The sequence below is a fragment of the Elephas maximus genome, chromosome 4 (assembly GCF_024166365.1).
Source record: "Elephas maximus indicus isolate mEleMax1 chromosome 4, mEleMax1 primary haplotype, whole genome shotgun sequence".
Taxonomy (NCBI): Eukaryota; Metazoa; Chordata; class Mammalia; order Proboscidea; family Elephantidae; genus Elephas; species Elephas maximus.
This window is the reverse complement of record NC_064822.1, coordinates 102,451,691-102,579,266: the sequence shown is the minus strand read 5'-3', so window position 1 is coordinate 102,579,266 and position 127,576 is coordinate 102,451,691. Positions and strand designations below refer to the sequence as shown.

Here is a 127,576-nt window from a genome sequence, read left to right as displayed (position 1 = left end):
TCCATGAACAGATGAATAGATAAACAAAATGCAGTACATTTTCACCAAAAAAGGAAGACTCTCAATGAGATGGATTGACACAGTGGCTACAACAATGGGCTCAAGTGTAATAACAATTGTGAGGATGGCACAGGATGGGGCAACGTTTCATCCTGTTGTACATAGGGTCACTATGCTTTGGAAGTGACTCGATGGCACCTAACAACAATAAGGTACACACAGGCTTACAGTAGGCAAGGTACGCATGGGCTTACTTGTGTTTACTTACTAATTTGTAGTGCACAATTTCACATGAGTTTCACTGCATGTTTGATATGCTGAAAAACAGGTGAAATTGTGCACCACAGGTTAGTAACCAAGCACAAGTAAACCCTTACATACCTTGCTTATTGGGTAGTCCATCCCTGGAAAAAACAGAAAACAATAGATGTTGGTCAGGTGGTGGAGAAATTGGAATCCTCACCCATTGCAGGTAGAACTGTAAATTGGTGCAGCACTGTAGAAAACAGTTTGGTGGTTCCTCAAAAAATTAAACACAGCATTACCATATGATCTAATAATTCCACTCCTAGGTATCCCAAATTATTCAGAGTTGGAATGCAAACAGATACTTTCATGCCAATGTTCATTGCAACACTATTCACAATAGTCAAAAGGTGGGAACAGCACAAATGTCCATCAACAGATGAATAGATAAAATGCAGTACATACATACAAGGGAATACTACTTGGCAATAAAGAGAAATGAAGCTTTGATACATGCTACATGGATGAGCGTTGAAAACACTTGTGCTGAATGAAATCAGTCAGTCACAAAGGGACAAATATTGTATGATCCCACTTATACAAAATACCTAGAGTAGGCACATGTCTAGAGACCAAAGTTTTAATGGTTACCAGTGGCAGGGGAGGGGGAGGGGGAATAGAGGACTCATTGCTTAGGGGACACTGAGCTCCTGTTACGGGTGATGGAAAAACTTAGAAATGGATAATAGTAATGTTGAACAACATGATTAATATAATTAATATCACTGAATTGTACAGGTAAAAAATGTTAAAATCGTAAATGTTTCAATACAATGTATAAAGACCACAATAAAAAGATCAAAAAAAATAAGGCATACAGCACAATTTGTACAAGGAAAGGTCATGGAAGCTCCATAGACACATCCAAACTCCCAGAGGGACTGAATTACTGGGCTGAGGACTGAGGACCATGGTCTCAGGGAACATCTAGCTCAATTGGCATAACATAGTTTATAAAGAAAATGTTCTACATTCTACTTTGGTGAGTAGCATCTGGGGTCTCGAAAGCTTCTGATCAGCCATCTAAGATAAACCAGTGGTCTCACCCCTTTGCAAGCAAGGGAGAATGAAGAAAACTAAAAACACAAGGGAAAGAGTAGTCCAAAGGACTAATGGACAACTACCATGGCCTCCACCAGACTGAGGCCAGTACAACTAGATGGTGCCCAGCTACCACCACTGACTGCTCTGACAGCGATCACAATAGAGGATCCCGGACAGAGCTGGAGAAAAATGTGGAACAAAATTCTAACTCACAATAAAAGACCAGACTCACTGGCCTGACAGAGACTGGAGAAACCCCAAGATTACGGCCTCCAGACACACTTTTAGCTCAGTAATGAAGTCACTCCTGAGGTTCACCCTTCATCCAAAGATTAGACAGGCCCATAAAACAGAACTAGACTTAAGGGGCACACCAGCCCAGGGGCAAGGACTAGAAGGCAGGAGGAGGGGAGACAGGAAACCTGGTAATGCGGAACCCAAGGTCAAGAAGGGAGAGTGTTGACATGTCATGGGGTTGTTAAGCAATTCATAAAACAATATGTGTACTGTTTAATGAGAAGCTAGTTTGTTCTGTAAACCTTCATCTAAAGTACAATAAAAAAATTAAGGCATAAAATTTAAGAAACATAAAAGTACATAAACCCATTGCCGTCAAGTCAATTCTGACTCATAGCGGCCCCAAAGGACAGAGTAGAACTGCCCCATAGGGTTTCCAAGGAGCGCTGGTGGATTTGAACTGCCAACCTTTTGGTTAGCAGCTGTAGCTCTTAACCACTACGCCACCAGGGTTTCCATAAAAGTACACAGTGAAAATAATTCTTTCCACCCATGCCGCCATCAACCAGGTTCTCTCCCCAGAGTTTCTTTATGCACATCTTAGAAAATTCTTCCACACCACAAAGTTTGAGGACCTCTGCAAAACCATCACTTTCTGTCCTCAAATACCTTACTGTCACTGACAACCCCCTTTCCTTTCATCTTCGCAAACCTCATCCCCCCAATTCTCTTTGCAAGCATCACTCTTAAGTGATTGCAGAGAATTCTGAAGTAGAGACATAAATTTATAGCAGGAGTGTGTGGGACTGTGGGCTGGGAGCTGGGAGGGAAAATCAAACCAAACACAAAGGCTGTGCCCTCAAGCATTTTACAGTCTAGGTGGGAAACCCATCACATACCTGCACAGAGTAAGTAACTGACACCGCTAGTATTCATTTCCTACTGCTGCTGTAACAATTTACCAGAAACTTCGTGGCTTAAAACCACACAAATTTATTATCTGCAGTTTTGTAGGCCAGAAGTCTAAACCTGAGTCTCAGTGGGCTAAAATTAAGGTGACAGCAGTTCCTTCTGGAGGCTCTAGGGGAGAATCTGGTTTTGTGTTTTGTTTTTGCTTTTTCCAGCTTCTAGAGGCCACCAGCATTCATTGGCTTGTGGCACTCTTCCTCCATCTTCGAAGCTAGCAATCACATCTCACCAAGCTCTGTATACTGTCACATCTCCTTCTCTCTCTCTCAACCTCTTGCCTCCCTCCTTTCTCCTATAAGGACCTTTGTGGTTAAATTCCTGGATAATCCAGGATAATGTCCCCATCTCAAAATTCTTCATCACATCAGCAAAATCCCTTTTGCAACCTAAGGTAATATATTTCAGGTTCTGGGGACTGGGATGCAGACATATTTGGGGGTCATTATTCTGCCTAAGTAGCCTTGGTGGCGCAGTGTTCAAGTACTTGGCTGCTAACCAAAAGCTCGTCAGTTCGAGCCCACTAGCCCTGCTCCACGAGAGAAAAATGTGGCAGTCTACTCCCATAAAGATTAAAAACCAAGCCAAATCCATTGCTGTCGAGTCGATTCCAACTCATAGCAGCCCTATAGGACAGAGTAGAACTGCCCCATAGGATTTCCAAGGAGCTGCTGGTGGATTCGAACTGCCAACCTTTTGGTTAGCAGCCAAGCTCTTAACCACTGCACCACCAGAGCTCCTTCATAAAGATTATAGCCTTGGAAACTGTATAGGGCAACTCTACTCTGTCCTATAGGGTCGCTACTAGTTGGAACTGACTCGATAGCAACAGATTTATTCTGCCTACCACACTCTTCACAATCACGAGCAGGCACTGTGCCAGTTTTGTTCACACCAACGCCTAGAAGAATGTGTGAAACATAATAGTCCCTTAATAACCATTTGTTGAATCCATGAATGTGCATGAATGAAGGTAATAATTAAATACATCTACTCCTCACTTATCAACTATCTTGTTGTCCAATATTTCACACTTACAACAGAAAAAACTATTTTGTAAATTAATGACATACATCTGGCAGTAATGAATGCCAAGGTGCAAGGCAAGAGCTATCGCGAAGGCTGTGATGGTTAAAGATATGTGTCAGCTTGGCTGGGCCATGATTCTCAGTGATTTGTCAGTTATGTAATGATGTAGTCATCCTCCATTTTATGATCCGATGTGGTTATCACCCATTTTCTCATAAGGCCAATTTTTGCATAATGACCTGATCTTTGGAACCTAACCATGCCAATAAGTGAGGAGTGGGTGTGGGAATAAAGGGGTTCATACACAAGAAATCTAGGCAGGGCATGATTAATTGCCAAATGAGTGACATAAACCAATATAAACAACATTTGCTTGCTTCACTTCAGAATAGTATGGGGAGCTTCTTAAAAAAAAAAAAAAAAGACCGCATACTCTACCTCTGGCCTATGAAATTTGAATTTGGAGAGTATATTTTTAATGAGAAGTAGTTTTAATGTGGTGAGGTCAGCACCCAGCACTCCTTTGGGAGCTGCCAGTGGAGAGAGTAGAGTCCCTGAGTAGTACAGATGGTTAATGTGCTTGGTTGCTAACAGAGAGGTTGGATGTTCAAGTTCATCCAAAGGCACTTCAAAAGAAAGGCCTGGTGGTCTGCTTCCAAAAAATCAGCCATTGAAAACTGTATGGAGCACAGTTCTAGTCTGACACACGATGTCGCCATGAGTCAGACTCAGCTCGATGTCAACTGCTTACTGGTTTGGTGCAGAGATTAGTGCTGGATGTTCGGAGGAAGGCGTAAGCTCCGTGGACTGGAGCACGCTGCCATGGACGGCTTCAGAGCTGACTGAATGGATGACATTCCAGACAGTGGGAACAACATGTGGGGTTGCCCGGAAGGAAGAAACAAGATGGCAGGTTGGAGAAACTGTAAGTACTTGTGGCTGGACTGTGGGTGAAGTGGTGGGTTTGGAGGTTAGAAAGGTTTCAAACATGAAGGGCCCTGCATGCTCTGCTAAGAAGGCTGTCCCCTCCCTTTGGGCCCAAGGGAGGGAAGGAGCAATTCTGTTCCAGAAATATAGCCTAGGTGATAGTGTGAGAGGAGTCCCTGGGTGGTGAAAATGGTTAACATGCTCAGCTGCTAACAGAAAGATTGGAGGTTTGAGTCCACCCAGAGGCACCTTGCAAGAAAGGCCTGGCAATCTACTTTCGAGAAATCAGTCATGGAAAACCCTAGGGACCACACTTATACTCTGAGACACATGGGGTCACCATGAGTTGGAACTGACTCGGTGGCAACTGGTTAATAGTGTGAGAGGAAACCATCCATGAAAAGGCTAGAACCAGAGAGAGACCAGTTGGGCAAGTACTCCACCTCCCTGTGCTTTGGTTACCTCATCCGTAAAATGCAGACAGTAGTATCACCTACTTCAAAGTGTTGTTATGAGAAGTCAGTGGTTAGAAGAGTGCCTAGCACATAGTAAGTGCTCAATAAATGCCAGCAATTATAATTAATAACAGTAGAATGGCTGTCAAAGCAAGATAGGATGACGGCCTGAGAGGTGGCTCAGGCTGAGGCATGAGAATGGGAGAAGGGAACTCATTCAAGAAGTATTTAGGCTCTTTGAACCTTAAAGGTCAGGAGTTAATTAGCTGGGCAGACAAAAGCAGAAGAGCGAAAAATAATACGAGTGGACATGTTAGGATTATTGGAGTAATGAGCAAACCTGTTATGTAGGAGGGTAAGATTGTGTAAGAAAATAATGGGAAATAATTATGTAACTGTAGCTTAGGCATAGGTTACGCAAGGATTAAAGGTCTGTCGAAATTTTTTCCTAATTGTGGAGCAATAAGGAGCTGTTGCAGGGCTTTAGACTCAGATGGGTCAGAGGCCCAGCTTCGCCATTCACCGTGTGACCCTGGACAGGTTCCCCTAACTCAGCACTGTCCAATAGAGTTTTCTGCCACAAAGGAAATGCTCTGTATCTGAGCTCTCCAAAATGGTAGTCACTAGTGACATGCAGAGTAATGGTTAAGAGTTCGGCTGCTAATCAGAAGGTCAGCAGTTCGAATCTATCAGCCGCTCCTCGGAAACCCTATGGAGCAGTTCTACTCTGTCCTATACAGTCACCATGAGTTGAAATTGACTTGATGGTAAAGAGTTTGGTTTTGGTTTTTAGTCACATGTGGCTATGAATATTGGCTATGTGGCTAGTGTGACTGAGGAACTGAATTTTTAGCTGTGTTTCATTTTAATTAATTTAAATTTAAATAACCACACTTGGCTAGTGGCTACCATACTAGAGAGCCTGAACCTCTCAGGAACTGTTTATCCGTTTGTATAATGGGAATGATGATGGTACCTTGCTGGCTTGTTCTAAAGATTAATTGAAATATACTACGATACTGCAAGTAAAGCATTTAACACAGTAATCAAACTATTATTGATATGGTTGAAATTGTTATATTAATATTGGACAAGGATAAACATGACATAAGCTATGTCTTAGGAAGATTAGTTAGACTGCGAATATCCAGGTTAGAATTGCTGGGAGAAAGAAAACTGTAGGACAGAAAGTGTTCATAAGGCTATTTCAATGTTTGGAAACCCCGGTGGCACAGTGTTAAGAGCTAAGGCTGCTAACCAAAAGGTCGGCAGTTCAAATCTGCCAGGTGCTCCTTGGAAACTCTATGGGATAGTTCTACTCTGTCCTATAGGGTCGCTATGAGTCGGAATCGACTTGATGGCAGTGGGTTTGGTTTTTTAGTTTTTATTTCAATGTCAAAGTGTGAGACGACTAAGACCTTATCTGGAGAAAGGCCAGGAGAATGGGAAAGAAGGCTTGCCGACGTGCAAAGCACATGGATGTGCACCACAATACACATCTGCCCACATCAGCTTTCTTTCTTTCCTTCTTTCTCTCTCTCTTTCTTTCTATCCATATTCTCAGGACACTCCCTTCCCAACCCAGGTCTGATACCAGTCCTCCCCCTATGAGACAGATACCCTGTGGCAGACACCACTAACGCTCCCTGACACCTGCATTTCTCTTTTCCTGAGCACATGACCCACACAGCTGAACTATCCTTCCCAGCTCCCTTGAAGTTGAATTGATGCCATGAGATTGGGTTCTCGGCTATGGAATGAGAGCAGAAGAGATGTGTACCATCTCCAAGCTGGAACCATAAAGACCTCCCATGTCTCCCCCATTCCCTCTTCTCATTCTCTGATGATTTTAGAGGACGGGGAGGGGGGTGTTCAAGAACGACAGGATGAAAGAGCCTGAATCCAGACCAAGCCCACTGCTGTCAAGTCAAATTCCAACTCAGTGCAACCCTGTAGGACGGGGCAGAACTGCCCCCCTAGGGTTTCCAAGGCTGTAAATCTTTACAGAAACAGGCTGCTGCACCTTTCTCCCATGGAGTGGCTGGTGGGTTCGAACTGCCAACCTTTTAGCTAGCAGGCGAGCACTTAATCACTGTGCCACCAGGGCTCCTTGGAAAGAGCCTGGGATCCTTAAATGACTGAGTGGAGCAGAGTCACCTCCTCTGTCTCCCAGACTCTTATTGAGCTGTAACATGAATGAGAAATACACCTTTGTTTTGTTAAGCCAGAAACCCTGGTAGCGTAGTGGTTAAGTGCTAAGGCTGCTAACCGAAAGGTCGGCAGTTCAAATCCACCAGGCGCTCCTTGGAAACTCTGTGGGGCAGTTCTACTCTGTCCTGCAGAGTTGCTATGAGTCTAACTATGAGTCAGAATCAACTCGACAGCAACAGGTTATTAACAGGTGTGTTAAGCCATTGAGTTTTGGGGGTGGTTTGTTACAGCTAATCTTATTATCCTAATACACCATTCCTCATTTGTATACATTTCAGGTTGTTCAAGGGTAGAATTCTCACCTTCCATAAGGGAGACCCAGGTTTGATTCCTGGCCAACGCACCTCATGTACAGTGGCCACCTGTCTGTCAGTGGAGGCTTGAGTGTTGCTATGATGCTGAACAGGTTTCAGTGGAGCTTCCAGACTAAGATGAACTAGGAAGAAAGGCCTGGCAATCTACTTCCAAAAATCAGCCAATGAAAGCCCTATAGACCAAAATGATCTGAAACCTATCATGTGGATGGCGCAGAACTAGGGAACATTTTATTCCATTTTGCATGGGGTCACCATGTGTTGGGGGCCAACTCGACAGCAGCTGCCAGCAACAACAGTAACATATCCTATGTAGATAATCTGTCTGAATCATCAGTCCCTCTGAGGTCGCTTTTGAACTGGGCCCCACCAATCCTAAGACAGACTTCTAACCCCCACTTGTATGCATCCTGTTGTTGTTGTTATGTGCCATTGGGTCGATTTCCAATTCATAGTGACCCCAAAGGACAGAATAGAACTGTCCCATAGGGTTTTCTAGGCCGTAATCTACACAGAAGCAAATTGCTAGGTCTTTCTCCAGAGGAGTTGCTGGGTAGGTTCGAACAGTCAACTTTTCGGTTAGCAGCTGAGAGTTTAACCATTGTGCCACCAGGGCTCCTTTGTAGACATTCTACTCCTAGGAAATTCCTCCCTCAGTCCCCCAAGAAAGGCACATTCCAGACATGCATCTTCTCCCACAACACTACGTCAAGGATACACCCACGGAGCTAGATTCCAATTGATTGAGTTTATTCAAGTTGTCAGGGCTTCCTCATCTGTACTCCCTATGCAGAGGGACCTCTGATGTGCCCTGGGGCATGTCCTTGTTTACAGTGGCTCCAGCCCCAAAGCCAGGCATCATCCCTGATGCCTTGCTTTCCTTCACCCCCTCCCTACGTCTAGTTCACTGGCAAATGAGTTGGGTCTGCCCCAGTCCTTCCTCTCCATCCCCACTCTGTCACGCTCATCCAGCTACCATCACCACCACCTGCCCACCTGAAACAGCCTCCTAGCTGGTCCTCCTGTGTTCATTCTTTCCCTTCCAATTTATTCTCCACCCCACAGCTGGAATGACCTTGTTGAAATAATAACCAGATCATGGTACTGCCTGCTGAAAATGGTCTGGTAGCTTCCCACAGCATTTAGAGTAAATTGATCAAGGTCTAGTCAACTCCATCTCCAACCAGTCTCACCTTGCTCATTCCATTTTAGGCTCACTGAACTTCTTGTCAGTCTTGTTTCTGCCTTGAGGTCTTTGTACTTTGTACCTGGAAATGTCTTCTCGGAGTGCTTAAAAGATCGATTCTCCATCATTCAAGTCTCAGTTCAAATGTTACCTCCTCAGAGAGACCACTCCTGCCCTCCTCATCTAATAGGGTCCCTCACTCTGTTTTATTTCCTTCACAGCACTTATCATTATGTGACATTGTCTTGTGTATTTTTTTAGCCACCCTGATCCCCATCAAAATGTAACCCCCACAAGGACAAGGACTTTATCTGTTAGGGTGACTAATTGGTTCCACTTTGCCTCGGACTCTATAGGTTTTAGCACTAGAAATCCTACATCCCAGGAAATCCCTCAGTCTCCGGCAAACCATGATGGCTATTCACTCTATTGTCTGTCTTGATCTTGCCTGTATTCCTAGTACCTAGCAAAATGCCCCCCAAGTGTCCATCAGTTTGTCGTACTGCAAGGACTTGCATATTGCTGTGATGCTGGAAGCTATGCCATGGCAGACAGGCTTCAGCCAAGCTTCCAGACTAAGACAGACTAGGAAGAAAGACCTAGTGGTCTAATTTGAAAAGAATCAGCCAGTGAAAACCTTATGAATAGCAATGGAACACTACCTGATACAGTGCCAGAAGATGAGCCCCTCAGCTTGGAAGACACTCAGAAGACACTGGGGAAGAGTTGCCGCCTCAAAGTAGAGTCGAACTTAATGATATGGATGGAGTCAAGCTTTTGGGACCTTCATTTGCTGATGTGGCAAGACTTAAAATGAGAAGAAACAGCTGCAAACATTCATTAAATAATCAGAACATGGAATGTATAATGTATGAATCTAGGAAAATTGGAAATTGTCAAAAATGAAATGGAACACATAAAGATCGATATCCTAGGCATTAGTGAGCTGAAATGGACTGGTATTGGTCATTTTGAATTGGACATTCATACAGTCTACCATGCTGGGAATGACAACTTGAAGAGGAATGGCGTTGCACTCATCGTCAAAAAGGACACCTCATGATCTATCCTGAAGTACAATGCTGTCAGTGATAGGATATTATCCATACACCTATAAGGAAGACTAGTTAATATGACTATTATTCAAATTTATGCACCAACCACTAAGGCCAAAGATGAAGAAATTGAAGATTTTTACCAATTTTTGTAGTCTGAAATTTATCAAACATGCCATCAGGATGCATTGATAATTACTGGTGATTGGAATGCAAAAGTTGGAAACAAAGAAGAAGGATTGGTAGTTGTGAAACATGGCCTTGGTGAGAGAAATGATGCCGGAGATTTCATGAAGGAATTTCACAAGACCAACGACTTCTTCATTGCAAATACCTTTTTTCACCAACGTAAACGGTGACTATACCCATGGACCTTGCCAGATGGAATACACAGGAATAAAACTGACTATATCTGTGGAAAGCTCAATATCATCAGTCAGAAAAAGGCCAGGGCCAACTGTGGAACAAACCATCAATTGCTCATGTGCGTGTTCAAGTTGAAGCTGAAGAAAATCACAACAAGTCTATGAGAGCCAAAATACGACCTTGAGTATATCCCACCTGAATTTAGAGACCATTTCAAGAATAGGTGTGACACATTGAACACTAATGACCAAAGAGCAGATGAGTTGTGGAATGACATCAAGGACATCATACGTGAAGAAAGCAAGAGGTTATTTAAAAAAAAAGGAAAGAAAGAAAATACCAAAATAGATGTCATAAGAGACTCTGAAACTTGCTGTTGAATGTCGAGTAACTAGAACGAAAGGAAGAAATGATGAAGTAAAAGAGCTGAACAGAAGATTTCAAAGAGCAGCTCAGGAAGACAAAGTAAAGTATTATAATGACACATGCAAAGACCTGGAGATATAAAACCAATGGGGCAGAACACGTTTGGCATTTCTCAAGCTGAAAGAACTGAAGAAAAATTCAAGGCTTGAGTTGTAATACTGAAGGATTTTAGGGGAAAATATTAAACAATGCAGGAAGCATTAAAAGAAGATGGAAAGAATACACACAGTCACAATATCGACAAGAATTGGTCGATGTTCAGCCATTTCAGGAGGTAGCATATGATCAGGAACCGATGGTACTGAGGGAAGAGATTCAAACTGTACCGAAGGCATTGGTGAAAAATAAGTCTCCAGGAACTGACGAAATACCAATTGAGATGTTTCAGCAAATGGGTATAGTGTTGGAAGTGCTCACTCATCTATGCCAAGAAATTTGGAAGACAGCTACCTGGCCAACCGACTGGAAGAGATCCATATTTATGCCCATTCTGAAGAAAGATGATCCAACCAAATGTGAATATTATTGAACACCATCATTAATATCACACACAAGCAAAATTTTGCTGAAGATCATGCAAAAGCAGCTGCAGCAGTATTTCAACGGGGAACTGCCAGAAATACAAGTTGGATTCAGAAGAGAATGTGGAACCAGGGATACCATTGCTAATGTTAGATGGGTCCCTGCTGAAAGCAGAGAATAACAGAAAGATGTTTACCTGTGTTTTATGGACTATGCAAAGGCATGATCATAACAAATTAGGGATAACATTGCAAAGAATGGGAATTCCAGAACAGCTAATTGTGCTCATGAGGAACCTTTACATAGATTAAGAGGCAGTCGTTTGAACAGAACAAGGGGATACTGTGTGGTTTAAAGTCAGTAAAGGTGTGTGTTAGGGTTGTGTCCTTTCACCATACCTATTCAATCTGTATGCTGAGCAAATAATCTGAGAAGCTGGACTATATGAAGAATGGGGCATCAGGATTGGAGGAAGACTCGTTAACAACCTGAGCTATGTAGATGACAAAACCTTACTTGCTGAAAGTGAAGAGGACTTGAAAAGCTTGCTGATGGAGATCAAAGACTACAGCCTTCAGTATGGATTACATCTCAAACACAAAGAAAACGAAAATCCTCACAACTGGACCAAGAAGCCACATCATGATGTGGAGAAAATGGAGAAAAGATTGAAGTTGTCAAGGATTTCATTTTACTTGGATCAATAATCAACATCCATGGAAGCAGCAGTCAAGAAATCAAACAACACATTGCATTGGACAAATTTGCTTTTTGTTGAAAAGCAAAAATGTCACTTCAAGGACTAAGGCGGGCCTGACCCAAGCCATGGTGTTTTCAATTGCCTCATATGCATGTGAAAGCTGGACAATGAATAAGGAAGACCAGAGAAGAAATGACGCCTTTGAATTGCGGTGTTGGCAAAGAATGTTGAATATACCATAGACTGCCAAAAGAACCAACAAATCTGTCTTGGAAGAAATACAGACAAAATACTCCTTAGAAGCAAAGATGGCGAGATTACGTCTCACATATTTTGGACATGTTATTGGGAGAGATCAGTCCCTGGAGGACCTCATGCTTGGTAGAGGGTCAGTGAAAAACAGGAAGACCCTCAACAAGACAGATCGACACAGTGGCTGCAACAATGGCCTCAAGCATAACAAAAATTCTGAGGATGGCACAGGACAGGGTAGTTTCGTTCTGTTGTACATAGGGTTGCTATGAGTCGGAACCGACTCAACAGCATCTAACAACAACAACAAGCATAATGCCTGGTGTGTAGTATGGAGCAGTGGTTAAGAGCTCAGGCTGCTAACCAAAAGGATGGCAGTTCGAATCCACCAGCTACTACTTGGGAACACTATGGGGCAGTTCTACTCTGTCCTAAAGGGTCACTATGAGTCGAAATCAACTCAATAGCAATGGGTTTGGTTTTTGGGTTTTAATGCAGGAACTCAATAAATATTTGTGCAATATCTAAATAAAGAATGGCTGGCTGTCCATAACGAATTATTTGTTCCTGGCTCTAGGGGGCAGCCTTCCCCAACCTTGCACTTTGAGCCCCAGCTTTGTACTTGGGCTAAAATCTCCTTTGAATGTGGGTGGTGAGTTCCGCAAGATTCTTCCCTAGACCTTAGGTGATCCCCTCACCCACAACCAATGCTTGTGGAGTCCAAGGCTGAGGAGCCTTGTTATGGCGGGCCCAGGCTATGACTGGCACAGATGTGGATTCCTCTTATCCCCCCCTCCCCACCCCCACCCCTGTAACTTCATCTTCCTCCTAAGGTCAGGTTTATAGACCACAGAACAGAAAAGACTGTTCTAGAGAGAAAGGCAGGTGGCTTACTGAGGGAGGAGCTGGCCCCATCACAAGCATCTCAGCTTCCCAGGCTGTAGGAAGGAATCTAGAGTTGAAGGCTCTGATCCAGGGGTGCTGTTCCCAGGGCTGTGACAGCACCTCTTCACTTCTTAGGCCTAGAGTGAATGAGCTCAGAGTCTGGCTTCTCACCGAGACCCCACTTCCTCTGCCTGCCCACTGACAGCCTTGAGGTCCATGCAGTGGGCAGGATGCAGAGTGAGAAGATGCTGAGCGGAAGCAACAGTCTTTGAGCTGAAGAGCTAACTGAGCATCAGAAGCAGGGCCAGAGGTGTTGACAGCGAGGTACTGCCTTGGCCGCAGCTGCAGTGAGAGCAGCAGGCAGGAGCCTGGGCCCAGGACTGCATACCTCTCCTGGTGTTCTCCAGCTACCTCCATCTCCTGACCTGAACCGCCAACCACAGATATCTATTCTGGCTCTCTTTTGCTTTCACTCAGAGGCCGTTGTTGGTTGGGGAAGGAGAGAGAGAGACTACAGTTAACCCTCAATATGGTCTTGAGCCTGAGGGCAAATGGGGCTGACTCGCTTGGGTGGATCGTTGAAAGCTATTAAGAGGATGGAGAAAGCCAGATTCTGATCCTGTGGAAAGTGAAAGAATAAGCCTTAGGGTCAGGACAGGAGGGCATTAACTCTACCCAAAGGACAAAGCTCTCACCTGGATTAATAAATATTTGTCCTTTTGATTTGAATGTGGGGGTTGGATTTTTTTGAATGAGGCATCTGCTGAGAAGGTCACCATTCCAAAACCAAGCCCATTGCGGTTGAGTCAATTTTGACTCATAGCGACCCCATAGGACAGAGTAGAACTGCCTTATAGGGTTTCCAAGATAGCAAATAGTTATGGAAGCAGATTACCACATCTTTCTCCCATGGAGCGGCTGGTGGGCTCGAACCTCCAACCTTTTGGTTAGCAGCTGAGTACTGAACCACTTCACCACCAGGGTTCTTGAGAAAGTCATCAGGGGGGCTTAATCAATACATGTGGATCCCACTCTAGTACAGCTGCAAAGCTACTCGGTGGTGTAAAGGGACTAGAAATAAGGCTATCCCCTGTGCTTAGTGCAAAGCATGGACCCAAGGATAGCACTCTGGAGAGGTTTGAGTGGCCCCATTTGATGGTACTTCCTGGAGGAGGAAGGAGGGGGACTAGTGATGAACAGGAGCAGTGTTGGGAAAGCAGATTGGTCAGGAACTAGGTGGAAAGACAGATCTGGGGGAGCTGTGAGGGAGGCAAGAAGGACCTGTGGCAAAAAAAAAAAAAAAAAAATTACCTATGTAGGTCAAGAAATCTCTCCTGAGTGCTTCGATGTACAAGGCCTGGCTGCAAAGCACGCGTAGGCAGTTCCTGCCCTCTCGGACCGTACATTCTCCTGGGGCAGCGACCCACTAGATAGTCATGTAATTATTTAATTTCAGTCGTGGTGAGTTCCATGTTTGTATCAGGGATAAGAGGCCCTGCAGGGGGAACCCACACATAGCTGAGCCCTGTGTGGGGAGAACGACAGGTTAGGGGATGGCATCAGGTGAGAAGTTGCCACGATGTCTGGCTCCTGTCCAGCCCCAAGGCTCCAGCGGGCACCCTCAGCTAAGGCCCTGAGGAGCCTGGGGCCTGGGGAGAAGTGAAGCAGTCAGGGAAGATTAAATCAGGATTCAGGTTACCTCAAGGCCTTCGAGGTCTCTGGGTGGTACAGTTAAGTGCTCAGCTCCTAAGTGAAAGGTTAGTAGTTCAAACCCACCCAGAGGCTCCTCAAAAGAAAGGCCTGGCGACCTGTTTTGAAAGGTCACCGCCATGCCATGAGTTGGAATCGACTAGATTGCAACTGGTTTGGTTTTTTGGTTTTCAAGGCCTTTAGGGAACAAGAAGGGAAGTACTAGGTGGCGCTCTATGACAGCAGCTGCAGTGTGTTTAGTTGGTGAACTCTGACCCGATGGCACTCTATTTCTTCTGGAAGTAAGGCACCTCAAGCAGGGGGCCAAGGCTGAAGAGCAGGAAGTATTTCCTGCAGGCCCTGGGTGGGGAAGTCTGAGCAGCTGGTGGCTGCCTCTCTGTCTGGGGGCAAAGAATGATACGAGGGGAGGGAGCTGCCTGTGTGTCTCTGTCTGAATTTCAGACTTCCCTCTCTTTCTCTTTTCCCTCTCTGGATCCCCAGCTTTGCAGCCTCCCTGGTCTTTTACTACATCCTCTCTGGAGGGAGGAAATGGGCAGTGAGTCTGGGCCAGGAAGTCCTTGGACTGTTTGACTTCCTCTCTGGCCTCAGCACTTCCTGAGTGGGGTTGGGAGGCAGGGTTGGGGTATGCTCTGGTTCTGGAAAGGGGCCACTCTCCCAGGCCTGCTTGTCTGATTACCTATGCCCTTGCCCCTCATCAGCCAGTTCTCTGGGTCCAACCTGAGTGACCAGGCCTGTGAGACAGAACTGGGCAGCTCACTGAACAAGTGCCAGGGCCCTACTCAGACCTGTCCCTCCGGCTCCTGCCGTGCCCCTGCCAAGTCTCTGAGACCAGAGTGCCAAGTGGGGACAGAGTTTGAGACCTCAAAAGAGGCCTTGGGCCTGGATGGGAGGGAAGATGGTAGTGCTTAAGACATGGGTTTGGGGAAGGCTGAGAATGTCAGAAAGAGGAGAGTGGGGAAGAGGTAGTGTGGGTGGTCAGCCCCAGGGAGAGCCTGGGGAGGAGTGTAGGTCAGGGTGAAGGCAAGTACAGATTGCAAGTCCAGAGGTACAGGAGTGAGGGGAAAAGAGGAGATGCTCTGAGCCTGAGGAAGCATGGCCACAGCTAGAATGCACACTCAACATCAGATGCAATGGCTCTGGGTATTTAGAACACACTCACACACATACACCTCAGGAAGCAGAAGCTAGGGAAGAGAAAGCAGCTACTAATTGATGAACCTTCGTATAATGCCAAATTTGCCTGGTTGGCAGGCCTCTTCCCTCCCTTTAGCACAGCTCCAAACCTGCCCTGTCTTCTCTCCTGCTCTCCTGGCCTCCCCTCACCCTGTGGCCACCACCATCAGCACCATAGTAATTGTTTCCTTGTCCCTGTCACACATGGGTAGCTTGAGCACCAGCCAGAAGAATGTCTCCAGGAAAGTTCAGGGTCTCTGGTCTTGCCTCAGCGAGCTCCCTGCTGGTCCCCAGCCAATCCTCTCCAACTCTCATGAACCTCTCCCGCCACCCTGGCTGTCCCACTGCTCTCCCACCACCCTGGCTGTCCCACTGCCCCCACCTAGAGAAGGCAGGAGCCCACCTCTCCTCTGCCTCCCCACTCCACCACTGTTGTAAGCAGCTCATGGGTGACTGGCTGTGACCTGCTAGTCCTAGGAGTATCTGGCTCAGTGCCCATCAGTGATCTAGCTCCCTGCATCTGCCCCCCGCCTCAGGAATGAGTAGGGGAGGAGATGGGAGAACTGAACCGGAACCACACTTGGGAAAAGGACCCTGGCCAGAAGTCAGAGAACCCTAAACCATACAGAACCAGGAGACAGAAACCAGATGAGGATACCTGGGTTCTCCTTTTAATTTCTCCCAATAGTTGATCAACCATGGCCAACAATGGCCAAGTTAGAGTTGCAGGGATGCTGGCAGAGGGCTGGCAGCAGGCACAGCCTTTACATCCTGTTATGGATTGAATCGTGTCCCCCAAGGAATGTGTTTTAAATCCTAACCCTTATATCTGTAGTTAGGATCCCACTTGGGAATGGGCTTTCTTTGTTATGTTAATGACACTAGGATACTGTAGGGTGTGTCTTAAGTCAATCTCTTCTAAGCTATAAAAGAGATAAAACAATCCAGTGAGAGAAGCAGAGATGGAGGAAGAGAGATGCTAAGCCACATGAAGATCACCCAGGAGCAGAAGCTCAAAGAAACAAAGGCTTTTCCCCAGAGCCAACAGAGAGAGAAAGCTTTTCCTTAGAGCCACACTCTCAATTCGGACTTCTAGCCTTCTAAACTGTGAGAAAATAAATTTCTGTTTGTTAAAGCCACCCATTTGTGGCATTTCTGTTATAGCAGCACTAGGTAACTAAGACATATCCCCTACTGCTTCATTTTAGAGTTGGCCTCCAAACTGGCTTTTTTCTGCGGTCCCACTAGAAGCCTGGCGGTTGAAATTTCCCCCAATCTCCCACTCTTCATCCCACCAACCAATCTCAAATGACAGCAAGGAGATGGAATGAAGTGTCCTATAAATGAACTGGAAAACCAGCATCCTTCTATCCCACCCTGAGTATAGGCTCACTCACAGCAAGGACAGCTGATTTCCCAGTTTCCGCTCATTTCATTTCCACCCATAATCATTAAGCACCCAAGAGACTGTGCTGGGTAGGGAAACCCTATCAGATTAGTGTGTTAGAGAGATAAAAAGATAACTGCATTCAGCAATGTGGTCCTTAGCTTTGCGACAGTATCTGCTCAGTTTTTGATCTTCAGTTTTGCTGTAGATTGAATCATGTCCCCCAAAATATGTGTTGTAAATCCTGACCTCTATGCCTGTGGTTATAATCTCATTTAGGATTGTCTTTTTTTTGTTATGTTAATGAGACAGGATTAGTGTAGGGCCTGTCCTGAGTCAATCTTTTGAGATATAAAAGAGATTAAACAAACAAGTGAGATGGGGGAAGAGACATGCCAAGCCACATGAAAACTGCCCAGGAGCAGAAGCTAAAAGAGACAAGGGCCTTCCCCCAGAGAAAACAGACAGAGAAAGCCTTCCTCTAGAGCTGCACCCTGAATTCGGACTTCTACTCTCCCAAACTGTGAGAAAATAAATTTCTGTTTGTTAAAGCCACCCATTTATGGTATTTCTGTTATAGCAGCCTTAGATTACTGAGACAAGTTTATACCAGCGTTCCTGGTACCTACAATAAACATTGTTGAATGAAATAAAGATTCTTTTGGCATTGCATAGATAGAACCAAGGGAGGAAAGGCTGAGAGTAGTGCTGAGGGAGGCAGTACAAAATAGTGGTTAATAGTGTGGGCTCTGGAGTCAGATGGCTGGATTCTGGCTCTACCTCTTACTAGCTGTATGACCTTGGGCAGGTTACTTAACCTCTCTGTGCCTCGGTTTCCTCACTGGCAAACAGGAATTGCAAATGTGAGGATTAACAGATGATGTCTATAAAGCGACAAGCACAGTACCCTGCACATAGTAAGTGCTGGAAGAGACCATCAATGGGCTGGAGCAGTTGCAGTGGGGATGGGGAATAACGGATGGGTACAAGAGATACCTCATGGATCAAATCAACCCGACTTGGTGCCTGATTGGATGTGGGAGGAGGAGCCAAGGCAGTGGCAGGTATCTGGGAGCAGCGAGCTGAGAGAGGTAAGGCAGGTGGAGAAGCAGGCTGGAGTTGTTGCTGTTGTTAGGTGCTGGAGAGTCCATTCCATTTCATAATGACCCTATGTACATCAGAAGGAAACACTACCCGGTGTTTCATTGCTGCAGCCACTGTGCCAATTCATTTCATTGAAGGTCTTCCTCTCTTTCGCTGACCCTCTACTTTACCAAGCAGATGTTCTTCTCTAGGGACTGTTCCCTCCTGATAACATGTCCAAATTATATGAGACGAAGTCTAGCCATCCTCACTTCTAAGGAGCATTCTGGCTGTATTTCTTCCAAGAAAGACTTGTTCATTTTTCTGGTAGTCCATGTAGCTGGAGTAGGAAGAAAGTTTTCGACATATTGAGTATGACGCATCTATGGAGGTTCAGGAAACTGTGGCTCAGCAATTGTTGGTGTTAGGTGCCATGAAGTCAGCCCCAACTCATGGCAACCCCATGCACGATGGAACAAAATGCTGCCCGGTCCTATGCCATACCCATGATCAGTTGTAGATTAAACCCTCGTGATCCATAGAGTTTTAACTGGCTGATTTTCGGAAGTAGATCGCCAGGCCTTTTTTCCTAGTCCACTTTAATCTGGAAGCTCCACTGAAACCTGCTCAGCATCATAGCAACATAGAAGCTTCCACTGACAGACAGGTGGTGGCTGCACATGAGGGGCACTGGCTGGGAATCGAACCCAGGTCTCCTGCATGGAAGGTGAGAATTCTATCACTGAACCATAAGTGCCTTTAACAAGTACAACCCATAAAAAAAAAAAAAAAAAAAAACCCGTTACCATTGAGTTGACTCATAGCAACCTTATAGAACAGCGTAGAACTGACCCATAGGGTTTCCAAGGAGCAGCTGGTGGATTTGAGCTGCCGATCTTTTGGTTAACAGCCAAGCTCTTAACCACTACATTACCAGGGCTTCTTAACATGTATAGAACTCAGAAAAGAGGATGGAGTGGGAGAAATATAGCCAGGAGTCAAAGCCAGGCTCCAAGAGGCCCTCCTCACCCATTCCACTCTCTCTGAGCGTTCCATGAGCGCCTCTGCAGCCCCCTTTGTCCCCTGTGTGAGGGGAACACCCCGACAAAGAGCTCACTGAATGGGTAGACTGTGTGTAGGGGGCTCTGCTGTTCAGCTTCCATCATCTGCCTGCTCTCTCCCTGCCCTCGAGGCCTGAGCTCCCAGTAGTGGGAGAAATGACTCCAGATGTGGGCTTTACCCTCTTCGTAGGAGCTACTAATATATTTGAGAGGCAGGATTCAGTGTACTAAAACACACAGACTAGAGCAAACAGCTTAGATTAAATCACTCACTGTTCTACCACCTTGTAGTTGAGGGATCTTGGGCAAGTCGCTTAACCTCTTCATGTCTTAGCTTCCTTTTCTGAAAAATAATACCTGTCTCATAAGGTTGTGATGTTAAATCAGTTAATGTATATAAAGTATCAACAACACAGCCTGGCCCAAGTTAACTATTATTACTATTATTATTAATCACTCCTAAACCCAGGCCAATCACTCCTAATACACCAGCCAAATATCTAATGAGATTCAGGGGAGGGTGGAGGCTGCACTAGGACATGACTGTCCCCAAGACAATTCACCACGTGGCTTGGGATGTTTTTCTCATATACACTCACCGGCCCCTGCCCTCTCCAGGCCTCCGCTTCACACCAAAAAATATCTACTGAGTAGTAATTCCACTGGCCAGTCCCAACCTAGGAATCCTGAGGAGGAAAATATCTGCCCCATCATCTGCCTTGGCAGGAGACTGGTGGCCTTGCCTGCCAGCAAGAGAAACTAGACAAGTGGAAGGTCCAATCCTATGGGATTCCCTGGCTATCCAAGAACAGGTAATCACCCCAGCCCATCTTCTCAGGCTGCTAGGAGAGGGGGAAAGAGAAAAGGACATGAAAAAAGAAAGGTGAGGGAAGAGTGGTGTTCAGGGGGAGCACTATGGGGAAGAGTGGGTTTGGAACACATTATTTTTACCAATTTGAATCACTTTCTCTGGATTCTTGCACATACCCACCCTGCACACATACATATACACCCAGTTGCCTTTCTTTAGTTTCCTCTCTTAGGCAGTGCAGATTAGAAGAATAGATACAATGGATATACAAGGAAGTACGTTGTTGTTAGGTGCTGCCAAGTCAGTTCTGACTCATAGCAACCCTGCGCACAACAGGACGAAACACTACCCAGTCCTGTGTCAGCCTCACTATCATTGTTATGCTTGAGCCCATTGTTGCAGGCACTGCATCGATCTGTCTCATTGAGAGTCTTCCTCTTTTTCATTGACCCTCTACTTTATCAAGCATGATGTCCTCCTCCAGGGACTAATCCCTCCTGATAACCTGTCCAAAGCAGGTGAAAAGTAATCTTGCCATTCTTGCTTCTAAGGAGCATTCTGGCTGTGCTTCTTCCAAGACAGATCTGCTCGTTATTTTAGCAGTACATGGTATATTCAACATTCTTCACCAACGCCATAATTCAAAGGCATCAATTCTTCTTCAGTCTTCCTTATTCTCTATCCAGCTTTTGCATGCATATGAGGTGGCTGAAAACACCATGGCTTAGGTCAGGCACACCTTAGTCCTTGAAGTGAGATCTTTGCTTTTCAACACGTTAAAGAGGTCTTTTGCAGCAGATTTGCCCAACGCAATGCATCTTTTGATTTCTTGACTACTGCTTCCCTGGGTGTTGATTGTGGATTCAAGTAAAACGAAATCCTTGACAACTTCAATCTTTTCTCCGTTTATCACGATGTTGCTTATTGGTCTAGCTGCGAGGATTTTTGTTTTCTTTATGTCGAGGTGTAATCCTTACTTAAGGATATAGTCTCTGATCTTCGTTAGTAAGAGCTTCAAGTCCTCTTCACTTTCAACAAGCAAGGTTGTGCAATCTGCATAACATAGGTTGTTAATGAGTCTTCCCCCAATCCTGATTCCGTGATCTTTTTCTTTTGGTCTAGCTTCTCTGAATATTTGCTCAGCACACAGATTGAATAAGTATGGTGAAAGGATACAACCCTGACACCTTTCCTGACTTTAAACCGTGCGGTATCCCCTTGTTCTGTTCAAACGACTGCCTCTTGATGTATGTACAGGTTCCTCATGAGCACAATGAAGTGCTCTGGAACTCTCATTCTTCACAATGTTATCCATAATTGATTATGATACATACAGTCGAACGCCTGTGCACAGTCAATAAAACACAGGTAAGCATTTTTCTGGTATTCTCTGCTTTCAGCCAGGATCTACCTGACATCAGCTATGATATCCCTCCTTCCATGTCCTCTTCTGAATTCAACTTGAATTTCTGGCAGTTCCCCAGTGATGTACTGCTGCAGCTGCTTTTGAATGATCTTCAGCAAAATTTTACTAAAGTATGATATTGTTCGATAATTTCCTCATTCATTTGGATCACTTTTCTTTGGAATAGGCATAAATACAGATTTCTTCCAGTCAGTTGACCAGAAGTTGTCTTCCAGGTTTCTTGGCATAGTCAAGTGAGCACTCCCAGTGCTGCATCCTATTGGTATTCCGTCAATTCCAGGAGCCTTGTTTTTCACCAATGTCTTCAGTGCAGCTTGGACCTCTTCCTTCAGTCAGTACCATTGGTTCTTGATCATATACTACCTCCTGAAATGGTTGACATCAACCAATTATTTTGGTACAGTGACTCTGTGTATTCCTTCCATCTTCTTTTGATGCTTCCTGCATTGTTTAGTATTTTGCTCATAGAATCCTTCACTATTGTAACTAGAGGTTTGAATTTTTTCTTCAGTTCTTTCAGCTTGAGAAATGCCAAGTGTGCTCTTCCCTTGTGGTTTTCTAACTCCAGGTCTATGCATATGTCATTATAATACTTTGTCTTTTTGAGTTGTCCTTTGAAATCTTCTGCTCAGCTCTTTTACTTCATCATTTTTTCCATTCGCTTTAGCTACTTCACATTCAAGAGCAAGTTTCAGAATCTCTTCTGACATCTATTTTGGTCTTTCCTTTTTTTTTTTTTTTAATAACCTCTTGCTTTCTTCACGTATGATGTCCTTGATGTCATTCCATAACTCATCTGGTCTTTGGTCATTAGTGTTCAATGCATCAAATCTACTCTTGAGGAGATCTTTAAATTCAGGTGAGATGTACTCGAGGTTGTAATTTGGCTGTTGTGAACTTGTTCTAATTTTCTTCAGCTTCAGCTTGAACTTGCATATGAGCAAATGATGGTCTGTTCTGCAGTTGGCCCTGGCCTTGTTCTGACTGATAATATTGAGCTTTCCATTGTCTCTTTCCACAGATATAGTCAATTTGATTCCTGTGTATTACATCCAGAGAGATCCACATGTACAGTCACCATTTGTGTTGTTGAAAAAAGATATTTTCAATGTTGGTCTTGCAAAATTCTATCATGCAATCTTTGGCATCATTTCTATCACAAAGGCCATAGTTTCCAACTACTGATCCTCCTTCTTTGTTTCTTTCTAATCACCAATAATTATCAATGCATCCTGATTGTATGTTCGATCAGTTTCAGACTATGAAAGTTGGTAAAAATCTTCAGTTGCTTCATCTTTGGCCTTAGTAGTTGGTACTTAAATTTCAATTGTAGTCACGTTAACTGGTGTTCCTTGCAAGCGTATGGATATTATCCTATCACTAACAGCATTGTACTTTAGGATAGATCTTGAAATGTTCTTTTTGACGATGAATGCAACGCCATTCCTCTTCAAGTTGTCATTCCTGACATAGTAGCCCATATGATTGTCCTATTCAAAATGGCCAGTATCAGCCATTTCAGCTCACTAATGCCTAGGATACTGATCTTTATGCATTCCAGTTCATTTCTGATGATTTCCAATTTTCCTGGATTCACACTTAGTACATTCCATGCTGTGATTATTAATTGATGTTCGCAGCTTTTTCTTCTCATTTTGAGTCCTGCCACATCAGGAAATGAAGGTTCTGAAAGCTTGACTCCCTTGACATCATTAAGGTCAACTCTACTTTGAGGATGCAGCTCTTCCCCAGTCATATTATGAGTGCTTTCCAACCTGAGGAGCTCATCTTCTGGCACTATATCAGACAATGTTCCACTGCTATTTGTAAGTTTTCTGCTGGCTAATTTTTTTTCAGAGGTAACTGCCTGGTGGTTAAAAGGAGCGAGATAATCTGAGTTCAAGTCCCAGCTCCACTGCTCTACCACTGACTATGCTCTGTGAGGTTGGTAAGTCACTTAATACCCTGCTCTTTGGTTTCCCCATCTGTAAAGTAGGGGTGACAATAGTACCTACACCATGTTGTTATTGTTAGCTGTCATTGAGTTGGCCCTGATTCTTGGCAACCCCATAGGGTTATGAGCCATAGGGTTTTGATTTTTCATAGGGCGGATTTTTTGGAAGTAAATCACCAGACCCCTTTCTTCTTAATCTGGCTTAGTCTGGAAGCTCAGCTAAGACCTGTTCTTCATCATAGCAACATACAAGCCTCCCCTGACAGAAGGGTAGAGGGTGCGCTTGAGCTTGAGGTACACCGGCCAGGAATTGGGGATCAAACCTGAGTCTCATGCATGGGTGGCAGGAATTCTACAATTGAACCACCACTGCCCTACCTACTCCATTGTTGTATGCTGTCAAGTTTATGCCAACTCAGAGTGACCTATATGACAGAGTAGAACTGTCCCCATGGGTTTCCTAGGCTATAGGAGCATATCTCCAGGTCCTTCTCCAGCCAAGTAGCTAATGGGTTTGAACTGCCAACCTTTCAGTTAGGAGCTGAGCGCTTAACCATTGTACCACCAGGGCTCCTACCTGCACCACTGTTGTTGTTAGGTGCCATTTCGTCAGTTTTGACTTGTAGCAACCCTATGTACAACAGAACAAAATACTGCCTGGGCCTGCACCATCCTCACAATCATTGGTATGTTTGAGCTCATTGATGCAGCCACTGTGTCAATTCAGCTCATTGAAGGCCTTCTTTTCCCTTGGTAGGGATTAATACATGTACGGCACTTGGAGGAGTGCTTGGCACATGGGTAACTACTGTGGCTCTCCTGAGAAGTCTACAGGTAAGCAGATGTCCTGATTCACACCTTGAATCCTTTTCCACCTGCCGGAAGTAAGGGTAGAATGAATAGGAAATGGGGGACCCCTTTTCGACCCCATAGCCAGTCTCTGAAAACTTCCCTGGAAGAATTTCTAGGTCAGGTCACTGGCCTCGCGGCAACCCACAACTTCAACACATTCCTCCACCGCTTAATCCCCACTGCCCCTCAACTTTCCTCCCCGTGTGTTCCATGACCCCCAGCTTGTCAACCTTTCCCACTAGCATCAGCCGTTCTTACTTCTTCCAAATTCTCAGAACTTGGGAGGGTAGGTTTGGGCCCCGGGCTAGACTCATTCTCAGGCTCCTCCCTTTCCCTGAGGGGCCATTTAAAAATCCACCAGTGGTTCTCAAAGTGTGGACAGAGGGAATGACTGGGGAGTGTTTGCCCCCAAACTGATTTTCCACTTTATTCCAATCACCTGAATCTGAATTTGGGGTGGTCGTGGCAGAACTTGCATTTTAATAAGGTCCTGTTTTTGTACAAGTCAAAATTGGGATTTTAATCACAATTAAATCCTTCTCCCCAGTCCAAGAAAATAATCATCGGTGGAGGATGGGGGCCAGGTGTCCAATAGCAGAGGGACAGGCTTGTTAGAAACGTATCTTCCCAGTTCTGGCAGGCTCAAGGGCCTAAGGGAAAGGAAAAAAGAAGGGGCAAAAAGGGAGTGAGTTCTAGAAAGCCAGGTCGGGGCATGCACCTTCTTCCAAACCTGCATTATCCTCCTGAGCAATTACAGGACGCCACGGCAGTGGCAACACAGGGCCACTGTCTCTCTGCCCGCTTGGGAGCAAAAGTGTAGCCAACAGGGCTGCGCTGGGCCACCTGCCCAGGGGTGGAAAGTGAGGCCCAGGGAGGTGAGGGTCCTTTGTACAGAGCCTGCTTAGGACACTGGAATCCCAGGGCTCTGTCTCAACCCGCCCAGCCACCAGGGAGCTCGTGGTTGGGGGACATGATCCTCTAACTGTCCTTCCTTCTCTTCTCGAAGCCCAGTCACAACTCCAGCCTCCTCCCAGGGCTCAGCTTCGGCCCCCACCCTCCCTGGTGCAGGCCCTTCCTCTCCAGCCTCAGTTTCCCCGCTCGCGCCGGGTGTGGGGATCAGGCTGTGTGTCTGGGAGCTCCATGGTGGGAGGATCGGGAGTGGGATTCCCCACGGGAAAGTCGCCCAGTCCCCACCTCCCTCCCGGAGAAGTTCGAGACCCTGAACCGAAACAGGAGGCAGGACGCCCCCGGCCGGGAAGCGGCCCCAGCCCGGATTTCCCTCCCGGGTGGGGCCCCAATGACTCACTCCCCTCCCCCCTTTCCCCGGTTTCCTTGTTTGCATTTCTCCTCCCGGCCACGTGGCGGCCAGTGAGGACACTCATGGTCTCGACCCCACGTCCCGCGTCGCTGGGGCCTCTGCCCACACCCCAGGGCTGCTCCTGCGCCCTGGGGTCTCTCCCGGCTCCGGCTAGTGCCCGCCCCTCGGGCCCCGGGGTCTGGACTCCACCCTCTGCCCGTGCCCACCCTCTTCCCCTGCGCCCTCTCCTGCCGTGAGGCGGGCGCCTCCTCCCCGCCCCCTCATCCAGTCCCGGGAGGGGAAGGGGGTGGGCGGCGCAGGGGGTGTGACAGCTCCCGCCCGGCCCAGTGCCAGCTACAGCCTCGCTTGAGCGCCCGGTGCCAGCTGGCTCTTTCGTCTGGGACGGAGGCGGAGGCTCGGGGCTGCTGATCGCTGGGGGGGCTAGCCCCCCGTCACTCCCAGCCCCCTCCCCACCCATGAGGAATCTCCTCACTCAGTCCTGCGTTTTGCTGCCCTGGCAGTCCGCCCAGCTAGGAATTGTTCCTGTGCACTGTGCGCTGAACTTAATGCCCGCGCTCCTCCAGGATCCCCCTATTAATAAGAGCTGACAGGGGATCGCTGGAGGTCCCCCACCTTTTTGCTAGAGCCGGCAGGGCTGTGTGAGCTTGAGAAGGAACATGAAGGTGGGTAAGGTGGGGTCAGGGTCGAGGAGGTGCTGAGGGCGGGAAAGGAAGCTGACACGGTGGGGAGTTTAGGTGGGAGAGAGAGCATTGGTCAGGGGTGAGGGCGGAGAAGAAAGGTTTGAGCCGAAGTTGCTTTTTTGGGGATCCAGTGAGTCAGTAGCCTCATACTGGGAGATAGTGGAGCTTCCTGCAGGCGCATGGGCAGTGGGGAAGGGCAGAATTCCAGTGAAGACTGGGAAGAAGGGCCGGCTCTTCTCTGGTGAGCCAGCTGGAGACCCCTAAGTGCACCAGACGGGCAGGCCCATCGGAGGTCTTTCTGTCCCTCCCCCTGACTCCTGTCAGGGCTGCACCACCTCCGCCTGACCAGCTCAGAGGACTCAAAAGAAGTGGTTTGGCCTGGGGCAGTTGTGTCCTGGCCCAACTGCCCCAGCCCCTGCCCCATGGCTATAGGCTTTCCTTCTGGCGTCACAGGTGGGCTGGCCAGGAGAAAGCCGTTGGCACTTGGGCCTGGCTGTTGAGGCGAGCCCTGCTCTGGGAGCATCGCCTGTGGGGGGCCTCCCTGACGTGGTGCCTGAGGGGACGCTGCTCAACATGGTGCTGAGGCGGATGCACCGGCCCAGAAGCTGCTCCTACCAGCTGCTGTTGGAACACCGGAGTCCCAGCTGCATCCAGGGGCTGCGCTGGGTAAGTATCCATGGCCTTCCGGGGCCCTGCTATGAGAGGGCACCTGGCTTGAGAATGCAGGCATGCTGCTGGTGGTTTGGCTTCTCTGAGGGCTTAGAGGGGTGGACAGTGGGTAGAGCAGGTTGGCTGCGGTGTGTGTGGGTGGCTCACACAGGCTGCATGGTGTGTCTTGTGTGGGAGGGGGTGCCAAGTACCTCTATTACTGCATGGGGGGTAGGAGAGAAGGAAAGGGATTTGCCATTTATCTATCACTTCTGTGTACCAGGCATCAAGTTAGGTGCTTTGGCGTTCCTTCCAGGTGGGAGTGGGAGGGGCAAGTGAAATGTTGAGGGGCCAGGTCAAGTAGGGGGTGAGGTAAGCTTTATTAGTGTTCTTGCTACGTCACCATGGCAACATTCTCCTTTAGTGAGCCACTGAACTTGGCAAATTCTGCTTTGTGATCGTGGAGTGATGTGATCTTGTGGACACTGCTTAACATCTCAGGCTTTGGGGGTTCAGGAAAGGATTCCAGAGAAGTTTGGAGAACCTGAGATGACCAGGGCTCCCTTTGCCAGGGAGAAGAATCTCTGGAGTTAGGGTGGGAAGACTGAAGGAAAGAGTAGGGAACAGAAAGAGAGGCAAGGTGGGAGAGAATGGTAGGGTTGGGGGCAGGGCAGGACGGTTACTGTAGGGTCCAAATCAGCAGAGAAGCTGGGATGAGGCTTCTGCTCTCCCTAAGCCCCCAGACTTAGTAGAGTAACCTCGCCTAAGATTCAGCTGTGTCTATTGTGCGTGCCCACCATGGGGGGTAGGGGCTAGGGAGGTCGGGGTGAGATGCAGGGTGATAGGAGGGTACTTGGGTAAAGGGATGGCGGGAAAGTAGGAGTGGTGACAAACTTGGGAGAGCGTTTCTCTTGTCAACGAGTCCCTTTGAGTTGAGTGACCATCACCTTCTCCATCCTTCCTCCTACCCTGCCTAAACCAAAAACCAAACCCAGTGCCGTTGAGTCGATTCCGACTCATAGCGACCCTATGGGACAGAGTAGAACTGCCCCATAGTGTTTCCAAGACCTACCCTGCCTAACCACCATTTGTACTTAACAAAACTTGAGGCTGAGTTGAGAAAACTGAGGCCCTCAAGATGAAGGGGGTCTGCCCAGTCATTGGGGTTGAGAGAAGAATCCAGGTGTCAGTTCCCAGCTCCTCTGCCAGCCCCTCCCTGCCTGGGTCTCCCTGATAAGGTGCCTCTTGGGCTTGGGTCCTGCTCAAGATGGGGCTCTGGAGGGACCAGGGGAGCTGATCCCTTCTGGGCTTAGCTGCCCCTGCCCCTCCCACTCTGCCTCTCCGGGTCACTGGCAGTAGCTACTGCATGGAGCCAGTGGGCTGGAACTCTCCCTCCCTGCTTCTCTCTCAGGCTATAATTACTTGTGCATTTCCTGTCCCCTTCCCAGCTTCTAGAGGCTAGGTAGGGAGTGGGGGGAAGGTTGGGTACCAGGACAATGAGGTCACTGGAGGATCCCCCGGGATCCAAAGTCTGAGAGGGAGTGGAGGGGCCGCCAGGCTGTCTCCAGACCTATCTACCCCTGCACCCTGCGTCCAGAATTGAAGGGCTGGGGAGGCCAGAAGGGTGGGGGAAAGGGTTGCTGGAGTGGACAAAGTTGGTTGGTGAATAGATTTCTAGGGCTAGAGGCAGGCGGCTGCACCCTCTCCTGAAGAGCATTTCTGGGGGAATGGGGACAGGGCTGTGTGCCTGTGCTTAAGAGGCTCTACGTACTTGTGGAGTTGCACTTTTTACCTCCTGATGATGCTATGGCCCAAGAAGGGCTCACATGAGGGAACAAGTGCTCGGCAGGGAATGTGGGCAAGCTCACTTGTACACACACAGGGTACAGGGAGGGTATTATAAGATGGTGGAGCCCAGAGCCCAAGGAGGACAGCACTGGGGGTTATTCAGGCCATACCTTCTTCGTAGAAAGCCAGGAAGAAACCCATCAGCCTCCTGAGGTCTGAAAAGAGCTCTGTCTATTCCTACCTAGACCAAGATGAGAGAAAATGAGAGCAGGTTACAGCAGTAGGGTTTGCTCGAGGTTAGATACAGAAAGGACTTACCAACTATGGCAAAGGCGGTACTGGTATGGGATGGAAGAACATCGTATTCTTTGGAAAATATGAGGGGAGATGAGACCTTGTTTGATGTCTGTGGGCTAACAGAAGGGTCAATCTGTCTGGAGTCAGGAGCAAGATCAGGGTGACCTCTTGTGTGTCCCACTAGCTCAGGGAAGCCTGGGATGTTGATCTCTGAGTGACAGAGTTGGGAAAGGTGGCCCTGTTCTCTAACTCAGAAAATATGCTTTCATCCCATCTGTCCAAATAATAGACATAACTAATAGTTGTATAGCCCTTTTTTCTCAGGTACCATTATGAGAGCTTTACCATATTACATAATCCTCACAACAGCCTTGTGTGATAGGTACCAATGACATCACTTCCATTTTATAGATGAGAAACAGAGGCACAGAGGTTAAGTGACAGGTCCAGGGTTTCACAGCTGCTAGGTGGCAAAGCTGGGCTTTGGTCCTAGGCAATCTGGCTGCAGAGTCCATGTTCATAACCACCATGGTGTACTTCTCTATTGCTGCAGATAGCAACACTGACATCTCAAGGTATCACCCCTTCGTCCCACCACACACAGCCGTGGCCTGAGACCCAAGGGAACTGGTCTGACGGGTCCCCACGCGGCTGTCTGGCTCAGTGCCCACCCTCTGGCCGGGCTCTGACACTCAGCGACAGGGTAGGGTGGGTGGGGCAGGCCATAGCGCTGGTGCCAGAGGAGCGAGCACCTCCTCTTCCACTCTTGAGTCCTTCCTGTCCAGGAATGAGGAGAGGAGGTGGGTGAGGATTTTACTGTGACCCCTCAGCTGCTTCTTCCCAACTGAGAATCCCTAAGCTGACACTCGCGGTCATCAGGTCAGGGACAGGGCAGCGCGGATGGTACAACATTTCTTGCACTGAATCCAGGTAATAGGTGTCCGTCATGAAATAAGAAGTTTGATCGAGTTACTTACATTTACTAAGCAGTCACTATGAGCTAGCCACTCTGCCAAGGGCTTTACATTGTTAACGCATTTGCTCTCCATAATAACCCTATGGGATAGGTACTATTATCATCAATGTCTTTTTACAGATGAGAAAACTGAAGCCCAAGGTCACACACAAACAGCTGGTAATGAGAGAACCAGGATTTGAACTCAGGCGTCTGACCTCAGAGCCTACATATTTGACCACTGCTAATGAATAACAACCACCGCCCCCTGCCCCGCGCCGCCCCCCCCGCCCCGCGCCGCCCCCCCCACCTTCCTTGGAAAGTCCCTTGCACATGAATATCTTGGAGGGGGGACTTAAGGAGTCTCTAGGGAGCCCCTAGGTGGTGTAAACAGTTACGCTTTCATTTCCCGACTGAAAGGTTGAAGGAACTTATTCAACTTTGTTTGACCCAATGTTTTCCAAATTTATTTGCCCATGAAACACTGCCCAAGGGCGGAATGCCTCTAAGGTCCCTGCTTCCACAGCACGCAGTGAGGGAAACACAGGGTGGACATGAGGCCCTGTAGGAGGTGGTAGGGAGATGGCAGGGTGGGGTGGCTAACAGCATGGGCTCTGGACTCACACAGCACAGGTGTGAATCCTAGTGCCCCTGTTTACCAGCTATTGTGGCAGGTTATATAACCTCTGAGCCTCCTTTTCTCTAGCTGTGAAATAGGATAAAAATACCTACTTCCAGGCTCAGCCTTGATAGCAGTTATGCAGTGGAACCTTACATTTCTAAGTAGCTGTGTGACCCTGGGTGAGTTGCTTCACCTCTCTAGGCTTCTTTATGCTTTCCTTGGTAGAATGAAAGGGATGCTTTCAGGGCCCACTCCTCAGCTCCGAGGGGCCGAGGCCCCCATTTTCTGGCCCTCATGCTCATTCCTGGGTAGGACAGGAAATGGCTTAAACCAGGCCTGTGGATCTGGGTCATGACTAGCTGGGTCACATGGCCTGGCACCTCCCCTCCTGATGTGCCCTCTGGGGTCAGAACAACACAGGAAGGGAGCCAGTGCTGCAGCCTGGGTTGTCTGAGTTGTGGGCACCGAACGGAGTTGGAGCGGGGGCTGGGGCCACCTGGACACTTGGACATGAACAACAAGTCATTAGCCTGAGGCACTGTTTGTCCTGACACAAGGGCCTGGCTGGGTAGCATTTCTGCCCTTCCTCCCTTCCTTATTTCCCTGGCTCCTCCTCCTCCTTATTTCCTGTCATCAAGTCTCCAGGGCTCTGCGTCTGGCATGGGGCTGGGCCCCATGACCCAGGCAGGGAGACCCTTGGGACACCTAGTAACTTCCGCACAGCCCTGGGCCAGGCGCCTAGGCACGCCAGGCCTCAGGCCTCTGCCTGGGTGCACAGCCGGAAGATTCGCATGCCCAGGGCCTGCCAGGACCAGTAGCAGGGGCTCTGGCCTTGGGCCTGGTTGTACCCTAGCTCCCCAGCCAAGCCCTTTTCAGGGACCTGAGGGGAGATGGGAAAGCAGGAGAGAGCTTGCTGGTGAGAGGAAGAGGGCAGGAAGGGGAAGTGGGCAGGTGTGGTGGGGGTAGTAAGACCAAGAACGTGAGCTCGCCTGGGCAGGAACTTGAGCTTATCCATAGCTGTCTGGCTGTCCCAAGGATGCGTGACTGAATTAAGCAGGACACTTCATCTCGAGACTTTTGTTTCCTTGTAAATTAGAAGACAGACAATACCTGCCCTGCCGATTTCACACCTGATCCTATTTATGTAGGCGGAAACCAGGGAGGTAGACATGCTTTGTAAACTATAAAGTGCTCTACCCTTGGGAGGGCTCATCGAGGGCAGGGCATCCTGTCCAGAGAGCTGAAAATCCCAGGTTTTAGGCAGCAGGTAAAGAAGGGCCTGAGGAGCTTTCATGGGTGATATCCCAGGACACAGGAACCAGGACCCCTAGATGATACCAAGGGCAGGGAAACCACATTAACCAAGGTTTCCACCATAAACCCCATTTCCTGAGCTGCCCTGTGCGCTGCCAAGGCCTTATTCACTCTTACAAGGTTATGGGCAAGCACCATTTCAGAGCTGAAAGGAGCCTTCCAGCAAGTGCCCCACCCTATGCTTCCCAGATGAATAATAACAGCTAACATGTGTATAGAACTATGTGCCAGGTGATATTTTCAGCATTTGATCTAAATTAACTCATATAATCCTTCCAGAAGCTTATGAATAGGTATTACTAGTTTTTCATCAGCCCCATTTTATAGATAAGGAAACTGAGGCAGGAGAAGTTAAGTCATTTGTTTAAGGTTGCCCCACTAGCAGAGATTTGAATCCAGGAGTCTGGCTCTGGGGGGTTGTATTTTTAACTACCAGGCCAAACTGGAGCCCATAGGGGGCAGGGGATTTGCCATAGTTCCATGGTTGGGGACAGAACCTGTGTCAGGCTGTGTGACCCAAAGCCAGGGCAGGTGCCCCTTGGCCTCCGAGTTGCTCTCCTCCTTGGCTCTCACGGGCCTTATCGTGTCCTCATTCTCTTCAAGCTCCAACTCTCCTTTCCCCTCCACAGGCACAGCTTACCTGGGAGCCAGGGCGCAAATGGGACTCAAGTAGCAGAACGGGTCTCAGGGTGCTCATCTGAGGGGACACAATGCTTGCATCTGGGCTGGAGATTAGGTTGGCAGGGTGGGGCAGAGGTGACACTCAGTGAGTATTTGTTAAATGAGTGGCTGAATGAATGCATTTGGAGTTGGGCGCTGGGCTGACGGTGAGAGTGGTGGGTGGGAGGGGTGGGTCGAAGTGCAGACTCTCCCCATTGCCCTCAGACGCCGCTCACCGATAGCGAGGAGTCCCTGGACTTCAGCGTGAGCCTGGAGCAGGTACAGGCCGGGGAGAGGCAAGCTGGGAGGGTGCAGGGCGGGGGTCCAGGGCCTGATCCAGCTGTGCCCCTCCTCTCTTGAAGGCCTCTACGGAGCGGGTGCTCAGGGCTGGGAAGCAGCTGCACCGACACCTCCTGGCCACCTGCCCGAACCTCATCCGAGACCGCAAGTACCACCTTAGGCTCTACCGGTGAGCGGAGCCCCTGCCTGCCTCCTCGCCACCTCCTTCCCGTCTACTCCATGTGTCTGGGATCTAGCCCTGCTTCTAGCAGAACTGGGGCTGATTCTAGGAAGGTGCCTTTCTGAAGGAGAGTCCTTCCACCTCCCCTCCTCACCACCCTCCTTCCATTTGATTATTCCTCCCCTCTGTCGTCTTCCACTTCTTGTAGGCAATGCTGCTCTGGTCGGGAGCTGGTGGATGGGATCTTGGCCCTGGGGCTTGGGGTGCATTCCCGGAGCCAAGCCGTAGGAGTCTGCCAGGTGCTGCTGGATGAAGGTGCCCTTTCCCATGGTGAGCCTGAGTCCAGTGTGGGTCACCAGCACTGGGCAGGGCTGAGGACAGGATGGGCAGTCCTGGGGAGTAGGCACCAATGAGGGGTGACAAGGGGATTGACATTGTAGTGAGCCCCATACCCACACAGCCTCAATTTCTCTCCTCCCTGGGCCTGGGCCTCTGCCCCACAGTGAAACACGACTGGACCTTCCAGGACCGAGATGCTCAATTCTACCGTTTTCCTGGGCTGGAGCCAGAGCCTGTAGGAGCTCATGAGATGGAGGAGGAGCTGGTGGAGGCTGTGTCTCTGCTCTCCCAACGGGGACCTGATGCCCTGCTCACAGTGGCCCTTCGAAAGCCGTGAGTCAGAGGCCCTGCATCCCCCAGCCCCAGGTCCCACATAGCATTCAGGTTTCACTCTGGGGGGATCCCTTTCTTCTTTCTGAAGGAAAGTAACCTGGCAGGACCAGGAGACTTGAGCTCTGGTCTTCATTCTAACATCTCGGCTTGCTGCGTGAGGTTGAGCCATTCCCCCCTCGCCAAGCTTGTCTCCGCCTCTGTAAATGAGGGTGTTGATCTCTGAGGAGTGTTCCCACCGAGGAGGGCGGGATTTGGAATCTGTAGACAGGTCTGGGTTCAAATTCCAGGTCCGCCAGCTTCCTCTTTTGTATGAAGAGGATAGCAGTCCCCACGTCACAGGGCTATTGTGAGGACGGAATGAAATAATGTGTGTAAAGTGCTTCGCACTGCGCGCACATGGTGCAAGCTCATTAAAGGTTAGCCTGCCGTTTACTGATAAGTTGCTGTGGAGACGCCACCTGGCCCTGAGCCCGCGGGGGAGTGAAATGGCTCCCCTGCCTGGCCCTGGGCCTGCAATTCAGGATTGGCTTCCCACCCCTCTTCTAAGTGCTCCTCCCTGCACCTGCAGCCCAGGTCAGCGCACAGATGAGGAGCTGGACCTCATCTTCGAGGAGCTGTTGCACATCAAGGCCGTGGCCCATCTCTCCAACTCGGTCAGCCTCTGCCTTGCCCACCATGTCCCAGTCAGCCCCTGCCTTGCCCACTGCGGCCCGGTCAGCCACTGCCTTGCCCATTTCGGCCCAGTCAGCCCCCTGCCTTGCCCACTGTGGCCGGGTCAGCCCCTGCCTTGCCCACTGTGGCCCGGTCAAACCCTGCCTTGCCCATTGTGGCCCAGTCAAACCCTGCCTTGCCCACTGTGGCCTTGTCAGTCAGGCCTTGCCCACTGTGGCCTTGTCAGTCCCCCGCCTTGCCCACTGTGGCCTTGTCAGTCCCCCGCCTTGCCCACTGTGGCCCGGTTGGCCCCCCGCCTTGCCCACTGTGGCCCGGTCGGCCCCTCGCCTTGCCCACTGTGGCCCAGTCAGCCACTGCCTTGCCCATTTCGGCCCAGTCAGCCCCCTGCCTTGCCCACTGTGGCCCAGTCAAACCCTGCCTTGCCTACTGTGGCCTTGTCAGCCCTGCCTTGCCCACTGTGGCCTTGTCAGCCCCCTGCCTTGCCCACTGTGGCCTTGTCAGTTTTCCGCCTTGCCCACTGTGGCCCGGTCGGCCTCCCACCTTGCCCACTGTGGCCCGGTCGGCCCCCCGCCTTTCCCACTGTGGCCCGGTCGGCCCCCCGCCTTGCCCATTGTGGCCTGGTTGGCCCCTTGCCTTGCCCACTGCCTGGCCCAGGGGACTCCTCTCTTTGTAACCCCTTGAGAGCCCAACTTTTGGGCTAGAAGGGAGTACTTCCCCTCTGGCTTGATATTTTCAATCTCATTTCTTGCCCCCAGGACCCCTGTCTGAAATCCCTTCTGCCTCTCTTAGCCCATCTCCCTCACTCTTTGTCTCCTATTGAACCCCAGTGACACATGCCTGACCTGCCATCTCTCTAACCCCTGAGTACTCATGTCTTTGGACATAACCTCGTGATCCCTAACCTAGCCCTCTTTACCTGAACGTGCCACCACTGACCCGCCATCCCCCTCCACCCAGGTGAAGCGGGAGTTAGCGGCAGTTCTGCTCTTTGAACCACACTGCAAAGCAGGGACCGTATGTAAGTCGGCCAAGGGACAGGGAGCTGAGCATGAGGGGCCTGGACGTGGGCAGAGGCCACAGAGAGATGTGGAGGTGACAGAGGGGACCACGCCTGATCTGTGCTTCTCTCAGTGTTCAGCCAGGGGGACAAGGGCACCTCATGGTACATTATCTGGAAGGGGTCTGTCAACGTGGTGACCCATGGCAAGGTACGTTCTCCTTCCCTCTCCTAGCCCCAAGGTCCGTGTCCTAGTGGGTGGTGCCTTTGCTGGTTGCCCACATCTCCTCCTGTCCTGGTTGACCTCTCTGGCCTGGATCTGTCCCCACGAGGGCTGGAGAGCAGGGCTTGGCTGTGACAGAAGGCCCGGCTGCAGGGGCTGGTGACCACTCTGCATGAGGGAGATGACTTTGGACAGCTGGCTCTGGTAAATGACGCACCCCGGGCGGCCACCATCATCCTGCGAGAAGACAACTGCCATTTCCTTCGTGTGGACAAGCAGGACTTCAACCGCATCATCAAGGTGCCACTGCTAGGGGTTGGAGGGCAGGGGACACAGGACATGGGGCAAGGGGTAGGGACCAGAGAGCCTGTGAGGAGGAGAGGAGGTAGGAGTGGGATCACAGACTAGGTATACATGAGGAGGCGAAGCACACTGAAGAGGCAGAAGGAGACCAGTGACTCAGGACAGGTTTGGAGTGGAGAACAAGGGAGTAGTGGACTTATGGAGCTGGTGGGGCCTGGGGTGCCAGAGGAAGCAGTGTGATGGCAGTTGGGACCCATGGAGGGAGGGTGGGCAGGGAAAGAGGTAGAGGAGGGGCTCGGCTGGAGGATGGGCAGCTGAGAGTTGTGATGGGGGAAGCTGAGGGGCAGATCCAAAGTCGTGGGTGTTGAATGGGGTGGGAGAGGGCCTGGAGAGCTTTGTGGGACCTTTGTGAGGCTCAGGGTCTGGAATGGTGGAGGTGGGAGGAGAGGCCCTAACATGGGGGAAGAAGTCCTTGTGGTGGGCCAGAGTGTGTTGACCACTGGGTGTGGCTTGTTCTCCAGGATGTGGAAGCCAAGACCATGAGGCTGGAAGAACATGGCAAAGTGGTGCTGGTACTGGAGAGAACCTCTCAGGGTGCAGGCCCTTCTTGCCCCCCAACCCCAGGCAGGAACCGGTAACACACCCGCCATGCTCCCTCTCCACACCTGCCCTCTTGCCTACATTCTCCCCTCTCATTTCTCAGTCTCTACTCCCTTCCCTCATGTCATAACCCTACCCTCTGACCACCTGAGGGTGGAGAGGCATCAAGGGGCTAGATGTACCCCCTGAGTCAGCCCCCCTGCCTGTCCCCAGATGGCATAGGGCAGGCAAGTGGGGAGCATGATATCATGAATTATTGATGGTTGCCCCAAGAGTACGAGTGGACAGTAGTGACATAGTGTTATCAATTGGCCATTTCTGCTAGGTATACAGTAATGTCTGGCACCCCAGAGAAGATTCTAGAACTGCTGTTGGAGGCCATGCGGCCTGATTCCAGTGCTCATGACCCAACAGGTAGGGACAGAAGACATCCTGCCTGCTCTAATGCCACATTCTACCCACACTGACTCATCAGGTGGTCAGCGCACCTGGGAGAGGGCCAGGCACCCTGCATCTGTCCTCATCGGGCACTGGGTTGGCCATCCAGCCAGTTGCGGGGAGTCATCTTACTGTGTTCTTGGCTTGGGTAGGGAGTGTTGTCCCTGGGGCTGGGATTGCCCCTAGTGGACTTGGGGAAGGAGCGCTGCAGCTGTGCTATGCCTGTGCTCAGTTGCCTTAGCCTCTGAAGGCTCCTGCTGTCCCCACCCTGCCCTACAGAGACGTTCCTCAGCGACTTCCTCCTGACCCACAGTGTCTTCATGCCCAGCACCCAGCTTTGTGCGGCCCTCCTGCATCAATATCCTCCCCAGCCCCAGGCCAGGGTAGTGTGTGGGGATGGGATGACATGTAGAGCAGGGAGGAGGAATCCCCATCCTTACGACTGTGCCAAACCCTCTGATGCCCCAGCCTTAGGCCAGGTCCAGCTTGTCGGTGGACCTGGGCACCCTGCCCCTCCTCTGCCCCAGTTGAATGTTGTGGTTTCCTTGACTGGTGTCCACCTTCCATGCGGAGCCTGCGGGAGGCAGTGAACAGGAGCGCAGCACCTACGTCTGCAATAAGAGGCAGCAGATCCTGCGGCTGGTCAGCCAGTGGGTGGCCCTGTATGGCCCTGTGCTCCGTACCGACCCTGTGGCCACCAGCTTTCTCCAGGTACCTGGGAGTGAGGCAGGACTGGACCAGGTGCCCAGGGGTAGATGTGGCTACAGCCAGCTCAGTGACTCTTGGTTCTTCACAGAAACTCTCAGACCTGGTGAGCCAGGATGCCCGGCTTAGCAACCTGCTGAAGGAGCAGTGGCCAGAGAGGCGGCGACACCACAGGTGATGACTTGGAAATCAATTTGTCTCTCAGTGACTAGCAGTATAACTGGGATCGAGAGCACCCATCTGGAGTCAAACACCTGGCTTTAAATCCAGGCCATACCTTTTACAGCTGTGGAACTCCAGTCTTATTACGCCCACTCTCAGGGCTCTGTGCCCCCATCTGTAAATCAGAGAGCAGCTTCCTCATTATGGGGATTAAATGAGCTACTGCACTTGAAGTGCTTAGCACAGGGCCTTGCACACAGTAAGTGCCATTGAGTGTTGGCTGGGATCGCTCATGTTTCATTTATCTATCCCCACTTATTTCAATGAGCTGTTCTTATCGAGCCCCTTACGTCATGTTTTGGCCATTCTCGTACATCATGCAATCATTCATTTGTTCACTCTCGCTCTGAGTGCACCTGCCATTCTCACTTCCTCCATTCAACCCATATTTATTACTGCGTGTCTTCAGTGCTGGGTCCTGCCAGCCCCACCCAGTCAGCTTCCTAGAGTTTATCTTCACCTCCCCAGACTATCCCAGAAAGGGCCCACCTGAAATGCCCGATCTCAAACCCTGAGTCCATTTCTCCCTTTAGTTCTTGCCCCTTCCCTGGTGGTCTGGAAAAATCACAGAATCCAGGGTCCAGCCCCTGGTTTCCAGCCCAACTTTCCTCTTCCTGTGTGTATATGGTGCTGGCCTCTGAGCCTCTGGTCAGGGCAGAATGGAACCCAGAGCTTGGATGCCTCCCTGTTCCCAACCCTACACATACATTTCTGCTCCCAGGGATACTTGGCCTTGTCTCACCTCCCTCTTACCTGTCCCACAGGTTGGAAAATGGCTATGGGAATGCGTCTCCTCAGATGAAGGTATCCACCTGAGCCGGTTCCTTGCACCTCTGCCCAGGCTTGTTCCCTCTGCTCCTCCTGGACCACATGGCCCCGCTTCAGCTCTCACTCTGCAGGGCTGGGGTGGAAAGGTTCCACAAACACAGACACACACCTTAGTTCTGAAGAGAGGAATTCGGGGCCAGGCCCTGAGGGGTAGATACTAAGATCAAAGGCATCACCCTCCACCCCTACCCCAAGCAATTTTTATGCGGTTTGAGAGGTAATTTGTTCCCACTGGAAGCCAGGGATGGTGCCTCAAGGTGGTCTCTGAGACCTGAAGGGTTCCAGGTAGCCAGGGCTATGGAGCCCACAGGGAGGTGAGGCCCTTCCCTGGTATCGGAGGTGGTAGGTGCCATTTTTGACAGGGAGCCTGCCGGGGGTGTACAAAGGTGGGATGAGAAGATGTGACTGGAGCTCAGATTTGGTTGAAGAATGGTGGGAGAAAAGACTGGAAAGGTAGATTGGGGCTGATTTTGGGAAGTGTGTTGGGACTAAATCTGAATGCCTTACCCTGGCCTACGGGTCTCTCTGAGCAAGCTGTCTCTTACCCTCCTCCCACCCAACCCTCCACCTTGCTGAGACTCTCTCTGGCTCCTTCTCTTCTGTAGGTGAAGCTTGTTCCAACCTCAGGACCTTTGCACCTGTCCCCTGGCCTGGAACTTTCATTTTCTGGCTTTTTGATTAGATCCTTCTCCCCATTTCGACCTTGCCAAAATCTTGGGTTCTTAGAGAGGCCCCTGGGACCTCCCTACCCAGACCACCCTCCCCTCATTCCCTCACCTCTCCCCACTAAGGTGTCCTCTATGATTTTCTTCAAAGCATTATCACCTTGTGGAATTACCTTCTTCGTTTGCCTACTTGCTTATTGTCTGTTATTACCTGTCACATTCACTGGAATGCCAGCTTCCTGAGCAAAGGGCCTAGTGTTGAACCACCCTCGTGTACCAGGCACTGTGCTTGGTGCTGATGATGCTCTAGTGGGCTAAGGGAATTACCCGTGCCCTCACGGGGCTTACAGTGAAGTGAGGGACAGAGCCACCCAACAGTCTCATGATGCATAATGACAAAGGCAGGGGTCTCTGAAAACAGAGAAGGGGGAGAGCTGACACAGGGAAAGTGCCCAGTTCAGAGAAAATGTCCCTGGGGAGGTGACTCCTGGAACTGAGATCTTTGGGGTAAAGGTCAATTAAGGCCAGCAGCATGTACCAGGCCAGAGAGGGAAAGAGCCAGCCCACTTGGAGCCCAGGAGGAAGGAGAGTGAACAGGGTACTGGAGGAGGTGGGAGAGGCAGGCAGGGGCCAGAGAGTGCAGGGCTCCTGGGAAGAACTATGGTAAGGGGTTTGGTCGTTGTCCTAAGGGCAGTGATAGCCATTGAAGGGGTGTGAACCGAGGATCAACACAGTCTGATTTGGATTTTGAATAGGGCAGCTAAAGAGTCTGAACTTTATTCAGCATACAATGATAGCCACTGAAGCCGTGATAGGAAGCTTAATCTGGTCTGGTCGGATTGGAGGAAGAGGGACAGAGGCACCTGAACAGTGGAACTATTGTAGTAGATAAGGATTGAGTTGTTACAGATGGGCGGAACTGGGTTTTGGGTAGGGGAAGGGGGTGCTGGGAGACCCATTTCAAAGAAGAATCTGCAGACCAAGGTGACAGGCTGTGGGGAGGCAGCAGGAGCCTGGAGCCCAGGAGAATGGCTGGGAGGAGGAGTGTCTGGGAAGCAGGATGAGGGGATCCATGTTGTGCTTAGGATGATGGCTCATGGATGTGGAAGGATCCGGTAGGCATTGGAGCCCAGGACTTGGAAGGACATTCAGCATTGGTGGTGTAGTTTTGACAGTCATCTCCATGAACGTGGCCATGAGGCTATGAGGAGCTCTGAGGGAAATCTATGGGAGAGCAAGGGACCCAGCTCTGAGCCTGGAGGACCTGCCACACTTAAGCCGGGAGGAGGAAGATTGTCAGCTCTAGAGCTGGAAAGAGCAGCCAGAGTGGGATAAAGAACCTGTGTCATGGAGGCCTTTGCCCAGCTGGAGCTGCTCCACCAGGAGAGGTTCTGCTGTAGTTGAGGCCCACTGAGTAAGGGCTGTGGGGTTTGATGGGTAGCTGATACAGTGAAGTGTTGGCAGATGAGAGCACAGGTGCAGATGCAGGTTAGGATCCCAGATCTGCAACTTAGCAGCCGTGTGGCCTTGGTCATGATACTTAACCATTCTGAGCCCCATTAATCTTATCCAATAGTAGTATTTATGTCAAAGGGCCATTGGGAATATTTACTTAGAACATTTAGAACATCGGCTGGCACATAGCAAATGGTAGTTGGAAGGAGGGAAAGCAGGTCAGCAGCTGAGCTGTGTTTGTATTAGAACAGCTCCGTGTCTCCTGGGGATACACACACCTGTAAAGGGGGGCAGCCTTGCACATCAAGTCCCACCCTCAGACCTGGTCCACCTCTTCTCCTGGAGCCTTGACCCCAGCTGCCTTACCCGGGCTCTGGTTACTGTGGCATGCAGAGCCTTTGGTGGTGTGCCTGCTGGGTATATCCCAGACTCTTGGTCACGAAGGCTCTGTATGCACTCCCTTTGTATTCTCCAGGCTCATTTTCTCTCCCTCTAGGCCCGGAATATGGCTGTTTGGCTCGCCGGCCAGGATGAGCCCCTCCCCAACAGCAACTGTGCCATCCGAGCTGGGGACAAAGGTTGGTGGCCCAAGCGAGGGTGACAGAGCCTGCCATCTGCTCCCTGGCATCTCTGTGCACTGCTCCCCATTCTGCAGTCACCCTTGACCTCGGTGCTCCTGACCCTGAGGGTGGTATACTGCTCTCCCAGGGTCTGTGTCCCAGGCTGCCAGGTAGTCTGCCTCCTGAGCCCCCTCTCCTAGGCTCAGGGCCTACCCACCCCTCTCTGTGCAGCTTACCCACCTAGGCTTCTCCTTCGTGCCTTCCCTTCCTCCTTGGGGTCCTTCCTCCCTGGGGTGGGGAAGACCGAGCAGCCCCCTCCCACAGCTCAGCCCTGTCCTCCTCTCCAGTCCCCTACGACATCTGCCGGCCCGACCACTCAGTACTGACCCTGCAGCTGCCTGTGACGGCCTCGGTGAGGGAGGTGATGGCAGCATTAGCGCAGGAGGACAGCTGGACCAAGGAGCAGGTGCTGGTGAAGGTCAATTCTGCAGGCGGTGAGTTGTGTCTCTGGGCAGGGTGGCTCCCAGGGATCCCTGCCAGATCCTCTGAGTGAACATCGTCATTGTCTTTATCTTCATCAGTGTGAATGGTGGTTGACATGTATGGGAGGCTATTATGTCTATTCAGAGTGCTTTACAAAAAAAAAGTGCCTTACAAGCAGTGGATAAAAGCATGAGCTCTACATTGTGTTCTTTTAAAGAACTGTCTACATGGAACCAAACTGACAACAGCAACTCGAAAGGTTAGATAGGAAGCCTGGGGGCAGTGAGTTTACAGTAATGGTGGAGGAATAATTCGGAAAAGGAGGGTGAGAATGGTTGCACGACTTGAATGTAATTGATATCACTGAATTGTACATGCAGAAATTGTTGAATTGGTATATGTTTTGCTGTATATATTTCCTGCAACAACAAAAAATTGTTTAAAAAATAAATAAATCCAATCACCTATACAAATAAACAAAAATAAAAAAGCATGCGTTCTAGAGCCCGTTGGCCTGCGTTTGATACCAGCCCATTGTGCACTAGCTGTGTGTCCTTGGGCGGCAAGGGACTTAATCTCTTTGTGCTAGGTTTCATCATCTGTGAAGTGGGAATAATAAAAGTACCTCTCTCAGAGGAATTGTGAGGATGAACTGAATTAATACAGTGAAGTGTTTAGAACGGTCTCTAGCACATAGTCAGCACTTCTTAAGTATTAGCTGTGACTATTATTATTATTATTATATATTCACTTAACGATCTTCAGAGATAGGTAATTTTATCCTACCTTCAGACAAAGAAACTGAAGCTGGAGGGGATGAAGCAGTTTGCCCAAGCTCCCACAGTGAGCGAGAGTATAACTGGCCTTTGCATTTAGGTAGTCTTCATTCATTTGGTTAATCAACACACATTTTTCCGGGTCACCTATGGGCCAGATACTGTCTTGGGAGCTAGAGGTACCATGACAGGTAAGGTAGATCAGTTTGATGGTTAAGAACATAGCCCTGGAATCCCAGACCTGTGTTGGAATCCCAACGGTATTGCTTATTAGTTGTGTAATCCTGGGCAAGTGGCTTAACCACTCTGAACCTCAGTTTCTCTGTCTGTGAAAGAAGCACTGTAATTATGTGCATTTCACAGGACTGTGATGGGTATTAAATGAGATAATGTGTGTAAAGCACTTAGCACGGGCCTGGCACAAAGTAAGCGCTCACAACATGGCGGCCATGATTTTTAAGACCTGCTTTCAGGGATCTTGGGATATTAAAAACCTGTTCTCTGTGGAGGGCCCAGCCCAGGCCTGGCAGCTGGAACCCAGAGTACACAGGAATTAGGGCATTCAGAGAATAATGGCAAGGGGTGGGGTTGAGAAAAGGCCTCCTCCCATCAGGAAGTGGAGTGAGACAGTGAGGTCACCAGTGCCTTGTGTGCGCTCAGTGGAAAGCATTGCCCTCTGGTGGCAACACAGTGAGTTGCAGTTGTCCAAAGTCAGTATTTATTGAGATCCTACTATTATGTGCCTGGAGCCTTGGTGGTGCAGTAGTTAAAAAGCTTGGCTGCTAACCAAAACGTCGGCAGTTCAAATCTGCCAGCAGCTCCTTGAAAACCCAATGGGGCAGTTCTATTCTGTCCTGTAGGGTCACTATGAGTTGGAATCAACTCGATGGCAATGGGTAACTATGTGCCCAGGGACCATTTAGAACACTGGTTTCCAGACTGCTTTGGTAGACACCCGTGTCAGTACCAGTATTTTATTACAAACCTTGGCTGTGTGTACTGCTTGTACACCTCCTCGTTTACTGACTGTCTTGTTATCTGACAGTTCACATTTACAACAATCGTAGAAAGTCTACTGTCTATTGTGAACATTAACAATATATGTCTGGCAGTAGTGAGAGTTAACACTGGCTGTGGTGGTTAAGGTTATGTGTCAGCTTGGCTGGGCCAGGCTTCTCAGTGGTTTGGCAGTTATGTAACGATGTAATTTGATGGTTAGGTAATGATATAATTTGGCAGTTATATAATAATGTAATTTGGCAGTTATGTAACAATGTAGCCATCCTTCATTTTGTGATCTGATGTGGTCATCCTCCATTTTTGCATAACACTGATTTTGCATGATGACCTGGTCTTTGGAAACTAACCATGTCAATAAGTGAGGAAAAAAATAAGTGAGGAGAAGGTGTTAAATCATATACATATACTACTACACTAATATTATCCAATTATAAAGCTACACACAAAAAAGAAATGCAAAAGAAATGGAGAGAAATAAATATAGGTAGAAGGGTTAATATGTTTTCCTAGATACAGGGGTAGTTTTGTGTACCTTACTTTGGAAGTCACTATTCTAGAAACTGGGGACTCAAACATGACTAAAATGCAGTCACAGTCCAAAAGGAGTGATTATAACCAACACCAAGACTTATGTAAGGCATTTTCCATTTTTCAAAGGGCTGTTCAGTACAACAGATACTTATAGCCATTATTTATATAAATTATTTCATTTTAATTGGGAAGTAGTCATGGCAAGTCTTATTGTCTCCATTTTACAGAGGACGAAACAGGCTAAGAGAGGGTAGCCCCTTCTGGAGGTCAGCCTATCTCACTAAGAATTATTTTACATCCTTCTCGGGTGTGATCCCTGGGCAGTGTGGATGTGTGGGCATGTGCACCTGCACAGTTAGAGCAGCTGCCCAGGACTCCAGCTCTGCTACTGGGAGGAGGGGCCTCTCGACCTCCACCCCGGCCACAGGCTGGTCCCGGCCTCCTCCCTGCCCCACCCAGCACAGCCTCCGCTCTCTTGCAGATGCCATTGGCCTGCAGCCAGATGCCCGCGGCGTGGCCACATCTCTGGGGCTCAATGAGCGGCTCTTTGTTGTCAACCCACAGGAAGTACACAAGCTGGTAGGGACCAGACAGGGTGCCAGGGCATGGGGAGGAACTCTGTTCTAGGGATGTTAGGAGTGGGTGTTCAGGAAGAGTCACAGGCAGAAACGGAGAGGTCTTGCCCTGGTTGCCGCTGGCTTTTAAGGGAGAAGAGGAAGAAGGGGGCCTCGACTGATGGGGGGATTCTAGACATTGGTGGGGGAGAGCAGCCTTGGTTGGGAGCTTCAAGGAGAAAGAGCAGGCCCTGCCCTAGTTAAGGGCTCCCCAGGGACCAGGAGTCCTGCAGGGAAGGGTCCCAGCATTGGGGAGTTGTCAGGAGATGCCTCCTTGGAAAGACTCATTCTCAGTGGCTCCAGCCCCTTGACTTCCTGCAGTACCCCTGCTGCCCCCAACACTCCTCCTACCACAGAACCCTCTCTCCCCATCCCATGCCTTTCCCTGGATTCCTCAGGCACCCCCCTGAGTGCTCTCCCACCTGCAGACCCCACACCCTGAGCAGTTGGGGCCCACTGTGGGCTCTGCTGAGGGGCTGGACCTGGTGAGTGCCAAGGACCTGGCGGGCCAGCTAACAGACCACGACTGGAGCCTCTTCAACAGCATCCACCAGGTACGGGAGGCCCCTGCGCGGGGCGGGCAGAGCTCAGAGGAGGAGCACAGAGGCAGGGGCCCTGCCTGACAGCACTGACTGCTCCTGCTGCCCCCCAGGTGGAGCTGATCCACTATGTGCTGGGCCCCCAGCATCTGCGGACCGTCACCACCGCCAACCTGGAGCGCTTCATGCGGCGCTTCAATGAGCTACAGTACTGGGTGGCCACAGAGCTGTGTCTCTGTCCTGTGCCTGGCCTGCGGGCCCAGCTGCTCAGGAAGTTCATCAAGCTGGCTGCCCAGTGAGTGCCTGATGGAGGGCGGGGGTGTGGCTAGAGTCCAGAGGCACCATTTTCTTAAACCCCCATCCGTGCTCAGTATGTTGCCAAATCTGCCACCCAGTTTCTTCTCTGGTCCCCTCAAGCATCTGCCTCCCCTCCTCTGTGGGCTTTGATCCCTGCTGAGGAAGCACTGCCTGGCCCTGTTCTGAGCCCCAGGCCTGGTTGTAGGGTGCTGTGGGTGTGGCTGCTTCCTCTGAGGGTCCTAGGTCTTCTCACAGCCTCAAGGAGCAAAAGAATCTCAATTCCTTCTTTGCTGTCATGTTTGGCCTCAGCAACTCAGCCGTCAGCCGCCTGGCCCACACCTGGGAGGTAGGTGTGCTCTGGAAGTCACTCTGGGATCAGCCCTCACCCTACTCCTAGGAGCCCTGGCTGGAGGTGGGCTGCCATCCCACAGCAGTAGCCCCTCTAACTGCCTCTCCTTCCACAGCGGCTGCCCCACAAGGTCCGGAAGCTGTACTCTGCCCTGGAGAGGCTGCTGGTGGGTGCTAGGCCTTAGCAGGGCCTTTAGAAACCCTGACCCTTGAGTTCCCGGCAGTTCCTCCATCTGTCCTTGGTTACACAGGGTTCCCAACCCTGGCTCAGGCCTAATTCCCTCTGGCCTGTCAGTTTGGGGAGTTGGCCAAGTTTCGGGGGTATTTAGTGTTACAGTGGGAGTTGCCCAGTGTATTATATCTTTCAATGTGTGTGAAGAAGCATTCACTGTGGATATATGAATACCAGGACAGGATGTATGGGGCGTATGACCTTGGAGTCTGAGGTGCCAAGGGAGTGTCAGGGGGACACTGGACTCCTGCTTAACTGCCTGAGGCCTCAGGAAGCAGGTCCTGGCACCAAGCACCCATTGTGCGCCAGGCCTGTCAGCGACCCCTCAGGAGCCCTGAGGGGCTAGTGGGCCAGACTAGAACCAAGGATAAGGACAGAGTTGGGGGGCTGAGCCCTCTATTCCTAGGAACTATTGAGGGATTTGAAGGCTTTTACAGTGTTCAGGAGTGAACCAGAATGGAGGTGCTTTTATCAGCACCTGGGAGTACTTGAGAAAAATGTTCACCTCGTGGACATGTAAATGGCTGGGTTTCCCCTCTGAATGATGGGGAGACCTATGGGATTCGAGAGGTTTAAAAGAAGTTGCCCTCCAGAGAGACACACAGAGAGGGAGGAATGAGAGAAGTCGGGGGGGCTGATTGATTTTCAGGAAGCCTAAGGGTCTCTGTGACTAATTGCCATGAAGTGTCCTTGGGGGCTAATCGGAGGTCAGAAAGTCACTTGCAGACTCTGGGGAGTTGCGGCCTTTGATTCAGGCCTCCCCCTCCCCCTGCCTACCACAGATGCTGTCTTGGTGAAATCTGAGGATAAGGAGAAACTAGGCTCTGAGTCTCACCCTCATGGCATGGAGATAGGCCACCCTTTGTTGTAACTCTTTGGTGGGGTGTGCATTTGGTTGTGTGGTCTGTGGTGGGTTATAGTGTATAGGGTTCTGCCTCTCTGACTGTAGCTTCTCCCCTCTCAGGACCCCTCATGGAACCACCGAGTATATCGACTGGCCCTCACCAAGCTGTCCCCTCCTGTCATCCCTTTCATGCCCCTCCTTCTCAAAGGTAATAGGATCAGCCCTTACCTTCCTGCCTCCCTCTCCATCTATTCCATCCAATACCATCAGAGTGATTATGATGTGTCCGTGCCTTGGGGAGCACAAAGATGAATTAGGAGGTCACAGGCTAGAAGAGGAGTTAAGACCTGCAGACAAATAATGATGACATTAGATGGTCTATGCCACGAAGCCTAAGAGACATAAGGAAATTGCACCAGAGGTTGGAGGGGGAGCAAGAAGAAGAGGGCAGTGTGGGGGTGGCCCTTCACCATTCCTGGGCTACAAGAAGGGGAAGAAGTTTGGGGACTTATGAGCAAAACCCATTTCTTTGCAGACATGACCTTCATCCATGAGGGGAACCACACACTAGTGGAGAACCTCATCAACTTTGAGAAGATGGTGAGCTCAAGAAGAGTGGGAATTTACCACTGGAGTGGGTTGGAAGACATGACTATGGGGGGGTGAGAGATGACCTAAATTTGTTAGTAATGATATAGATATGAAAACTTATTTTTAAATAGTCCCTGCCTTACTCTACTGGAGACTGGAGGGTCTGGTCTCTGTTAGGGGTTGCTGGGGTAACAGCTTCAAGTATCTCACTCTTCAACAAGAGCCCCTTCCAGGCCCTCTTCCTCTCTAAGCCCTTCCTGACCTCTTCTTCTTTCCACTGCCTGGTTCCCACTAGACCTCTGGGCTTGTTAGGGTGAGTAGACATGGCCCATCTCTTATAGCCCCCTAGTCCCGTGGAGCCCTGGTGGTGCAAAGGTTAAGCACTGGGCCGCTAAGTGAAAGGTTGGGGTTGGTCCATGGGAGGAAAACCTGGCGATCTGCTTCCATAACAATTACAGCCTAGAAAACCCTATGGAGCAGTTGTACTCTGTCACAGGGACTCACTATGAGTTAGAATCGACTTGTTGGCACCTAACAACAGCAGTCCCTAGGAGTGCCCATTCAAAGGGAGCTTCGATCCCCAGGTGCCCCACAAGGGCAGGACAGGGTTCTGCACCTCAGGGCAGATCTCATGCCCTTGTGTTGCCCACAGCGAATGATGGCGAGAGCCGTGCGGATGCTGCACCATTGCCGGGGCCACAGCAATGGTGAGGCTGGGCGAGTGGGAGGCCTGGTCAGTCGGGTGTGAGGTGCCACCCTCCAGCCCCCTAGGAGCCAGGAGTGGGGCCCAGGAGAGCCCCTTCTCCACCCTCACCCAGCTTCCTCTGCAAGGCTTGGCCCTGACTCCTATCTCTCCTCCCACCCAGTGCCTCTCTCACCACTCAGAAGCCGAGTGTCCCACCTCCACGAGGACAGCCAAGCCTCAAGGATCTCCACGTGTAAGTATAGGTAGCGGTGGGTGCTAACCATACTAATCCACAGCACTCACCGTGGGCCAGGCACTTTGCATGCACGATGTGAATAGCACTTCACAGCACCTCTAGGAGTTAGGTAATAATGTTAGTCCCGACCAAAGATGAGGACACAGGCTTGAGTCTTTAAGTAACTTGCTGAAGGCCACACAATTAGTTGGTGATGGAGCTGGAACCCAAACTCTTCCTCTAGAACTGCATATTTTTAAAAAAATAATAGTTATTATTTTTTTGTTGTTGAAAATATATGCAGCAGAACATACACCAATTCAACAATTTCTACATGTACAATTCAGTGGCACTGATTACATTCTTCAAGTTGGGCAACTATTCTCACCCTCCTATTCCAAATTGTTCCTCCCCCATTATCATAAGTTTTCCAACTACTCTTCCGAGTTTCTGTTGTCAATTTGATTCCACACAGATCTTAAAAGAGCACAGTGCTCAAGGCAGACATTCTTTACTAATTAGGCTAAACTATTGTTTGGTTTAAAGAAGATTTCAGGGAATAAGGTTTAAGTAGACCAGGAGTTCCTAAGCAGGGTTTCAGGGATCTGTGGTTGGGCTTCAGTGATGCAAAACCAAAAAAACCAAACCTGTTGTTGTCGAGTCCATTCTGACTCATAGTGACCTTACAGGACAGAGTAAAACTGCCCCAATGGGTTTCCAAGGATCGGCTGGTGGTTTTGAACTGCCGACCTTTTGGTTAGCAGCCAAACTCTTAACCACTTTGCCACCGGGGCTCCTCAAGGATCCAGGAGCTCTCCCCTTCCTGGATCAAGGGTCCAGGAACCCCCTAAAACTCTGCAAACTCTGTGTGTAGTTGGGTTTGTGCATTTTTCTGAGAAGAAAGTCCTTAATTTTCATCACCTAAGACTTGGGCCACCAGGCAATTCCTATACCCTCCTGACTTTAGCCCTTCTATTACAGTGACTCTTTTATTACTGAGTTTTTGATGAAAGTTTACACAGCAAGTTAGGTTCCCATTTGACATTTTCCATACAAGTCGTTCATTGACATTAGTTATATTTATCACAATTTGTCACCATTCTCTGTGTCTATACCCATCCATATATGCAGAGCCACATATTTTTTTATAGGATCTCAGTTGCATGTCCACTAACCGTAATCCACCCTTTCATCCCACACTGTCATCATTGACCGTTTATTTTATATGTATGTGTGTGTGTGTGTGTATGTATATAATATTCAGATGATATAATGACCATCTATGGATCCACCAAGGATCCCTCATGGTACAATAGCTAAGTGCTTGGTGCAAACCAAAAAGATGGCAGTTTAAACCCACTCAGAGGCTCTGCAGGAGAAAGACCTGGCAACCTGCTCCTATAAAGATTAACCCATTGCCCTTGAGTCGATTCCAACTCACAGCTACCCTATAGGACAGAGTAGGACTGCCACATAGAGTTTCCAAGGCTGTAATCTTTACGGAAGCAGACTGCCACACTCTTCTCCTACAGAGCAGCTGGTGGGTTCGAACCTCTGACCTTTCGGTTAGCAGCCGAGTACTGTAATCCTATAAGGATTACAGCCTAGAAAACTCTATGGGGCAGCTCTATATAGGGTCACTGTGAGTCAGAATGGACGGCACCTAACAACAATGACAAGGACCCACCACCAAACCCAAGTCTGAGAACATTGACAATAACTCATATCTCCCTCCATTGTGCTCCTCTCTCCTGTCCCCTTGCCTCTCCCCACCCAAGGTAACCACTATCCTCAAGTTTGATTCAATTATTTCTTTTTTCAAAATAGCTTTATCAAATATATATTATGCTCCAACAAAAATATCCTTTCACTTTAGGTTTCTATTTTTTTATGTATCTGTAAAGGTCTTATATTCAGAATACAGAAAGAACTCTTATAACTCAGTAAAAAGATAAACAACCCTATAAAATATGGACAAACATTTTCACAGTACTTAACAATATAATATATGCAAATAAAAATTGGAAAAAATAGTGGCCAAATATATTACTTCGATGAAAATATATTAACCTCCAGATCCAGTGAATGTTCAACAAACTTCGAAAAGGTTAAACACACCCAACACGTCTTAAGCAGTGTAAACATAAACTCATAGTAAATTTGCTGAAAAACTAAGAGAAAATCTTAAAACCACGTTCTAGTTATTCTTGAGCTTTGTAAAAGGAGTATTATGCCCTATGTAATCTTGGAAACCTGCTTTTTTTCAGAGTCCACACTGTTAACCACCATGCTATTCTGCCCCCGAATCTGTGGGAGGTGGGTGGGGCAGCAGAGTTTGAGGGGACTGGTGATGAGAAGGTAGGGTGGGGGAGGAGGGCAGCAGAGTCTCAGGGGACTGGAAATGAGAAGGTAGGGTGGGGGAGGAGGGCAGCAGAGTCTGAGGGGACTGGAGATGAGAAGGTAGGGTGGGGGAAAGAGGGCAGCAGAGTCTGAGGTCTGGAGATGAGAAGGTAGGGTGGGGGGAGGAGGGCAGCAGAGTCTGAGGTCTGGAGATGAGAGGTAAGGTGGTGGGGAGGGCAGCAGGGTCTGAGGGGACTGAAGACAGAGAAGGTAGGGTTAGGGACAGAGGGCAGCAGAGTCTGAGGGGACTGGAGATGAGAAGGTAGGGTGGGGGGAGGAGGGCAGCAGAGTCTGAGGTCTGGAGATGAGAAGGTAGGGTGGGGGTGGAGGGCAGCAGAGCTGGTGATGCTCTTTGGTGGGGGGAGGGATGGGCTTTACAAAGTGGTGTGGCCATCTCTCTGACTGCTTTCCCCCCTGCTAGGCTCAGAGCAGTCCCTAAGCACCCGGAGTCCAGCCAGCACCTGGGCTTATGTCCAGCAGCTGAAGGTCATCGACAACCAGCGGGAACTCTCCCGCCTCTCCCGGGAGATGGAACCATGAGGGAGCTGGGGCTGGAGCAGGCACTTCCTCCAGGAAAGCCAGGGCAGGCCCTGGCCAAGGGGCCCACAGGCTGGCCACAGCTGGATAGGGCTGCCCGTGGAGTGGACTTGAGGCCCTGGAGAGGACAGTGTGGAGGCAGCCGTCCCCTGTGATGACTGGCGGCCAAGGAGGACCTCAGATTGGAACTGAACTGGGGCCCAAGGCCGAGGAATAGGGGGCAGCGAGGCCCTGGGAGTGGGTAGGAGAGTGGAGCGGGTGCTGGGACTCTGTGTTCAATAGAGATCTCTCCATCCCAGGTTTTTTCCAGATTCTGTGCCTTGTGGCTTTGTTGTCCAGCCTCTCCCAGGCCCTGTGGTTAGTTTCCCAGTGGATGGAGAGACAGCCTGCATGTGTGTGGCATGTGTGTGAAAGGGGTGGGGGCTGCTGCGATTGCTCTTTCCCCTGGGAGGAGGGCTGAGAGCCCTGATTTTCTTTCCACCGCCTATGAGATAAACAGTTGGGTGTGATCAGGGCTGTTTATGAGGGAGTGGTGGTCCCTGAGGAGCTTTATTGTTATTGCAAATGAACAAAAATCTGTGTGTTCTGGGGCCAGCACTGTGGAGGGTGTAGAAGTTGAGGCAGAGACCTTGCCCTCTGGGAGAGGAGCTGAGGAGGAGGTGTGACACTTGTGGAGTAGACCCAGTCACACCGGCCACAGAGGTGAACGGAGAGAGGTTGACGGAGAAGTCCCTCCACCATGCGTGGTCTCTGGGATCAGGCAGAGCTCCAGGATGGCTGACGGCTCCCAGATGGGCCTCCCAGGCCCTTGGCCACAGCACCTGCTGGAGCCCGGAGCCTCTGTCAGTGGCCAACCAGCGTCACCATCAGCTTTCCACAGTGATCTGATAGGATGCAACTAGCCCCTTCTACCTTCCTCCTCCTGACTCCAGTTCCTGTTTCCCTCTGGCCTGGAGCACATCTTGGCCTGTCGGGTGTGGTTCATGTTGAACAGAGGCCTCTGAGAGGTTGCCGGCAACAGCAAGGACACCGAAGCAGAGGTTTCTGGGGAGAGACAACCCCTTGCAGAGGCCTAACACCCTCAGCAACTATACCTACATGCCAATAGAACTTCAAAGAACCATGTGGATTTCCCTTGCGCCTTGGACTACCCTTCAACCTCCCAGGAAATCATCATTTGTCATCAGTGATGAGAATCATCCCAGCAAGCTCTGTTAGCATAAAGGGTCCTCTTTTTCCTGCCTCTTCAGCTCATCCCCAAGGAACCAGCTACTGTGAGGACTCTTCCCTCCCTACTGCAAGAGGCAGAGCTCATACGAACAGTGGCATCACTAGGATTGGTGTCATCCAGTGCGGTAACTCATGGTATCACCCTCCCCCATGTTAGTTGCCATAATATTGTGGCTAAAACACCAGAAAATTTGACAAAGTCAGCGACTATAAAAAGACCTGCAGCAACAAAAACAGCAGTGCATACTTGTAGCATGTGCAGACAAAACCACGTGATTCGAAGTGTCATTGTAATTGGGTAATAATGGTAGCTCTGACGGAAATGCATAAGAAGGGTCAAAAAGTAAATTAGCATAGAGTTTTAGTCTTGTAGGTATATTGATACAAGTAAGCTGAGCTTACGAAAAATGTTTTTGTTGTAACTAACTACAGGGATATTTTTATAAAAAATAATAAATTTCTGCTGAAACACTGCACAAAGATTTTACAGTCATTTTGGTGTCACTGCCTCTGACAGTATCAACTCAGTGAGGTCTGCATCCCCAGCCCCCTACTCTTCTAGTGACGGTACTGCACACAAGGACATGCAGGCAGGGTCTTTGTCCTCCTGCGTGCTCCATGGCCCTGGAACCTGGCAGGGATAGGCACGCTGTCTGGTGCCGGGACAGACCTGATAGCCTTGGGATGACCCCTGAGTAGGTATTGAGGCAGCAGGGCCTGATGACATCTGGAGGAAGTGGGTCCATACCTGGAGGGAGTGGAAGTGGCTGGATGTGGCCGAGCCTCTGCACCTGCTCAGCAGGTCCATCTGCCAGTGCTAAGACCAGACAAACCTTCCCCTTTCCTCACCTCTGCATTGCTGGACCTCTCTCAACCCCATGGACATACACACAAACCTTCCAGAATGGTCTGACGGGTGGTGGTGGAGTCCTTAGCAGGGAGGCAGAAAAACTGGAATATACCTTAGGTTTCTAAGGGAATAGGACCAAGCCAATTAACAGTTCTCTGTCTTAATTTCTCCACCTGTAAAATGGGTGTGATGATCTCCATCAGCTCTTAGTGACAAACAAGTTAAACAGCAGCTCCTATCACCAATAGCAGAAGTGGCAGCCACCTGCAGTCCTGTGTCCTTGGCACAAGGGAGGGTATCATTGCCTCCTGTGAAGTCATCAGAGGCCAACCCTCTGGGACAGACTGAAGTGGAGCCAAATGGCAGGGCTGACCAAACCAGTTCCTTGCCTGTGGGCAGAGATGGAGAATCACAGGACATGGACGCTTCCAGAGCTGAGCAAGGATGACATGTAGGCCCAGCCTTAGTTAGTCGGGACTCCCAGAGTTTTCTTCTCTTCTAGGCCTATTGTCTGTTGGCATTTCAGCAATGCTCAGACCAGGCAGCTAGCCACTGCCCTTTGCATCCTTTCAAGGGCAAGACCTGCCCAGTGATGTGGCAGGAGCCACGTGGGGTGGCAGCTGGTGTCCTCCATCAAAGTTTCTTCCTTTTGTCTTTGTAACCACACCTACATCCCAATACAACTCAGAAGCATGTGAATCTCCCTTCCGCCTTGGACTACCCTGCAACCTCCCAGCTGCCTCAGTCTCTTGGGGGGACAGGCTTTGAGTCTGTAGGAAGTGGGCTTTCTGGAAGCAGTGCCCAGGGTGGCAGGGCCTTGGCTGTCAGTGCAGGAACAGACAGACTCTGGGAGCTGCAGGAGCTGAAACCCAGGGTACCTGGTAACTGGCTGGGTTGTGCGCAGATGTAAGGGAAGAGGCTGAGGGGGAGGGAAGGGCTCCATGTTAGGGTGGCCTCTTGCTCTGAGGGCTGTGTTGCCTTCCTGTCCCCCTTACTGCCCAGGCATGGGGGTGGGGTGGGGAGGCCATCCAGGCTGTGTGTAGGGGGCTCCTATGTTGTGTTCCATTTTCCGGGCAGCCATGATGGAAGGAGGAATTGATGGAACTACTGAGAGAGGCATGAGGGAAGGGAGTGTGACCTGAGGTGAGGCCTTTAAAAAATTCTTTACCTAAAAGGAATAAAATAGAGATGGGGTATGTGTGTGTGTGTCCTAGAAGAGTCCCCAAGGTGGGGGGACTGGGGGGGTAGTTCTTCTACAAGTAGATACACATGCACCCACACCTATCCCTACCACTCCTTTACTTCTTTTTACTAGCTTCCCTGTGAAAGCCTGGGGCTACTCTTGGTCAGGCTTGGGCTCTAATTGTGAGGTATACACCAAGGAGGGCCTTGCCAGCAGGCAGAGCAAGATCTAGTAAGGGGGTAGGGCAGTCCCGGAAGCCCCAACCCTTGACAGCTCCAGCTTCTCTCCCAGGAAGCTGACCCTGCCCTCTACCCCAGCCCCAACCAAGCAGGAGGGCAGATACAGAGTTTGTGGCCCCATACCCTCCGCCTTCACTCCATTCAGCATAATGTTAGAGCTCAGGAAGGGGTGGGGGAACTTCTGCTTTCACATTACTGGTAGCTTCTGTGTCTCCAATAGCCCTTAGCCTCTGGTTGCTCTGCTAACCAAGCAGCAAAGATTAATCTTCTCAATGTGGCTGTTATTCACAGCATTTGTCGCAGTAATAATAGATTTACACTTGAACAGTGTTTTCATCCTTCCCAGCAAACTTTCATATGTACCGTCTTATTTTTATCCTGATGATCCAAAAGGTGGGGCAAGCATTGTTTACCCTTGTTTCATAGCCAAAGAAACAGGCACGGAAAGATGTGCCTAAGGTCACACGACTGGTTAGTAACAGGGTGGACTGGTACAGTAACTGGGTATGTATCAGCCGGGCCCCACCATGGGCCGTCCCATCCATGCCCTTCCTCATGTCCTGATGCTCCCCCACATCCCACTATTGTAGGGATAATAAGCCAGTTGTTGAGTCAATTCTGAATCATGGCGATGTCAGGTGTGTCACAGTAGATCTGTGCTCCATAGGGTTTCCAACGGCTGATTTTTCAGAAGTAGATCATCAGGCCTTTCTTCCAAGGTGCCTTTCGGTAGACTCGAACCTTCACCTTTCGGCTAGCAGTCAACTGCCATAACTGTTTGCACCACCTAGGGATCCCTCTTGTAGGAATAGACCTGGGCTTATAAATTTCTTCCTTCTTCCCTCTTACTCTCCTTCCCTTATGCTCTCTTTTTCTCCTTTCCATTTGGAATACTTACTGTGGGCCTAGTAGGCAGTTCTGGCCACCATGGAGCACAGAACAAGATGAACACTGAACAAGTCCATCAGAGGTGAAGATGCTGCAGAAGGCAAGTTCAGAAAGTGATAGAAGTTTAGGGCTTACAATCACTGACAAGCTGCTCCCTGTTGGAAGGCAGGTTCGCAGCCCAGCGCCTACCCCCAACCCCCAACCCCTCCACACCAGCCTGCACAGCTCTGCATAGAGAGCTGGAGATGCTCTCAGCTCACCACTGGTACAAGTCACTGGGGTATCAGACAGATAGAGTGGCTGGTGGCTAGGGCCCAGCCAAATCTCCAACTTGGTGGAAAAACAAACAAACCCAAACCCATTGCCATCAAGTCGATTCTGACTCATAGTGATCCTATAGGACAGAGTAGAACTGCCCCATACGGTTTCTAAGGAGCACCTGGTGGATTTGAACTGCTGACCTCTTGGTTAGTAGCTGTGGCTCTTAACCACTACGCCACCAGAGTTTCCTCCAAACTGGTAGTTGTTCTTAATCCCTGCCTCCCTTCTACAGATCGATAGTCCAGCAAGTGAATGCATTTCCAAAATGTATCATTTTACCCCGGGCTTCTTCCACATTGGCCAGAGCCACGGGCCTGAACTAGTGTCCACCCAGGCCTGCCCAGCTGTCCTAACCTATTCAGGCATCCTTCTCTGAGACTCTGGACTCTTCATGCCCCGTGCTTGCAGGCTTCCTGCAGCCCAGCCTGACCAGTCGCCCAAGGGTGAAGCCACTTGCACTCCAGGCTACAGACAGCTGCTGTCCCTGCCAGTGGTGAAAAAACTGGATTGTCCTGAGAAGCCATGTCTGACTCGCTATGCTTTGAGAGAGGCTTCTCTCCCACACCTGGGAGCCTTCCTGGAGGAAGGGAGCCGTGATGGGGGCAAAAGGGGCTGTTGGTTGTGATAGGTGGAATACTGAGGAAGGAGCATGGGCCTAGTGGCACCCCAGAAGAAGGCAGAAGGCGAGGCCAGGGTTCAGAACCACTTCTTGTGCTGTGAGATGTGGGAGTCTGGTTGCTTTTGTGTGGAGACTGGGACCAATATGGACCCTGCACCAGGGACAGATGCTGAAGGCCTTATCCTGATGGCCTGCCATGTTCTTGGCTCTTGGGGAGCACTCAGGGTCTCAGGTTTCCTACTGGGATATGAGCTTGGGACCCTTAGAGCTGTCTAGGGCCACCACCCATCTGTCAGTTTATCATACTAAAGTGGCTTGTGTTTTGCTATGATGCTGGAAGCTATGCCACTGGTATTTCAAATACCAGAAGGGTCACCCATGGTAGACAGGCTTCAGTGGAGCTTCCAGACTAAGACAGAGTAGGATGAAAGGCCTGAAAATCTACTTCTGGGGAAAAAAAAAAAAGAAGTTTGCCACAGAGTGGATTTTGACTCATAGTGACCCTATAGGGCAGAATAGAACTGCCCCATAGGGCTTCCAAGAAGCGGCTGATGGAATCAAATTGCTGACCTTTTTGTTATCAGATGAGCTCTTAACCACTACAGCCACCAGGGCTTCTTCTGAAAATTAGCCAGTGAAAACCCTATGGATCACAACAGAATACTGTCTGATCCAGTGCTGGACGATGAGCCCCCTAAGGTTGGAGGGCACTCAAAATACACAGTGGTTGCAACACCAGACTCAAGCACATCAGCAATCCTGAAGCTGGTGCAGAACTGGGCGGCTTTTTGCTCTGTTGGACACGGGGTCACCATGAGTCAGAGCTGACTAGGCAACTAAGAGCTGTTTTCTGGGTTGCTGAATGGAGGACAGGGCCTTCTGGTGCTTAGCAGATTCTAGTTTGCAGAGTGGTGGAGAGAGGGTGGCTTTTTGCTGGGGCCATGACAGCAGGCATTTTAAGCTTACTTAGCTACCCAGAAAAGTGTCCTATAAACCAGAGCTTGAGGCACCCCAGTGGGTGTCAGGATGCTTCTCCCTCCAGCAGGCAGTGCGTCCTGAGGTAGAGCAGCCTCAGTCTCAGCAGCCATGTGGCCTTAGGCAAGTCCCTTCTTCTCCCTGGGCCTTGGTTTCCTCATGTAGAAACAGAAAGATTTGGGCTAGAAGGGTTTTGAGGTGTTTTCCCCCTCTGTCTATGATTTAAGCAGCTTAGGGAGTCAAAAGAGGAGAGAGCGTGCAAAACCCTCTTAATGGTGAGGCTATAGACACCTCCCTGCATTTACCTCTAAATATCGCCCCCTGCAGCCTGCCTGTGTGCATGATGGTCTTGCCTTCTCCCAGAGCTCTAGGGTGTGTAGAAGGCCCAGGTTACATAGATATACAACTTGTGACTGTTCTAATGATCTCATGGAAAAAGATTCTAATAATACTTCTAATGGTCACTTTAAGGGCAAAAATAGAAAAAGAAGAGCCTGAGGCAATGGCACGTAGGGGAGTTTTAATGGCATTGCTGAGGTCAAGGCTTAGAGTATTGCTTAGAGAATAAGAGCGCTGCGGGGCTCCTGGGAGCACAGAGCACCCCAGGGTACAAATCAGAGGGAGAGGAAGGTGGGGCGAGGACCTGCAGAGCTGTCTTTGTGCAGGAGCGACAGCCTGTACATCCAGGCCGGACTCTCGGCTGGCCCACAGGTAGCTCAGCCCTCCCCGACCCTCCTTGGCTCTTGAGTTCTGCTCCAGGCAGCTGCTGGGAATCTCCTCAGATGGAGCACAAGCCTCAGGAGGCCACAGTCACGATTACTCCCCAGGGAGGCTTCTAGCTTTCCACAGGGCAAAACCAGTGCCCAGGCTGCAAGCTGTGCCCCAGAGACGAAGTGGTCACCTTTGTCAACCAAACAAGGTGAGCTAGAAAGGGACTCACTGAAACGGGTGTCTTCAAGATTCAAAAATACTCAAACTACACATTTTAAAAAATATAAATTCACTTTTGCATTGTGGATTGTTTGGATTAGAAAACTGGGCACTTTCTTATGCTTCATCACCGTTTTTAAAATGCTGTGTTTTCACAATGGCCTTCCCTCACCGTCCTACCTAAATCAGGTTCTTTGTGGCACTAAAAAAAAAAAAAAAAAGAAGCACATATCAGATTTTGTTATATGCCAGGCACTGTTCTAAGGGATTTGCAAGTATTAACTCATTCAGTCCCCATGACAACCCTATGAAGTGTCCTTTCCGGCTCCATTTTACAGTTATAGGGGAAACTGAGGCACAGGGAGGTCAGCGCTATAGATTGAATTGTGTCCTCCAAAAATACGTGTTGGAATCCTAACCCCTATACCTAAGGATGTAATCCAATTTGCAGCACGGTTTTCTTTGTTATGTTAATGAGGTCACATCCGTGTAGGATGTGGCTTAAACCTAATCACTTCTAAGATATTAAAAAGGCTAATTGGAAACAGAGACAGCAAGCACAAAAGGGGAAAGGCAGATGCATGTGGAGATCACCAAAGAGCCAGGAAACACTAAGAAGGACGCTAGAGAAGCAGAGACAAGGCTTTTCCTCCAGAGTGGACGGAGAGAGAGCCTTCCCTGAGAGCTGGTGTCCTGAATTCCAACATCTAGCCTCCTAACCTGTGAGAAAATAAATTTCTGTTAAAGCCATCCAGTTGTGGTATTTCTGTTACAGCAGCACTAGCTAATTAAGACAGTCAGGTAACCTTCCCAGGGTTGTATAGCTGGTGAAGAGCAGAGCTGGGATTCTAACCCAGACAGCCTGGCTTTAGAGTCAATGGTCTCCGTCACTGCACTCTGCTCCCACAGTCATAGCTTTAAGTACTTTGTTCAATGCCTCCCTCTCCCTTCAGACTCTAAGCTCCTCACCTGTATACCCACATTGCTTAGCACAGTGTCTGGCACACACATACAAGCGGCACTCAATTATGATTTGTCGAGTGAATGAACAAATGAACGAGGAAGGGGAAAATTGCCCATACATAATGCCATTACCGTAGCATGATAATTATTATAATCTGGGCAGATTGTAGATATTCAGAGGATGAATTAGGAACTGCTCCAGCCAGCCTGGTCACAGTCTTTGTGGGGAGGCCAGCCCCGGCTGTGCCAACACACCTGGGGCTAGAGGCTGGCCAGGTACTTAATGTCAGGGCTGGTTCCTGGTCAGCCCCCAGCACATCTCTTAGTCTTGAGCTCACCCTTGCTCACCCCCTCACTGTCTCTATGAATCTCCTTACCTCTGTCTACCTATCTTATCAGCTTCTCCTTTTTCTGTTTGCTCCTCTAGGCCCTCTTCAATGGCAGTGGGGTTCAAGGACATGAAATAGTAATTTTATTTTATAATTACTATTAAACCCATTGTGGTGGAGTTAATTCCAACTCATAGTGACCCTATAGGACAGAGTAGAACTGCCCCATAGAGTTTCCAAGGCACTTGATGGATTCGAACTGCCAACCTTTTAGGTTTAGCCACCATAGCTCTTAACCACTAAGCCACCAGGGTTTCCAATAATTATAAAACAAACATTATCACACGCACACACACACAAAACGAAACCTGTTGCCATCGAATCAATTCCGAATCATAGCTACCCTATAGGACAGAGGAGAACTGTCCCCATTACCACAGCCGGCAAGAAGTGGATACTAATCAAGCATTTGTGGTTCAGGTAACATTCTTGCAGGAGACCCAGGTTCGATTTCCAGACAGTGCACCTCATTGTCAGCAGAGGATTGCATGTTGCTATGATGGTAAACCGCAGAGCTTCCAGACTAAGACAAAGAAGGAAGGCCTGGCAATCTAGTTCTGATTAGCCAATGGGGAAAAAGAAAGTGGATTCCCTGTTATAGGCAGGTGGTTACTTTGGGAACCTAAAACTTAGGCCTGTTACAGTATGGGTTCAGAAGCTGCTGGAATGCTGGGTTCTGTCTGACCCCTGTGGTGGCTACCACTCACAATGGTGGTGCCAAGGGGGTAACTTGGGGGTTTATTGTTGTTGTTAGGTGCCATCAAGTCGATTCTGACTCATAGTGACTCCATATACAACAGAACGAAACACTGCCTGGTCCTGTACCATCCTCACAATCGTTATGCTTGAGCCCATTGTTGCAGCAGCCATGGTGTCAATCCATCTCATTGAGGGTCGTCCTCTTTTTCGATGACCTGCTACTTTACCAAGCGTGACGTTCTTCTCCAGGGATTAGTCACTCCTAATAACGTGTCCAAAGTATATAAAATGAAGTCTTGCCATCCTTGCTTCTAAGGAGCATTCTGGATGTACTTCTTCCAAGACAGATTTGTTTGTTCTTCTGGCACTCCACGGAGTATTCAATATTCTTGGCCAACACCATAATTCAAAGGCATCAATTCTTCTTCAGTCTTCTGTACTCATTGCCCAGCTTTCACATGCATATGAGATAATTGAAAATACCATGGCTTTAGTCAGGCACACCTTAGTCCTCAAAGTGACGTCTTTGCTTTTTAACACTTCAAAGAGTTCTTTTGCAGCAGATTTGCCCAATGCAATGCATCCTTTGATTTCTTGACTACTGCTTCCATGGTCACCGATTGTGGATCCAAGTAAAATGAAATCCTTGACAACTTCAATATTTTCTCTATTTATCATGATGTTGTTTATTGGTCCAGTTGTGAGGATTTTTGTTTTCTTTATGTTGCGGTGTAATCCATACTGAAGGCTGTAGTCTTTAATCATCAGTAGGTGCTTCAAGTCCTCTTCACTTTTAGCAGACAAGGTTGTGTCATCTGCATATCAGAGGTTTGTCAATAAGTCTTCCTCTAACGCCTCATTTTTCTTCATACAGTCCAGTTTCTTGGATTATTTACTTAACATACAGATTGAATAAATATGGTGAAAAGATGCAACCCTGATGCACACCTTTCCTTATTTTAAATGATGCAGTATCCCCTTGTTCCGTTTGAATGACTGCCTCTTGGTCTATTTATGGGTTCCTCATGAGCACAATTAAGTGTTCTGGAATTCCCATTCTTCTCAATGTTATCCATAATCTGTTAGTATCCACAAGGTGAAATGCCTTTGGATAGTCAATAAAATACAGATTAGCATCTTTCTGGTATTCTCTGTTTTCAGCCAGGATCCATCTGATATCAGCAATGATATCCCTGGTTCCATATCCTCTTCTGAATCCAGCTTGAATTTCTGGCAGTTTCCTGTTGATATACACTTTTGAATGATCTTCAGCAAAATTCTACTTGGATGTGATATTAATGATATTGCTCGATAATTTCTGCATTCTGTTGGATCACCTTTCTTTGGAATGGGCACAAATATGGATCTCTTCCAGTCAGTTGGCCAGGTAGATATCTTCCAGATTTCTTGGAGTGGATGAGTGAGTGCTTCCGGCATTGCACCCATTTGTTGAAACATTTGATTTGCTATTCCATCTATTCCTGGATCCTTTTTTTTCGTCAATGACTTCTGTACAGCTTGAACTTCTTCCTTCAGTACCATCTGTTCTTGATCATATGTTACCTCCTGAAATGGTTGAACATGGACCAAATCTTTTTGGTACAGTGACTCTGAGTATTCCTTCCATCTTCTTTTGATGCTTCCTGCATTATTCAATATTTTGCTCATAAAAAAAAACAAAAACTCAAACCCATTGTTGTTGAGTTGATTCCAACTCATAGTGACCCTCTAGGACAGACTAGAACTGCCCCATAGGGTTTCCAAGGAGCAGCTGGTGGATTTGAACTGCTCACTATTTGGTTAGCAGCCAAGCTTGTAACCACTGTGCCACCAGAGCTCCTTTAGAATCCTTCAATATTGCAACTCTAGGCTTGAATTTTTTCTTCAGTTCTTTCAGCTTGAGAAATGCTGAGCGTGTTCTTCCCTTTTGGTTTTCTAACTCCAGGTCTTTTCATATTTCATTATAACACTTTACTGTGTCTTCTCGAGCTGCCTTTTGAAACCTTTGCAGCACTCAGAGGATGTGAGCTCCTGTCACCAGGGGCATCCAAGTGGAGGCAGGTCAACCCCTTAGTAGCATTGTTTGTGGGTTGGAATATTATTTGAGAAGTAGAGCTAGTTGACTACTAATGCCCCTTTAGTTCCAACGAATCTGTGATTCCAGGCCTCTTTGCATAGTGGCAGACATAATGAAGTGGTTGTTAATGCATTTTTAAAGGTGCAATGTTTGTGGGGCGATGTGGCATTAGTGTTTATGAGGATGTACTCTGGTCAGATAGGCCTGGGTTTGAAGTCCTACTGTAAAAGTTAATAATTGTATGCTCCCGGGCACAACTCCTAATCTTTCTGTGCCTCAGCTTCCTCATCTGTAAAATGTGGATAACAATAGTACCTATCAAGAGTTGTAGTAAAAATCAATAAGATAACACGAAGCTCTTGGTGTGTGATATTGCTCAATGTTGATGATGGTGGTCATTAAGTTGTCATTGTTCTTATTAGAGAACTTGGTTTGAAACACTCGGGTCCTCAGATGATCCCTCTGGCTCTTTGATGTCAGTCTCAGCTGTCTCCCCACCTCCCAGCCTTGGTCCTGACCTAAAATTCCCCTGATGGAGGAAGAGCTCACGCCCTTGCAGATCGATTCCAGAGTCAGTTTAGCTGGACATCAGTGGACCCTGGGCAGACCCCACTCCTACTCTGACAGATTCTGCCTTAGTCAGGATCTGCCCAGCTGAGCACTAGGAAAGGACAGGCCATCCAGTCCTAAATTCTGAGGCCTTCCTTGCTTCCTACTGGGCTAGTGACACTCTCTTTTCTTCCCTAAACTAACTGGAGTCAGAGATATGTGGGCAGGGTGCCAATCCAGGGAGATGAGGACTGACTGGCAGTGGCTCGGCTGCCTGTTTTCAGGCTGTGCAAATGAAACAGCCATTTCAGCTGTGACTCCTTCCAGGAGAGAAGGGCCAGCTCACTCCACAGTTGTGCTTCTCCTCTGAGTCCCTTGTAAGGGTGGCTGGCCCTAAACTTGTCCTTCTTTTCACCCCGAGACTCCACATTTGGTCTCATCTTCACTGCAGCCTAGAAAACCTTATAGGGCAGTTCTACTCTGTCCCATAGAGTCGCTATGAGCCAAAACAAGCTCAATGGCACCCGATAACAACCATCGACACCCAGCAAGGTGGTGGGGATTCTCCTTAAACCACCAGCAACAGCTCAACCCGGGGCTGGGCAGGAAACTGCAAACTCAGAGTCGGAGGGCTTTGGAAGGGATTTTCAGGTCCAGCTCCATCATTTCATAGATGAGAAAACTGAGGACACACAGAGAGGAAGAAACATCTACCGTTAAAGTACAGTGGATGAGGAAGACATACTCCCTTCCCACTCCACCCCAGGAAAAAAAAAAAAAGTATTTATACAGAGTTTTATATTTTTATATTCATCCATGTTGCCTTTTTATGTGATATTTTCCTTTTTTTTAGAGAACTGAGAATCCCTGTGAAGGGCTCTTTCTAGAAAGGGCATTTTACTTATCAGATTTTGCCTCTATTGCTGTCAGTCACAAACAGCTGCCCTTCTGTTCTTGAACATGGAAACAAAGGAGCCCCAAGAAGCCTCACCTCTTGCTTGGGAGGGAGGGTTGTAGGTAAAGAATGAAGGGCGAAGGGCCCTGGTCTCCCATAGGAGGAAGTTTGGGTCCTTTGACTGCTTGTGCTCTTTTCCTACCTCATAAACCTGGAACCTATGCAAAACTGAAGCATGTAAAACCTGAGATGCTGACTCAGTACCAGTTAGAGGCAGAGGCTCATTTACTTAATATGTCTAGGGTAATTTAGATGTGGTTGCTTGACGGTAACAAGAGCAGCCCTTGTTTCTGACCCATACCTCCTATGTCTTTCCTTCCAATGGCCCCAGCCTTTGCTTGTGCACTGTCAAACTTGTAATGATGATATTACTTTGTGCTGGGTATCTATACTAAGCATGAGTAATTCAAAGATGAAGCCAACCTGTAGCTCCTGGGAAGTCAGGCCTGTGGCTTGCAGGCAGGTGAGTGTTTGGAGGGGATCACTCAAAGTTAAACCTATTGGTGCCCCTAATTCGGATAGAGAGCCCCACAGCCTAGGCCCATCTTACTGTGCCTGCTTGGATGACCAATTTTCTACCTACAAACAGCTAGAATTACCTGTTCTAAACATCTGGCATTACCTGCCTCCTTAGTCATCTCCCCTCTGGCTTCAAACAGCTGTAGGGCCCCACCTCCTCCCACCTCCTATCCATCTGGGGTCCCTCCCTCCCCTTTTTCCTTCCTGAAAGGATGTGGAGGTACCAGATCTACAAGCTCTGATGTCTTTAAAAGGATTAGCCTAGGAAATAAGGCTCATTTGAGAGCTGCGGCTTTCACCTTGACTCCAGTGAAAGTCCAAGGCCAACACCTCTTTGGCCTCCAGTTGAGCACCATGAGGGCCTGTGTCCCCCTGATAGTGGCCATGCTCTGTGGCTTGGCCTGGGCTGGTAAGTCACTGTCTGGTGGGGATGGGAGAAGGGATGGCAGGGGCTCTTGCATAAAGAATGGGAGAGTTGGAGAACTTGGTGGAGGGTGAGGGCAATAGGGTAAGGGGTCAGTTCTGTCCTACAGCTGTGGAATATCTTAGGCCTGTCCTTGTCTGAGGCTGCAGGAGTTGTCTCTGTAGTGGATTGTACTGTGTGAAGGCAGTTCCAGGGCTGATGGACCAATGTCATGGAAGCCCCTTCTCGACCCCTTGGAGGACCACCCCAAACATCCCTTCATCCAACCTGACTTTTGATCTAACCAAGGTTTTGTTTTCCTGGACCATTTATACTGTGAAGCTGGGACTGTGGTCTGTTGGGTTTGAGTGGCGTGGTTGTCCTTGGTCACTCCCTGTACTGCCTGGTGATGGGTGAGGTTGTCTGAGGTGGTGATCTTTCTCTGGATAATGCCTTAGAAGATGGGCAGTCTTAGGAGGAAACCAGAAGTTTCCCTGGCCTGGAGGTGGGCAACATCCTATCTGGGGCTATACAAGTGGTCAGAAGAATTGGTCTTAGTCCCAATGTCAGGTTAACTAAAGAACAAAGAAGGGACCTGGCTCACAGTCAGTGGTAGTACTGGGAATGGGAGCAGCAGAAAATTCATTTTCCTGTTTAGTTATTGTGCAAAATACTGATGCTGATGTGTTCATTGGTGGCTAGCAGGTGGGTAGGGATGAGTACCAAGGGGGAGGGCTTAACTGAGGGATGTGGGAAGAATCTTCTTCTACCCCAGGGGAGAAAGACTCAGAGCCTGATGCTCATTCCACCCACCCAGGTTGTTCCTCCATAGGACTGTCAGCATGAGAAGCACCCTGCAGGGAGTGAGAACTCAATGAATTGGACCTTTGATTAGCATTGTGATTAGAAATATTCCTGGGAGAAACTTGGGGTCATTTCCAATTAGCTTGTGGATAAGGAGACCCATGGTGCAAATGGTTTGATCTCAGCTACTAACTGAAAGGTTGGTAGTTCAAACTCATCCAGGGCACCATGAAAGAAAGAACTGGTGATCTGTTTCCATAAAGATTACAGCCAAGAAAACCCTATGAGCTCATTTCTACTGTATAGCACACAGGGTTGCTATGAGATGAAATCAGCTCAACAGCAGTGGGTTTGGTTTTCTTCTTTTTGGTTAAGGGGATTCCTTAAGGGGAAACTGTTGGAGTTAGGAAGCTATCCTGAGGCCTCCCAATACTGGATGGGATGGTGTACCTCCACCCCGGCACCCAGCACCAGTAGCCAGCTCTGCCTAGGCCCTGGGTGGTGAGAGGCAATGGCAGAGAGTGAGGGAGGGTGTGGGACACTCTGGTCTCAGGCCTGCTGGTGTGGAGGAAAGGGAGAGCACTTCAGGGCCTTGTATGGAGGAGAGACCGGAGTGTCAGCACATCCCAGTCTCAGGAGAGGAATGCAACTCAGGACACCTGACCCCTAGAGCGGCCATCCCTGAAGGCAGAGGCAGCAGTAGTATCACAAATACAGCTGGAGTCCTTGCAGCTGGATAGGAAGAGCAGCTGTCTGATTGGCTGTGAGACTAGTGGGGAAGCAAGGGTCAAGTGGGTGATGTTGCCTTCTTTCCTCAGGTGGGAGAGAGGAGACTCTTCCCTTGTCTATACTATTCCCAATATTTCAGAACTTTATTTTTTTTTTAATTTTTATTATGTTTTAAGTGAAAGTTTACAAATCCAGTCAGACTCCCATACAAAAATTTATATACACCTTGCTATATACTCCTAGTTGCTGTCCCACTAATAAGACAGCACACTCCTTCTCTCCACCCTGTATTCCCATGTCCATTCAGCCAGCTTCTGTCCCCCTCTGCCTTTTTATTTCCCCTCCAGACAGGAGCTGCACACATAGTCTCATGTGTCTGCTTAAGCCAAGAAGCTCACTCCTCACCAGTATCATCTTCTATCTTATCCAACATTTTAGAGGCTTTGATGCAAGCATCTGAATCATAATGGGGAGTCACTGCCAGCCTCAGGTACTCATTTATGAGCTTGGCACTAAAAGCCTTCCTGTTTTAAGTGGACTGAGGCAGAAAGCCGGTCCTGGAAATGAATCTTTTTGGTTGACTAGGTCTCCAGGGAAACAGCATCTTGGGTCCCTGGATGGCACAGATGTAGGATACCCAAACCATCAGAGGGGCTGATGGGTTGGCGTATAGGGAAACTATAACCACCCAGACTTGGGGCCAATCTTTCTTGGTGGGCAAGATAAGGAGTAGACATTCTGGAATATTGATGTCTTTGAGGGCGCAGAGAAATTTTGCACTTCATGGGAGGCTCTAAGCTTTTCATGGGGGGAATGGAGGGAGACTATGAGACCAAGACAGGAAAAGGCAAAATAAAGAAAGGTAGAAGGAGAGAGTCAGAGAGAGGAGGCAGAGGAGGAGGAGCAGAGGGGAGCTAGAGCTGTGATTCAGGCCCCTGGCTTGGTGAGGGAGGTATGAATAGAGCGTTTGTGTGATGGGAGGGACAGGGTGGGGGCACTGGAGTGAGTAGTCAGGCTGACTTGTCCTCTGAGTGTCCCCAGAGCAGCACAGGGAGGTGCCAACGAGGAAAAGTTCCTCCCCCTCCTGCCCTCTACGATCAACTCCCAAGGTTGTCTTGAAGCACACCAAGTTCACAGAGAAATGTGAAGAACCGTGGGCAGGAGGCTCCTACTGGGACAGAGTACTTGAAGAGAGATGAAAAAGTCTACTCAGCTTGGGCCAGTGGGGGGTATTCCCCATCCTACAGAGCTGACTATTCACTTGCAGCCCTTCTCAACTGGTGCCAGTTGCTGGAATGGAGTGAATTCGTTCCTTGGACTCGTTGATCTGGCCCATTAAAAACACTGACCTGATTTGCCTGAATCCCCTCTCTTTGGATTCTGAGTGCAGGCTGACTGAGCGAGCAGGCTGTAGACGCAGCCTTCCTCCTGGGCTGGAAATTTTTCCTTAAGATCTTTGTATTTGGGTTCCAAGGGAGCATCACTTTAAGATTCAAGAGGGTTTCTGGTGGACTTGAAGGGAAAATGGACTTGGGCTTGGTCTTTTCTTAGGGACAATCCACTGGATCAGAAAGTCCCTGAGTGGCACAAACGGTTTGCACTCAACTACTAACTGAAAGGTTGGTGGTTGGCGGTTCAAGCCCACTCAGTGGTGTCAGGAAAGAAAGGCCTGGTGACCTGCTTCCATTAAGATTACAGCCAAGAAAACCTTACAGGGCAGTTCTACTCTGTAACGCCTGGGGTTGCCAGGAGTTGGAATTGACTCTATGGCATTTTTTTTTCCCCACTGGATCAAAGGCTTGCCTGCATGGAGGCCTGTACACACGTGAAGTTGCCTCAGGACCTGGTTAACCTTGACCTGACGTGCCTTGATGTAAAGAACACATGCCCATAGTGATGCTGTCAGTCAGGAAAGCGTCGGCAACCACACGTGCGCTGTTACCCCAGCCTAAGGGCGTCAGCTAGATTGAGTATGTCAGCAGGGCGACTGCACAGGGAGGACTGCTCCACCCGGTCTGGGCACTTGTCACCTTGCAGGCAGGCACGGACTACTGCCACCATTTATTTATTTAACAAACACTTGTATGGCACCACTGTGTGCCACACACAGGCTTAAGTGATTTACAAAATTGACTCATTAAATTTTCATAAATATTCTACGAGGTGAGTTCCATTATTACCTCATTTTATAGATGAGGAAACTGAGGCACAGAAGTTCAAGGAACTTGCCCAAGATCACATAGTTCAAAAGCAGCAGAACCAGAATTCCAGCCCCAAGCGGGTTGGTGCCAGAGTCCAGGCTCTTCATCTTCTGCTAAACCACTCATTATAAACCCTAATCCCAGAATCTAAACCCGTAGCTAAACGCAAATCCCTAATATTCACCTCCAGTCCAATCCAAGTTTAAACTGAGATTCTATACCTGTATCTAATAGCAACCAGAATCAAATTCCAAATCCAATTTGAAGCAAAACTGGGATTATTTCTCTTCTTGTAATCCTGACACATTTGTCAACCCTGAATGTCACCTTAAACTTAACCCTATCCCTTACCCAAACATCAATACAAAATTCTTACATGCCAAAGAATGTAACTCAAACCCAAATCTTAACTATAGCTCTTAATCTAAACTTAACTAACCCCAACCCTGGTACAAATTAGGTTTCTGTTTCCTCATTGATACAAATTCTGATGCTAATGGTAACTCTGTCTGTGATCTTGATGTTCTCTGTAACCCACAGCCTGACCCCTAAACCCAGCATTAGCCAAATCCAAACCTCAGGAACCTCAAATGGAAACAAAGACTCTGTTATCGCGCTTAAAGCCCACGGTGGAAGGAAATGGCCCCCAGGCTAGCTGTCACCCTGGCATGCACTCTCTGCTGCCCTTGGCTGTCTTCACTGTGGTGGGAATGAGGGCTGACCTGGCCTCGACAGGGAGGGTTGGGACCTTGTTTTTTCAGGAATGGTAGTGGGTTCATACTCTTTCTTTCAAAAATTTCATGTCTTATGCCCCTTGTAACCAAAAGCTTACTTCTGCAAACCATTTGGCTCGAGTCAGGGATGTGGTCTGTGGTTACACAAAAGAATCCCAAAGCCCATTTCTCACCCACAGCCGCCTCCTTCCCCACCCTGAGCACAAACTAATCCGAATGCATTCCAAAGACTGGAAGGAACAGAAGGCTGTGACACAGGGGAAAAGGGGTGCAGAGGAGACAGGATGAAGGGGAGGGAACAAAAATGCTGAAAACATAAAAGGGACAGGGTGGAAAGAGAAGGGTGGTCAGCGGGGAGAGGCCAGGACAGCACCGCAGTGTGACTGACCTTCCTACACCACAGGTGTCCTGTCCAACCCACATACCTCTCTCTCTCTCGCTTTGAGTTTTTAAATATTGGGAAATTTTACATAAAAATGGAAGTTTCTCTTAGAAAATTGGAGGCTTTGGTGACACTGAGCCTGGTGCCAGCACGGCAACAATGAATTGGAGCGGAGTGGTGGCTGCCAATTGTAGACAGGGCATTTGCTCTCAAATTTGCCAGAGTCCCACTTCTTCCTAGTGTCTTCCTACTGTCCTGCCCCTTGACTCGTCTGTTACCTGCCTGGCCCCGATTAGCACTGGAGTTGTGATCCTGTTTTATATTAACCCGTCGCCATAGAATCAGTTCTGATTCATGGAGACCATGTGTGTCAAGGTAGAACTGCGCTCCATAAGGTTTTCAGTGGCTAATTTTTCCAGAATTAGATCGCCAGGTTTTTCTTCTGAGGCACTTCTGGTGGACTTGAACTGCCAAACTTTTGGTTAGCTGCTGAGATCAAACTCCTGTTCTATATTAACCCGTTGGCCATCAAGTTGATTCCAACTCCTAGCTGCCCTGTAAGGCAGGGTAGAACTGCCCCCACAGGGTTTCCAAGGCTGTAAATCTTTGTGGAAGCAGACTGCCACATCTTTCTCTCATGGAACGACTGATGGGTTAGAATCACAGGCCTTTCGGTTAGCAGCTGAGCGCTTAACCACTGTGCCGCAAGGGCTCCCTGTTCTATATTAAAAAAAAAAAAATTTTTTTTTTTTTTATTAGGAGCCCGGAAATATTTGGTTGATGGCGGGTCGTGGGGAGGAGGCTTATGTGGTATATGGGTGGCTGTGGATGTTCCTGACAGGTGGGGCCTTTGCCCTGTCAGTGAAGGCTCCTATAGAAGGAGACTTTATGAGAAAAATCGGATCTTCATAGGGCTGAATCTGTGACCTTTACTGTCCATAGGAACAACAGAGTCATGTGCATCTCGCTGTAATCAGAAATTTGACCGGGATGCTGCCTGCCAGTGTGACCGCCGGTGCCCTCGGCATGGGGACTGCTGTGAAGACTATGAACAGCTGTGTACTGGTGAGGATCTTGGTGGGATGAAGGGTCACTGGCTTGGGTGTGCAGCTGGCCAGAGGAGGGTCCGGGACTGATGGGAAGGGCTTCAAGGGCACAGAAGGGCACACCGAGGGGCAGAAACCGGGATTAGGGATTTGATGACCACTTGTCCCAGATCTTCTAGGCTGTCACCAATTTAAAACCCCCAACTTTAAATACAATAGAAGGAATATCTGTCTGAACTCTTGGGATTAAAAATATCTTGAAAGTTTAAGTAATTCCCCAGCAACAAAATGCTAAAAATGTATTTTAGCATCTATTAGGTTACCAATTATTATTCAACACTTTAAATCACAAAAACATAACAATGGCAAGGGATTTTCACAACTTACGTGGCACCAGGAACACTGCCACGGTGCACAGTGACTGTCACAGCTCACACTGTCTTCCTATATTGAGTGGACGGAATGGCCCAACATCTCCTACTAGTCATTCCCTGCCCAGCAATTAAAACAAAACATGCACCGCCCTTTAAAACAGACCATTGGAAAAAAAATAATTTTTGAATAGTCTTCTTGTTTGGATGCCTCCAATGTTTTAGACTCCCAGAAAAATCATCTTCTTCTGCAGCATGACACAAAGCCTTGCTAAGTTTACTGACAAACCATGTGCCCCAGCTCCCAGGTTGGAAAACATGGTCGCTGAAGCCCTAATTGACCAGCAAGATGACTGCATATGGTTGTGCAGGTTGGGCACCGCACAGAGGTACCTGGCTGAGAGGGCAAGTGATGTCCAGCCCTTCTCGCCAAGCCATGGGCCCTGGTGCAGAGCTGTGCCTGCTGAGAGAAAGCAGTGCCTTCCCCTCATTCACCCAAAGAAGCTGACTCGGCTCTGTGCCCACAAAGCTGCTTCCATCCAAAGGAAACTTTTCCTAATTTACGCAAAAGCCCCGCATATACTGGCAGAGGCCTGGGTGATCAGGCCCAGGCAGGGAGGCCTAGGCCCAGAGCTCCATGCCCAGAATCACAGCCCACTCCTCTTCCACTGCTCCTGTGCCTCTGCTTTTTCTTACCATTCAGCAGACACAGGAAGGCCCGTTCACCTTGGGCCACCAGGCTAGCATTTAATGATAGAGACGATGCCCTGCTTAAGAGCCATTTCATCTTTAAGTCTCTACACACTTGTACCTGAGGCGTGGGGTGCTGAGAACTAGAGAAAAAGGGGAGGAGAAACTTTGGGGCTGGCTGGTGACTTTATTTTTCTGACCAACAGCTGAGGAGAACCCCAAAGAGCCGAAGGCATTCCTGGAGCTGGAGGAGGAGACAGAGGAGGCTCCTGCTAGCAGTGAGTCTACCTTACCGACGGGGGCCTTCAGGATAAAGAAGGAGGGATGTGAGGGGGTGACAAGGAGGGAATGGCCATAGCAGCAGCAACAGGCCCAGGCCTAAGCCAGACAGACCCCAAAGCCAGAGCTGGGAGGTGGAGAGAGAGGCTCCTGCAGACCTAGGGCCTGGCCCAGAAGGGAAGAAGCCTCAGGGGCTCCCCAGCCTAGAGGTATCCAGAGAAGAACATCTGAGGCCTGGACAGAGGCCAGGAGCGGGAAGTGGAAGAGGTTTTATTTTTAGTTGGGGAGATTATAAAAACAACAGGCCAGAAAGTAAAGTTGGGCATCAGAAAGGACTTCCTGCCTGTGAAGGGTGTGCACGAACTAAGCTTGTTTATTTTCCTCCCCTGGGGACCTTTAGTATGAAGAGTGACAAGAGGAAGGCTAAGGGTGGGACTGAGGGAGGGAGCCTGTGGGACATTGAGAGCGACCCCTAGAGGTCTCCTTGAGACACACCAGCCCCTTGTTCCCTCAGACCTGTACTCGGCACCCAGCTCCTGCCAGGGCCGCTGCTATGAAGCTGTTGACAAGCACCACCCATGCCACTGTGATGCCCGCTGCCAAGAGTTTGGAAACTGCTGTGATGATTTTGAGATCCTGTGTGGCCACGGTCAGTCCCTACTCCCTGTAGCATAGACCCTGAGAGACAGATGGGCTCACTAGAGCAGTGGTTCTCAAAATGTAGTCTCTGGCTAGCAGCACCAGGTCATCTGAGAATTTATTAGGAATGCAAAATCTAGGCCTTTACCCTAGACCTGCAGAATCAGAAACACTAGGATGCGGCTCAGCAATCCGTTTTTAACAAGCCCTAAACGAGATGGAGATGCATGCCAAGGTTCGAGAACCTTCCTAGAGGGAAGAGGCAGTGTGGACAATTTGTGGACATTCTGCAGCAATGCCTTGTAATGTTTTTAAGGGTCCTTTAGACCCTACTGCTCTGCCCTCCAACCCCAGGGTGTCTGACTGTGACCCCTCTCCCGTATGACCCTACCCTCGCTGCTAGCTTCTAGAAGGTGCCCAGGAGCGGATGCACACAGGGAGCTGCCCTATCCTGGTCTTTCCTCCAGCTCTGAGACCATCCTTCCCCCAATTCTTTCCAGAGGGCTTCTCCCACAGCAGTGATGCCATAACCAAGGAGGAGCTTCGGAGCATCTCTGAGAAGATCTACAAAGCAGACACCAACAAGGCCCAGAAGGCAGACATTGTCCTCAATAGCCAAAAGCGCATCCCCCGTTCCGAGACCAGAGACCAAGTGGATTGCTGCCCAGAGCCGTGAGTTTCCCTCATTCCTCTTCCTGCCCCCACCCCCCAACCGAAGTCTCTCCCTCATCCTTGACGCTTTTTCTGCCTTATTTCTTTTCTCTTTTGGAGCCCTGGTGGTACAGTGGTTAAGAGCTTGGCTGCCAACCAAAAGGTTGGCTGTTCAAATCCACCAGTCACTCCTTGGAAACCCTATGCAGCAGTTCTATTCTGTCCTACGGGATCGCTATGAGTCAGAACCGACTCGACAGCAACAAGTTTGGTTTAAGTTTTTTCTTTTCTCTTCGAATCAGGCAGAATCAAAGGAAGAGGAAAAAATAGGCCCCCAGAGATAAATAAAGTCATCTTGAGGGATTGAGGGTATACAGTTGGGAGGGTTTCTGTGATTGGCCAGGCTGATGATAGAAGTGACCTTCCAAGGGACGAAATAGAAGAAAAGAATGACCTCATGAGTAGCCATCAAGAGTATCTAAAGCCCTCAGCTTTGCTCCTGAAGCTACCCTGGCCCACCCAGAAGTTCTTGGAGTAGTTTCTGTTCCATATTCAGGTGTGTCAGTGAGTCTCCCTCCACCTCCCCCAGGCTTTTCACCTATGTCAATGAGAAGCTGTTTTCTAAACCAACTTATGCTGCCTTCATCAACCTCCTCAACAACTACCAGCGGGCGACAGGCCACGGGGAGCACTTCAGTGCCCAGCAGCTGGCTGAGCAGGATGCCTTCCTCAGGGAGATCATGAAGACGGCCGTCATGAAGGAACTCTACGGCTTTCTCCACCACCAGAGTGAGTGAGCCATCCCAGGTGCCATGAGGCAGCATGGAGGGCTCAGGTCTATCTGCAGGAGAGCCAGGCACCCCTGGCATCTCCATGGTGGGGGGGAGGTTAAGACAGCTGGTGGGGAAACAGTAGGGACTACCTGGAGGTCAGTGTACCTCTGGGAAGGATCAGGGAGGAGGTCAGAGAGGAGCCCAGAGGAGGTTATGGACCCAATTAGGAGTTGAAAGATTGTCTGCCTGGCTTGGAAATCACTCCATCTTTTGCCTTGATCTTAGCTGTCCCATTTAACCCTGCCCCCTCCCTTTTTTTTTTTTTTTTTTTTTCCTCCCTACTAGTAGACTCCAGCTTCTGTCTCAGGATCCTCCCCATGGTCCTGAACCACGCCCACTCCCATCCCAGGGCACTTCTCCACCCCCTCGCTGATCCCAGTGTCAGCACCACTTTAGGCAGGTAGAGTCTCTGATTTTACTCCCTCTTCCTGCACTAAGTTCAGGAAGGTGGTTGGTTGACTCCACATTTTTACTAGGGAAGCAGCAACAGAAAATCAACAAAGGTTCAGAGGGGGAAGTTCTACCGGTAAGGGTTCTGGCTGGAGCAACTCCAGATACATTCAAATCAGACCAAAAAAGGTTTTGGCCATGGGACTTCTTGGCACCGGGTTGTGTTTGTTAGTGTCCTCCGGATTCCTTTCCCGAACTCCAGGCAGCTGGGCTGTGTTTCAGGGCTGCGCTCTGCAGGTCTTCAGTCACTGGCAGTGGGATCGCCTCTGCTCAGAGCTGCTGCAGGCCTTCCTTAGAGTTGCTAACAAGGCTCTGTTTGTACGTGAAGCAAGGGGCACACAGCCGGCCCTATGAAAAGGATGCAATCCTGTACTGCCCCCTGGTGTTCTCTTTGGAGTAAAACCAGGAGAGAATCTTGGAGGTCTAGAGTGAGCCCTTCAATTTTTCTTTTTCCTTTTGTGTGTGCCACTTATTTTTTTAAATATAGTTTTATAAATTGTTGTAAAAAATACATAACACAACACTTACCAAGTCAACATTTTCCAGGTGTACAATTTAGTGATAGCAATTATATTAATGATGTTGTGGCACCCATCACCCACAATCATTGCCAAATATCCTATCGCCATAAGTGAACACTCACTGTTTACTAAACAGTGGCTCCCCCTCTTCTCCTCCCTCTCACCCCTGGTAACCACTAACATACTTTGGTCTCTATACATTTCGGACCCCTGGCTGTGTAGTCTAGTTGTTAAGAGCTTGGCTGCTAACCAAAAGGTCGGCAGTTCAAATCCACCAGCTACTCCTTGGAAACCCTATGGGGCAGTTCTACAACTGGCTTGACAGCAACAGGTTTGATGTTTTATACATTTCCCTTCACTTTTCAAATCACAAAAATGGAGACAGGCTAAGGTGACTTGTGTGAGGCCACAAAGGAGGTTGGAAGCAGAGCCGGGGCTGGAACCCAGGGTTCCCACACTATTGTTGCACCCTCTTCTCGACTCTCTCATTGCTCAAATACCATTTAGTCCACATCCCACCACATTTATGAAAGCTGTCCCCTTACCCCAGCTCACAGCTAGCTTTCAGCAGGCTGAGGGTTTGGGATGTGGCCTTGGGCCAAAGAGACTTGGTTTGACTCCTGGCTCTGCCACCTACCATTAGTGTGACCCTGGACAAGCTATTTTACCTTTCTGAGTCTTATCTGTGAAATGTGGTTTTTTTAGGATTAATCCATGTAAAGCACCCAGAAGAAAGCCTGGCACACAGTTAAGTGTCTAGTAAGTGGTAACTATTCAGTTTGTGAAATCACTCTCCATTCTGTTGCATATATTTAGTCTTGTTTTCCAGTTGTATTTTAAGTTTTTGAAAGGAGGGAGTATATGTGGTATTTCTTTTGTGCCTTCCACACATTATTCTGGGCCTCCTTTCCTACTACTCTCCCCTCCTGTTCACTATGCTCCAGCTACACTGACCTTCTTTCAGTTATTTGAACACCAAGCTCATTCCTGCCTCAAAGCCTTTGTGCTTGCCGTTCTGTCTACGTGAAAGAATCTTCCCCAAGATCTTTGCGTGGCTGACTTCTTATCATTCAGGTCTCAGAAAGAGAAGACTTTCTGATCTTCTTCTCTAGAAGAACCCTGTCATTATGGGCTAAAAAACCAAACCCACTGCCATTGAGTCGATTCTGACTCATAGCAACCCTATACAGACCCTATAGGACAGAGTAGAACTGCCCCATAGAATTTCCAAGGAGCACCTGGCAGATTTGAACTGCCGACCTCTTGGTTAGCAGCCATAGCACTTAAACACTATACCACCAGGGCTTCCCATTATGGACTAAAAAAATACCACCAGGGCTTCCCATTATGGACTAGTCCAATTTATTTTCTTCATAGCAATTATCTGATACCATATTATTTATGCATTGCTTGTTTATTATCTGTCTCCTCCACTGGAATGTAAACTATAAAGACAGGAACTTTGTCCTTGTTATCCCCTGCTCAATTCCCGGCCTTTAGATCTGGGCCTGGCACAAAATAGATGCCCCGTAGGTCATTGTTGAATGAATAATTGAATACATTTGTTGATTGAACCCATATGTCTCTTGATGTACCGGAGCAGATAGCTCTTCCTTGCTTCCCAGGACCTGGGGTAGGTGTCCCCTCTCCTAAGTCCTCTGTGTTCCCCTCCCCAGATCGCTACAGCTCGGAGCAAGAGTTTGTCAATGACTTGAAGAACATGTGGTTTGGACTTTATTCAAGAGGCAATGAAGAAGGAGACTCAAGTGGCTTTGAACACGTCTTCTCAGGTGGGATCACTCTGCTTGGAAGTAGAGAGTTGGAGGTAGAGGGATGAAGAGAAACCACTTCAGTCAGGAGCAGGGCAGCATTGGGCACTGATGTATCAGCAGCCAAACCCGCTGGCAGGGAGGGACACTTCCGTTCCCAGACCAAGAGGGAGGTGTTTGAGCAGCCATTCCGAGGAACAGTGTCTTCTGGAGTATGTAAAGAGAAAGAATACCAGATACTGGGGCTCCCAACGGATCTGTCTAGGACAGGAGAAGTTTTAGGGGCGAGGTTGTCTGCCTCTGAATAGTCCTCTCCCTCCAGTGCTTGGTAAGCTGCTTCCCAGAAGGGCCAAGGTCTTTCTTCCCACCATCCCACCCCATAAAGCTCCCACCAACTCTGGCTGGCTCCTAGAGAAATGGTTGAGAGGAGTATCCCAGTGTGGTCAACATGGTTAGCAGAGAGTAAACTATAAACTACGCAAACTATAAAGACAGGAATTCTCCCAAGAGCTTGAGATGAGAAGTGTGAGAGACAGGAATGGGAGGGACTCTGGGGAGTCAGAGGCGGGATTCCAACCTATGAAGGTTAGGTGGTCATTCTAGGAGTCAGAGGCTTGGAGAATGGAGACAGCCTTGGTGTAGGGTGGGAGGGATTAGAGGGTAAGCGTAGAGAAGGAAGCACCGATCACCCACCTTGGACTTCTTCGTTGTTATAGGTGAAGTCAAAAAAGGCAAGGTGACTGGCTTCCACAACTGGATCCGCTTCTACCTGCAGGAGAAGGAAGGCCTGGTTGACTACTACAGTCACATCTATGATGGGCCCGTGAGTGCTGAACCCTGACCTCTTGGCCTGGGAAAACCTTCTTAGTGCCCAGACTTTCTGCCCTCCTCCCGTGTTCCAAACAGTCGTGGAACTGACAAGTAAGGCTTGTCTCTCACCCAACTCTCATCGGTAGCCTAATGGGGATTGTGAATCCGACTTCCCCATCTCTGGAGAGTAGGCTTAACCAGCCAAGACACTGGGATTCCCTTCCAAATAGTGAAGGCTGGAGAACTGCAGGGGGCAGGGGCAGAGGGCAGCATTTCTGGGTGGGAGGGCAGGGGCAGGGTAGGACTCTCAGAGGGGAGAATCAAAGTCTGTTACCTGTCTGAGTTTCCTTAGTATGGTCAGTCATCCGGAAGCTTCAGCCTGGCTACTCTGAGTTAAACACCATACAGTTTATAAAAAAGAAACCTTTGCTGCCTTGTGCTAAGAAATGAGTTGGGGGCAAGAAATTGTCCTTGCCTTCCAATGTGAGGCGCTCCCTGGGATGGGTTGTGTGGATGCTGACTCTGGCCTCTCTGGTGGATGTGCACCAGCAGCTCCAGTCACAGGGTCCACCGAGCGGGGCTCAGACACTTTAGCCGGGCAGACCATTTCCTCTATTGAAAGAATCCAGTCACCTCAGAGAGCCCACGCAAACCCCCTGTGGGCCCTCAACAAAGAGTGGCTGACTGTTATATTTGGCACCTGCCTGCCTGACTCCACCTTGTGGGAGTCACCAGACCCCCTCGCCGCCCTTCTCTCCGCAGTGGGACTCCTACCCTGATGTGTTGGCAATGCAGTTTGACTGGGACGGCTACTATAAGGAAGTGGGCTCCGCTTTCATCGGCAGCAGCCCCGAGTTTGAGTTTGCGCTCTACTCGCTGTGTTTTATCGCCAGGCCAGGCAAAGTGTGAGTACTGGGCCAGCCAGGCTTAGAGAGTGGGGCTGGGGCCATGGGCTGTCCTCGGCCAGGGGAGATTCCAGAGACCTGGATTCTGCCGCTAAATGGCTGTGTGGGCGTGGACAAATCATCTTCTGGGCCCCAGTTTTATCACTTAGAAAATGAAGTTGTTGGATTTAGACAGTGGCCGCCAAACTTCATCTTAGCAGCAGAACCATCGCCCCTGTTCCCCCAAGTAGAATCTGCTGCAGGACCCTACTATGTAAAACAGGTAGAAATGGAGTTGGGCCTCCAAGTCACGTCCATGTGGTCCAAGTCAGCTTGGAGAGCCCTGGAGCCCCAGGGAATACCGTTTGGAACCACTGGGCCTCGTATTCTGGAGGCCTCTTCTGGGTTTAACATTTAGGGTGTCTGGGACCTACCACTTCTGTAGCTCCAGGCAGACATTTAATTTTTTTTTTTTTTTTGTGGGGAGGGTTTCAGCCCTAGAATCTGAGGTTTTAGGATTCTGGAGTACTGCTCTGGGAAAGATGAAGAGCAGTGTTCTTTAAGAAGATGAAAAATGAGACACAGATTTTGGAAGGGCTCCTTGCCTGTGGCTGAGAAAACCTGTGGCAGTTCTTTCTTAAAACCCCTTTAAAACAGGAGGAACCCCTTCTGCTTGGGTTGGGGTTAATCCCTCCAGCCGGGGCCAGGGCCAGGGTGAAGTGGAGAGCCCCTATGATTTGGTGATCTTTTCCCACAGGTGCCAGTTAAGCCTGGGTGGGTATCCCCTGGCTATCCAGACCTATACCTGGAACAAGTCCACCTATGGAAATGGCAAGAAGTACATCGCCACGGCCTATGTGGTGTCTTCCACCTAGTAGAACTCTGAGCCAGAAAGGGGCATGAGGGCAGTGAGGATTCTCCCAGGAGTCGGGGGCTATCTGCTTTGGGCTGGAGAGGGGAGGGAGGGGACTGGGTTACTGAGATGGATTCTCCAATCCAGAAATGCCCATATGGGAAAGAGGAAAAAGATATGAATTAGAAAAATGCAGAGAAAGTCAAATCTTTGTGCTCCAGCATTTTGGCAACATAGGCTAAGAACCAGAATCTAGACAGAAGGTGGGAACCCTCGATAGCTCTTTGCCCTGATGTATACTGGAACAGTGAACATGTCCTTTTATCTCTCTAGGCCACGTTTCCCTTTCATGTAAAGAAAAGAGAATTTCTCCCTTTCCTCTTTCTGGGGTTGGTGAGAGGGCAAACTTGATATTATTACTTTGAAAGGGTTTTCAATTGTTCTCAGGAAGAACGGCTGATAGAAATTCAAGGTTACTATAATGGCTGTTATTGTATACAGCTCTACAAACTACAACTCCCCCTTTGCTGGGGGTCTCAAAGAAATCAGGCCATGGAAACCAAGCAGTGAGGATTTAATCTTTTTTGGGGTTAGATCTTCTGAGACAGGGTCTGGGGGAACTCTGATGTGGGACGGAGAAGAGTAAAGGGCTATTTTGAGTGTGTAGGCTGGGGAGGGGAGGACCTCTCCAGGCCTGAGTGCTTTTGTTGCCAGCTCAGTATCTGCATCAAGGAGCTTCCCCCTTGTGCAGCTACAGAGCTGGGTTTTGATCCTGGATAATTTTTTGAAAGAGTTCAACTCACAGGAAGAAGATTTAGCATCAGAAGAAGAAAGGAACCTATAGCTTGGTATTATTAACATAATTGTTTTAAGCCTTATCCAACAGCCATAATTTGCTTCAAACGGACTCCAGAATGGGAGACCTGGGAGACCGGGGCTCCTTATCTCAACCTCAATTATGCATTTCTCCCCTGACCCCATGGGGAACCAGATGACGTCCCAGAGCCAGGCTTGAACATACGATTTAATTCAAGTCTCCAAATAAAGTCATTTGAGAAAACTTGAAATGTGTCTCTTCTTTTCATTCCCACCCTTCTCAATTGTTGGTCTCCCTGTCTTTTCCATGGAGGTCTTGAGTAGAGATAAGAGTAGTGTTTGAGGCTTCAGGGTTTCTTCAGGATGGCTTGAAGCATGCGTTATCTTGGTGAAGTCCCTGGTGACTTAACAAATCTCTCTAACCAATAGGGAGAGAGAATTCTTGCTGGTGCACCTATGATTTGAAGGGTAGAAGGAGCATCACACATGGACTATGGGGGGGGGGTGGTAAATGAAGACTGGTGCTCTCCCACTCGCACAAACCAGGCCCTCCCGACCACACAGATAAGGAGGACAACGACTCCTATGGATGCATCTTCTGCGCTTGCAGAGATGGACCAAACTGAGGAAGAAGAAATGCTAAGGAGGTATGTAAGACGAGTTCTCAAACCTGTAAACACATGTTTTAGGACTCAGATGCTAGGAAAAGGCCAGGATTGAACGGATACTTCAAGCAGGTCACATTGCGCAGATGGATGAAACAGGGCCTCCTCCTTGCCCTTCCCCAGGGGAGCTCAGTCAAATGAGCAAGACAGGGGAGTCACTAGAGCATAGGATTTTTAGGTGAATGACATATCGTTAGACACCACAAAGCAAGTATCGGGGATAAAATTGTTGAGGGGGTCCTGGAGGAGTCCTGGTGGCGCAAATGGTTAAGCGCTCGGCTGCCAACCGAATTGGTGGTTTGAGCCCATCCAGTGCAGTCCTACTCTGCCATATGCGGTCACTATGAGTCAGAATCGACTCGATGGCAACGGGTTTGGTTTTTCATGAGTCGGAACAGACTGCACCCCACAACAACAGGGGGATACTCAAGACTTTATTATTTTGGAAGTGAGAATGTGACAGGATGACCCTGCAGTTTTTGGGTTATATCACGTTAAGATAAGTCATACTAGAAGCTGAGCTAAGCGTCACATTTTTTCTCAAACTCACTAAGTTTGTCCCACAGGTAAGGCTTCCCGCATCTGACTCTCTGCGCACGCTCGGGCCCCGGCTCCAGGGGGCGGGGCAAGGGCACGCACGGGATTCTGGGAGAGCCTAGAAGGCGGGGCCCAGCGTGAGTAGCTGCTGGTCTGATCCGGCGGCCGTGCGGTGGGTAACGGCCTGGTGAGCTGTGCACACTTTGCGGTTATCGGGGCTGGAGGAGCCGAGGAGGCCTATGGGGTTGCTTAGGGGGAAGAGGGGAGCGACCGTGGGTCCCGGGTGAGATGAAGGGGCGAGGGCGGGCGGTGTTGAGGGCGGCGCAGCGGTGTCCAGGGTAGCGGCGTCTTGGGGACCGCGTTCCCGGGAGGGGCTCGCCCCACGCACCCCAGGCCTCAACGTTTGGCTTTGCTGACGGTCCCTGCTGCGCGGCTGCAGATGAGGCGATTTGCGGTGGTCGGGACGGCGTGTCCACCTTCCCAAGGGGACCAGGGTGGGGCCCCGCCCCCTTTCGGCTTGGCGGTGCGGTGTTCGCCCGGAGACGGGTGTGAAAGCGATACCTCCAGCCCTGGGTGTTTCTAGTTGCTCGTCCCGCCCCCGCCCCTTCGGAGGTTTCACGGGGGCAGTCGGGTCTGCGGGAGCAGCAGAGGTGATAGGTGAAATGAAAAACATTTCGCTCCCTCCTCATCTCAGAGGCTTGCTGGGTTTATACTCATTTTTTGAGTCCTAAGCAAAGCAAAGCATTGTAATTGTTTTGTTTTTAAATGAGCTCTACATAACGTGATCGGATTCGGCTCGAACAGCAACACGTATATAATCAAACGTAGATACTCGTGGAAAGAAGTTGAAACGGTTTAGGCTGGGAATAAGAAGGCCTATCTGCATCTGCATCCATCTCTTTCTTCTTCCTCACAGTGAGGCCTTTTTTTAAAAATAATTTTTATTGTGCCTTCAGTGAAAGTTTACAAATCAAGTCAGTCTCTCACACAAAAACCCGTATACACCTTGCTACACCCAATTACTCTCCCCTAATGTTTTTTTTTTTAATGAACAGCCGGCTCTCTCCCTGCACACTCTCTTTTCGTGTCCATTTCGCCAGCTTTTAACCCGCTACGGTGAGGCCTTTTTAACTGAGGCCTGTTCTAAACTAATCCTTCTCTCTGCCCCATCCTCCCTCTCCTAACCTCTTAAGCTTTGAATCCCCTCCCATCTTCTTAGGAACCTTGCCCCATCGCTCAACTTCTTTTATCTTCTCCACAGCCAGCCTCCCCTACCTCCAGTCTATCCTTATGAACATATCTTCTGTCTAGATATCTTTTATCTTAGTTATCTAGTGCTCTTATAACAGAAGTACCACAATTGGATGGCTTTAACAAATAAATTTATTTTCTCACAGTTTAGGAGGCTAGAAGTCCAAATTCAGGGCACCAGCTCTAGGGTAAGGCTTTTTTTCTTTTTTGGCTCTGGGGGAAGATCCTCGTCTCCTTTCAACATCTGTGGGCCTAGCATCCCTTGGAGATCTCCACGTGTCTTGGCATCAGTCCTCTCCTAGGTCTAGGAGGTTCTTAGCATAGGGACCCCAGGTCCAAAGCATGTGCTCCACCCCTGGCTCTTCTTTTTTGGTGATAGTCAGGTCCCTGTCTATGCACTACTGCAACCATTTTTTAATTATGTTCAGTAAAATTTTACATGCATGTGATATTAATGATATAATGCCCATAATTGGATCATCTTTCTCTTGGAGTGGGGATAAATATGGATCTCTTCCAGTTGGTTGGCCAGGTAGCTGTCTTCCAAATTCCTTAGCATAGACGAGTGAGCATTTCCAGTGTCGCATCCATTTGTTGAAACATCTCAGTTGATACTCCGTCAATTCCTGGAGCCTCTTTTTTCGCCAGTGCCTTTAGTGCTTAATCTCCGTATGTCTCACTTGTTTAGCTTATTTCAGCCTCTTTTTTTCCCTTTTATCCCATTAAAACTCTCAGTTATCTTCATATGCTATAATGCACTTTTCTTTCCCCTGTATGATCTCTGTGGTGTTTGACACTGCTAATCTGTCCCACTTTCTTGGACTCATTTTCTCTGATTTTCTGTGACAGTACTCCCTAGATTTTGCTTTTAACTCTCTCGGTGCAACTGCTGAGTTTTTCTATATTGACATCTCTTCCTCTGTTCACTAAATATTGGTGTTCTTCAGCCGACCCCCCCGCCATGGTCACCCTAATTGGACATATACAAATCCAATTATGGCCCATCTTTGGGCTGATAACACCAAAATTTGTATTTCCAGCCATACATAGCTAACACCCTACTATATATCTTTCCCCTAATGTCTTATAACCACTCAAATTCAGCATGTCTCAAACTGGAATAATCTGCCTTTCCATTTCCTGTAAAACCATCAAACCTCTTTTCCTTTTCAGATTATATTTCTTGACTCAGAACGTCATCACTCATCTTAGGCTCCCAAATGAGATGTCTAGGGTGTTTGAATCTTTATCAGCTCCCCAACTCCTCAGTACAATCAGGCACAAGTCCTTTTTATTTTACCACCTTAATACCTTTACATTACTTTCAGAATGTGGATCCGACTACATGGTCGGGCATTTTAAGATATGTCACATATTTACGTCTTTTAGCCTTGTGTTCCATTGTTCTCCCTCCCTCCAACTCTGCCTGCCAACTCCTCTCTGTTAGTCACTTGGCTTGCCTCATTTAAAAGTCAGCTCAACCTACCTCTGGGGATTCCTTCCTTGAACGCAACACCCATCTGACTTATGCCTGTTCTTTGTAGTCAGTCCTGTAACATCTATACATACTTCTGTGTAGAGTCCGTGGTAATTTTGCCCCCCTGGAGACATTTGGCATTTTCATTGACCTTTTTGGTTGTCACAATCAGGAAAGTGGGGTGGATATTGGCATCTAGTGGGTAAAGGCCAGGGATGTTGCCAACCATCCTACAGTGTACAGCAGTTTCCCACAACAAAAAATTATCTGGCACAAAATGTCAGTAGTATCAAGGTTGAGAACCTACTTTGCATAATATTTGTTACTCAGTATTCTGATTATTTTCTTCTCTACTTGACAAGGGATCTTGTCTTATTTCGCATCCCTAACTATTGATGCAGGAGCTGTTACATGGTAGAAGCTTAAAGGAAAAAAGAGGAGTAAAGGAGGTAGTTAGAGTGTCCTTATTGGCTGAGCATCCAATCGGTTACCCTAGGCTACTCGCTAGTGTCTGTGATTGCTTCCGCGTTGCTTTGCCTTGGTGATGGATTGCCGGGATGTCCATACTTGTCTGATTTTCATTCCTTTATTCAGCAAAAGTTTATTGACTCATTTTAAAAATACTATACACCTGTTCTTCACTTACTATCTCCTTATCTGACATTTTGCCTTTATAACAATAGTAAAAAATTTACCATCCAACGATTTTGTGCATTAATGAGGCGGGGGCACGGTGGCAGTGGCTGCTGAACATCCCCTTGCTTGAGGAGGGTCTCCGGGGTGGCCTCCGGGAAGCTGGGCCACGCTGCCCTGCACCGTCCTCTCCCTTCTGCTGGGGGGTGAGGGGAGGAGCTTCGTGTTCAGTGGCTTTGTGGGGCGGACTCCTCTGCGGCCCTGGCCTCCAGGCAGATACACAGGGAGCACTGAGTCAGTGGGTGCCTGTCCTGGGTCCCCAGCTCTTGGGCGGCCTGAGGCCCTGCAGCTCAAAATTGCTGTGGGGTGAGAAGGGAGAAAAGAAAGAGGCATCAGAGAGGGTGTTTTGGAAGAAATATTTGTGAGGTTAGTGACATGCCAAAGCAAGCCAAACTGGGCCTGAAGCCTCCGCCTGGGTGGGAGCCCCTAGCGCCCATGTAGGAAGCCCCGAGCTTTGGTGACTCGCTAGGCCCAGAGGGCAGAACAGTCTCTGGGATCCTGAACTCAGGGCTTGCAGGGGTGGGCGTGGAGCCCTGAAAGCAGCTCTTCCAGGGTGGATCTGACCCACCACAGTAGGAAGGTGAAGTGGTTAAGCCTTGCACCCTCCACTCACTCAGCCCACCTTTATCAGATTTGTCTCCTCTGTGCCTCCTTCTCTGCAGAGGAATAATCCATAACTGGACTCATCAAAGTTATGAGCACGTCACTAAATCTTAGCTGTTATTATTTCTGTGATCATAGTTTTGTAAATTAAAAAAAAAAAAATGAGACAAATGGATGGTCTGAAAACAGGAAGAAATTCTCCATTTTTGCGTGTCACCCTGGTCCTTGGGACCCAGTCGTGTTGTAAGTGCGGAGCGGGTGTGCTGACATTTTCTTTCCTCGGCGTCACGTTAGGCTTTCTCCCATCTGTGTATCTTGGCCGTTCACGAAGTGAAGTTATCGATTAGCTAGGTTTCAGAAAAATAAATCAAATAATTTAATTTAATTCTTACCAAAGGTTGTTCAGAACTCTGCAGGCCATAATGACTTCAAGTAAAGCGATTGAATTACAACTACAAGTGAAACAAAATGCAGAAGAACTACAAGACTTTATGAGGGATTTAGAAAACTGGGAAAAAGACATTAAACAAAAGGATATGGAACTAAGAAAACAAAATGGTGTTCTTGAAGAGGTAAATTAAGAATTTCTAGTTTCAATCCAACAAAGCTCTTTATTTTAAAATAAAGCACAACCTTTTAAAATGTTTTGTGATAATACAGAAATTGATTTGTTTTAATGTAAACATTTTTAAAAATTCTGCTTTATAAAAAACCTTCGTAATGGTGGTATTAATTACAGTAGAAGACATTTTGAAAAATGGCTTAGTGACTAGTTATTGAAAGGAAGACCATGTGATAGTACTTCAAGGTAAATGAATAGCATTATAAAAAAAATCTTGGGGTGTGTGGTATATATGTTTAATGATATGTGAACATACAATACATCAGCGTAAAAACGCAGATAGTACCATGGCTCAACCAAATATTTTTCCTAAGACAGTTCATTTAAACATGGATAGACTTTTCATGCTATACATAATGACATGGAGGCAAATTTTTGTTAAATGTAGAAAGGATATTGTTTATGTGATTAAAGATTTTAAGTTTGCCTTTGTTTTACTGCTAATTCGTTATACCAAAGCTGAAGATAGGTAGTTTATGAAGTTTGAATTTAGGATCGTAAATTAAATTTATAATTAGAATTTCTAGGTAATACAGTTCTAGTGACTGATCAATCAAGATGAATTACACTTTTCAGACAAATTATCGTTATGAGTAAGGATGGTAAATTGATACCTACAAACCTTTGAAAATTAAATTAAAAAATTACTTACGTCTTAAATATATAGTTCAGTAAGAATTTTAAACATTACTAGTTATATAAAAAAGTTATATAATAGTGGTCACAACTGTGTGTGTGTTTGTGTTTTCTTTCTTTTCCCCTAGAATTTACCTCCTATTAGAAATGGGAATTTTAGGAAAAAGAAGAAAGGCAAAGCCAAAGAGTCTTCTAAAAAAACCAAAGAGGAAAACACCAAAAACAGAATAAAATCATATGATTACGAGGCATGGGCAAAACTGGATGTGGTAAGTTAATCTAGTGCTTCTTAATAGGTAAATAAAATTTTCTTGAAGTTAGCCCAATAGTCATGGATTAAATGAAAAATATTGGAGTTCTTACAATTTGTTTTGTTCATTTATAGACTATTTTTTATGGCATAAAAATTTAATTATATGGCTCTTAAATTAACTGGAAACCCTGGTGGCATAATGGTTAAGAGCTACAGCTGCTAACCAGAAGGCCAGCAGCTGTAATCCACCAGGCACTCTTTGGAAACTCTGGGGCAGTTCTGCTCTGTCCTGTAGGGTCACTATGAGTCAGAATCGACTCTGTGGCAACAAGTTTTGTTTTTTTGGTTTTAAATTAACTAGATTATTTTTTTCTCTTTCAGTCTTCATTTTTGCCTAAGACAGCCAAAACCAAAATAAAAAAACCAAACCCAGTGCCCCATAGAGTTTCCCAGGAGCGCCTGGTGGATTTGAACTGCCGACCCTTTGGTTAGCAGCCGTAGCACTTAACCACTACACCACCATGGTCTTTTTTCTTTCTGTTTGCAAAAATAATACAGAGAGGTCCAGTGTGCTCTTCACCCAGCTTCCCCCACTGGTTACATCTTACTTGACTAGTACAATATCAAAGCCAAGAAGTTGATGTTGGTGCAATGTGCTAATTCCCTTGCGCTAATTCCTCTGTAGTCACACCCCACCCACCCCCTTCTTCTCCATCATCCCTAACCTCTAAACAGCCAGGAGTCTAAGATCATAATACTTCCAGGAGAGAATAACCCTGCCAATACCCTTTTTATAGACTGAAGGACCTACCTGTCTAGTTTTAGGGCAGAGGGTGTGTGATAATAAAAGTAGGGCCTGTCTTGATCCCAGGAAGGTGGTATTTTTGGTTTGTATGTGTTCGTAATAAAAGCAGAGTTTTGTATGTAGGTTTTAAAAATTTACAGATATGGTGTAACTCATTCTCTTTCTCTTTTCAAACTGTTAAAATCCACCGATTTTGCTTTTTGTAAATCTAATCTGATCATCTGACTAGTACTGACACTGTATTCCATGGCATGTATTCACCACATTTTACCTCTTCATTCTCTTCTCACTGATAGACACGGTATACGTGTTTGCCTCTGTATAGGATAAGGCGTTTATTTAGCATTCCATTTCTAGTTCTGATCTGAGTAGCTGCTTTAGTTTTCTGCTGCTGTTAGTTTTCTACACATAACCAGAGCAGGGTTGTGCAATCTTGGCTTCGGCTTTTACAGCGGTCACGCAGTATTCCTAGACTCCTTGAGATAAAACAGTTAATTTCAGTCTGCGTTTTAATGTTCATTCAGAGAAACAACATGGATTTCATTTTATTTTTTTAAATTTATCAACGTTTTTTTCTTAAATAATTTGAAACAGTATGCTATTTGTTAAATGCAAAAAGGATGTTTATGTAATGATTAAAGATTTTAAGTGAGCTCTAATGAAGACTCATGTTTACTGTTTTAAAATACCTTACTAAGATTAATTTTTTATCATGTATGATAAAAAAAATGACATGATTTAAAGAAATGGTGTTGTGGTCAATGAGAAAAGTAGTGTGTGAATGTTTAATGATAGTAGTAGTAGTGTTAGGACTTGTCTAGGTTCCTTAGGGATAAGAACCAGGAAGAGCTCAAAGTTGATCCCTGTGAGGTAGAGGTCAGACATAGCCTGGTCTCCATCCTTTTTACCAATTCTGACACTAGCCATCCTCCCCATGGCACTTTATTTCTCCGCTGGCTTTGATAATTCATCGCAATGGCCACACAGACCTCACAGATTGTACTTACAGTTAAGTGGTTTATTAAGGAAGTAATAGGCTACAACTCAGAATCGGGAAGCATGGAGGCAAAGTCTGGAAGCCTCCGCTGAAGAGGAGAGCGCTCCTTCCCTTTCTTTTGTGTAGGACAGCTCTCCTAGCTCTTCTTGGCTGTGCAAACAAGTGGCCCCTTCTCTTTGCTGTGTAGCTGCGGAGGCCTCATCTCAGCTTCCTCAGGACAGGCTTTTTTTGGCCCTGCACACCCCTCTTAGCCCCCTCAGGACAGACCTCTCAGCCCCCTCAGGACAGACCTCTCAGCCCCCTCAGGACAGACCTCTCAGCCCCCTCAGGACAGCCTTCTCCTCAGCCCCTTCAGGACAGGCCTTCTCTGCTTTTGACCTCCCTGCTAACTGACTCATCTAGCCAGCGTAGCATCAGTTTTAATTCAGCTCTCTTAGCCGCATTCCTAGCAGTGGGTTTCTGTCATCACCACTGACTGCCACAGGGCACAGGGGCCTGTTGTTGCTGGCTCTGCTTTAGGACCTCTTCCAGGTCTCTTGTCTTCAGTGTTACAGCCCTTGATTTGTGTTACAGCTCTTTTAGGTTTCTCAATTCCTGTCTTTCTGCTTCTCTCTTGCCTCTTGTATTTTCTCCTTTCTGCTTTTTTCTTCCTTCTTTCTGTCTCCTTATCTCTGGTAAAACTTCTGGTCAGTTTCAAGGCATGCAGTCCCACTAGGGCCACGAACCCTGTCAGTAGGCCACAGTCACTTCATTTGCATATTACGCTATATGCATTTCATTTGCATAGTATTTTGACCAATCCCTGCAAGGTGAGTAAAATAGACCAATCACGGGGCAGGCTGCAGCCCAGGGCCAGACAAAAGTATCAAACAAGTTGTTTTACAGCTTACCCAAGAAATGTCAGTCAACCTGGACAAAAGTAACAAACTCTCTGGGGTAGAAAACTAGGGCAAAGTTAACTCCTCAGGACTTCATGGGGAAAATCTCTCAAGATGTTTTTCCAGAGAACCAAGGCAGAACACCACATAAAGGAACTCATTTCACCACAGTAAGCAAAAGAGATTGAGAACTGCCAGGCTAGCATATTATATTTTTCTTTGGTGGAGTCAGCTATATCTTGGAATACACGAGAGGCAGAATAACATGGTGATTCAGAGCTCTCTAGAGGAGCCAGACTGCCTGGGTTCAAATCCTAAAAAAACTTGACTACTTACTAGTTAATCTGTTTTTCAGTTTTGCTCAAGGGAAAAACATGAGTAATTACACCTACCTCTTAGCTGTTACGAATATCAGGAGTTAATGCTCTACGAGCAGTTTTTGTTGTCTTAAAATAAGGAAGAAAGAAGTTTTAGAAAAATATTTTTGCTGCTTTTGGGTGTCAGTTACATTGTTGTTAGCTGCTGTAGAGTTGGCCCCTGACTCATGGTGAGCCCATGTATAAGGGAAGGAAATGCTGCCTGGTCCGTAGGGTTTTCATTGGCTGATTTTTGGAGATCTCCAGTCCTTTCTTCCTACTCTGTCTTAGTCTAGAAGCTCTGCTGAAGCCTGTTCAGTATCATAGCAACATGCAGCCCACCACAGACAGACAGGTGGTAGCTGTGCATGAGGTACATCAGCCAGAAATTGAACCCAGGTCTTCCATATGGAAAGCAAGAATTCCACCACTGACCCACCATAGTTCCCTTAATTACATTAGTGTAGGGTTATTTGCACACTTCTCTTGGGTCAATCCTTAATACTTTACTGCTGATAGTTTGTGATTTAAGGGTGATTCGTAGATCCTATTGACTTAGATTATTTTTTGAGTTGAGAATCAGAATCTCTAAGTGGTTTGGGTCTTAATTTTCTAAACATGAGCTCATTTTTCTTTGGGTATAATCTTAACGGTAAGAGGTTATTTGGATTACTTTTACAACTGTTTATGTCGTTAGGTCATAACAAGCTCTTTTGAGTGTACTTTTTCATTTTGAGTATATCTCTAAATCATGAGTGTTGTTCTCCTACTTCCGACTTTAGGACAGTATCCTTGATGAGCTTGACAAAGAAGATAGTACCCATGATTCTGTGTCTCAAGAATCAGAGTCAGAAGAAGATGGGATTCATGTAGACTCACAGAAGGCTCTTGCCCTAAAAGAAAAGGTACTGTTTAGGTTTCTTCAGATAGGCAGGATATGTGGAAAATCATGTGGATCTCAGGATTTCACCAACAGAGTTTAGAGAGTATTCAAACTTGAAGTTGTCATTGCCTGTATCCCTGTTGGGAGGCAGTATTGTGTAGTTATTCCACATGCACTGGAACCAGAATGCCTTGGTGCAGATCCTGCCTTGGTTGTCTCAGCTATAAAATGAGATTAATAATAGTACTGCATCTCAGTGGGTATTAAGTGAACTTAATTTTGTGAGTGTTAAGTGAACTATTATATGTAAAGTGCTTGGACTGTACCTGGAGTTGCTCTAGGCATAGTAGACTGAAGTAACTTGAAATCAGCACAAGATTTTTGGCATGAGTATTATATTTCAGTCCTCCATATCACAGGCCATCTTTGGTTACTTTCTGGAACAGTCAGCTCCCTAAGGGATGCCTGATTATTACAAAACCAGCCGTTGTGCTCTACAAAAAGATGAAACTCATTTAAGATTAAACCTCTTAATGTGTTTATAGTGTTGCATTTTACTTTTGGGGTTAATATTGTCAATAAAAAGTATAATGCTAGGTATTTTACTCATTTTTCTGCCAGGGTGCTCGAGTTGTGCCGATATATTGATTATATACAGTGAATTTCAAGCACTTCTAGGAAGATTATTTGGCTGAATTCTCTTTTCTTTCCTGTTATCCTTGGTTACATAGTTAATGAGCTAGAAAGAGAGGAGTAATATTGAAAAAAAATGACTCTGGAATTTAGTGCCAGTATGTAGCTGACTCATGCTTTTTCAGGGCAATAAATACTTCAAACAAGGGAAATATGATGAAGCAATTGATTGCTACACAAGAGGCATGGATGCCGACCCATATAATCCTGTGTTACCAACAAACAGAGCTTCAGCATACTTCAGAATGAGAAAGTAAGGCATTTCCATAATGTGTGTGAATGTTTTGTGTGTACTTGGAGACTGATTTTAAAAAAAAACAAACTTTCATGATAAAACGTGGGGAAGATTAAAAATGTATTACTTTTTCTTTTTAACTGTAAATTCTTAAACTCACTCGCTTTTACTGAGTTATGCTTCGATAGCTCACTTTACTGAGCTGTTCCTCCTCTAAAAACTGAGTAATGATGTTCTCTATGTCATTCACAAAAGAATAAGAAAGGTAGATGGAGAAACATTTTTAGGAATTAACATTCCCACATTATTTTGATAAACCATTTATCCACTATTTAAGCTAGAGAACTTTAATTATGGTAAACATAAAAATGTTCTACTGTTTAAGTCATATTAACTCTTTAAATACATATTTAATGACAAAGAACATGAATATGTTATGATCTTATTAAAAGCAAGGACTGACCTATCAAGATATCAAAAGAATTTTTAAAACAAATACTATCAAGGAAAATATTCTTACATGTTTTAATTATTATTTGGAAATATAAATTAAATACATATTATATATACATAAATTATAATAGTTCTTATTTAGGTAACATAATGTTAGATCTTTGAAATTTATGGCATTAATATCCTCACAAGCTGGGGGAGTGTTGCATTGTATAGTATTTGATATCTATTGTGTGTGTATCTTATGCAAGTTATGAAGCATAATTTTAAATAAACCCATATAAACTTAAAAACTGGAATATTACTATTATTATTGAAGCTACTTTGATGTTCCTTTCTATATCCTGTGGTGAATACATAAGCCTACACATGAGATAAAATTGTACAGAACTGAACGCACAAATGCACTGCATACCAGAAAAACTGGGGAGATTTGAGTAAGATTAGTGGTTGGTCCAAACCAAACCAAACCAAACCAAACCCAGTGCTGTCGAGCCGATTCCGACTCATAGCGACTTTATAGGACAGAGTAGAACTGCCCCATAGAGTTTCCAAGGAGTGCCTGGCAAATTTGAACTGCCGACCCTTTGGTTAGCAGCTGTAGCACTTAACCACTATGCCACCAGGGTTTCCTAGTGGTTGGTATCAATGTCAGTATCTTTGTTGCGATAATATACTATAGTTTTGCAACTGTTACCATTTGGGGAAACCAGGTAAAGTGTATACGATCTGTTATTTCTTAAACTGCCTGTGAATCTACAATTATCTCAGTAAAAATTTCAATTAGAAAAAAAATGGAACGAAATAGAGAGCCCAGAAATAGACCCATAGAATATGTTCAGTTGATTTTTGACAGAGGAGAAAGGATAGTCTTTTCAGCATACGGTGCTGGAACAATTGAACATCTACATGCAAAAAAAAGAATCTAGACACAGACCTTACATCTTTCACAACAATTAACTCAAAATGGATCATAGACCTAAATGTGTAAAATACGAAACCATAAAACTTCTAGAGGATAACATAAGAGAAAATCTGGGTGACCTTGGGTTTGGCAATGACTTTCTAGGTACATGATTCAAAAAGGAAAAAAATAGATAACTTCATTAAAATTAAGAATTTCTTCCCTGCCAAAGACATTGTGAAGAGAATGTGAAACGACAAGCCACAGTCTGAGAGGACATGCTTGGAAAATACACATCAGACAAAAGATTTGTATTCCCAATATACAAAACCCAAACCCATCGCCATTGAGTGGATTCCAACTCATAGCGACCCTATAGGAAAGGGTAGAACTGCCCCATAGGGTTTCCAAGGCTGTAATCTTTATGGAAACAGACTGCCGCATCTCTCTCCCGAGGAGCAGCTGGAGGATTCAAACTGCTGACCTTTCAGTTTGCAGCCAAGTGCTTAACTACTGCGCAACCAGGGTTCCTTGCAAAATATACAAAGAACCCTTAAAACTCAACAGTAAGAAAACCAACAACCCAATTAAAAAATGGATAAAAGATCTGCATAGACACCTCACCAGAGAAGATATACAGATGGCAAAAAAGCATATGAAAAGACGCACAACATATTATATATCCTTACTGTCTTGTATCTGTTGCTATTGAGTCAATTTCAACTCATAGCGACCCTATAGGACAGAGTAGAACTGCCCCATATGGTTTCCAAGGAGCACCTGGTGGATTCATATTGCCGACCTTTTGGTTAACAGATGTAGCTCTTAACCACTACGCCACCAGGGTTTCGTATACGTCCTTAGGGAATTCAAAATGAAGACAGTGAGATCTCACTGCACACCTATTGGAATGGCTAAAATTCCAAATACTAACACCACTGAATGCTGGTGAGTATATGGAGCAACAAAAACTTATTCGTTGCTGGTGGGAATGCAAAATGAAGGTACAGGCAGTTTGGAAAACAGTCAGGAAGTTTCTTAGAAAGCTAAAGATAGGCCTCCCATACAGCCCAGCATTCACACTCCTAGGCATTTACCCAAATGAATTGGAAACTAAGGTCAACACAAAAAGTTGCGCATGGATGTTTATCGTAGCTTTATTCATAATTGCCCCAAACTGGAAGTAACCAAGATGTCCTTACAATAGGTGAATGAATAAATAAACTTTGATATATGCATAAAAATGGAGTAGTATTTAGCAATAAAAAGAAATGAGCTATCCAGCCATGAAAAGACATGGAGGAGCCTTAAATGCATATTGCTAAGCTGAAAGAAGCCAGCCTGAAAAGCTAATGATTTGAACTATATGGCATTCTGGAAAAGGCAAGACTATCCAGAGGGTAAAAAGATCAGTGGTAGCTAGGGGGAGGGGAAGACAGAGGGATGAATAGCTAGAGCACAGGGGGTTTTTAGGTTGGTGAAACTATTCTGTATGATACTGCTGTGTGAAACTCTAATGGTGGACACAGAGTGTATCCTAATGTAGACTGTGGACTGTAGTTAGTAATAATGTATCGGTCTTGGTTCAGCATTTGTAACAAATATGCCACACCAATGCAAAATGGTAATAGAGGAGACTGTTTTAGAGGGGTGGTATATGTCAACTCTCTGTACTCTGCTCAGTTTTTCTGTAAATCTGAAACTGATCTTAAAAAAAAAAAACCTATTAATAATAATTAAAAAAGGAATAAAGAGGACCTTGACCTAGAAATAAGGATTGGGTTCTGCTCTGAAACACATGGGGTCACCATGAGTTGGAATGGACTTGGCAGCAACTGGTTTGGTTTTCAGGGATTTCAGAAACACATTTTGAAGTTTTGGTTTAATGAATGATTTTTATTAACTTTAATTTTTTTACATTGCAGATTTGCTGTTGCTGAGTCCGATTGTAATTTAGCAATTGCCTTGAATAGGAGTTATACAAAGGCATATGCTAGACGAGGGGCGGCCCGATTTGCTTTGCAAAAACTAGAGGATGCCAAAAAAGGTATTAATGTTTTCAAGGTCATCATTATCTGAAAAACTCTCCCAATAGTTTAATTTATCAGATACAATGAGTTCGAATAGACTTGAGGGCAGTGGGGTTGGTGTTTTCGTTTTTTATACAAAATATACTAGGTAAGCACAGTTAGTACCTTTAGAGAGTTCTGTATTTGAACAAAGCTCATTTCTGCACTTTAAAAGGCATCTTGTTTTGGCGAGATTGCGTTATTTGCCACCAATCAGACCTTGGTTCACATTCTCATTTCACCCTGTACTAGCTTTGTGACCAGAAGAAGGTTGTATATCTTCTCTGATTTTCAGTTTCTCATCTCTAAAGTAGGGTTTAAAACACCTTGTTGACCATTGTGAGGCTAGAGGTAATACGTGTAAGCTCTTACCACAAGTTTTTATTTATTCGTAAATTCTAAGCCTTTTATTATTCCATAAAACAGGTTTATCTGAATAAAGCTGATATAGGAGTCTCTTGCTTCTTGGTTTTGTCAAGTACAGCTTATGACAGCAAGTATTATTTGTGGGGCTGGTGGGAGAAGGATGCTGTCAGAATTTTGTAAGGATTCTTTTCTAGGGAGACTGGAGAAAGTCCAGTAGCCTAATGTTAGTATTTCTTAGTTCCCCGTTCATTTTGCTGTAGGACAGTTGCCTGTTTGTCACATGTAGCAAATTATTATTGTTTTGTATATGGTTTTTAATATCATATCTTTTAAAGATTCTTTATCATCTAATTTACTCAGATTATGAAAAAGTATTAGAATTGGAACCAAGTAACTTTGAAGCAACAAATGAACTCAGGAAAATTAATCAGGTAAACTATAGTAATTTAAATAAACGCATTATTTGTGACTTTTATCTGACAAAACTTTTTAAATAGACTTTGTACTGTAGATTACCATATGTAAATATAGAGATTTTCTGATTTTAATTCTTCATACTATAGAGTCTTGAAGCTAGAGGTAGTGTAATGGTAAGAGCATTAATTGATCATTACCTTAAGAAGTTGTCTGAGACCTTTAGAACTACTGCTGCTTTACTTTTTCCTAGACAAAAAAAATATTTTTTCCTTTATTGCACTGGTTTCTTTCTTTTTTGGCCTGTGCTCCGATTTCTGTGCTAAACTTTTGCGTGTTTCTTTGATTTTGTAATTGTAAAGTTGCTCCATCTTTATAGTTTGTATGGTACCAAAAATAATTTTTTTAACAGTGAGAACATGGTTATTACTTAAAGGTAAAGTTAGCTTCACAGAGTACTGAGCAGTTACATATTCCTTTTACTTTGCCTTTGAATCAGGGTTATAATGGTTTTACTATCTGTTGAAACGCTGAGAAAAACGTAGCAATGATTGGGGAAAATCTGCTCTTAAATATTATCATTAATTATCACACATAAAATCTGTTGGTAAATATATCCGCTGGATGGTAATTGCAAACTGTGTTATCTTGCATATTTTTGCATTTCATCTTAAATCAAATAAAGACTAAATATTAACTGAGAAATTCAGTGATGTGGTTTTACTTACCTGCTCATGTTTGAAAACAGCTCCTAGAAAGTGCCTGGCCTGTGTAGTAATTCAGTAAGTATTTGTTGAATAAATAAATGAACAGCTGCCTTTAGTGGGTACGAAATTTAATTTAAGTAAGATGTACATTAAATTTGTTATATACTTTTTTGTTTTTTATGTTAATAAATATAAGGACTTCGAATTAGAGTACAAAATTATTAATTTCAAATATGAGAACTTCTAGTATATTTGAGTAATTTAATATTTTAAAATCAAATGTGCATGTGTCTTGCATTACTTGTTTTATCTAAGGGGACTGTTATGTCTCCCAGGCTTTAACATCCAAAGAAAACTCATATCCAAAGGAAGCTGACACAGTAATAAAGTCAACTGAAGGAGAGAAAAAACAAATTGAAGAACAACAGCATAAGCAGCAGGCCATTTCAGAGAAAGATCTGGTAATTCAGAGGGATTCCAACATATAATGTATATTTTTTGCTGAGTGTTTATTAGTTAGGTTTCCACCTTATATTAGAATTCTTCTTGCGTCCCAGCTATGTAAGAACTGGATGTTAAATACACTGAAATTTCTGGAGCCTACTAATTCAAAATTTGAATAATTGATGACTTCCATGTAAATTAAAAAAAATACAATTACAGAAACATATTTAAGTTTAGGGAACAAACTGCTTTTGATTGTTTCGTCATGTATTTACATGTAGCTAGATTTTTTTTTTTTTACTATGTAAAATTAACAGAATAACAGTTCATTCTTATTTGTAATTTACTGTTTTCATTAATTCACACTGGACCATTTCTGACTGAAATTCCCTTACAGATCCTTAATTGAGGAAATTCAATTTAATACATTTATAGTCTTCCAAGTGACCCCACGGATTCCTAACAAATACTTATGGAATGATTATTGATTATATCTGACTCTGATCATAAATGAGCCATGTTACAATGAAATCTAGTATGCACATTCCAGTACAGTTTAATTTATCCTGTGTTTATACACGTTAATATTACCAAAGAATAGGCTGTGCAAGTCTGGTAGTATGTGCTTTCACAACAATTGCTTGGGTTATAAAATTTTTTGTATAGCTTTTAAAAAACTAAAGGCTTAGTATAATATTTACGCCTCTATTTATTAAAATGAGTTGTTAAATTTAAACTTTGTATAATATTTAATTAGAATAATGCTGGATGCTGCTACCTTTTTAGTACTGGCAAGAGTAACACCATTAAAGAAAACAATTAATCCATACTATATGAGCCCTGGTGGCGCAGTGGTTAAGAGCTTGGCTGCTAACCAGGAGGTTGGCTGTTCAGATTTACCAGCTGTTCCTTGGAAACTGTATGGCTGTTCTACTCTGTCCTGTAGGGATCGCTATGAGTCAGAATTAACGGCAGTGGGTTTGATTTTGTTTTGGTTTTTAACAGATTATAAAACAGCTCTTAAACTAGATTTTCAGCAATTAAAATGCACCTTTATTATTCGTGTAATATTTTATAGTGTTCCTTAAGATATGAATTAATTATTTGTATATTTTTTGTTTTTCTCCACATGTCTCTCCAAAATGATAGGGGAATGGATTTTTCAAAGAGGGGAAGTATGAAAGAGCAATTGAATGCTATACTCGAGGGATAGCAGCAGATGGCACTAATGCCCTTCTTCCAGCAAACAGAGCAATGGCCTATTTGAAGATTCAGAAGTACGTATTGGTTACATTTTAATGCTTTTTTGGATGAAAATGAAATTTACCAGAAATTGGCATATTGGCTAAGCAGTAAATTCAAATTTCGTTTATTCTTGAGGATTAAGTTAAGGTTAAATAAGATTGTGTGTGTGTGTGCGTGTGTGCGCATGCGAGCAGGCACATAGTACGTACTTGGTAATGTTAGCTCTTGTTAATAATATTTTCCCACTTTTAATAGCCTTATTGTTGTTGTGTGCCGTCAAGTGGATTCCGACTCATAGCAACCCTGTAGAACAGGGTAGAACTGTCCCATAGGGTTTCCAAGGAGCACCTGGTGGAATTGAACCCATGACCTTTTGGTTAGCAGCTGCAGCTCTTAACCGCTAAGCCACCAGGGTTCCAACTTTAATAGCCTGGCGTCACACAATTTAACACTTCTTCTCAATTGTTTTATGTATGTGAAATTATTTTAACTTTAGAACCCTTTGGACAGAGTCTTATCTGGAAGTGTTTTTTGTATTTATAACAAAAGGGAACTGTTATCATTGAAACTGCTGATCGACTAAATATGTAATTAAAACTTGGTCTAGTGACACTAACTAGCTGTTTCTAGATATTCTTGGGGGCTCCAAGTTGGACAATTAGTAGGATAATGTCTGACGGCAGAAACGGTATCTTATCTTTTTTTGTATGTTGTAGTAATACCTTACACACGAGTGCCAGAATAAAAAAGAAAAAAACAAAACAAAAAAATCTCTTGATAGGGCAGCATGGTGAAGCCTATGACTCCCAATTATGTTTTTATGTGCATAATTGTACATTTAAGATTACAAAGAAATATTAAAATTTATGAAATGTTCATTTATATACTTTTTTATTAATACACTACAGAATAAGAAAATACATTTAAAATACAGGCATATTAATACAAAGACTAGACTAAGGGCATTAGCCTGTGGGGTGATCTTTGGCACATGTCCTTCCACATATTAATGAACAGGCAGGTGTGGATAGGGAATACCTGAAAGCAGCGTAGATGCTGAGGTTTCTAGTGTGATAGCACCTGACTTCACTCTTTGGTACCTGAATGGCTTCTGGGGGCAGAGTTGCCCCATCATCAGCCAGCTGTATCGCAGGAGCACTGTAGACAGGGGTACTGCAAGCGCATGCTCACAAGCAGCAGGTTAAATTCCTGTGTAATTCCAAAATAGTGATGAGCGTAAGCCGCATTTTGATTTGTCTGTGGCAGTTGCAATATGATGTGAAAATATCTGTGATTTTTATTGTGACAAAGTCATAGGTAACTGCCTTTACTACTGTGGTTTGTTGTATACATTTATAATAGAAAGAAAAGGTAAATTTCATTTAAAAGCCAGTGAAAGAGGATTTTTCCCCTCTCAAATTTTCGGATCCCTTGAGGGACCCCAGGTTAAGAATTCCTGTCATAGAAGTAAATTTTGATTGTATACTTAACCTCATTTAAACTAATAGGCAGAGCTACAATATTTTATTGGTTAAAGATCATTGTCTCTTCCTAGCTTATGAAAATTCTGATTTTTGCTTGAAGATTTGTGCTTTAATTTAAAATTGTAAGGCCTGAATTCTTAGGCTTGATGAATGGTAAGAATAGTACTTCCTATGAGTAAGAGACTACATCTATACTTAAGAATCCTCTAATTTATTGGGCCAGTTTTATTGCTGTAGTTGATCAGGTTAATAGAGTATGTTATAGCATGTTATTTAGGAGAGCATATTTTAAATTGAAAGAACTATGTGACTCTTACTTGTATCTTTTTCTAGTATGTCTGTTAGATTTCCGTTTGATAACAGCAGCTTTCTCCACTACTTGAGGTGGGTTATATTACCAGCTAGATGAAGATCATAAAAAGGAGCAACTTTTCAAACTTAAATAAGGTCCTACTTTAGGTAACCAGACTGTAGCTTGAGTTCCTCCAAACCATGTGTCAAATTAGGGCTGAAGAGATTGCGTGGTGGAGGCAGAGGTGATAACTAGCAGCATAGTCTCATCTGCCAGGTAGGGTAGCAGTAGAGATGAAGAAGAGATTTACTTAGGCCAAACAAAGTATCTGTAGGACGTGTTTTTTAGAGGTGATAGCCTAGGTGGTAGTTGACATCAGGGAGATCAGCAAGAGGCACTTGAGTTACAGTGAGCTGGCAAACTGTGGGAGTGCAGGCTGGTAGATGGGTATCTTCAGAGAGTCTGAACAGGTACTAGGATATCAGAAATGGGGCCAGAAGTTTGAGGCAGGAATCTGAAGCGATTCGATCAAGGACAAATGTGAGTCCCATTCTTAAATGGAGTAAAACATGGATTTAGGCATAGGATAACAAGAAAGAGACCCAATTTTATTCGATATTAGATCTGGGGAACAGAGTTGAGAGTTGCTCACAAGAATCAAGTAGAATCTTTGTTGCTAGTACTGGAACCAGAGTAAGATGTAGTTTAGCAGAGGGTTCACTTCATGCTGATTAGGAATGGGATGGACATTAGAAATGGCGTAGAACTAGGGCAAGGACCTACCTGTAAGTTACAAGGAAAACAGGTTTAGGGGCTAAGGAGCTAGGCGAGGATTTACTGTTTTCTGTAATAACCATCTTTATTACTTCTGTTCTTTTATTTATTTTTCTGCCGTTTAAATAGTGTTTAGAGATTGGATTTTTCTGAATCCAGTTTACACTTTGAAGTATGTGTAAGGGATATTTAGTGATTTTAAAGGACTCTGACCGAGTCTGTTGTCAGAGAATAAATAATCTTCTACCTATCTGAAACTTCAGATTTTTAGTATTTGGATTTTCTTCAAATGTACAGTAGAACATAGTTTTTGAATATATAATTAAAATGGCTTCCTTAACATTTGCCTTCTAAATTTTCTTTGAATTAGCGTGCTTGGAAGTTTTCTGATTTACTTACATATTCACCAAACATTTATGAACTCTAAAATGTGTCAGGTGGTTTGCTGGGCACCAGGGAAGGTATTAAGCATACAGATATTAGATACATAGTTGCTGTTTTTAAGAAACTTGAAGTTTAAAGGTAGAGAGAGAAAAGGAGACCGGTAATTATTAAAGTACACTGTGATAATGCCGGGGAGTACAGGGAGGGAAGAACATTGGTACAGGCTGAGTTCAGGTTGGGGGATTCATGAAGGCATCTTTAAGGAGTGTAGACTGAACTGAGATATAAAGAAGGAATAGTATAAGTTAGTAGGGTGAGAAAACTGGTTGACCGTTCCAGTGGAAGTCACAGGCTTAGGAGTGGGGAAGTTCATGATACTCCGGGGAGGTGCCTGTGGTCTGTATTATGGCTGTTAATGCATGGATCAGTGGCAGATAGGAGGCACGACCCTGACTCTCTTTATCCTGAACGTTGTGGGGGCCATGCAAGTATTTTGAATTGGAAAATTATGTAATCAGTCAAGTAGTAAATACATTGGTAGGGGAATGAACACACACACACGTGTGTACATATAGAAATATTCTTATTGAAAAGTTAATTAAAAAGTTGAAGGATGATTAAGTTCAGTAGAAATTTCATTTTGTTCATACGAGGCCTTGTTTTGAGGATAGGAAGTTGTCTTAGTTATTTAGTGTTGCTATAACGCACACCACAAGTGGATGGCTTTAACAAACAGATTCATTCTCTCATAGTCTTGGAGGCTAGAAGTCTTAATTCAGGGTACCAGTTCTAGGGGAAGGCTTTCTCTCTATGTCAGTTCTGGGGAAAGATCCTGGTCATCAATCTTCCGCTGGTCTAGGAGCTTCTCAGTGCAAGAACCCTGGGTCCAAAGGACGTTCTCTGTTCCCAGTGCTGCTTTCTTGGTGGCATGAGGATCCTATCTTCTCTGCTTCCCTGCTAGCTTCTCTCTTTTATATCTTGAAAGAGATTGACTCAAAATACAACCTAATCCTGTAGATTGAGTCCTGCCTCATTAATATAACTGCCTCTAATCCTGCCTCATTAACATCGTGGAGGTAGGATTTACAACACATAGGAAAATCACATCAGATCGCAAAATGGTAGACAATCACACAATGCTGGGGATTATGACACACATTTCAGGAGACACAGTTCAATCTGTAACAGAGGGCATTCATTTTGGCACTGAGGAGAAGGTAATCACAGGATATATGTATATTTTAAGTCTTATTAGGAAACTTTTCTAGCTTTTGTTAAAGTCATATACTGTATTTTACACAAATAATGCAGGCCTTCCATGTTTGTTTGCTCAACCATACCCTTTACATGTTGCTGTAAAAAAAATTAGCAAAGCGTGCTTACAAAAATACCTGGGGGCAGAGGGTGCGGTTGGCAAACAAACGTTGAAGGTGTGCATTATTTTCATAAAGATACGGTAAAATAAAGCCCATTTTCTATCATTTAGTTTTAATAAGACTTACCTTGTCATTTGTTTCCACTTTTTTTTTTTCTGAATTGTTTTAAAGCAAATAACAGACATTGTGACATTTAATTCCTGGAGAAAAGAGTATTTTCATAATGCACTGTCACTATCACTCATAATAAATTAATCATAATTCATTAAGGATGTTTTAATATATTGGAATGTCTCAAGTTGTTATTGTTTTAGTTTTAGCTCTTTTCCTTCGGTCTCTGTTATAGAGCAGTACCCAGTCCATCTGAATGATTGCCGGCTACCTGGCTGAGTAGCATTTATGAAAAGTGTCAGATGATATGCTGTCATATGCATGTTGTTAGTTGCTGTTGATTTTGACTTGTGGTGACCCCATGTGTACAGAGTAGAACTGCTCTATAGAGTTTGCGAGGCTGTGCCCTTTTGGAAGCAGATCACCAGGACTTAGTTCTGAGGTGCGCCTGGGTGGGTTTGAATCGCCAGCCTTTCAGTTAGTAGTCCAGTGCTTAACCATGTGTGCCATGCAGAGACTCCCGTCACATACATACTGAGTCCTAAATTTTGTGTGGGTTGTTTTTTCTCAAGGAGCCCTGGTAGTGAGTGCAGTTAGTTAAGCGCTTGACTGCAGTTCGAACCCACCAGCCATTCTGTGGGAGAAAGATGTGGCAGTCTGCTTCTGTAAAGATTTCAGCTTTGGAAACCCAAGGGACAGTTCTGCTCCGTCCTATAGGGTCGCTATGAATCAGAATCAACTTGACGGCAACACTGTTTGTTTTTCCTTAGGGTAAATATGCTATGGGTAAAGGTTAAGGAAGTTTTATTAGAAAAGTAATGTGAGTTAAAATTGTTAACCTAGCGTCTGTGCAAATTGAGGGCTGAAACGGAACTAGGCTGCCAGCAGCGATATTCTTTTATCTGTTCTACTCCTATATTACCATCATTAATTCTGTCCTTCCAGTGGACTGTTTCCTGACTTTCCCTTAATCTGGAACCTTATCTGTTTTTACCACATAATTCCCAGTTTTGGTAACAATGAAAAATAAAAAAATGGTCCTTCCCCTCAAACAAAGATTTGGGAGTTGGTAATTGAAATTATATGTATGTTTTTTTTTTTTATTTTAAAGTAGAAACTCAGTTTATGAAGAAGTTTTTCTATAAGCTTCATTTTTTGTATTTGGTAATTTTATGTTCAATAGATATGAAGAAGCTGAAAAAGACTGCACGCAAGCTATTTTATTAGATGGCTCATATTCTAAAGCTTTTGCCAGAAGAGGAACTGCAAGAACATTTTTGGGAAAGCTAAGTGAAGCCAAACAAGGTATTTCTACTTGTGTTATAAAGCCCGTAGCAATACATTGTTATTATTTTTGCTTTAGGGATTAACTATCTTTTAAAGAAATTTTCAAAATGAGAAAAGAAACCTTTAATACCCATCTATTTACCACTTCTGGGGCTTTTCATTCCTTCATGAAGATGTGAGTTACCACATGGTATTTTTTTTTAATCTGAAGTCCTTTAACATTCCCTGTAGTGCAGGTCTGTGGTGACAGATTTTCTCAACTTTTGTTTATCTGAAAATATCTTTATTTTGCCTTCACTTTTGAAGGATATTTTCACTAAATATAAAATTGTAGGTTGACATCCTTTTTCTTTCAGCACTTTAAAGATATTCCATTTTCTTCTGGCTTTATTGTTTCTAATGAAAAACTAGTGAGTGTTCTTACATCTTCTCTTGTATATAATGTCTTTTATTGTTGTTTACTTTTAAGATTTTCTCTTTCTCACTGATATTTCAGCAGTTTGGTTATGATGTACCTTGATGTGGTTTTCTTTGTAGTGTATTTTTTGGAGGCCTTGTGATTTTCTGAGTTTAAAGTTTTTATCAAATTTGGAAAATTTCTGGCCGTTATTTCCTTAAATATTTTTTTCTGAACTCCCTGCCACTACCCCCCGGTTGGTGTTGGGATAGGACGTCCTATTTTAGATTGGGAGAGAAGGGGCTCTCTGAAGTGGTGATATTTAATCAGACCTTCTCAGGATTGAGAAGAACCCGAGGTAAAAAAAAAAAAAGCTTGGTGCGTGTATTAGTTTCCTAGGGCTGCTGTAACAAAGTTCCATAAATTGGGTGCCTTAAAAAACAGAAATTTATTCTCTCACAGTTCTGGAGGCTCCAAGTCAAAATCAAGGTGTCAGCAGAGCTATGCTTTCTCTCAAGACTCTGGGGAAGAATTCTTTGCTTTTTTCTAGCTTCTGATGGTTGCCGGCAATCCTTGGCATTCCTTGGCTTGTGGCAGTATCACGCCAATCTCTGCCTCCATCATCACATGGCCTTCCTGTGTATGTGTGTGTCTCCACATGGTCTTATAAGGATACCAGTCATTGGATTTAGGGGCCACCCTAACCCAAGTTGACTTTATCTTAATTATATCTGTAAAATGCTACTTCTAGATAAGGCCACATTCTAAGGCTCCAGATGGGCATAAATTTTGGGGGGACACTGTTCAATCCAGTATAGCATGTTGAAAGAGCTAAAAGAAAGCCAGTGTAGCTGGATCATAACAAGAAAGACTGGGGGTCTTAAGAGAAGAAGGTTGAGAAGTAGGCGGGGGCCAGGTTACGTAGCCCTTATTGGTTATATAGGACTCCCTGGGGGTGCAAACGGCTAACATGATCAGCTGCTAACTGAAAGGTTGAGGTTCAAGTCTACTCAGGTACCTTGGAAGAAAGGCCTGGCGATCTTCCAAAAAATCAGCCATTAAAAACCCAGTGGAGCGCAGTTCTACTCTGACGCACAAGGGGTCACCATGAGTTGGAGTTGACTCAATGGTAACTGTTTTATTGGTTTTGTGTGTTATTAAGGAACCACTTCTGGTTAGGAGTGTTGGAAACACTCAAGGTAGGCAAAGGGGAGTTTATTAATTCACTTAACCAAATCATGGAGAGCTAGATGTGGAGCCATCCTTAGGAAAACCTGGATCCCAGAACTCACTCAAATTTCTGATTCCTTATTTTTCATCTTGATCTCTCTTAGTTTGTTGGTGTTACTCTCTCAGTCTTATCCAGTGTAGTGGCAGACATTGTTACTGGCAGCTTTGAGATAGTATTCTTAAGGCTCAGCAATTCAAGTAAGAAGAGAGCTTCCCACTTTTCCTTATACAAAATCTTGGGAAAGGTCTCTGGTTAGTTTGGCTTGAAACAATCATGTTCCCTTTTCTGAGCCAGTCAGCTGTGGCCAGAGAATGGAAAACTCTTGACTGGTCAGACCTGGATCATATGTTCACTGTGTGGCTGTGGTGGGGTACTGTGATTGGCAGAACCACATAGACTTGGGGCGTAGGGCAGTTTCTCAAAGGAATTAGAGGTTCTGTTCCTAGAAGAAGAAGAGGAAGGAATGTTGAGCAGTAAAAAACAACAAATGTTCACCACACAATGTTAAGGAGTTTGGATATTATTCTGAGAGTTGTTGTTCGTTGCTGTCTAGTTGATCCTGACTCATAGCAACTCCATAGAATAGGGTAGAACTGCCCCATAGTGTTTACTAGGCTGTAATCTTTACAGGGGCAGATCGCCAGGTCTTTCTCCTGCAGAGCCTCTGGGGTGGGTTTAAACTGCTGACCTTTTGGTTAGCAGCCGAGCGCTTAACCACTGTGTCACCAGAGCTTGTTATTCTAAGGGTACCAAAATCCATTGCCATCGAGTCAATTCTGACTCTTAGTGACCCGATAGTCCAGAGTAGAACGGCCCCATAGGGTTTCCAAGGAGTGGCTGGTGGATGTGAACTGCAGACCTTTTGGTTAGTAGTCAAGTTCTTAACCGCTGCACCATAAAGGTAGTGGAAAGCAATTTTTTTTTTTTTAATGTAGGAGAGTGTCACTATTTGATTTACCTTTGTTGATGGTCACCTTAACTGCAGTGTGAAGAATGGTTTTGGAGGGGTTAGGAGTAGTGAGGTCTGGGTGTAGGGAACCAGTTAGAATGCGATTGCAGTAACTAGATGAGAGGTAATGCGATTAAACCAGAGTGATTATAGTAAAGATGGGGAGAAGTGCGTGAACTTAAGATCTAGTGAATTTAAGATCTATTTTAGAGACATAGGCAATGGTGCCTGGAGTCAGTTTGCACCAGGTTGGAAGAGCCAATTGTGCATATCCCTTCCCAGATCTATGTTCAGTGATGTCGTAGTGGTAGCTTGAAATCAGCCATGGCAGAAGTATTTAAACTTTGGAAATCAGCAAACATGACAAACTATGGCTTTTTTCTCCTTGAGAACCAGTTATTACACATTTACCAGCACACTACAGAATAATGGGATGGAGGGGGGAGACGTGGAGGTGAACGACTCAAAGATATTTGGGTGAGCATCGGGGTGCACTTACCCCTGTGCACTGCCTACATCCTACTTGAGCTGATTTTCTCTTAGATTCTGTCTTATATTTGATAAGTTACTCTGTCACGTGTTAACAGTGTGAGCTTTGGTAAGTTCCATAACCTCTAGACCTCAGTTGTATCATATGTGAAGTGGGGTTGTATGAGGGATACACGAGATCTCACATAAAGCAGCTAGGAGAGCACTTAGCAGGTGTTTACTTTTATTATTGCTCACTTGTTGCCTGGCATCCTGAGTAAAACTTCTTGAGATAAATACGGAGTTTACTAACCTAAGTGTATCATATCTTGAATTCCATAAAGTATTTTCATTACTTTATTATATTTTTTAAAAATTCACTTTAGATTTTGAAACTGTTTTACTTCTGGAACCTGGAAATAAGCAAGCAGTAACTGAACTTTGCAAAATTAAAAAGGTAATGTATTCTTTTCACTAAACTATTGGTTTACTTCCTGAAATATTAACACATTTATTTGTTACATAATTAACTTGAGAATATTTTGATAGTCATGATTCCGAATTTATTTTGAAGGAGTTAATTGAGAAAGGACACTGGGATGAAGTCTTCCTTGATTCTACACAAAGGCAAAACGTGATAAAACCCATTGAAAATCCACCTCATCTTGGATCAACTGTAAGTATTGTACCTTTTTTTTCATTTTTTCCTTGCCATTGAGATATCAGTGTTATTAATATTTGGAAACAGACCGTTGAATTGCTAAGGCCATTTTTAGAACCTTTAAAAATACTGCCTAGGACAGAATAGAACAGGGGAAAATTCAGCCGTTAAGAGCTCTGGGGTAACTTTTTAAGTGACTGTTTTAGTTTAACATTATAAATTTAAATATTTCTACATATTTTTCTGATATTAAAGGAATCTGAGACATTTTTATATTTTACAGTAACTCAGTATTTTTATTTCCATTCTTTTCTGAGGCTGAGTTTGTATTATAATAGCTTTGCATCTTGTAGGGGGTTAGATCTAAAATTAGCACTTAAGGCAAAAATTTAGTGTAGGTAAAATTACCCTTAAAAAATACAGTGTGTGTTATTTTGGGTATAGCCTACTATTTCTCGTTAAAAAAAAAGTCCAACAAAGCCAGTTTTATTCTGCAATATTGGAACAGAAAGTACCTGGCACGAATTTAGCAGTTTGGTTTTTGCTGAACCTTTACAGTTCAGTTCATTTCAGTCAAATATATGTATGATGTGACTCTATTGTAATTTTTAACGTTTACGTAATTATTTCGTATGTAAATAATGAAATAAAAAATACATACAGAAAAGTACTTAAGACATAAGATTTAAAGAATAATTGAAACGTGAACACCCATGAAACCACCAACCGGGTCAGAAAATTGAATGGCATCAGCCTCCCAAAATCTTCTTGTGTGCCCCTCACTGATCATGATCTTCTCCCTGCCCCCTAGAAGTAACTGTTACGCATGGATGATGCTTTGGTAGAAATAACACTTTTATAGGGAAGTCAGGGCAGGTATTTTTATCCTCCTTTTACAAAGGAACAGAGTGAGGCAAAACAAAGTTTGTGTTTTGCCAAGTCATATTTGAGGTAGGTGACATAGAGAACCATGATTCTGTTTTTGGTTTAATTTAATACTTCTTCCAGTGTTCTTTTTGTGACCTTATTCTTAAAATTTTTTTTTTTTTTTTTTTGAACAACACTGGTTTTCATGCACCAGGCATAAAATCTAGTTGCTTTCATATGTTATATTCATTTTTATACATGACATTCATTTGCTATTATTCTGTTCTTTTCAGTAAAGCTGACTAAATGTTCAGTTAAATGTGGGATTTATAGTTTTACATCTAAGTAAGACTTTCTCACAAAAATTAATTCTTAAGTTTAAAAAAGCCTTTGTCAGACTTTTCTGTCCGTAATTACATGTCGTAAATCAAATTATCTGTATATGTAATGTCCCATGGTTAATATACCTGAAGCATCATCAGGTTCTTTTCTCCTTTAGTTGAAAAAACAATTTATACCAGTAGTTGTGAAAATGAAGTGTGAATTTAAATCTTTTGTGACGATATCTCAGAACAAAACAAAACACCTCTATGAAATGAGAGCATTTACCTGGGAATAAACCATTCTGTAATATGTTCCAACACAAATAAAATCAGTGTCTTAGTGGGAAAGGAAAAAAATTAAAATTGCTCTTTTTGTGTAATAGGTCTCCGTGATAAACATGTGAGCATTATTTAAAAAAAATAGAAGGCAGGTTGTTTGGCCTAATGCCTTGGAAACTTGCCACTTTATAAGCTTTGAAATCTTTGGCAAGTTACCTAACCCCTGTATGTTCCTCAGCGTTTCTCCTTAAGTTGAGAATAACTCACAGGTTAGTTTGGATCAAAGAAAATAACATCCTTAAATGTTAAGGCAATGTCAGATGGAACAAATATTAGTTTCTTTTTCAGTAACATATTTGTGAGACCACCTGGTCACTAGAGAGTGTGGTCAGGTAAAAAAGGAAGGCCACAGGAAGTGGGGAGAGGGCTAGGGTAATTTACTCAAGTGAGAGGCTGTCATCTATACTGCAAGGGCTGACAGCTTGGAAACAAACCTCTAGAGAGTGTGATTGGGTTGAGGCAGGAGAGCAGAGATGTACATCAGTTGGGGTCTGGGATTCTTGGTTAGAGTGGTGGTCAGTTAAAGTTTTTTTCTGATACGTTTTCCTCTGCTTTTATTTTATTTTCATTTTTCTGTCTCTCCATGTCAGAACTTGATCTTTTTACTTGGTTCTTTTCTTTCTTTCTCTTCCTGTTTATGTTCATTATTCTCATATGCTCATAATACAGAGCTAAATAAAATTTTATGTTTCTGAGTCTTAATTTTTAAAAGAGAGTTGAGGCTTTTGAATTTTTTAAATCCTTTTTATAATGATACCTTTTGTGTTTTACCAGTACCTCCCACCCCTCCAGTCCCACCTAACTATCATCAGTGGCCCTCAGCCACTTAGTACCCACTAGTCTACACTTAACAGAGACTGTCTCTTAAGAAATTCATTAATTAGGATCATGTTTACACATCTGTTGTCAATGAGGAATTTAGTTTTAAATGGGGCCACTTTGATTTAGTTCTGTAACTACTGCCTGTCAGAATTTATAGTTTTAGGTAAAACCCTAATATGTGTTCATTCTCAGTATCTTGATAGAAAACAGTTGCTGATGATAGTTCTCAACAAAGTAAAGGCCTTAACGTGATTGCCATTTAGAGCTGCCGAAAGGACTCTGGTAACAAATTTGCTAATAGCTTTTTAATTTGTTCATTTGTCCAGTAATACTCAATTTTTGCCTTAAATCTTAGCTGTGTTAATAGAATGTCTGATTTTTTGACATTGAATTTAGTGTATATGTCAAAAGTTTCTGTACAACTTTCTCATGTATAATTCAAGTGTACTGTTGGAATGAACCCTTGGAGTATATTGAAGAAAGTTCCTGTGTTTTTAAAATTTAAACTTCAAAAATACACAGAGTAGAAAAAAAGAGTTCCCATTTTGTCATGTAACTGTAGCTATTACCAATATTTTGCAAGTTTTGGAAGGAGGTTTTCTTTAGCTGTTTGATTTTCAGTACCCCTGTGGAACGATAGCTCCCTGAGTATCATTTCTGTTTGTGTGGTATAATGATAGAGTTAAAGATACTGGTATATTTTGTTAAAAATGAAAGAGTCTGTATATACATTTATGAAGAAATCGAAAATATTTGACATTTGTAATGATTGAAATAAACCTGTTGCCATCAAGTTGGTTCTGACTCACAGGGACCCTATAGGACAGAGTAAAACTGCCCCATAGGGCTTCCAGGGCATAGCTGGTAGATTCAGACTGCCAACCTTTTGGTTAGCAGCCAGGTTCTTAACCAGTGGGCCACCAGGGCTTCAGTGACTGAATAGTGAATGCCATTTTTTTTTTTCTGTATTAAATTGAAAAACCATTATGTTTTCTCAAAAATTCTACGAAAACTTTTCAAAAACTCTTAACAATCTTGTGAACAGTGTTTGATAAATCTTTAGTCCTGGACTGTTTTTATCCAGCTGCTACACGTTCAGAGTTCTAATGTTAGTCTGTGTCATACACAATGCAGGCTATCTCCTGGGCTTGTTCTGCTTACCTCCAGTTGGCCTACCATACTGCTGTTATTGGCCGTTTTTTTTTTTTTTCCTGGTTTATGGTCTTCGGGATAAAATCCAGGCTTCTTGACATGACACACAAATCCCTTTGTAAGCTTTCAGGCTTTGTCTCCCACCACTCCTCCTCTTGCGCCAGCCCCACTGGTCTTTTTCCCTTTTCACTGCCCATGCCTTACCCTTCCACATTGCTATTGTCTAGTGCTTTTTCTGGGAGGGCTTCCCCGATGCTGATGTTTATCTTCCCTTTTCTGTGCTCTCTTAACATTCTGTGTTTTCACCTTTTATTGTATATGTCCCATTGCTTTGTAATTATTCATATATACACATCTCTCTTCCCATTTAGACTCTTGAGGGTAGATGCTATGCGTGACTTTTTACTCTTGGTATTCTTAGACAGACTATGACAGCTAAGTCTTTCTATCCACCAAATTGAATTTACTTATAACTGGGATAGTGACTATGAGAACACTGGAATCTTTTAACTTGTGACCCTTAAATATGAACCCTTTAACATGTTGATTTAAAGAATTGACTTTTAATTGTTTTAGAAGCCACTGAAGAAGGTTGTTATTGAAGAAACCGGTAACTTGATAGAGACAATTGATGTGCCAGATATCACTACTGCTGCTGCTCCAGAGAGTAATCCTTCTAACCCAGCAAATGCAATAGCAGCCCCAGGCACTGCGAGTAAGAAGAATTCCAGCCAGGATGACCTTTTGCCCACAAGTGATATTCCAAGAGCAAAAGTTTTGAAAATAGAAGAAATCAGTAATACTTCAGCCCTGCAGTGAGTAGAACTATTCCTCTTTGATGATCATCTAGAATGGGATGAGTCTACTAGATAGTTGATATTACTGATAAACTTAGGGTTTTTACTCATCACTATCATTTTTTGAACTGCCCAACTTCAAGTTTCTCTTTTTTATTCATATTTAAGGTGAGAGAGATTTTGCTTAAGGATGACCAGCCCTATGTCACTCTTCCTTTACCATAATGGGGACTTAGGAATCAGTGTGTTGAACAAATTGATTCCATTCATTTCCTTTTTTAGGACTTCAGCATATATGTTTCACTTTTTAATTCAGCAAAATAATTTTAATTTTTAAAAGAAAGTTTCATAAAAAGGTAGACTGGCCTTACAATTATTCCAGCCATTAAAATTTATTTGTTTGGAATTTTTAAAAGTAGTCATGTACATTTCTTTAATGATGAGAATATAGAGGGAGGATATAGGCTAATTAGGTTTATTTTTGGATGTTGAAACTTTATTCGTATATTTTTTAAATTTATTTTTGTTATTGAAAGAACACACAGCAGAACATACACAATTCAACAATTTCTACATGTACATCACATTCTTCAAGTTGTGCGACCCTCCTTTTCCCATTTGTGTATTCTTGCATTTTCTCTTAAAAGACCTTTTAACTGTACCTAGCAATTAAATAAAATTAATTAAAAGTTTGCTTTTTCTTTTACTTTGAACGTTAGCAGTAGTTCTAATTAAAGCATGTGAATTGTGGGAAGGCATTCGATAGGCAGCTCTTTTTTAAGGGGGAAGAAAGCATTTCTTTCTTCTTGGAATGTCTTCCTTGAAATTGTGAATTCAGATTTCTGAAAGGCTGAGTCGTGAGTATATGTGATGTAGTAATGCAGCATATAGAAATGGTGTGCCCAAGAGACGGCCTAGCTGTCGCCCAACCCATGAGGATAGTCCTTACTACATAGCCAGCATGTGGAAGTTTGCAAAGGCATAATCTGTTTTGCCAAAGAGTGGTGAAAGAGTTTTCTACTTGTAGAATGTAAATCAAACCCAAACCAAACCCAGTGCTGTCGAGTTGATTCCGACTCATAGCAACCCTATAGGACAGAGTAGAACTGCCCCATAGAGTTTCCAAGGAGCCCCTGGCGGATTTGAACTGTGCTGATCCTTTGATTAGCAGCCATAGCACTTAACACTACGCCGCCAGGGTTTCCTGAATGTAAATAGGTGATATAATATTAATAAAGTCAGAAAAGTTTTAAAATCTGTATTGTTTCCTTGTATGAGCTTTGACTATTTGTGATTATTTTCTAATTGTTTGACTAATGCCTCTGAAATATTTTTAGACCTCAAGCCAGTTTGAAACAAGATGTATGTCAGTCTTTCAGTGAGAAGATCTCCACAGAGGTAGAAAAAGCACCTGCTCAGTTTATTACAACTGTTCTTCCTCCAGTTCCTGCGAACTCATTCCAGCTTGAATCTGATTTCAGACAACTGAAAAGTTCTCCAGATATGCTGTATCAGTATTTAAAGGTAAGAGTGAGGACATTAGTAGTTACATTGTAAGGAAAAGGTCAAACAACTTTTTTTTTGTCAACTATATAATAATAGTGGGAGAAAGATGTGATGACAGCCTTGGAAGCCCTATGGGGCAGTTCTGCTCTGCCCTATAGACTGAGTCAGAATTGACTTGATGGCTGTGGGTTTGGTTTTGGTATAGTGATAGTGCTGTATTTGCTTTTGTATGACTGTAAGATGCTTTTATCCCTTGCCTAACACATACATCACCCCAGCCAGAGCGTTTTTATGGTTTGCAACCAGGGAACCTCAATGGTCTCCTTGAGAAATATGTTCTGTGTTAAATTCTGTTGTCTAAAATAACTTAATCTAATTTCATCTATAATAATTTAAGCTTAATTTAATCCTTCATCCTTTGAAATGGGGAAGGGAAGCTAAAATACATTGAGTATCTTCTGTGTGCTAAGCAGTGCTTCCAATATTTAGACATTCTCCTGAAAATGAGCTTTATTTGCTCTAAGAAAAAGAATCAAATCATAGGAAATTTAGCAAATAATGGATTAGTATTGTCTTTTTTAAGTGTAACGATAGTCATAATTCCTTATAATTATGTAGTGTACAACTACTTCCAAAGGTAGTTATGTTCTTTTTTTTTTTTTAACTTCTGGTTATTTTTATTGCTCTTTGGGAGCTGACTCAAGCCCCCTGTCTCTCTTAAGGTGGTGTACATCTCTTCTGTTCATGAGATTTTTGTCTGGCTTGAACAGAGTGATTATCTTGCTTTCATTCTTTTATCCTGCTTGAATTTTAGTGTGACTCCATTATTATTCGTAAAGTACTAACGTTGTTGTACGATAGTAATTCTTTACTATTTTTACCTAAGTAATTACTACATAATTAATTTTGATACGCGAATGTTTCCATAATTTAATTTTCTAACTCTTTATATTTCTCCCAAGCAAATTGAACCATCCTTGTATCCTAAGTTGTTCCAGAAAAATCTAGATCCGGATGTATTCAATCAGATCATTAAAATTCTGCATGACTTTTACATTGAGTAAGTTGAAATTTTTTAGTTATACTCTCATATCGTAATGCTATGCTATTTCCAGGGATTTGAGAAATGTGTATTACCTTTGGTATCATGTTAAAATGTCTTGTATGTAGCAACGTTAGCTTTCTAGTCGATTTTATTGTTGCAGAAGTTGTGAAGAAATGCAAACAAAGGGAAATGGTTAAGTGGGAGGAAAAAGGGCGTTTAAATTTTTTTTGTAGAGAAACGTGGGGTATGAAAGTGACAGGTATAATAGCAGATTAGTAACTTCTTTGCTAAACCCTCATTTAAGAATATTATAAATTCTTCAATTGACTTGATAAATATCTTTATTTGGGAACTTAAAATATAGGCAGTCTCTAAGAAAAAAAGGTTATAACTGTTTACCTTATTTATACATAATTAGAAATGTAATGGTAAAGAGAATTAAATAAGCTACCTTTAATTGTTTATATTTGGATTATTTCAGGAAAGAGAACCCATCACTCATCTTTGAAATCTTACAGAGACTTTCTGAACTGAAAAGGTTTGATATGGCAGTGATGTTTATGTCAGAACCTGAAAAAAAAAGTAAGTTCCAAGAAAGGAAGTTTATTAGTTTCCTAGAGCTGCTGTAACAAAGTGCCACAAATTAGGTGGCTTAGAAGGACAGAGACATACTGTCTCACAGTTCTGGAGGCTAGGAGTCCAAAATCAGGATGTTGGTGTTGATTCCTTCTGAGGGCTCTAGGGAGAATCTATGCCGTGCTTCTCTCCTGACTTCTGGTGATGGCCGATGATCCGTGGCATTCGTTAGCTTGTACTTGTATCACTCCAAGTCTCTGCCTCTGTCTTCACATGGCCATCTTCCCTCTGTTATCTCTAAGGCTCTTGTCTCATAAGGACACCATTCATCCTGGATTAGGACTCACCCTGTTGTAGCAAGACCTCATGTTAACTTATCACAATTTCAAAGACCCTGTTTCCAAGTAAGGTCATGCTCACAGGTGCCAAGCGTTAGGACTTCAGCATATCTCTTTGGGGAGTGTAATTTAATCTCTGACAGAAAGCTTTTCCATGTCTCATTATTCTTGCATGTTCCTTTATTTATTCAATGAATTGTAGCAAATACTTTTTGAATGTTTACTATGTGCAGGTGTTCTAATTAAAATTAATTTTTTAAATCCTGACAACAGTATTATGAGGTATAGGTACTATTATTATCCTCCTTGTTTTACAAATGGGGAAACTGAGATACAGAGAAGTTAAGGAACTTGCGCAAGGTCACATAGGTAGGAAGTCAGACCCAGAATTTGAACTGAGGCAGTCTGACTCCATAGCTTGTGCTTTTCTACTTGAAAATGCAGTGATAGCGTAATGGTTGAGTTGGAACATGAAATGAGTCCCTGCCACAGGAGCATATAATAGGGCGGGGTTGTTGGGGAGGTCTAACTCATTCTGAGAGACCATAGTTAACTTCCTTGAGTTAGCCTGATTGAAATGGAAACCTCGGATAAAACCAGCAATCACTTCGACAATCGGAGAGCTCTTACGCATTCTGAGAGGTCATAGTTAACTTCCTTGAGCTAGCCTGACTGAAATCGAAACCTCAAGGAAGAGCAGAAATCTGAAATCGAAACCTCAAAGAGCGGGAGTCACTTAGATGAAGGAGGGTTGTGGAGTTTTAGAGTGAGGGAATGAGTTGCAGGGCAGTAAAGAGCAGACTGAGCTCAACATGTTACAGGCAGTGCATGTGGCTGAATCGTAGAGTCAAGCCAGAAAGAGTGGTGGGCCAGAAGAATTATGTCTTTTGTTTATCTTCATATCGGTGTTTGGCTTAAAGAGTCAGTTTTGGGTAAGTGTAATTTAAGTAAAACCAAACTATGCAGAAACTTCAGTTACTCAGAGTTTCGGCTATACAGGAAAAAGAGAAAAATCATTAGAATATAAGAGTGATTGAGTGAGTGATTCTGAATCATTAAGAAAGATATTCTTTACATTGTACTTAGGGAAGTGGACATGTAATTTAGAGATTTTTTAAATAGGGTTTAAACCTAAAGAAGTTTCTGCTTTATCTTAGTTAACGAAAAACATTCCCCAAAATCCCTGAGAAATACTACTTCCTACTAGTACTCTGACTTCTAACCACTTTTTTGGCTCACTCTGCCCCTCCACACTGGCCTTATTTTGTTAGTATTCCAAACTGCCCGACTGTTTTGGCTTCAGGGGCTTTGCGTTTGGTTGTTCCCTTAGTTTACAATATCTTCCCTCATTGCTTCCTCACTTCATTCTGTTTTTCCTTGTCACCACTTCAGCCTCCTCTCCTTACCACCCCTAGTGAAAATAACTGCCAGCCTCTTCTCCCATCACCATCTGTCTTCTTACTTTGCCTTGTTTTCATAGCACCTGACTAGGTAACAGTGTTCATGTATTTGTTTATCTGTTATTTCTCTCTCCCTAATAGGAATGCAAGCTCCATGAGAGCAAGGATTTTGCCCACCTTGTTGACTAGTATTCCCAGAGCTAGGACAGTGCTTAGTGCATGATAAGTTCTGAGTATAAAAGTATTGAGTGAATGAATGACTTTCTGGCCACTGTAATGGGGTAAGTTCAAGGTGTATGCAGAAGAATATGAGTTAGGTTTTCATACTGGCCTACCATTGTGTCACCACTGTAAGTTAAACATGGAAAGCACTTAGAATGGTTCCTGGCATATAACTAAGCATTCAGTAAGTATCAGCTATTGTTATCTTTTACTATAGTCATTATTAGTAAAAACTCTTAGCTAGTTTTAATGTTGAAAAACCTATGAACTATAACAGTATTTTCCAGAATGTTGACTATGGACCAGTCAGTGGTATGAAAGATGATTTTATATTATTCCTAGACAAACCTTTTCATAACTTTTAATATATATTTTATGACATATCATAAAAATATGTATCACCAGGCCATCAAACATGGGATTGTGTAGATACTATTGCTAATTTTCAGTTTATGGTAGCAATAGAATTTTCTTTTAAAATAAAATTTAAGTTCAAGGTTTAAAGCCAATTAAAAAGTTAATTGAAATAAAAATATTAAAAGTACATTTGTTACACAGGGCAAAATTTTTGAAGTAGCATAGAATGAGTTAAATTCAGTCTGCAAAATTAATGTCATTCAGGATGTAGGGGAAATTTTATACTTCTAAAGCAAAATATTCTGGTAAGAAACGTCATTGGATTGCTGTGTAATATTCCATTCTAATGTTGGCTTTTAAATATCTGAATTAGAATTTATAAATAATTCTAATGATTATCCCTTTAAAATGTAAAAAGTTCTTACTTTACAGGTTAGAGTACCACTTTGTATTTACTTGTTTTCCTTAGTTTAAAAATGGAGATTAAAATGAATTTTTTTTTTTTTTTTCAGTTGCACATGTATTGTTCAATCACATAGACAAATCAGGATTGAAAGATAAGTCTGTTGAAGAGCTCAAGAAAAGATACGGTGGTTGATTTCCATTTTTACTGAAATTATTGTCTTCGACTTTCATATGTAAATTGTTTTTTCTACTGAAAATAAAGTGTTTTGCTTTTTTAAAAAAGGACTATCTTTGGACATAAGTATAGAGTGGATTGTGATTTCACCAGTGAGAAATGTACTCAAGTGAACTATTTATAAATCTTTTTGTGAAAATAAAATATATAAATAATGTTTATATGTGAGAATTGGCATTTTATAAGTAATTTTAAATGTTTAATTTGCATAGCCTTCACTGCTCCACAAATGTGATTATTTTTATATTTTCATGAATTTTTGTAACTACATGGATAGGCTGCTATATTAGCATATGAATAAATTATTTTGTATAGAGGACTTAAGAACATAACAATATTGTTTCTTTATATAGTTTTTTAGTATTGGGCCAATCCACCAACATAAAATTATTGAGTTGCAAGATATTTACTGTTTGTATTAAGAGGAGACCTTTAGCTACACTTTTAAAGTAGGTCAGCTGAAGAGTCACAGCTTCCTTAAATCTTAGTGTAAGTTTTTTTCCTCATGATATCCATGTTATGTGTCAACTAAAGACAAGCAACCTAAAGCAAATCGTAGAAAAAAGTAGAGATCTTTATAAGTAGTAATTAGCATGTCATAGCGCTATGAGTTGGTAATCGACTCAATGGCAGTGGTTTTTGGTTTTAATTAGCATGTAGTTTGTGGGTATGTGTTGCATGTGAGGTGGGGGCCTTTAAGTGTCTTGAAAGCAGGGATGATATCCTGCTCATCTTTGTATTCTGCACAATATGTTGCATAGCCCTTTGCACATAGATGCTTAGTATTTAATACTTAAAAAATTTAATTGAATTTCACATCAGAAATTCTATTGAGTAAATGTTCAAAGTAGCAACCGAGCATATTTTGGGCATCCTGTAAATGTTGGTAAAATCACTTAATTTTAGACACTTGGGTTGCTGTGTCTCAGAATTGACTCAATGGCAGTGGGCTATCCAGTTTAAAAAAAATAGTAAGGTCACATCCTATAGTTAGCCATATCAATGAGACAGTCAAATATAAGACCTTATTTTATATGTTGGTAATTTTTATTGCCATCGTACATGTTATTATGCTTACAAATTGCTTAAGAATAATCATAATCTATTTACAAGGATGATTTCCTTGTCGTTGCTGTTAGGGGCTGTAGAGTTGGTTCCAACTCACAGCTGCCATACGTACATCAGAGCAAAATGCTGCCCAGTCCTACGCCGTCCAAACAGTTGTTGTTATGCTTGATCCCATTGTTGTAGCCACTGTGTTAATCCATCTCATTGAGGGTCTTCCTCTTTTTCATTGACCCTCTACTTTACTGAGCATGATGTCCTTCTCCAGGCGCTGGTCCTTCCTCATAACATCCTCGAAGTACGTGAGATGAAGTCTTAACCATCCTTGCTTCTAAGGAGCATTCTGATTGTACTTCTTCCAAGATAGATTTGTTTGTTCTTCTGGCAGTCCATGGTGTATTCAGTATTCTTTGCCAACACCACAATTCAAAGGCATCAATTCTTCAATCTTACTTATTCATTGTCCGACTTTCCCATGCATAGGAGGCAGTTGAAAATACCATGGCTTGGGGCAAGTTCACCTTACTCCTCAAAGTGACATCTTTGCTTTTTTAACACTTTAAAGAGGTCTTTTGCAGAGGATTTGCCCAATGCAGTGCATCTTTTGGTTCTTGTCTACTGTGTCCATGGGCGTTAATTGTGGATCCAAGTAAAAGGCAATCCTTGGCAACTTTATATTTTTTCCATTTATTATGTTGCGTATTGGTCCCATTGTGAGGATTTTTGTTTTCTTTATGTTGAAGTGCAGTCCATGCTGAAGGGTATAGTCTTTGATCTACATCAGTAAGTGCTTCGAGTCCTCTTCACTTTCAGCAAGCAAGGTTGTGTCATCTGCTATCACAGGTTTATGCATGAGTCGTCCTTCAGTCCTGATCCTGCATTCTTCTTCATGTAGTCCAACTTCTCAGATTATTTGCTCAGCATACAGACTGAATAAGTATGGGAAAGGATACAACCCTGGTACATACCTTTGCTGATTTTAAACCCCTCAGTGTTTTCCTCGTTCCGTTCGTATGACTGCCTCTTGATCTATGTACAGGTTCCTCAAGAGCACAATTAAGTGTTCTGTAATTTCCATTCTTTGCAGTGTTATCCATAATTTGTTTTGATCCACACAGTCGAATGCCTTTACATAGTCAATAAAACATAGGTAAATATCGCTTTATGGTTTATTTCCTTAGTTCCTGGTAGAACTATTTTGAATAAGCTTATTATTGAGATGATGATAATTAGAGTAAAATTTAACATTCATTGCTAAATATCTTATGATACAATTACAAGCAATGAAATTTAGTCTTTTATATATAGCACATAGTTGTATTTTTCTCAAGTCATTAGTAAGAAGTTGAAACGTCGAAAGCATTCTACAGGCAAAAAGGTTTTCACGTACAGTCAGTCCCTGGGTTACAAACATCAGAAAACTGTACTTGCCCTTTAATGTTACGTAAATTTGCTCTCACTTTGAAACCATTGAACTAAACCCTGCTTGCAACAAATTCTTTATCACAATCGCCTTCACTTGTTGCACGTGCAACTTTCACATTATTGAAAAGGCTTCAAGCCTTTTCTTACACTAAGGCTAAATCAGAACCGTATGCATCTGCTCTGACTTGACTACAAATTCAACTTAAAGACTCGGGAACTGCCTGTGTATTCTTTTGTGATCCTTAGCAGAAACTTGTGGTCAGGGTAGGTAGTCTTATTGCCATTTTTAAGCTCAGAGAAGGAGGCTCGGAGTAAGTACATGATTGTTCAGCTAAAAAACAGCAAATCAGGCCCACAACAGGCTCTCTTCAACTCTTAATCCAGACCTATTTGAACTACTCCAAGCTGCAGTTTTATTTATGTTGTATTACCTGTGTAGAGACTGAACTGAAGGAGTGCACATCTCAAGATTGACCTTAGATTTGCATTTAAAAATTTTTGTAATGTTAGCCTGTTTTTCTCCCAGAGACAATTTCCTGTGGTGATTAAGAGCAAAGATTCTGGAGTCAGACTTACCAGTGGTGGAATTCTGGCTCCTTCTGGCTTTGGTTCCGTCTGTGCTTTCATTTCCTAATCTGTTGAATGTGTATAATAATAGTTTCCACCTCATCGGTAGTGTGAGTGTAAAGATTAAAGGAATGGGTGTATTTCATGGGTTTGGAACAGATCCAGATATATAGTAAGCATATACTAAGCTACTGTTGTCAATCTTGTTAGTATTAAAATGATTATCATCAGTTTTAAAAAGCGGTTGGAATAAAGTGCGGTCTTCAGGGAATATCATATTGTTGCCTTACTACAAAATAGCATAGTGGTCAATAGAGTTATTTCTGGATCAAATGACCTGGGTGTACATTCCGTTCCACTTAACTAGTTTGTGACACATTGCTCAACCCCTTTTAAGCCTCAGTTTTCTTTTACATAAAATTAGAATGACAAGAAGTACCTGCCTTCAGGGTTCTTGGAAAGATTACATGTGCTAATACATGTAAGCATTTAGTACAGTGCCTGTCTCACAGTGCTCAGTCATAGTGACTGACATGAGAGCACAAGAGCAGTACTTTGCCAGGTGATTGTCTTTCTAGAAATCACAGTTCTTCACTGTTAATTGTGTCTTTTGCCTTGCTACCAAACCAAAAACTAAACCCATTGTCCTCGAGTTGATTAGAAAGCATTTAAATCACCATTTTTGTATTGTTGACAGAAAACGCTATGCCCCCATTATTGGCCTCGTCACAGTCTTTTGTTCTTTTTTTTACACTAAGTTCAGCAAATTGATGAGGTTAACCCAGGTCTTCACCACTTCAATAATTTGTGTTAATGCATATAAGAAAGATTTTATCCTCAACCTGTAATTCCTTTATCTGTATCGTCAGAAGGCATTTCTGAACACAATACCAAGGCACAGTTTACTTTTTTACAATTCCTGTTTCATGTTTGATCTTAAGAGTTGTTTTAGGTAATAGTAAAAAAAAAAACAAACTTAGTGATTAATGTTAATGAAACTTGATTGATAGATTTATCACTTTACAGATCTTTATTGAGTGCATTTATAAGGTGCCAGGCACTGCTAACCAAACCAACCCACTGATGTTGAGTCAATACCAACTCATAGTGACCCTATAGGACAGGGTAGAACAGGATTTCCAAGGAGTGCCTAGTGGATTTGAACTGCCGACCTTTTGGTTAGCAGCTGTAGCTCTTAATCACTACACCACTAGGGTTTCCTAGGCACTGGAAATACAAAAATGAACAAAGTAAACATGGTTTCTGCCCTCAAAAAGCTGAAAGTGGGATAGGGGACACAAACAGGCAAATAGAATGTGATAAAAATTATGGTGGGTAACTTCAAGGAATCATGGGAAGTAACAGGAATAGCAGATAGGAAAATGTAAGACAGTTTTGAGAAACTTTAATTTTGCTAGAGCTTAGAGTGGGAGCTAGGTAGTGGTAACAAATATGCCTGGAGAGGAAAGCATACCGGATAGTTGGACTTTATTCTGAGAGTACTGGGGACCTAGTGATTGTTTAGTGGGAGAGTGACCATCAACTTTGTATTTTATAAGTTTACTTTGGCTACCATGGGAAGAACAGTCGGATGGCAACTGGAGGCAGCGAAACTTGTTTAGAAGACTTTTTGGTTAATTAAGACAAGATTACAGTAGCCTGAACTAGAGTACTAGCCATGAGAATGGAGAGAAGAGATCAAAATGGAGACATACTAGGAAGTTCAATGGGCAAGACTTGGTGATGGATTTAGGGCCACCATTCAGGGCATAACTCCAAGGAGTACCGCTTCGCATTGTAGTCTTTGTGAAGGGCACCCCCAGAGCACAACGTGAATGCTTCTTGATTTGTGCAAGATGGGAGACTGTGAATTGGATATTGGGGGTGGAAGGCAAGTTGAGAAGTAGAAGTAAGTGTAAAGGTTCGTGCCCAGATATTTTCCCAAGGACATTGATTCCATCACTGAAACAGAGACCACGGGGTGACACTGTCTGCGTTAGCTTGGTGGGATGCAAGAGTGATGGAAAGGTTCAATTTGAGATCTATTGGCTTCTTGATCCCTTGGGGCACTGAGGCAGATTTGGGCTGGTGATTTGGATTTGGGAGTTAAAAGCATTTAATTGAAGCCTTAGGATTGGGTGAGATTGCATGAGAAACGTAGAGCTGATTTTGACTCATGGCAACCTCATGTGTTACAGAGTAGAATTGCTCCACGGGTTTTCTTCACTGCATTCTTTACAGAAGCAGATGGCCAGGCATTTCTTCCACAGCGACACTGAGTTTGAATCAACCTTTAGGTTAGTAGTTGAGTGCAAACCATTTGCACCACCTAGGGACCTAAATAGGAGAGTGAAAAGATATTACCTGGTGTGTAGTCAAGAAAATAGAGGCCTGATACAGGTCCAGATTTTTCCACTGACCCTAAGGGAAGGCAGTGTTAACTATCAGATGCTGCTGAGAGGTCAGGTAAAACAAAAACTGAAAAGGGTTTCAAGTTTTGGCAAAAGGAGGGCATTGGCACTGGCAAGAGTAGCTTTCAATGACATCTTAGGGACAGAAGCCATATAGCAGAGGGCTGAGACTGAGAGGCGGGAGTGGACACGGGAAAAAAATATAGGCCACTTTCCACAAGTTAGGCTATAAACAGAGATGGTGGCTGGAGGGAGATGTGAATCCAAAAAAGGACCTTTTAAAAAAAGAATACACCTACTCACTTACCAACTGTCATGTTATCCAACATTGTGCATTTACGACAATAGTAAAAAATCCATTTTGCACATTAACAACATACGCCTGACAGTAACGAATATCAGACAGTAACGAATGCCCAGGTGTGAGGTGAGAGTAACGCTGGCTGTGATGGTTAAGATTATGTGTCAGCTTGGCTGGGCCATGATGTGCAGTGGTTTGGCAGTTATGTAAGGATGTAATTTGGCAGTTTGTAATGATGTAATTTGGCAGCTATGCAATGATGTAGTCATTCTCCATTTTGTGACCTGATGTGGTCATCCTCATTTTTTTTTTTTAAATTGTGCGTCAGGTGAAAGTTTACAGCTCAATTTAATTTCTCATACAAAAATTTACACACATATTGTTATGTGACCCTAGTTGCAGTCCCTATATGTGACAGCACACTCTGCCTTTTTGCTCTGGGTTTCCCATGTCCATTTAACCAGCTCCTACACCTTTCTGCCTTCTCATTCTGCTTCCAGACAGGATCTGCCCATTTAGTCTTGTGTATTTCCTTGAACTAAGAAGCACACTCTTCACGAGTATTATTTCATGTTTTATAGTCCAGTCTGATCTTTGTCTGAAGAGTTGGCTTTGGGAATGTTTTAGTTCTGGGTTAACAGAGAGTCTGAGGGCCATGTCTTCTGGGGTTCCTCCAGTCTCAGTCAGACCATTAAGTCTGGTCTTTGTACATGAATTTGACTTTGGCACCACACTTTTCTCCTGCTCTATGAGGGACTCTTTGTTGTATTCCCTGTTAGGGCAGTCATTGGTGGTCGCTGTGCATCATCTAGTTCTTCTGGTCTCAGGCTGATGGAGCCTCTGGTTTAGATAACCCTTTTGTCTCTTGGGCTAATATTTTCCTTGTGTCTTTGGTGTTCTTCATTCTCCTTTGCTCCAGGTGGGCTGGGACGAATTGATGCATCTTAGAAGGCCGCTCACAAGCTTTTAAGACCTCAGACGCCACACTCCAAAGTGGGATGCAGGACATTTTCTTAAGAAACTTTGTTGTGCCAATTGACCTAGATATCTCCCGAAACCATGGTCCCCAGACCCCCGCCCCTGCTACTTTGTCCCTCGAAGTGTTTGGTTGTGTTCAGGAAAATTGCTAGCTTTTGGCTTCGTCCAGTTGTGCTGACTTCCCCTGTATTTTGTGTTGTTCTTCTCTTCACCTAAAATAATTCTTGTCTACTATCTAGTTAGTGAATTCCCCTCCCCCCCATCCTTGTAACCATTAAAGAATGTTTTCTTTTGAGCTCTTGTAATAGTGGTCTCACACAATATTTGTCCTTTTGCGACTGACTAATTTCACTCAGCATAATGCCTTCAAGATTGATCCATGTTGTGAGATGTTTTGCGGGTTCATCATTGCTCTTTTTCGTTGCACAGTATTTCATTGTGTGAATATACCATAATTTGTTTACCCATTCATCTGTTGATGGGCACCTAAGTTGTTTCCATCTCTTTGCTATTGTGAACACAGCTGCAATGAACATGGGTGTGCATATATCTGTTCGTGTGATGGTTCTTATTTCTCTAGGATGTATTCCAAGGAATGAGACTGTTGGATCATTGGTAATTCTATTTCTAGCTTTTTAAGGCAGCGCCAAACCTATTTCCAAAGTGGTTGTACCGTTTTACATTCCCACTGTATAAGTGTTCCAGTCTGTCCACAACCTCTCCAACATTTATTATTTTGTGTTGTTTGGATTAATGCCATTCTTATTGGGGTGAGATGGAATCTCATTGTAGTTGTGATTTGCATTTCTCTAAATCCATTAGATTGTATTTCCTCGTGTATCTGTTTGCTGCCTGAATGTCTTTTTTGGTGAAGTGCCTGTTCGTATCCTGAACCCCTTTTTTAATTGGGTTGTTTGTCTTTTTGTTGTTGAGGTTTTGCAGTATCCTGTAGATTTTAGAGATTAGATGCCGATCAGATTTGTTGTAGCTAGAAATTTTTTCCCAGTCTGGTAGGTCGTCTTTTTACTCTTTTGGCGAAGTCTTTGGATGAGCATAAGTGTTTGATTTTTAGGAGCTCCCAGTTATCTAGTTTCTCTTGTGGTGTTTGTGCATTGTTAGTTATAGTTTGTATTCTGTTTATGCCATGTATTAGGGCTGCTACCATTATCCCATTTTTTCTTCCATGATCTTTATCGTTTTAGATTTTATATTTAGGTCCTCGATCCATTTTGAGTTAGTTTTTGTACATGGTGCGAGGTGTGGGTCTTGTTTCATTTTTTGTGCAGATGGATATCCAGTTTCACCAGCACCATTTGTTAAAGAGACTGTCTTTTCCTCATTTAACAGCCTTTGGGCCTTTATCAAATCTCAGCTGCTCACAGGTGAATGGCTTTACATCTGGATTCTCAATCCTGTTCCACTGGTCTATGTATCTGTTGTTGTACCAATACCAGGCTGTTTTGAGTACCGCGGCAGTATAATAAATTCTAAACTCAGGTAGTGTGAGGCGTCCCGCTTTGTACTTTTTCTTCAGTAATGCTTTACTTATCCAGGGCCTCTTCCCTTTCCATATGAAGTTGGTGATTTATTTCTCCATCTCATTAAAAAAGGTTGTTGAAATTTGAATCGGGATTGCATAGTATCTGTAGATCGCTTTGGGTAGAATTGACACCTTCGCAGTGTTGAGTCTTCCTATCCATGAACAAGGTACGTTTTTCCACTTACGTAGGTCTCTCTTGGTTTTTGCATTAGTGTCTTGTAGTTTTCTTTGTATGGGTCTTTTATGTCTCTGGTTAGATTTATTTCTAAGTATTTTATCTTCTTGGGGGCTATTGTAAGTGGTATTGATTTAGTGGTTTCTTCTTTGAAGTTCTCTTTGTTCGTGTAGAGGAATCCAACTGATTTTTATATGTTTATCTTGTATCCTGGTACTTTGCTGAAATAGTCTATGGTTCCAGTAGTTTTCTTGTGGATTCTTGGGAGTTTTCTGTGTATAAGATCATGTTGTTGTTAGGTGCTGTTGAGTTGGTTCGGACTCATAA

General features: G+C 45.2%; 3 protein-coding genes across 14 annotated transcripts; all 3 read left to right on the top strand.

The window, feature by feature from the left end:
- The first annotated feature begins 25,783 nt into the window (after window positions 1–25,783).
- Window positions 25,784–53,253, top strand: RAPGEF3 (Rap guanine nucleotide exchange factor 3). Of its 9 annotated transcripts, XM_049882927.1 has the most exons (30): window positions 25,784–26,318; window positions 26,790–27,002; window positions 30,166–30,204; window positions 32,846–32,899; window positions 32,983–33,089; window positions 33,289–33,410; window positions 33,584–33,752; window positions 34,321–34,405; window positions 35,382–35,442; window positions 35,556–35,632; window positions 35,798–35,944; window positions 36,469–36,581; window positions 36,873–36,961; window positions 37,265–37,343; window positions 37,546–37,696; window positions 37,782–37,864; window positions 38,677–38,716; window positions 41,357–41,438; window positions 41,768–41,914; window positions 44,712–44,809; window positions 45,273–45,398; window positions 45,497–45,678; window positions 45,924–46,026; window positions 46,145–46,195; window positions 47,225–47,312; window positions 47,640–47,704; window positions 48,348–48,402; window positions 48,562–48,633; window positions 50,883–50,931; window positions 51,437–51,524. In XM_049882927.1, coding segments are annotated over exons 1-29 (2,706 nt in total). In that variant the 5' UTR covers window positions 25,784–26,312; the 3' UTR covers window positions 50,885–50,931; window positions 51,437–51,524. The 9 variants fall into 9 exon arrangements, with proteins under 9 accessions (XP_049738884.1, XP_049738877.1, XP_049738881.1 ...); XM_049882920.1 differs by lacking the exon at window positions 50,883–50,931 and having other exon boundaries at window positions 25,785–26,318; window positions 51,437–53,253; XM_049882924.1 differs by lacking the exon at window positions 50,883–50,931 and having other exon boundaries at window positions 25,788–26,318; window positions 45,990–46,026; window positions 51,437–53,253.
- Window positions 53,254–65,292: 12,039 nt separating this feature from the next.
- On the top strand, window positions 65,293–80,009 carry ENDOU (endonuclease, poly(U) specific). Of its 3 annotated transcripts, none has more exons than XM_049881518.1 (10): window positions 65,293–65,347; window positions 71,134–71,256; window positions 72,505–72,576; window positions 73,092–73,226; window positions 73,717–73,888; window positions 74,457–74,656; window positions 77,348–77,461; window positions 78,157–78,263; window positions 79,013–79,155; window positions 79,892–80,009. In XM_049881518.1, the coding sequence occupies exons 1-10, from the start codon at window positions 65,293–65,295 to the stop codon at window positions 80,007–80,009; spliced, it is 1,239 nt and encodes a 412-aa protein (XP_049737475.1). The 3 variants fall into 3 exon arrangements, with proteins under 3 accessions (XP_049737475.1, XP_049737476.1, XP_049737477.1); XM_049881519.1 differs by lacking the exon at window positions 71,134–71,256 and adding an exon at window positions 67,916–67,929 and having other exon boundaries at window positions 72,525–72,576; XM_049881520.1 differs by lacking the exons at window positions 71,134–71,256; window positions 72,505–72,576.
- A 2,118-nt stretch (window positions 80,010–82,127) lies between these two features.
- RPAP3 (RNA polymerase II associated protein 3) lies at window positions 82,128–118,946 on the top strand. 2 transcript variants are annotated; one of them, XM_049882913.1, is made up of 17 exons: window positions 82,128–82,192; window positions 86,427–86,601; window positions 87,416–87,556; window positions 91,359–91,481; window positions 92,278–92,405; window positions 95,670–95,791; window positions 96,540–96,610; window positions 97,636–97,761; window positions 98,894–99,021; window positions 104,594–104,715; window positions 108,129–108,199; window positions 108,317–108,418; window positions 112,483–112,721; window positions 114,041–114,227; window positions 115,172–115,269; window positions 115,736–115,836; window positions 118,660–118,946. In XM_049882913.1, exons 2-17 carry the CDS (start codon window positions 86,452–86,454, stop codon window positions 118,743–118,745), a joined length of 1,995 nt encoding a protein of 664 aa, XP_049738870.1. In that variant the 5' UTR covers window positions 82,128–82,192; window positions 86,427–86,451; the 3' UTR covers window positions 118,746–118,946. The 2 variants fall into 2 exon arrangements, with proteins under 2 accessions (XP_049738870.1, XP_049738871.1); XM_049882914.1 differs by having other exon boundaries at window positions 82,131–82,177.
- Window positions 118,947–127,576: the final 8,630 nt, after the last annotated feature.

Bases quoted from the DNA above. Each gene is read 5' to 3' on its own strand.
- RAPGEF3 (XM_049882920.1), top strand. The intron at 37,344-37,545 runs ATATCCTCCCCA...ACTGGTGTCCAC, and splicing joins TGTGCGGCCCTCCTGCATCA to CTTCCATGCGGAGCCTGCGG. The intron at 41,915-44,711 runs GTGAGTTGTGTC...GCTCTCTTGCAG, and splicing joins GAAGGTCAATTCTGCAGGCG to ATGCCATTGGCCTGCAGCCA.
- ENDOU (XM_049881518.1), top strand. From the start codon at position 65,293: ATGAGGGCCTGTGTCCCCCTGATAGTGGCCATGCTCTGTGGCTTGGCC. The intron at 77,462-78,156 runs GTGGGATCACTC...TCGTTGTTATAG, and splicing joins CTTTGAACACGTCTTCTCAG to GTGAAGTCAAAAAAGGCAAG. The intron at 78,264-79,012 runs GTGAGTGCTGAA...TTCTCTCCGCAG, and splicing joins GTCACATCTATGATGGGCCC to TGGGACTCCTACCCTGATGT.
- RPAP3 (XM_049882913.1), top strand. From the start codon at position 86,452: ATGACTTCAAGTAAAGCGATTGAATTACAACTACAAGTGAAACAAAAT. The intron at 91,482-92,277 runs GTACTGTTTAGG...ATGCTTTTTCAG, and splicing joins CTCTTGCCCTAAAAGAAAAG to GGCAATAAATACTTCAAACA. The intron at 97,762-98,893 runs GTAATTCAGAGG...CCAAAATGATAG, and splicing joins CCATTTCAGAGAAAGATCTG to GGGAATGGATTTTTCAAAGA.